This window comes from Heterodontus francisci, chromosome 9 (genome assembly GCF_036365525.1).
Source record: "Heterodontus francisci isolate sHetFra1 chromosome 9, sHetFra1.hap1, whole genome shotgun sequence".
Taxonomy (NCBI): Eukaryota; Metazoa; Chordata; class Chondrichthyes; order Heterodontiformes; family Heterodontidae; genus Heterodontus; species Heterodontus francisci.
The window spans coordinates 57,452,226-57,596,404 of record NC_090379.1 but is presented as its reverse complement, the minus strand read 5'-3'; the positions used below and the strand labels follow the sequence as shown (position 1 = coordinate 57,596,404).

Sequence of the window (144,179 nt, the reverse complement as noted above, 5' to 3'; positions counted from 1 at the left end):
CCGCAGTATTTTGCTTTTATTATTATCGAGGCTAGAGTTTGCTGTGAGCGGGTTAACGATTGCCGCTCGCCATTTGTTAAGACTTGCTCATGTGCTTTCTGTGGGGTTTTTCACAGCGAGTTGCAGTTCGCGGAACATTCAAAAAGCGCGTTGTCATCTACAGGGAATGTGGGGTGTGAGTGAGAGAGTGGGACAGGCAGTTGTGTAGTTCTTTATCCAAATGGCACGATGGATCATTATTGATCAGCGCAGAGTCTGAAGCAACAAATTCTAGCAGTGAATTTACCGTCAAATCAGGTACAGAAAGTGAAATGGGGAAAGAAAGATTGAATTAAGTAAGAAAGAACGAAAAAGTAAATATAATATTTTTTTCCAAAAGTCTCTAGAAATTAAAGGCATAAGACTCCATGCTTGTAGAAGTAAATTTTCAGTGCCAGAGAGGCTGTTTAGCAGCAGTTAAGATATAGCACGCTGCTAAAGTTGTACTGAGAATAGTTAAATTCTATCTTTTTTGTGGAAAACTTAGTCCGTATCTACAACTCCAGTAGATGAACATCCACTGTTCAATACATTTGAATAGCGATGCAGTTGGCATTTTTGCACAAAAATTGCACATCTCGGACAGCAAAGTCTGGATTTTTGTGTTCATGTGTGCTTGCCGAAAGTAGTGAGTGTTCTTCGTCTCTCTCTTGCTTTCACAGATAAATCTGGCCCTTTTGTTTTGGAACATTTAGAATTTGATTTAATAATCAGGAAAGTTTTATTTTTTTCTCCAGTTGTAAAACTCCAGACTACCCAAAAACAAAATAGATCTTTGACTTTACTCATGGAAAACACTCATCTAAATCACCATTGGGTTCAGTACATGTAATCAGAAAGCCACAAATTGCAAGCATGATTTTAAAAGGATAGGTTATTTTGTAGCATACAAGCCTTCTAATAGATTGATTTGCAATCTTGTTAGTGAAGCTATAATTCTCTGAAGTCCTTGTTTGAAACAAAACCTTTTAAATGCAAGGAACTTTTTTTGTTGGCATTATTATGACACTTTCGGCTGTCTCAAATCCATAGTCAAATGACAAATATATTTGGTTTTGTTCAAGTAAAGTCAATTGGAGATAGAAAATGCTTAAAATTCAAAACAATTGAAAGAATTGTAGTTCTATAGAAAATTACTAAGATTGTTTTTGAATAAAGTGAAGTATCTATGATTAACAGAGATTTTCTCTGCCTTTCATTCCATGTGCAATGTATGTTTGAATTGCAAAGTTTTAATGAAACATTAGCTTTTTAAAATATTTGCGAAATTTTATTTAATCTAAAACATGCAGTTTAAATATGCTGTTCATTTATCAGCCTCTGCAGGATTCTAAATTTAAATCTGCTCCAAGAGATGTAATAATCTTCTAAGAAAATCGCTTTTGGGGGAGGGGTGTAATTTGAGCCTAACCGACCTAGTGGAAAACTGATGTAATCAGCTTTGCTGCCTAATTATACTTTTCTAATGAAGTAAATGAAAAGTAGAGTTGGGCAACCTGTCTGTTATGTCCCTTTCCCACTAGGTGGTGTAAACATTTATGCCCATATAATTTCACAATTCAGGCTATTTGTGCCTGTGCAGGTGCTTGTTCTTCAGTTGAAGCTATTTGTCCTAAGCTTGTTGCCCTGCCCTTTCCTTGCATCTTTTGTGTTCCTTGTCAAACGTTTACCCTGTTCTCTATTTAAAAAGATAATATCTGCGTCAATAGCCACTTCTACTGCATGCAATATTGTAATAACCTGCGTGGTTGGAAATAAATCTTCTAACTTCCCCTTTTATTTTTCTGGTGGTTTTCCTAAGTATATGCTGCTTGTTAATTGATTTTCTCCCCCCTACTGGTTGGCACGCTAAACCTTTTCATAATTTTGCAAATGTTAGATTCTCCACCCTCAAGCTGTGTCTCAATGAAATAAGTGTTTTCTAATGTCCTTCCAATAGAGATCTCCAGTGCTTATATGAAGTCTGGCTTTGGCCTAATCAACGTCTTGCACAAATTCAATTTCACCTCTACTTTTGTATTGGATATCCCTTTTATATAAAACCAGAATTCTATGTATTTTTATAGCTTTTTCTGTGCTTTCACTCACCTTTTAAAGACCCATAAATCTGCACACCGAGATCTCTGTTCTCCACTCTTAAGAATCTTACTGTTTAAGATGTACTTTTGGCGAAGAAATAATGAAAGTATTTGCTTTGCATTGAATTACACCTTACCAAGTGGGAAGAACAGAAAGAAAATTACTCCTGTCTACCCACTCATTTAATTTGTTTTCTGACTTGCAAGTTCTTGCATGCTTTTTCAGTTTGTCATGCCCTTAATTTGCTAATGGCAAACTTTGGTATCACCTCTCTTGAGCTTATGTCCCCAAATTATTTTCTACAGATGGGACACAGAAATTACAGTATAGATCGGTAAGGCACCCCACCAGGTTCTGTCAATCTGAAGAACATTAATTTACCTCCACTCCTTTTTTTCTCTCAAGCTATTACTGTCTATAAAATTACATGCCCTTTAATGCCACATGCCTCAATCTTCACAACAATAAGTAATCAAGCAAAACCTGCCATTTAGAAATTTGTGCTGACAGTCTTTGATTAGTGTGTGTGTATATATAATACATATGTTGTAAAAGTGATTTTCCATTTTGTCCCTTTCCCAAGCAATGGTATGAATAGTTTGTTACTCAGTCCTTTTGGCTTGCTTCCCATTTCTTAACATTTTCAGAAATTATAGCAAATGTCTTTGCTACATCCTCACCAACCACTCCCAGTACTCTACAAAGCCTACCATCTTGGCCAGAGAATTTTTCTCCTTTCAGTACAATGAATCCAAGCAAAAATTCTGAAGATTCTGATGTACTTTTAACTGGCTTTAACATCAAATTGTGAAATATATTGCCAAAAATAGCATATATACCTTCAAGGTTGCTAATTAGTTTACTGTGGCTAGTCCACTGTCCTGCATATGAAAGGGTAAAGTCCAGTCTATTCCCGTAGTAGTTACAATTGGGCAAGTGAAGCAATCAGCTGTAAGAGATCTATATTAAAAAAGAGATTGAGTAATTAGTTCAGTGATCATCTGTAGTTCAGAGGCAGCGCCTGGGTCATTTTTAAATGAAAAGGTTGCTGTGAAGATCTAAACTGGGTAGTGGAACCACGATTTAAAAGGATCTCTCCAATGTTGGTGGGCTGTGCTCAAGAGGATTTCTTGAATGAAGGATTAGATATTCTGAATTTTTTTTCCATTGGACGTGCTTCAGGAGGGTGTCAACTCAGGTATAATTGATGAATGTAAACTCTTGAGCTAAAATAGAAACAAACCTTAGTAAATGCGAACAGCAAAGTATAGGTCTGGTTCCTGTCATCACATCTTTTTAATTTATATTCTTATTATTTTCTGTACTGCAGCAGACCTTGGAATAAAGCTCATCTCAACACAAGCAGAGGTTTAAACTTGGGGCAAATGAACATTTATAATCAAATAAGAACACAATGATAGAAAAAGTTGAGATTAAACCATATCACTGGCATATTTATTCAGTACACTAAAGTAGATGTATTTTGTATACTGCTGTGAATTAAACAAAAACTCAGTTTTTGTATCCAAAGTAGTACTTTTCTACTTTTCCGTCACTTACCACGAGACACTGCAAACTAATTTGGAGTATCCTTAATGGAAGAATAATAGAAAATAAACTGGTAGTTTATATTGGAAATTAACAAAATACTGTACTATATGTCTAGCTTACCTCAGTTTAACAGGTGCTTGAACTATAGTTTCAGAAAAAAACACAATGTATTACTTTTTGTCATAGTGAAGATTGATCAAGAGCAACATATGGTGATCCTGGATGAAGAGTATGAGGTTGGTCACTTTTTAACTTAAACATTTTTAGCCAGGTGGTTCTATTTAGAAAAAAAATCGTATAACATGTTTCATAATTTAACTGAGAAGAACTGACGCTAATGTAATGTTAAACAAAAACAAAAAGTGCTGGAAATACTAAGGTCTGGCAGCATCTGTGGTGAGAGAAGCAGAGTTAGCGTTTCAGGTCTGAGACCCTTCATCAGAACTGACAACGGTTAGAAAAGAATTAGCTTTTAAGCAAGTGAAGGGGTGGGGGAGAGAACAAAGGGGAAGGTTTTTGATAGGGGGAGAGAACAAAGGGGAAGGTTTTTGATAGGGCAGGAGAGATTAAATAACAAAGCTGTACTACGACAAAAGCAAAGCGTGTATTGATGCTTGTGATGAAAGACAAAGCTTTAGACCTGAGAGACTGTTAATAGCAGAATAATGAGCAGCTCTGACTACATGAAAAGCAGGCACCTGGTTAAATAAAATATTAAAGGTCAGTCATGCTCTGAAGTTATTGAACTCTATGTTCAGTCTGCAAGGCTGTAGAGTGACTAATCGAAAAATCAGGTGCTGCTCCTCGCTTGCGTTCACTGGAGCAGGCCAAAGACACAAATGTTGACATGAGGGCGAGGGCGGGGGCGGGTGGAGTGTTGAAATGGCAAGCAACTGGAAGTTCAGGGTCATGCTTTTGGACTGAGCGGAGGTGTTCAGCAAAGCAGTCACCCAGTCTGTGTTTGGTCTCCCCAGTGTAGCGGAGACTGCATTGTGAGCAGCAAATACAGTACATCAAATTGAAAGAAGTACAAGTAAATCGCTGCTTCGCCTGAAAGGAGTGTTTGGGGCCTGGGATACTGCGGAGAGAGGAGGTAAATGGGTAGGTATTACACCTCCTGCGATTGCATGGGATGGTGCTGTGGGAAGGGGACAAAGTGTCAGGGGTAATGGAGAAGTGGACCAGGGTCACGGAGGGATGATCCCTTCGGATTGCTGACTGGAGGGGGAGATGCGTTTGGTGGTGGCATCACGCTGGAGATGTGGAGGATAATCCTCTGGATGTGGAGGCTGGTGGGGCGGAAAGTGAGGACAAGAGGAACGCTGTCACAGTTCTGGGAGGGAGGGGAAGGTGTGAGGGCAGAAGTGCGGGAAATGGGCCGGACATGGTTGAAGACCCTGTCAACCACAGTGGGGGGGAAACCCTCGGTAGAGGAAAAAGGAAGACATATCGGAGGCGCTGTTGTGGAAGGTTGCATCATCAGAGCAGATGCATCGTAGACGGAGAAACTGGGAGAATAGAATGGAGTCCTTACAGGAGGCAGGATGTGAAGAAGTGTAGTTGAGGTAGCTGTGGGAGTCGGTGGGCTTATAATGGATATTAGTGGATAGCCTATCCCCAGAAATGCAGACAGAGAAGTCAGGGAAGGGAAGTGTCAAAGATGTACCATGTAAAGGTGAGAAAAGGGTGGATATTGGAAGCAAAGTTGATTACAGTTTTCCAGTTCAGGGCGGGAGCAGGAAACGGCACCAATACAGTCATCAATGTACCGGAAAAAGAGTTGGGGCAGGGGGCCTGAGTAGGACTGGAACAAGGAATGTTTGACACATCCCACAAAAAGACAGCCATAACTAGGACCCATGCAGGTACCCATAGCAACACCTTTTACTTGAAGGACATTTAAAATTTTTTTTATTTTTTAACCATGTACCTGCTTTTCATGTAGTCAGAGCTGCTTATTATTCCGCTCTTGATAGTCTCTCTGGACTAATGCTTTGTCTTTTATCACAAGCATTAACACATGCTTTGCCTTTGTCCCAGGACAGCTTTGTTATTTAATCTCTCCTGCCCTATCAAACACCTTCCTTTGTGTTTTCTTCCCCCCCCCCCCCCCCCCCACCGGCCTCCACTTGCTTAAAAGCTAATTCTTTTCTAACCGTTGTCAGTTCTGATGAAGGGTCTCAGACCTGAAACATTATCTTTGTTTCTCTCTCCACAGATGCTGCCAGACCTGCTGAGTATTTCCAGCACTTTTTGTTTTTGATTCAGATTTCCAGCATCTCTAGTATTTTGCTTTTATGCTAATGTAATGATATTGGCTCCCCATCATGTGTAGTCCTGTGTTTACCTTTATTAAGCAGGATTGCCATACTTAGAGCACAATTGTCATTCTCTTCTGTATCTGACTCATGAAGATAAGCTATATGAAGGTAAATGCTGTGACCATGTTTCCAGCTTGGACAGGACAGCTATGTCTTAAGATGGGAGCAGCCAAGGGCTCTGTATAAATGTGAGCAAGAAAAATTGTAAAATGTTTTTAAAAGCTGTCAGCATTTCTTGCATATTACAGTAGACCAACATATTGCTGGTAAAGTGTATATATAACTTGTACTCTTTGCTTACTTTTAATTTAGGATATTTCCCCAGAAGAACTCAAGAATGAATTACCTGAACGCCAACCCAGATATCCTTTTCTTGATTTTTAAATTTTGAGGTCGTATTTATCTAAAGGATTTTTCCAGATCATTTGTGCACAAAATAACGTAATTTAAATGAATTGAATATGAAATTTATGTAATGAAAAATATAGGGGTTGAATTTGAAGCAGACTTCCTCACTGGAGGGAGGGAAATGTTTGGTAACCATTTGCTACTATATGCCATTTTTAAGTTGATTCTAATTATTGGCTGGTTGAGTATTCTCTAAAACTAAATGCACATCAACCTATAGGAATGACTTCTAATCGCCAACCTTTGTGAATCGTGTTCTACATCACAATTGGAATAAAGTACTTTTTCATTTGATGAAAACTATATCTAAATGGATGTGTGGATTTTTAAAATCTTTCGATTTCTTTCCTGAATCAGTGGCATGAGGAGCTCATCAGCATCTAGTTGGAGTGAAAGATCAAGGATAGTAAGAGTCAGTAGGCTATTCTGTCATATGGTTTGGAAGTGTCTTTGCAGCTGACTGATAACTTGCTTGCCAAATAGCTATATATTCTCTCTTCAGCAGGGTCACTAAATACATGCTAGGAATGACTTTTTGGGCATTTTTTCCCCCCCTCTCCACCCTTAGATGTATTAGATTAGTCAATTCAGTATTGATGAGGGATTGACTTTGAGACCTTGCTGGTCGATGAAATGTGGTACCACACCAACAAATAAGAGCATATTTATAGAATTTTATGCTAGCAGGCCTTTTAAGCAACCAATTAAACATTGATATTTTGGTAGTTGAGGAAGCTTATTAAGAGTTCTTTAACCAAAGCATAAGAAAGATCACAGTAATTAAATTGAATGGAGAGTCTGCAATTAAAGGGATTGTTGTAGCAATTTAAAAATAAATAAATAAATATATTTATGCAGGGCTGTACAAAATGGAAGGTTTCCCAGGTCCACCTATCTTCTGTGTTGTTAGCTGGACAGCACTGAGGGCATTGCAATTGGTTTCCGGTGTCTCCAGGCCATGACTCCCATGCCTAATTACTATCCTAGGACCTCTGTTGGACCTGTGTGGTTGAAACAACAAGAAGGATTTCTTCTGTAATTCTCTTACTATATGTTGAGATGGGCTAGAAATGAAATTGCCAGCTGGAACCACTTTGGAGAAAAACAAGTAAAGCAGGATACCTGGTTGAAATTTCAATGTTTCAATGATTGCTTTCTTGCAAGCTCTTTGATTAGTATAAATGAATTAGTATGTTGTTCACTTGAATCAATGGAAATGTGTGAAACTTGTTTGAATCTATCCAAAGAAGGAATAAATTGTGTTATCCACATATTTGCATATCGTGCATCACACATTAAAGCTTTTTTTCTAATTCAAATTCCAAGATAATGGTATAAAAGGCCATTTGACCCATCTTAAAATAGAAGGGGCAGATTCACTATCTCAAATGTTGTAATGTTTTCTCCTCAAAGTCTAGGTGATCATTTTAAAACTACTGTAGTTTTTTTAACTGTAACCACATTTGTAGTGTACAGCTACAGATATAAACATACCGATGGAAGGATCTCCTATCCACTATGCTTTATATTCTTTAGTCCTTGTGGTAAGTGGCCAATTTCTAAATTTTTTTTTCAATTTGCCTTCATGTCAATGCATCACTTGTGTATGATCTTTGTCTCAACAAAATAATGATGGGCTGGATTTTGTTGTCATACAGAAAATGGCAGCCGCCCCGCACGGGACCTGCGCCACTGCGATTACATGGCGGGCGGCCACTTAACGTATTGACAGCAGCTGTTTTTCCCCCCCCCCAATCATGTGGCAGGGACGGCATTGGTGATGTCATTCATGGCTGCCCCCCAAAACCCGACGTCTGGCTGAGAATACAATCCAGCCCGATGTGCGGACTTGCTGCCTGTTCTCTCTTCAAACTTTAGCTTACTAAACGCCATTCATGGTGTTGCCTTCTTTCCCCCCCCCCCCCCCCCCCCCCCCCCGCCCCATACAGTAAATCATGCATAGTTGACCTCTTTTCCCCTCCTTGGTGGTCCTAGCTTCTTGTGAATGGGAAAGTGAAGGCATGTGAGTGCTGTATGTCGAACTCAAGATCAAGAATGGATGGGAAGATTGTGGGGCATGACATTGAAATTTATGCAGAGATCATTTAAATATTTAAACTAGGATCCTGTCGTAGAGTGGCGGAGGTGCTGCTACGGAGCCTTGCTGCTGCCAGGAAGATATGAACCAGCAATCTGGGCGCGGGCTCCGTGGCAGCTGCTCTGGTTCTCTGGCCCCTCCTGGAAACCCGACGTCTGGCTGAGAATACAATCCAGCCCGATGTGTGGACTTGCTGCCTGTTCTCTCTTCAAACTTTAGCTTATTAAACATTTTCCTTTGTTACTTTTCTCATGTGGATGGTTTAGATTTTTAATTTTTGGAAAATTATTATATTTTTAATAAGTCAAATGTTGCTTCACAAGATTCCTGTTTTCTGTAGTGGTGCTTGATATATGCATAATCTACTGAAGTAGGATTAGAATGTGCCTTGATCTTCTCGAATCTTGTGAAGGGTGGTAAATCTTCAATTCAAAACCAAAACTGCTATCTTGTTCCTTGTTTCTATGTCGATGTATTGCTAAATATATTCAGAATTATTCAAAGCAGTTTAAGTATGATTTGCATAAAATCTATGGTGAGATTAGTATTGTAAATTGGTGGAGGCTGAAAAGACTGCTGACTCGTGTAAACAAGTAAAATCACGTGCCTTTGGCATTAGTCATAGCAAATTGTTGCTCAAATACTTGTTTGAGATATTGCCATGTAACTCAACAAAAAAAATGCACTGTTGGTGTTGCCATTATACATTTTTTTTTCTCCTTTCCTGTATGGAAGATGTCTAGACTCATTGCAAATTCTGCAGCAAGGGAATTGGTCATGTGTCCTAACACACTGGAATAGTCTTAACATTGTAATGCACTATGCCAGTTACCAAACGCTTTCTAAATAGTAAGAAATTAATGTAAATCCGCAGCTCTTATGTTTATTTCTTACAAATAGAATAATCCACTCCTTTTCCTCTTCCACAAACAGAATATATTTATTTCCTTTCAATGAGGATTGATTTCTCATTCCTGCAGTGACTGGTGGCCATAGCAAAATTCCCTTAATTGAAATTTGATGGAATAATAAGGCTATTCCATTGATGAGTTGAAATGTTTTTGTGAACACTTAGTGATTTGTTGAATATAAAACTGCAGAGCTAATCAGTTACTTCTGATGCAATCTATTCTGATTTTTAAAAATTAGTTTGTAGTTTGTAATGGCTTTCTGTGGCTTTTGATTTTTAGGTTGCAAGCCTGAACAGCAAATGATTTATGCTGGTAGCAAAATTGGATTAGTGGACGTTGCAGAATTTACCAAGGTGAGAGTTTATAATTTAACTGTTTTATTTTTACAGAGCTTGTGTATTCAACTCTTATTTTTACAAGCAAATAACTATAACCTGCCTGTTTTTATAATGGTTTCCACATTAAAGTGAATATTTGGTGGTGGGGCGGGGGAGGGAGAAGTGGTGGTTACAATTGAATGAAGGTTAAAACAGTTCCTCTTTGACTGAAATTAGTCTCATAGTGCTGTTGCTAGCAGAAAGCAAACAGTCATTGGCATATTATAAGAAAGGCAATTAACTGCAAGTTGTTTGCATCACTATCCGCTGGGCTATATGTTGTAGAATTTCTACCTGCAGTTGTTCTGTATGTTTTATTTCCCAAAGCTGTAGAATCACATTTTTTGCATTGCAGCATGGAATTGTGTGTTTCTACAATAGAGAAACAACTACATCATTGTAGTTCCTAACTATCTGACTGCAGTCCTTCTCCAATGTTGAGGACCAATACAAGGAAACAATACATAGTAGATCATGGGTGCAAAATTCAATGGTATAGCGCCCATTTTTTGGTGCTACTGGTGCCATTTCAGTTCCAAAATGGTGCATGTCTGCAAGGGATGACGGTGGTGTAGTGGTAATGTCACTGGATTTGTAATTCAGAGACCCAAGCTGATATTCTGAGAACATGGGTGCAAATCCCACCATGGCAGCTGGTGGGATTTAAATTCAATTAATCAATCCAATTAATAAAATTGTGGAATTGAAAGCTAGTCTTAGCAATGGTGACGATTGATTGTCATTAAAAACTCATCTGGTTCAGTAAGGTCCTTCCTGTAGGGAAGGAAATCTCCTGTCTTTACCTGGTCTGGCCTACATGTGATTCCAGACTCTCAGCAATGTGGTTGACTCTTAACTGCCCTCCGAAATGGCCTAGCAAGCTATTCAGTCATTCAAAACTGCTGCAGAAAAGTTGTAAAGGAATAAAACCAGGCGGAACACCTGGCATTAACCTAGGCAGCGGAAATTGCAATTGCAATGCCAATCCCTGCCCTGTTGACCCGCAAAGTCCTCCTTAGTAACATTGTCATAGAGGGATACAGCACTGAAACACCGAGTCTGTGCCGACCATCAACCACCCATTTATACTAATCCTACATTAATTCGATATTCCCTACCACATCCCCACCTTCCTTCAATTCTCCTACCACCTATCTACACTAGGGGCAATTTACAATGGCCAATTTACCTATCAACCTGCAAGTTTTTCGCTGTGGGAGGAAACCGAAGCACCTGGCGGTCACAGGGAGAGCTTGCAAACTCCACACAGGCAGTACCCAGAACTGAATCATTGTCGCTGGAGCTGTGAGGCTGCAGTGCTAACCACTGCGCCACTGTGCTGCCCGACATCTGGGACTTGTGCCAAAATTGGGAGAGCTGTCCCACAGACTAGTCGAGACAAAAGTCATGCTTATGGAAACATACCTTTTAAATGCAATGTCCCAGAGACCACCATCACTACTCCTGGGTATGTCCTGTCCCACTGGCAGGACAGACTCCCAAGATGTGGCGGCACAGTGCTGTACAGTCAGGAGGGAGTTGCCCTGGAAGTCATGGGATCATAGGAAGTAGGATCAGGAGTAGGCCATCAAGCCTGCTCCACCATTCAAACAGATCATAGCTGATCGTCTTTCTCTATGCAATTTTTTCCCAGATGCCTTGATGTCATTAGTATCCAGATATCTATCAATTTCTGTCTTGAATATGCTCCACGATTGAGCTTTCAAGCCCTCCGAGGTCGAGAATTCCATAGATTCACCACCCTCTGAATAAAGAAATTCCTCTTCATCTCAGTCTTAAATGGCCTGCCCCTTATTCTGAGACTCTGTACCCTGGTTCTCGACTCAGCAGCCAGAGAAAACATCCTATCCACGTCTACCTTGTCACGTCCTGTGAGAATTCTGTAAGTTTCAATGAGATCACCGCTCATTCTTTGAAACTCTAGAGAATACAGGCCCAGTTTCTACAATCTCTCCAATATAAGACAATCCCAGGGATTAGTCTGGTGAACCTCCGTTGCACTCGCTCTATGGCAAATATATCCTTCCTTAGATAAGGAAACAAAAACTGTACATAATATTCCAGGTGCAGTCTCACCAAGGCTGTATACAATTGCAGCAAAACATCTACTCCTGTACTCAAATCCCCCAACATATCATTTGCCTTCCGAATTGCTTGCTGCACCTGCATGCTAGCTTTTTAGTGACTCGTGAACAATAACACCCAGGTCCCCTTGGACATCAACACTTCCCAACCCCTCTCCATTTAAGAAATACCCTGCCTTTCTGTTTTTTCTACTAAAGTGGATCAATTCATACTTATTCACATTATATTCCATCTGCCTTGTTCTTGCCCATTCACTTAGCCTGTCCAAATCCCCTTGAAGCCTCCTTGCATCCTCCTCACAACTTGCATTTCCACTTAGTTTTGTGTCATCAGCAAATTTGGAAATATTACATTTGGTCCCCACATCCAAATCATTGAGAAATATAGAACAGCTGTGGCCCAAGCACTGATCCTGGTAGTACCCTGTCAGTAACAGCCTGCTGTCCTGAGAATGACCCATTTATTCCTACTCTCTGCTTTGTCTGAAACCATTCTCAATCCACAGCAGTATATTACCCTCAATCCCATGTGCTCTAATTGTGTTTATTAACCTCCTTTGTGGGATCTTATCAAAAGCCTTCTGAAAATCCAAATACATCAAATCCACTGGCTCTCCTTTATGCTACATGTAACATCCTCAAAGAAACTCTGAGGTTTGTCAAACATTGACTCAATATTGACTCCAGACCCCATGAAGTCTCATGGCATCAGGTGAAACATGGGCAAGGAAAACTCGTGCTGGTTACCACCTACTGCCCTCCCTTAGCTGATGTTGAATACCACTTTGGAGAAGCATTGAGTGTGGCAAAGGCACAGAGTGTACACTGGGTGGGGATCTTCAATGTCCATCACCAAGAGTGGCTCAGTAGCACCACTACTGACCTAGCTCGTTGAGTCCTGAAGGACATATCTACCAGACTGGGCCTGTGGCAGGTGGTGAGGGAACCAACAAGAAGCAAAAATCTAATAGACCCTGTCCTCACCAATCTACCTGTAGCAGATGCATCTGTCCATGACAGTATTGGTAGGAGTGACCACTGCTCAATCCTTGTGATGAAGTCCTGTCTACACTGAGGATACCCACCATCATGTGTGGCACGACCACCATGCTAAATGGGATAGATTCAGAGCAGATCTGGCAGCTCAAAACTGGTGCTGTGGACCATCAACAGCAGTAGAATTATATTCAACCACAATCTGTAACCTCGTGATCCGGTATATCCTGCACTCTACCATTACCCTCAAGCCAAGGGATCAATCCTGGTTCAATAAAGGGTGCAGGAGAGCGATGCCAGGAGCAACACCAGGCATACCTCTTATTTAAAAAAAACAAAATGTAACTGGGTGAAGCTACAACACAGGACCACATCCATGCCAAACAGCAGAAGCAGCATGCAATAGACAGCGCTAAGTGATCCCACAGCCAACAGATCAATCTAAGCTTTGCAGTCCTGCCACCTCCACTTGTGAATGGTGGTGGACAATTACAGGAGAAGGAGGCTCTACAAACATCCCTATCCTCGATGATGGAGGAGCCTAGCACATCAGTGCAAAAGACAAGGCTGAAGCACTTACGACCATTTTTGGCCAGTAGTACCAAGTGGATGATCCATCTTTGCCTCCTCCTGAGGTCCCCAGCATCACAGATGCCAGTCTTCAGCCAATCTGATTCACTCCGCATGATATCAAAAAACTGCTGAAGGCACTGGATACTGCAAAGGCTGTGGTCCTGGCAACATCCCAGCTGTACTACTGAAGACATGTGCTGCAGAACTGGCTGCGCCCCTAGCCAAGCTTTTCCAGTATAGCCCCAACACTGGCATCTAGCCAATAATGTGGAAAATTGCCCAAGTATGTCCTGTCTCCAAAAAGCAGGACAAATCTAAAGGCCAATCCATCCATCAATCTACTCTCGATTATCAGAAAAGTGATGGAAGGTGTCGAGACAGTGCTATCACATGCCACTTAAACAGCAACAACCTGATCACTGGGTTCTGCCAAGGCCACTTGGCCCCGACGTCATTACGGCCTTGATCCAAACATGGACAAAAGAGCTGAACTCCTGAGGTTAGAGTAATTTCCCTTGATAACAAGGCAGCATTTGACAGTGTGGCATCAAGGAGCCCTAGCCAAATTGAAGTCAGTGGGAAGTTGTGGGGGCGGGGTTTAACTCTCCACATATCGAGCACAAAGGTAGATGGTTGTAGTTGTTGGAGGACAATCATCTCAGCCCCAGGACATTGCTGTAGGAGTTCCTCAGGGTAGTGTCCTAGGCCCAACCATCTTCAGCTGCTTCATCAATGACTTTCCCTCCATCATAAGGTCAGAGGTAGGGATATTCAGTCATTGTACAGTGTTCAGCACCATATGCAACTCCTCAGATGCTGAAGCAGTCTGTTGCCATATGTAGCAAGACCTGGACAACATTCAAGCTTGGGCTGATGGGTGGTAAGTAACATTCATGCCACACAAGTGCCAGGCAATGACTGTCTCCAATACGAAAGTATCTAACCATAACCCCTTGACATTCAATGGCATTACCATCACTGAATCCCCCAATATCGACCATTGACCAGAAACTGAACTGGCCCAGCCACATAAATACTGTCTCTACAAGAGCAGGTCAGAGGCTGGGAATTTTGCAGTGAGTAACTCTCCTCCTCTCCCCCAAGGCCTGTCTATCTCAGCAAGGCACTAGTCAGGAGTGTAATGCATACTCTTCACTTGCCTGGGTGAGTGAAGCTCCAATAATACTCTTAAGCGCAACACCATCGAGGACAAAGCAGCCCACTTGATTGGCACCCCATACAGCACCTTCAGCATTCGCTTCCTCCCCCACTGACGCACAGTGACAGCAGTGTGTGTCATTTCCAAGATGCACTACAGCAATTCGCCACACCTCCTTCGACAGCAGCTTCCAAACCCACAACCTCTCACCACCTAGAAGGACAAGGGCAGCAGACGCATGGGAACATCACCATCCACAAGTTCCCCTCCAAGCCACACACCATTTTGACTTTGAAATATATCTCTGTTCCTTCACTGTTGCTGGTCAAGATCCTGGAACTCCCTTCCTTACAGCACTGTGGGTGTACCTGCACCAGATGGATGCAGCAGTTTAAGAAGGAAGTTCACCACCACCTTCTCGAGGGCAATTGGGGATGGGCAATTAATGCTGGCCTTGCCTGTGACGCCCACACCGCATGAAACAAATTAAAAAAAAATAAAAATAAAAAAAGCCATTTTTGGGCATTATTGCAGGTGCAGAGAACACGTGCCAGAACTATGCAGAGTAGGCTGATTGTGGTGTCAACAAATGTTGATTTGATGCCAATGCTGTCATTTTGGAGCTCAACCCTCCAGCTCATATCCTGTCTCAACTTTGCACAGCTGAACATATGTTCAGCAGGAATGACTTCCCCTCCCCCCCCCCCCCCCCCCCCCCATCAGTGCTATTTCAAGGGATCATCAATTACTTTCAGGTTAGTTGCTGATTGATTTCTATGCCTATGGCTGTTGCTGAGTTTCTAGCAGTGTTTAGTGGTTTGTATTGTTACTTAAAGTTGCAAAGTCATAAGTGAGTGTTGTGGCAGGTGCTAAAGGCCTTGGTCCTGATTTCAACGGTGTTGGACAAAACCCTTGCTCCTAGACCTGGATGCCAGAACTGTAGTCTTGCAGGGCAAGGATGACATTGCCAGTGACTGAGAGCATTTATGCATCTGGCTCCTTCCAGACTGAAGCAGGTGTTATTTGCAGCAACTCAAAGTTGTCCACTATTACATAAGAGAGGTCACTGAGGCTTTGAGTGCCAAGCGAGCTGAATATGTTGTATTATTTCTTGCCGGGGAGGGAGCGCACAGGTTCCAGGCTTACCCGATGGTGCAGGTGCCATTGACTGCACGCATGTTTCTTTGTGGGTGCAGGAAGTGGCATCAACCGACATGTGATACAGCAGTTGGAGTCTTGTTCGCCACCTAGTCACGTGTATTATAGAGCTCTCTTGTAAACTTGTTAATTCATAATAAAGAACCCACTCTTTAATTACTATTCGACTCAAGATTGTCTGGTACCTTTTATTGCTTTTATCAGCAATAAACACAATATGGTGGGATTGATGTGTATTTGAAGATCACAGCGTGGAGGCAGCAGTACTGCAGATAGGCTCAGCAATGGTGTTCAACGGGAACAGCGATCTCAAGCGAGACATTGGGATCAGCGATCTCTCCTGTTGGAGTCCATCGAAGACAGGGCAACGCAACACATTGCCTGAGGTAGCAGTGGCGACAACACTGTTAGGTTCGGCCATCGCTGAATTCGGTGCTCAGGAGTTTGAACACCCAAAAGGGGGTTGTTGTTGTTTCGACAGAAACCAGCATGAAAAGGCAGGAATTGGGCTCTGGAAAAGTGAGCAGAGTCTTTTCATGTTGGGGCTGCGGAGCGGCAACACCATCGTGTGTGGTGTTTTCCCGCCATTATTACTTTGTGGGCGGAGTTTCTGCGATTGCAGACTGAACAGCGAGACATGGGGTTAAACCTACACAAAGGGTCAGTAACCAGAGGACATGGAGTTTGTGATTGCCAAAATAACCAGAAGCGACATTAAACTTTTTTTTTAAGAGCCTAATTCAATAGTAACATTCAAAAGCGAGAAATCCTTGTATTGAAAAAATCTACTGAGCTATGGAAAACAAGCAGAGGAGTAGATTAATTGGATCTAGCAAACAACTGGCACAGCCATGATGGGCTGAAAGACCTCCATCTGTGCTGTCAGTCTATGATCCAACAAAGTCACACACCCATTCATAACGAACATACTGCAGGCACTGGGCATGGCTGAAGTCCAGCGCTGTGTAGTCAGCCGACCTGCAACTTTTTTCCTCTTCACGGAAAGTCTCAAAATAGAAAAAAAAAAGAGGGAGTCATTTAAAGGGGAAACCTCAGCCAATGATTCCTGCAGACAAGAAATTTGGTGGTATGACTACCTGTCAAGGAATTGGAAATCCCAAGATTTCCACAAGTTCCAACTCTTCAAACAGTGCATGGAGTTGTACTTTTTGAATCTTGCTGTCTCAGAGCTTGACAGGCAACGATCAAAATAAAAATTGTGATTGGCAACACCTCAGAGGAACACAGCAAGACACTGCACTACATTAGAGGGGCAGCTGAAGGTCCAGATTAATTTTGGAATCCATTGCCTGGAACTGATGTCATACAGACAGCAGTACATGGAGACCATCCATTAGTTTGTAAGCAGATGCCGCAAAAAAGGACATGTCTGTGATTTCTCGGAAATTGAGTTATCCGAATGGATAATGGAATTGGTTATTGCATCTACCCCGATGGAAGCTTTTCAGAAAGAACTACCAGACAAAGAACAAGGGTATGACATTGAAAGTCTCCTGAAAGAAAGCAGGAAATTTGAGGCCGTACTTGCAAGCAGGTAATCATAGGCGAGGTAACCGGATCACCTCAGCAAAACAAAATATGTGGCAATGCGATTTGATGCACAAATCAAAAAATTGTCTTGCTTACTTGTATTACTTCAAGGTGTGTGGCAAGAAAGGGCACTGGGCAAGGCTGTGCAGGAGGTCTAACAATGGAAAATTGGCCAGAAGTCACAGCAGGCCACGACTTGACCACAAACAGCGCCTTATGGGAGAAACAGGAATATATCTGTAAGAGGTCAATCTAAACACGGACATGTCCATGATGTAGACAAGGACATGAGCAATAAAGACGCACTTACTGTGTGAAAAGATTTTTCACTTTAACAGTGGCACACCAAATGGATGCAGTTACACAGCAGGAAGCATTTATAAACATCGACATTATATGCCCAGAGAAGAGTGGCAGCACAAGTTGCGACTCAAGGTCGAAACAGAGGCAAATGCAAATATTTTGCCACTGAGCAGATTGAAGGATATGTACCTGGCAAGATGGGAAGCCATGGTGCAACCTACAAAGGCAAGACTTGCTGCATCCAACGGTTTTCTGATCAACTATATGGGAGCATTAACGATGGAGTGTAGGTACGGAAACTCTTCATGGTCACAGCTACTGTATGTAGCAAGCTTAGAATCGTGACAATCCATGAAATCAGCAGTGTGCCATGGATTCACAGCCAAAATAGATGTGATCCCATTGAGTCCATTAAGGATTTGCAATGAATGTACCCAGATCGTTTTGACACAGTGGGAAGTTTCAGAAGAGATGCTACTCTACATAGGAGGGATTACACCATTCCATAGAATGGTGATCCACCAAGAAAATGTAGCATCCACATCAAGGACAAGCTGAAAGCCAAGCTGGATTCCATGGAGAGGCAAGGAATTTATGCAGCGTGTGCAGCAGTGTACGGATTGGTGCAGCTCGATGACGGTTGTATTCAAACAAAGACAGTATCATCGGGGTATGTTGGACCCTAGAAGGCTGAACCAGGTGTTAAAATGATGTCCTCCTAAAATCCTCACTTTGGAAGAGTTAAATCCAAAGTTTGCGAGAGCCAGATTCTTTCGAAGCTAGATGCAAAACACAGTCCATCTCTGAAGGTTCGCGGGAGTTAACCACTTTCAGAACTCCATTTCGAAGATAGTTTCTTTGTGCTTACCGTTTTGGTTTATTTAAACGGATGGATAATATCACTTAATGTTCCTGGGTGTGTCTGTATTGCAGACGATATAGTAGTTACAGGCAGCACAAAAGAGGAGCATGATCGGAATCTGCATATCCTAATGCAAACAGCCAGAAAGGAAGGCCTTGTATTCAATAACAAGTGGTGTGCTGTTAATGTGAGACGCGCCAATTTTTCCGGCTCCATCTACTCTGATACAGGCATAAGAGCGGATCCCAGAAAAGCAGTGGATATTCAGTCCATGGCTAGTCCACAAGACAAGGAAGACTTATGGAGTTGTCTTTGTCCATTTAATTTCCTAGCTCTCTACATCTCAATTTTCTGACGTCTTCATCTTTATGGGGACTCCTCAAAAAGGATACACCCGATCTGTGGCATGAGGATCACGAGCGTGCATTTGATTTGCTGAAACAATCACGGTCAATAGAGGCATGTTTATAGTAGTACGACCTGAATAAAAGTACCAATTTTCAAGTTTATGCTTAGTTGAAAGGTCTTGGAGCATGCTTGTTGCAAGAAGGCTATCCAGTTGCTTTGGGTTTGAAAAGTTTATTGTCCACGTAGTCCAACTATTCCCACATAGAAAGGGAAACGCGAGCACTGGTGTTCAGAATCACCAAGTTTCACACTTCTCTCTTTGATAAGCATTTCATAGGTGAGACGGATCACAAACCATTGGTAATTGATATGGCAGAAACCGCTGACACCACCACCTCAACTACAACAGCTATTAAGGTGCTAGGGTATGATTGTGAGGTCAGATATAAGCTTGGGAATCGTATGGTTACCTCCAACACCCTAAGCAGACTACCCAATCCAAAAAAGGTCTGAAGACATTCAATTAGACATCCAGATTGACAAAGTCGACAGAGCTGGAAGGTCTATACCAGAGATTTGATGCAGTTCAGGCAAAGGAAGCGTGAGGGCCTACAGGAATAAACTTCCAAGACCCAGTTTTAGAGGAGTTATGGCAACTCATTGGATATGATCTTCTCTATATACCAGCTATAAGAAAAGTGTAGGGAACAGTGTACCCCTTTACCTTACTTTTAGATCTCTCAAGGCATTCGCGCAATCAGCGGAGCAGGGCTCTACAAGATGTTGGGGGAAAAGTGACTGTCCGCCGAAGCTCTGTCTTTTCATCCGCTGCTTCCATGATGACGTGCACTGCACAGTACAGTTTGATGGCTCCACTTCCGACACAGTTTTGGTGTGAAACAGGGTTGTGTCCTAGCTCCCACTCTCTTTGCTATCTTCTCCATGCTCCTGACCTTCACCTTCCCTGCAGATATGGAAGGAATCTACTTGCACACTGTCAGATGGCAAGCTCTACAATCTTATCAAGGCTGAAAGCGAAGACAAAAACACATTGTGTCCTGATTAGAAAACTCCCCTACGCTGAGTGATGCTGTGCTAATCGCTCACAGGGAAACCTGGCTATGAAGATTCCTAGACACTCTCCCATGCCTGTAACTTGTTCTCCTTGACTGACTATCAAGAAAACCATGGTCATGGGGCAAGGTGTTGCATCTCTGCCCCTGGTCACACAAAATAATACCCCACTAGAAATAGTCAGCAAATTCTGCTACCTTGGGTCCATAGTGACAGACAATCTTTCCCTCGATGCAGAGCTCGATACACGTATGGAGAAAGCAGCTACCACCTTTGGTTAACTTGCAAAACGTGCATAGGATAACCCCAAGCTGATGGTTTATAAGGCCTGTATTCTCAGCACTGTGCTCTATGGCTGTGAAACATGGGCGATTTACAGCTACCAGGAAAAGTAGCTCAATAATTTCCATGTTTGCTGTCTCCAGCGCATTTTGAATGTAACCTGGCAGGACAAAAATCACAAATGCAGCAGTCCCCTCAAAAGCAGAGCTGCTAAGTGTGTTGGAACTAATCAAACAGAGGCAGCTTTGGCAGATCGGACACGTCCGCAGGATGGAAGACAGTTTCATACCTAAGGATCTTCTGTATGGTGAGGTAGCCGGGGACAGATGATCAGTGGGGTGCCCAAACCTCTGCTTCAAGGATGCTTGCAAGCGTGACATGAAGGCCCTAAATGGCAACTATCGCACCTGGGTGTTACTAGCTGAGGAAAGAGGGAAATGGCGACACATCCTGTAGGCTGATGCGTACTACCATGATGACCAGTTGCTACAGCAGCTTGGTAACAGGTGCCAATGTCAAAACATCAACTCGGTGTCACTTGGTAGCTTCCTGTGCAGCATTTATGGCAGAACCTGTCTCTCGAGGATTGGCCTTCACAGCCATCAGCAAATGTGCACCAAGAGAAAATACCCCACCGAAATGGATTGTTTGCTGTGTCCATCTTTTGTAGATGGAAGGATGCCAAACAAGGCAACACATTGTCAACAAATCGCCTGACACGATTCAAAAAGTTCCTGTGGGACTCAATCTATTGGCCATACTGAGATGAGTTGGGGGCTTCTAGTGGCATTATCTTCAAAGGAAGACCGGTGTTAATTCCACAGACACTTTTTGCCTTGACATTCTTTCACAGTTGTACCAAGGTGAAACGGGCATTGAGAAGTCCAGAAGACTTGCACGCAAAACTGTCTATTGACTGGGAATTAATCGCGCTGCTCGCTCGATGTCACTGTTATGTGATGAATGCCAAGAGCATCAAGCTAACATAAGGAGCTGCTCCATCTGCATGAAATTTTGTCACCACCTTGATCAAGGATAGCCACTGACCTCTTCTCTGTTAACGGTGACAATTATTTATTGCTAACCCATACACTTCTCCAAATTCCTTATAATCTGTCAGTTGAGGGGCATGTCAAGTGCATTGGTTGCATAACTATCAGCACAATCTTTAGTTTATTTGGACCCCGGAAGAATTAGTATCAGGTAATAGATTGCAACAGACTGTCAAACCATTTGAAGACTTGTAAGAAATGGGCAGTGAACCATGTCACATCACCACGTTACCCTAGGTCGAATAACCTAGCCGAAAGAATGGTAATACATTTGTCAAGTCATTGGTTGTGAAGTGTCGTGAAACTAGACAAGACATGTACATAGCCATTTTACACCCAAGGCAACGCCAATTGGCACAGGATTACTATCCCCTGCGGAAGGCAAATCAAGACAACCCTTCCAAGTTGTTATTTCATGAGATCTTTGTCAATACAGGACCAACTGTTGGCAAAACAAAAAATGAAAGCTATGCATGATAAACATGCAGGTGTGGAACTACCACTATTACAGATTGGACAGAAGGTCAGGGTAATCCACCTGCAAGGGAAAACATGGTTTCCCGCAGAGATGTCCAAAATCTACAATGAACCAAGGTTGTATGAAATAATCACCCCAAATGGAGCAGTACTAAAACATATCAGCTGAGGGAACTAGCTAATAACATTGTGCCTGACAGTCGTATTGCTTTGAGAACATGTTCAGAGCTCAATCTGCAAAACGTAGCGCAAAAAGGTAACCAGTGTAATGCTCAAGCACAGGATGACTGTCAGCGCAAACACAGGAAGAAAAGTTGACAAATCTAATTCTCAACCAAGCTACACCGTGATCAGATCGAGTCAATAGACCACCTGTACATTTTAGGGACACTTGACTAAAGGACATGAGTCAGTGCATATGTAAATATTGAAAACTCTTCTGTTTCATTGTGTACATAGTTTATCTTTTGTGTATTTCCATTTTAGGAAACTGATGTTGTGATATCGCTAACAGTTTGAATGCATCATGCATCACAGGAAGTGACATCAGCCAACACATGATCATTTAGTTGGAGTCATGTTGGTCACCTAGTCACACGTGTATTATAGAGCTCTCTTGTAAACTTATTACTTCACAACAAAAAACCACTGTTTAATTGCCATTCAACTCTATTGTCTTGTACCTTTTATTACTGACAAGCAATAACGCAACAGGTTAGGTGCTGCTGCCTCTGGTTATGTGCCACTTTGTCCTTTGTGAGAGAGAGAACTGCCATGCGTGTGGTTCAGTGTGTTTGGGTAATGTGGCTGTCATGGTTGAGCAGTTGGCAGTGTGTACAATTTGTTAGATGTGGATGTGTGGCTTGCAGCAGTGCTGAGTGTGAGAATGAAGTGCAGCTCTGAATATTTAGTATGAGTCATGACTGGTAGGTAAATGGGGGGTGTGGTGAATTGAGTAGTAGGTGAGGTTAGTGGTGCAGTTGGTAGGATAGGGCATTTGAAGATGCATTCACTAAACCTGACCACTTTTGAGGCCATTGAATTTCACTTGGTACTGCATTCAGGTCCTCTGGGCTAAGCTGCTGACATTGACTGCCACTGCTATCCAGTTCCTGCTGAGCGTTTCTCTGGAGGGCCACTTTGCCCCCAGCAGATAGGGACATCTCTCCTCCTCAATACCTCTCAAGCAAGGCCCCTAGTACAGTATCGGAAAACCTTGGAGCCCGCTCTCTGCCAGGTGCATTTTTATATCTTTCCCAAGTCAGACTCACTTTTTAGAATGACTTCCAGCACCTGTTGAGCCACAATGCACCTCCCCTTTAAGAGATTCAGGCTAGCTTTCACTGGTGCTAGCCCCTCATTTTGCATCTGTTACGGACAGGTAGGAAATGATGGTGGTTTCCCTTTTCACCTCTCAACTGACTGCAGACGGTGTTTTTTTGGAATTGTATTTTAACCCTTGAGTATTTTAATGGTCAATAAGCAGATTAATGATGGGTTTTCTCATCGGTTTGAAGAAGGATGAATGTTAAAACCCGAAAATCTGCAACTTCACGCACGCATAAGAAGATAGGGATTAAAAGATAGCATGCGTTTAGGTCTGGTGTTTTTTTTTTAAAAGAGTTCGTTGTGAAACCTTTTTTGTTTCCCAAGAGGAACATTTAAACAATGCAGGCCTGTTTTTCCTTTTTCTCCTGGTTCACTGGAGTCCAGCTTTGGAGAGTTTCAGGTGGATGGATGCTTGATTGCTGACTACTTTGGTTAAATCTTTGTTACAGTCCAATGACGACAATCCTGTTTCAGTCTCTCAGATGTGGGAGTTTTCAAAGGTCGCCTTTTCGTCTGTCTCTAGGTCGTTTTTAAAGATGGTATTCGGCACGGTCGTTTTCTTGACTGGAATAGATCTTTCTCAGCCTCCTGGCTGCTGGCTTTCTGCACAGAAAAGTCTCTTTTTAAAAAAAAAAAAATCAGGCTTAGTTTCTGTCAGGTGAGCAAAGTTGCTCTCCCCTGGTGTTTTCATACAGCGTCTCTGAATGTGTGGCCATTGTTAGACAATGGTGTTTGAATGTTGCTCATCTTGGTGTTTGGTCACACCTATTATCCTGAGTTTGGATCTGGAGACTGTCTGCAAAGGTAATTGTTAGTCCAGCTGGTTGAAAAAGGTAGTTGAGTGGGGCTATTGGCATTTCTGATGCTTTCTTCAAGGCTGATCCAGACATCATGGGTTCAGTCTCCAGTCACTATGTATATTCACAGTGCAAGAAAGGTCACCTGACCTTACTCCATTTTGTTTTGTAGCAAAAGTGTGTCCATTTTTGGGAGGTTAATTCATCAGTTTATAGTTCATAATCGCTCCTTGCGTGAGCGTGACACATCATCTCAGGCGTGCAGCCATCACTGCGGTTAGCACTGACTCTGCTACAATCATTTGAAGACCCATTCTTGCTGAGCATTGTTCTTTGTGTGCCATCAATCCTGCAGTACCCTGCACCATGTGAGCTTAAGAAATGAATGTTGCAAGAATCTCGGCTGAAACTAGCTTTGCTGACCCCTCATCCAAGCATGAGGATGTTTCAGGAAGGATCAATGGCTAACGATCAAAAGTGGAAACTTTGTGCTGTTTGTTTTCACACTCTGCAGTGCGTTGATCCTGAAACCAATTTTGGTTGTCCAACTGCTTATCTGTTTAAGATCAATTAATTTGGCATACATTGGGACTTTCTAAACCTAGCATCTTCTGGTCTATGTAGCTTATTACCTTGAGTGGTGAATTTGCCCATTAGGTCATTGGGGGAACTTTAAGGTACAAAATTATACTCCCTTTATGTTGAGTGCACTTGGGAATGGACTTCCTAGAGACTTGCTTGCAGCTGATAATTCAAAAAGGCTTTATAATGTTTTCCACTTCAGTATTTAGGAGACATTGAACTTGAGCATTATGTTGTTTGACTGCAAGCTCATTGTCATGTTCTTTTGGGCCTCCTTATCTCGAGAGACAATGGATACGCGCCTGGAGGTGGTCAGTGGTTTGTGAAGCAGCGCCTGGAGTGGCTATAAAGGCCAATTCTGGAGTGACAGGCTCTTCCACAGGTGCTGCAGAGAAATTTGTTTGTTGGGGCTGTTGCACAGTTGGCTCTCCCCTTGCGCCTCTGTCTTTTTTCCTGCCAACTACTAAGTCTCTTCGACTCGCCACAATTTAGCCCTGTCTTTATGGCTGCCCGCCAGCTCTGGCGAATGCTGGCAACTGACTCCCACGACTTGTGATCAATGTCACACGATTTCATGTCGCGTTTGCAGACGTCTTTATAACGGAGACATGGACGGCCGGTGGGTCTGATACCAGTGGCGAGCTCGCTGTACAATGTGTCTTTGGGGATCCTGCCATCTTCCATGCGGCTCACATGGCCAAGCCATCTCAAGCGCCGCTGACTCAGTAGTGTGTATAAGCTGGGGATGTTGGCCGCTTCAAGGACTTCTGTGTTGGAGATATAGTCCTGCCACCTGATGCCAAGTATTCTCCGAAGGCAGCGAAGATGGAATGAATTGTCATGTACTCCATGATAAAGCCTGCTTTCTTCCACCTCCAACATTGCCTAACCCCAAACAAGCATTTTTTGCTTCCATTGTAAAACTTAAACTTTAATTCATGCTTTCCATCATCTTGAGGCTGGAGAACCACTGCAAAGTAAAAGAAGGGTGACGTACAATTCCCTCAAGGCGTGCATGTATGCTAAGAAAGCAAGCTGAATGTAATATTGTGGTATACACAACACAGAAGGAATATACCCATGAGTGGTCCTATCTTGGATTTCAAATGGATGTCTTGAATTCACAGCCTGATCAGGATGGCTGGATAGATGGAAAAGGTGTCTTGATTAGGCAGCTGTTATCTAACCTTGACAGCGTTTTATTTTTTAATAATTAAGAACATGTATTTCCAGAGGCATTGTCTAATGGGTAGCATATTGTAAAATATATCCAATAAGATGCTTAGTGCATATGCAGATGTGGTTGCAAGTATAACCAGGACCTTTTTTCTTTTTCTCGTTCTTACCACCCCCCCCCCCCCCCCCAAAACACCCACCCACTTGTATGTAACAGCACGCAGGTTACTGTTAGTTGTCGTCAGGAAACCTGTTCAGCCTCTCATTCTCGAGCAGCTTACCTTCAACTCTGTTCTGGCCAGTCCTGTCTAATTCTTGGATAATTGTCAAGTTGGGCCAAATGGAGATTGAGTATCTTTCTCTATCAACCCCAGCCCCATGCTAGTGTTGCAATTGAGGATCTGAGATGCAATTCCCAGCTGCTGCTGTTAGTCTTAGAAATGGAAGCAAATGGATAGTAGAAACTAAAAACAATCAAAGTGAGATATCAGCATGGGGCAGTATGCCTGTGGGCACTTCCTGCACTTGTTGAGCCAACATCCACAATGGCATCAGTGCAGATGAATTCAAAGCTGCAAACACTTCCTGGTACAAAGAGGGTAGATGAATGCTAAAGGCCGCATTCACCTCTGAACTGCTATTGAAACAGCTAATAAGGTATGTTTGGAAGATGGTGATATAAGTCCAAAAGTAATCTTAGATGCAATCTGCTTTTGTCCAAGATTTCTAAATTGTTTCATAATCATTAAACATATGAAAAATTTATTAAATCGAGGCATTATCCAGTATTCTGCACTCTTATAAGCCTGAACATTTAGCATCAACATATGTTCCAGCGGAGGTCATTTAACAGTTATGCATTGATTGTTCTGCTTTCTCAAAGCCTGGGGATACTGTTCATTGTTGAGGTTTCAAGTCCAGTACAATTTGGGAGCTCCCTTTCTTGAATAAGATTAAAATTTTTCTTGACCAATTTTTTTCTGAATTGCAGAAATAAATTTTTGTCTGTAGCAAAACAGACAAAAATATTGTCCTTGCTCATTAATGATGTGTGCTACGCTATTAGATGGTTGCACAAAAAAAAGTATCCAGAATTGAGACTAATTTGTTGCAGTTCAGAGGTAAAGGAGTTATTGGATTAGTGATTTCAGTATATATTTTTCTTTCAGGTCTTTGAAATAAGGAGTATGGAAGACTTCAGTGAAGAATGGCTCTGCAAAAAATTGGGATTTTTCCGTTAGAAGAATGATTTGCGTTTTGCTCTGTATGAATTAACATAAGCTTGAATTTTAATATTTACTTCACATATAAACTGGAAAATTAAATGATTTTTATACTTTTGTTTCAAGATAGAATGGATTTACACTGTCAAAATGTTGAATGCAGTTTTCCAAGAAAATTAACTCTTTAAGCGCTTCACCTTTTTGTTTTCTTTGTTCTTTTTTCGTGTGAGCCAGAAAAATAAGGAAAGACCAGGGTTTGCTGGCACATTTGGATAGAGCAGTCCTTTGACCTCCTGGATCAAGCAGAGGACACCAAACTACTTTCTTCCTACTTGGTTAAAGGTCATAAATTAATATTTAGCTTTAACCCCCAGTTTGATACTTGACATTTACTTTTTCTTTTGAGTAAGAAAACTAAATTAAACAGTGGATGATTATTCTTGAGTTCAGCATGAACCTATCCAATGGTTCTGTCCTATACTACAAGTAACCTGAATTTTTCTGCTATTGCTTTAAAACGGAAGAATGTTATATCCTATCCCTATTGCCCTGGCATAACTTCAATGTCTGGTACTTTTCACTAAGTTCAATGAACATTTGAGAAACCCAATTTATCTGTATACTAATCTTTTACATAAAATGACCAAATAGTTCATAGTATTGGTTGATCAAATTTTTTTTTAAGCTGGCTTTATTTTAAAAAGGGACTGTTAAGGAATTTAATTTAAGTATATTTGGAATTCTAGAAAGTATATTTGGAAATGTGAAGTTTGTTCAAGTTATCCTAGACTAAAATGCATTCTGCCAGAAACAAAAATAAACACATTTTCTCACCTTAGCAGTTTGGTCTACTTTTTGCACCTATCCAGATTATTCATCTCAAACCTATAAACCCCTGTTCTTTGTTAATCAATTTTTAAAAATTATTTTCAGTTTTCATCCTTTAGTAACTTGTGACATTCTACTCCCTAATTTGATATTTGTGTAAACTACTCCATAAACCCAAATCATAGTTCCCCAAGGGAAAATCCATTTACTTAATTGTTTAATCATATGAACCGTAACTTTATTGGCTAATTCCAAATCCCCCCTCCGCACCCTACCCCGGTATCCAAGGGAGCAGATGGTCTACTATTATAATACTTCCAGTAGCATTGCAGGAAGCATGGGAGCATTCTTGAGCTTCCTGTTTCCGTTTCTCCATGCCTCTATGTAGTAATATAGGTCAGCATCAGAACAAACCTGTTTTTTTACCACTCTGCGTTCCTTTTCTTTCTATGGTCTTCAAATTAATCCACCTATTCCACCATTAGGAATTCTTTCTAAGAATTAATCTCTTGGATTTGAATTGGAAGCTAATAATCCAAATGGCATCTTAGTATGAATAGGATGGACTTTACCAAATGGATATTGGTTATGTACAAGAAAATCTAAAATGCCAATTGTTACATATGGTATAAATTATAAAGTTAATGCATTCAGTGCTTGAAGAGTTAATTAGGCATGCAGTAGGTATCTGAAATATTGCAATGAGTGATTTGTTGCAATGCCTATGGCATCCTTCCCATGGAAGCTGCAAATACTATTTCATTTATTAAGTGGTTAAACTCTTTGGGGACTATTAAGAAATAATGTTCAAACTAATTTTACATGCATCTAAATACATACAAGGAATAGTTTTTGCACAATGGCCTTTTATTAACATTCTACTTTTCTAATGAGCATTCCAAAATGACTGCAATTGTGAAAAAAATGTCGTATGCTAACTTGTGCTAAATTGATAGAGGAAGTTTAACGCCTGCATTTACCTAGTGCTTTTTGCTCAAATGAAAAAATTCTAAGACATTTTCAAATTAAGTTTTGTACAGAGGCTGCATTTTGGTTGCATGTTAAATCCTCGCCATTTGAAAACAGCTCAATACGTTATACAAGATGTACCTATTTTCTAAGCTACAATTGATGTTCGGCACAGACTCGGTGGGCCGAAGGGCCTGTTTCAGTGCTGTATCTCTAATCTAATATTAAAACTATTGCACAAGTATTAATAAACATGTCCACATTATCTTGGCCTTTTATGGTGCTTCAGAATTACAGTTTAAAGTGAGCATTTTTATGTTTTAGCTTTAATGATTTCATATACCCTCATTCGCACCTTTTGTTACCTCTAGACTTGACTATTCTAACACTCTCCTGACCAGCCTCACAACTTCCACCCTTCATGAACTTGAACTGATCCAAAAATCTGTTGCACATATCCTATCTCGCACTAAGTTCCATTCACCCTATTACTTCTGTGCCTGCTGACCTATGTTGGTTTTCAGTCTGGCAACATCTCAATTTTAACACTTTTTAAAAAATCTTTTTATTTTCAAATCCCTCCATGGCATCCCTATCTCTAAAATGACCCACAACCCTCCAATCTCTGTGCTTCTCCAAGTCTGGCCTCCTTTGCATTCCTGATTTTAATCTTTCCACAAATGGCAGCAGTACTTTCAGCTTCTTAGGCCCTAAGCATTGGAATTCCATCCCTAAACATCTGCCTCTTTACACCTCTCCTTTTAAGACATTCCTTAAAACCTCCCTCTTGGTCCAAGCTTTTGGTCATCTATCCTTGTAGCCTGATGTGGTTCAGTGTCAAATGTTCTTTGATAACACTGCTGTGAAGCACCTTGGAATGTTTTACTATGTTAAAGGTACTATATAAATGCAAGTTCTTGTAAACACTAACGCTGATTTTTTGGGTACTACAGCTGCACAAAAGGAGTTATGACAAACCCTTTACTTTTAAAGCCATTGAGTTTAATATTAATTTGGATGATGGGTTGTACTAAAAAGATGGATAACATTGTGTTGTATTGAAATGCATATTTGCAGTAAGTCATGCAGTATGTATCGAGGAATTGTAACTGAACTAGATTGTATGTGTTCTGAATATTTTCATTTTCTTTTTGGGGGGGATTTAGAATAAAGATTAGCTTTACCTCATGGGTGGGGAAAAGTGTAGTGGTTCTTTTATCCTCACCCCCACACAAATTTCAAATGGCAAAACAAAATGAGAAATTTTAATGTGGTGTATTTTAATGAATGATATATGGGGGGAGAATGAAGGAAAGGGAAATCTGATTGAAATAACCCAGGATGATGTGCACCTAGTGGATAGTTTTGAAGTGTGGTAATGACTGCTGGGAGTAACACTGAGTGATATGTTAACTTTATATAAAGAATTATGAAGTAGTTTTAATCTGGGAAGAGCATGCTGCTCCACCTGACTCTGCAGTTTTTTTTTTAAACTTTTACTTCTTTAGTGATTGCCTCCAGCAATCCCCTGTGTGTGGACCAAGTGTTCCTGAATGGAACAGACCAGGCACCTGCTGCATTCAGGGCAAATCAATTTTCAGGTGGGTCCTAAGGCAAATTTTGTATTCAAGGGGCCTAACATCTGTTTTGGGTGGATTCCAGGATTTCTCTCTCAGGCACCCAAACCAATATGGCAACAGATGTGTTTCCAGTGCTGCTGTTCTGAGAGGTTGGCCCTCTAAATTAGATCTCCACACTAGTTTTCTGCCCAGAAAATGCGTGTAATGCAGCCCAATTTCACCCCAGTTTCTCTATCCTATCCAATCCATTTATCATTTTTAAAACATCAGATCACCCCTCAGTTGTCTAAACTGGAGGAAATACCCCAAGACATGTTTACACAACTGTTCTCAAAATCTACTCTCAAACCCCTGTATCACTCGGTGAATTTGTACCCCCTGCAAAGCCAAAACTGAACACTACATCAGATGGGGTCTGACCAAGGTTCTCCACAACTAAAGCATAACTTCCTCACTTTTTTGTATTCCAATCCCCTTGAGATAAAGACCAATCCCTTTCCTCTCAAGTCCTTCAACGTGGTGTTGCCTCCCAAATCTGAGTTCATTTTGACCCCAACTCCAATCAGGTTTCTGCCCCTGCCATAGCACTGACAAGTCTCAAATTACATTCTATGTGACTGTGATAAACAATCTCTCCTCATCTTTCTCCAACTGTCTGCAATCTTTGACATGTTGACCATACTATCCTCCTCCAATGGCTCTCCTCTGTCATGCAGTTGGGTGGGACTCTACTTGTCTAGTTCCATTCTTATCTATCCAGTCGTAACCAAAGACCCGCCTCAATGGTTTCTTTTCCTGCTTCTGTCCTGCTACCTCTGGAATTTGCCAATGATCCTTGGCTGCCTCCTATTTCTCCAACATACTGCCCTCAGTGACATCATCCAAAAACACCGTTTCCACATGTATTCTCACAACACCCACCATCTCACTGAACCTTCCAGTATCTAAGTTATCAGACTGCTTGTCCAACATTCAATACTGGATGTGCAAGAATTCTCTTCAACTAACTATCAAAAGAGTGAAGCCATTTTCTTTGGTCCTGCTACAAACACATGGTCACTGTCTGACCCTGGACCAGACTGTTTGCTACCTTGGCATCCTATTTGATCTGGAGATGAATTTCCAACCATATATTCACTCCATCAACAAGACTACCAAGTTCCATCTCCGTAACATTGAACCTCTGTGCCCCGTCTCTGCTCATCTGCTGAAACTCTCATCCACGCTCTTGTTACCTCCAAACTTGTCTATTGGAATGCTGTCCTAGTTAACCTCCCATCTTCCACCCTCCAGAAACCTGAGCTCATCCCAAACTCTGCTGTTCATATCCTAACTCTCAAAATCCTGTTCACCAATCACTTTTGTGCTTATTGACCTGTACTGACTCCCATCTGGCAAAACTTCAATTTTAAAATTCTTACCATTTTTGTTTTAAAATCCTTCCTTGGACTCTCCCCTCGCTGTCTCCCTGGTTTTAGTTGCTTCGCCTTTTGCAGCTGTACTTTCAACTGTCTGGGCCCTAATCTCTGGAATTCCTTCCCTAACCCCTCTCCTCCTTTCAGGCATTCCTTAAAACCTACCTCTTTGACCAAGTTTTTATTGTCACCTCCTAATATCTCCTTATGCTCAGTGTTTGATAATGCTTTTGTAAAGTCCCTAGGGACATTTTATTTTAAATGCACTATATAAATGCAAGTTGTGTATTCATGTAGAGCAATATTCCTAGATAAAAGTCAGTTGTGATATTTTTGTTGGACACTAGGGTTGGGACATACAAAGTTACATACTGCAATATTTGAATTAGCAAATGCTTTTGAGGAAGTGTAAAATGTGTGATCTGTGGCAGAGAATGGATAGACTCTCTCTGGCCTCCTTGTCTCGAGAGACAATAGGTAAGCGCCTGGAGGTGGTCAGTGGTTTGTGAAGCAACGCTTGAAGTGGCTATAAAGGCCAATTCTAGAGTGACAGACTCGTCCACAGGTGCTGCAGATAAAATTGGTAGTTGGGGCTGTAACACAGTTGGTTCTCTCCTTCCACTTCTGTCTCTTTTTCCTGCCAACAGCTAAGTCTTTTCGACTCGCCACTCTTTAGCCCCGGCTTTATGGCTGTCCGCCAGCTCTGGCGATCACTGGCAACTGACTCCCACAACTTGTGATCAATGTCACAGGATTTCATGTCGTGTTTGCAGACGTCTTTAAAGTGGAGACATGGACGGCCGGTGGGTCTGATACCAGTGACTAGCTCGCTGTACAATGTGTCCTTGGGGATCCTGCCATCTTCCATGCGGCTCACATGGCCAAGCCATCTCGAGTGCCGCTGGCTCAGTAGGGTGTATATGCTGGGGATGTTGACTGCCTCGAGGACTTCCGCGTTGGAGATACGGTCCTGCCACCTGATGCCAAGGATTCTCCGGAGGCACCGAAGATGGAATGAATTGGGATGTCGCTCTTGTCTGACATTCATTGTCCAGGCCTCGCTGCCATAGAGCAAGGTACTGAGGACACAGGCTTGATACACTTGGAGTTTTGTGTTCCGTGTCAGTGCACCATTTTCCCACACTCTTGGCAGTCTGGACATAGCAGCGGATGCCTTTCCCATGCGCTTGTTGATTTCTGCATCGAGAGACAGGTTACTGGTGATAGTTGAGTCTCGGTAGGTGAACTCTTGAACTACTTCCAGAGCGTGGTTGCTGATATTGATGGATGGAGCATTTCTGACGACCTGTCCCATGATGTTTGTTTTCTTGAGGCGGATGGTTAGGCCAAATTCGTTGCAGGCAACCGCAATCCTGTCGATGAGTCTCTGCAGCCACTCTTCTGTGTGGGATGTTAATGCAGCATCGTCAGCAAAGAGGAATTCCCTGATGAGGATCTTCCATACTTTGGTCTATATCCATAATTAATGAACCATTTAAAGCGGGGATGAATATCGTAGGTCACCTACCAGTCATCATGGAGTTACAGAACAAATATATTGGTGCATTACACCGCCGATATCAAGCTGGCATTGGACTCAAATCCACATAAGCAGACCTTGTAGCCAGAATCTGTGGAGATAGAGGCAAAGATAACGTTTCAGGTCTGACCTTTCATCAGAACTGGCAACGGTTAGAAAAGAATTACGTTTTAAGCAAGTGAAGGGGAGGCAAGTAAATCACTGCTTCATCTGAAAGGAATGTTTGAGGCCTTGGATAGTGAGGAGAAAGGAGGTAAAAGGGCAGGTATTACATCTCCTGCGATTGCATAGGAAGGGGATGAGGTGTCGGGTAATGGAGCAGCAGGATGTCGTGGAGGGAGGGGAAGATGCATATGGTAGTGGCATCACGCTGGAGATGGCGGAGGATGATCCTCTGGATGTGGAGACTGATGGAGTGGGAAGTGAAGACAAAGGGAGGGTGGGAAATGGGCTGGACATGGTTGAAGGCCCTGTCAACCATAATGGAGGGGAATCCTAGTTGAGAAAAGTCAGGATTTTGTTAGAGGATCTTCATCAAGAGTGCACAGGGATAGTCCATATGAAAGCAGTAGCAAGTAGCTATTTTTAGTATCCAAATGTTGACCGAGATATTGAAAAGTGTGAAGTCTGTCTCAGAATGAGAAATGATCCAACCAAAGTTCCTTTTATTCCATGGCCAAACACAAGAAGAGTTTGAAATATTTGAGTAAGAATGGAGTCAAACATACTGTTAATACCTCTGTATCACCCAGCATCGAATGGTGCTGCAGAAAGAAGTGTCCAAACTGTAAAGAGGTCTTGGCAGAAATAGTTGCTAAGTGACAGGCTAGGCAGTAATTTCCATGTTTCTCTTTGACACAGGCTAGATAATTTGCTGTTTTCTTACAAAATAACCCCACAGTCTGCAACAGGTTGCCCACCTTATGAGTTGGTTTTTAAACATGCTCCTAGGACAAGGTTTAGTTTGCTTAAGCCAGACGTCAATAGCAAGGTAAGAGCAAAGGTTCCAACAAAAAGCAAGACTACTTCCAAAAGGACTACAGTAAGCTTGAAGCACCGTAACAAGATATTACCTCAAACAGTTCCATCTTATCTTTTCTTCTCTTTTCTATTCCTTTCTGTATGTATATATTGTGTATGCATGCTAACGTGGGCGCATCATATATCCATAGGTGTGAACCACATTAGAGTTTAACTTTTAAGTTTTAATAAAATTTCATCTTCTTTAAACCTGAGAAAGCCTGTGTGAATTGGTTTCTTTGTCTTATAATTGGAAAACTGTGAACAAGGATTCACAAAAAGGGGAGCTCAAAACACTGTGTTTAAAATTAAACCCTGTTACAATAAGACCAGGTAAAGATAGTAACAGACCCCTAGACACCTTTCTCACCTGGTCGTAACAGAACTTTGCATCGAATATGTAAGAATTGAAATCTTTGTTTCTGCACACCTGCTGTAAGACCTGTGTGAAACCTTCTGTGCTGAATCTCTATGAAAGCCTACCCAAATGGATCATCAACATCACCTGGAAAGAACTGTTCAAGGAAGATTCCCTTTGACTGCCGCCTATTTACCTTTGGGACACCCTGCCATCCCGTTCCATGTCTTTTCAGTCGAAGGGTTTTTTTTATTCCCTCTTTCTTTGTAACCGCTGTAAACAAAAATCCCTTTTTTTTTGCCCTTGGTTAACCAGTTTTGTATGTACGTGTGTGTGCGTGAGGGCTAGGATAAAATAAGGGGCTTTAATATTTCAATTGTGTGTATGTTTACTTCATTAGTGGTTAAGACTTGGTTTATAATAAATGGATAATTTTGTTGTTTATTAAAGAAACTTGCTTGGTGTGCTTTTTTTGGGTGGGGGGAATAGAATATTGATTAACCAGTTCAGTAAGTGGGAAAATATAACTATATGTTTTGACCTGTGGAGAAGTGCACTCCTCCCGCCTCTTTCGTAACGTGATGTCATTGGTAGCAACATGTACCGCAACTTCTGCCTCACTCCCTTCTCCCTGCAGAATATCCTGCCATCTCTCCATGATGTCCTTTACCCTGGCACCAGGGAGGCAACACACCATGCAGGACTCATGATAACAGTTACAATAGTGCCTATCTGTGCCTCTGACGACGGAATCACCCGATTCTGTTCTCGACCCGGTACTGTGTGCTCTCTTCAGACTAGTTCTTCTAAAAACATCATTGGGTCTTTAAAAATCTCGCCATTGTCAATATATCCCATGATCCTTGAACTTCTGTGTTTGAGAGAGCAGCTATTACACTCAGATGTTCACTGTCCAGGTGTTCCCTCAAGACTGCTAAACACTCAGGATCACATGCTGTGTTACATTATAGCTCTTACATGATTTTATAGCCACACACAACAGGCGCAATGTAAATTATGTGGTTGAGATACATTGGGTGTACCACATGAACATTATCTCAACCACAGTCAGTTATGTCATAGTCTTCTTCCTTTGTTCACCTGAAGGAAGGGGAAGATGATAATATAACTTAAATAGTACCTAAGAGCAAAGTTTCCAGGGTACACAACATTTCAAAAAGCCAGGCAGAATGGAAAAGGAGGAGCAGCCCTGATAGTAAAGGATGACATCAGGACAAGTAGTAAGAAAAGATCTTGGCTCAGAGGATCAGGAAGTACAATCAGTATGGGTGGAGATTTGGAATGACATGGGTCAGAAAACTCTGGTGGGAGTAGTTTATAGCACCCTCCCCACCCCCCACCCCCAAACAACAGACTGGACAAACCAAATTGACAAAGGTAGTCTGGAAGCTGAGTTTGTAGAATGCTTTCAGGACAGTTTCCTGAAACAATACATTGTGGAGCCAACTAGCGATATGACTATTTTAGATTTAGTATTCTGTAATGAGGCAGGTTTAATCAGTAATCTCATAGTAAAATACCCTCTGGATATTGAGTACAAAAGCAGGGAAGTTATGCTGAACTTTTATAAAGCTCTGGTTAGGCCATAACTACAGTATTACAGCCGGTTCTGGTCACATACTTTAGGAAGGATGTAAGGATCCTTGAGAGGGTGCAGAGGAGATTTACCAGAATGCTTCCAGGGATGTGGAATTTTAGCTACAAGCTTAGGTTGGAGAAGCTGGTCTTGTTCTCCTTGGAACAAAGGAGATTGAGGGGAGATTTGACAGCCGTGTACAAGATTATGACAGGTTTAGATAATGATATGATCAGGTGAGGAGGGGTCGAAAGGCTTCCCTCTTGTCCTTCCCTTTGTTTGACCGCAACAGAGTTTATTCCTTTTTAAGCATTGATGTGCTTATTAATACAGTGAATGTTTAACCTTTTATGTGCTATGATCATAAAAGAACCAATCAGACAGATTTTCTTGAGTTTAAACAAGAAAGACGTTAGTTTATTGTACTTAAAATCAAAACCCGATATAAATAAAAATAATAAACTACGCTCCAACTTTCACACACACACAAATAGATTACAGAGTGATGAAGAATGGTTTGGTTGGATTAGAGTCCAGAACAAATAAAAAACAATATACAGTCTGTGGGGTCTGGTAATTCAATTGTCTTCCGGATGACTTTGTGGTTCTGAAGTTCTACCAGGCTGGTAGAAGTGCACTTGTAGATGGTCCACCTGGTTCAGGGTTTTCTTGGAGACAGTGATGTAGGTGGCTTTCTCCCCTGGAGTCTCTGTCTGTAGCAATGATAGGCTTGGACAGTATTCGAAGCTTGCAGTATATCTGGAGAGAGAGAGAGAGACAGCCACACTGCTGTCCTGCACTGATTAGCTCTCAAAGCTTGTCTGCTGTAACAGAAATTCCAAGTTTTCACACACAATGGGGAGACTGTCACATGATTTTTACTGTATATTCTTTTGTTCACTTTAATGAGATCCAAAGTCTAAGAATCAAAATTCACTCTCAGGTCTTATTGTTTACCCACCTGGAGGTATGTCTCCACTAGTGAATGCTCCAAGATGGCTTTGAATGTCTTGCTAGTGAGAACGATACCACTCAACTGTTCGAGCCATTGTTCTGGATGAGAGCTTTTTAGACATGCGTCTCCACTTCGGTGCCTTGAAATGTGAGGTATTTCAATGCAAATTGTGGTATCCATCTTAGCTGCCAGTTTTAAAAGTTGAATGTAGGATTCCAGCTTTCCTTTTTAACAGTTTAATGTAAGTTTCCAACGGATGAATTAAAAATCCTCATTCAGCATAGCATGTTTTCCTAACAAGGTAGACAAGGAAAAGCTGTTCCCATCAGCTGATGTACAAGAACTAGGGAACACAGATTTAAGGTTTTGGGCAAGAGATGTGGGAGGAATGTGAGGAAGAACTTTTTACACAGCAAGTGGTAATGAGCTAGAACTTGCTGTCTATGAGGGTGGTGAATGCAGAGATGATGAATGATTTCAAAAGGAAATTGGATGGGCACTTGAGGGAAATAAACTTACAGGACTATAGGGATAGAGCGGGGGAATAGGACTGATGATTGCTCTACAGAGAGCTGGCATAGACTCAATAGGCTGAATAGCCTCCTTCTGTGTCTTAATGACTGGATAACACTGTGATCCTATAATGTTGCAAAGAATAGTAGTAAGCCTGAGGATTGGGAGAGTTTTAGAAACCAGCAAAGTAAATCACGTCACACTTCCCCACATTATTATCCATCTACCATCTTGTTGCCCACTCCCTTAACCTGTCTATATCTCTTTGCAGACTCTTTGTGTCCTCCTCACAGCTTACATTCTCATCTCGTTTTGTATTGTCTACAAACTTGGATATATTACTCTGCCTTTTCGTCTAAGTAATTAATACAGATTGTAAATAGCTGAGGCCCCAGCTCTGATCCTTGCGGCACTCCAGTAGTTACAGCCTGCCAAATTGAAAATGCCCCATTTATCCTCACTTTCTGCTTCATGTTGGTTAACCAATCCTCCGCCAAAAAATTAATAAAAAAGGGAGAAGTAGTGTTACGACCAGGTGAGAAGGGGTCTAGGGGTTCCCTCTCTACCTTTGCCTGGTTTAACCGTAACAGGGTTTAATTTTGGAAACACCGTGTTTTTAGCTTCCCCCTCAGTGAATCCTTGTCGACTGCTCCAATTGTAAGGCAAAGAAATCAAACAGGTCTCCTTAGATTTAAACAAGAAAGATAGAAACTTATTAATCTTAAACTCTAATCCAGTTAATGACAACAAATATGTGACGCGACTACGCTAGCATGCATACACGATAAACACACACGCAGATATAGACAGAAAGAGTAGAAAGAATAAAGGGAAAAAGTTTGAGGCAATATCTGTTAGTTATTTACTGTTCATTGAGTTCAACGTGGACTCTTTGGTTGCCGGTAAGTCCTGCTATTCATTGGGGCCCAGTTCACGCTTCAACTTGTTTCGATATAGGAGTCTTTTCTCTCTTGAGGTTTACGTATCTTCCGTGGGTCCGGTGGCTTGGGAGCAAGCGAGAGGGAGCCAGCCAGGAGAGAGAGCTCTCTTGTTCTAGGTTCAGTTGCACCCTTCTGTCTTCTCAATTCAAACTGTCCTGTGGCTAGTTCAAAAAACCTGGACCAGCCAGTCATGTGACTAGCTGGTTTAATCAGTCCAGGCTTTGTGGATTGTATCATCTTAGCAGACCTTGGAGTGCGAGCTTCCTTACACCTTCAATGTCTGGTGATCAAAATCATTTGGGTTAATTGGAGCAGGGAATAGTCCTTTGTCTCCACAAGCAGTGTGTCTTAGTGTGCAAATGGCCTTCCAGCCCAAATGTCTGGTGATCTCTTCAACAAGTCATTTCTTCACTCCAGCAACAGTTTAACATTAATGTTCTTACCACAAAATTAATTATGCTTTATTCTTGGCAGGTGGGGGTCTGCATGACAGTAGAATATGAGATTAAACTAGCCAGGAATATAAAAACAGATTGTAGGAGGTTTTGCTATATGTAAAAAAGACAAGAGTAGCTGAAGTAAATGTTAGTCCCTTAGAAGCAGAGACAAGATAAATTTATCATAGGGAATGAGGAAATGGCAGAGATGTTGAACAAATATTTTGTGTCTGTCTTCACAGCAGAAGACACAAGTTACATACCAGAAATGGAGGGTAACCAAGGGGCTAATAAGGGTGAGGAACCTAAAGTAATTAATACTAGCAGAGAAAATGTATTAGAGACATTGAAGGGAATAAAATCCAACAAATTCTCAGAATCTGATTTCCTACATCTTAGGTTTCTAATAGAGGTAGCAGCAGAGATAGTGGATGCAATGGTTATGATTTTCCAAAATTCCCTAGATTCTAGAATGAGATTGTAAATTAGCAAATGTAACACTGTTATTCAAGAAAGGTTGGACAGATAGAGCAGGGATCTACAGGGAAGTTATTCTGACCTCAGTTTTTGGGAAAATGCTGGATTATGTTATTAAGGAAGTCTTAACAATGCACTTAGAAAATCATAGTATGATCAGACAGAGTCAATATGGTTTTACAATGGGGAAATCGTATTTGACAAATTTATTAGAGTTTTTTGAGGGTAAATAAAGGTGACCAGGTGTATATAGTATACTTGGTTTTCCAAAAGGCATTCAATAAGTGCCAGACAAAAGGTGACCATCGTGTCCTCCGTGCTGTCCAACAACTAGGCATCCAGCCTAATCCTACTTTCCAGGTCTTGGTTCGTAGCCTGGTAGGTTACAGCACTTCAAGAGCATATCTGAGTACTTTTTAAATGTTATGAGTGTTTCTGCCTCTACCACCCTTTCAGGCAGTGAATTCTAGATCCCCACTCTCTCGGCGAAAAGATTTCCCCTTGAATCCCTCTAAACTTCCTACCTCTTACCCTAAATCTATACCCCTGGTTATGAACCCCTCAACCAATTAGAATAGGACCTTCCAATGCACTCTATCTAGACCCCTCATAATTTTAGACACTTCAATTAGGTCTCCCCTCAGCCCATTTCCTTATAACTAAAATAAGCAAGATAAGGGCTCATGGAATTGGAGGTAATATATTCGCACAGATAGAGGATTGGTTAGTGGGCAGGAAGCAGAAAGTGCAATAAATGGGGCATTTTCAAGTTGGCAAGTTGTAATTACTGGAGTGCAAGGATCAGTGCTGGGGCCTCGGCTATTTACATTCTATATTAATGACTTCGACAAAGAGACAGAGACTAATATATTGAAGTTTGCAGACGATACAAAACTAGGTGAGAATGTAAGCCGTGAGGAGGACACGAAGAGACTGCAAAGAGATATAGACAGGTTAAGTGAGTAGGCAACAAGTTGGCAGTTGGTGTATAATATATATGTATATTACATAATATATATATCCTTAGAGCAGACAAGGCTGAAGGGGGACCTGACTGAGATACAAAATTATGAGGGGCATTGATAGGATAGATAGGAAGAAACTTTTTCCCTTAGCGGAGGGATCAGTAACCAGGGGGCATAGATTTAAGCTAACAGGCGGGTGGTTTAGAGGGGATTTGAGGAAAAACATTTTCACCCAGAGGGTGGTTGGAATCTGGAACACACTGCCTGAAGGGGTGGTAGAGGCAGGAACCCTCACAACATTTAAGAAGTATTTAGATGAGCACTTGAAAATCCATAGCATACAAGGCTACGGGCCAAGTGCTGGAAAATGGGATTAGAATAGATAGGTGCTTGATGGCTGGCACAGACACGATGGGCTGAAGGGCCTGTTTCTGTGCTGTATATCTCTAAGAATCTATGGGGAAGTGTGAAGTTATTCACTTTGCTAGTAAGACTAAAAAAGCAGAATATTTTTAAATGCGTGAAACTTTTAAATGTTGATGTTCAGAGAGACTTAGGTGTACTCGTACAAGGAACACAGGAAGTTAGCATGCAGGTACAGTTAGCAATTAGGAAGGTGAATGGCATGTTGGCATTTATTGCAAGGAGATTGGAATACAAGAATAAGGAAGTCTTGCTACAATTATGTAGGGCTTTGGTTAGACCACACCTGTAGTACTGTGCATAGCTTTGGTCTCCATATCTAAGGAAGGATATATTTGCATTGGAGGCACTACAACGAAGGTTCAGTAGATTGGTTCCTAGGATGAAAGGGTTGTCCGATGATGAGAGGCTGAGTAAATTGGGCCTATACTCTCTAAAGTTCAGAAGAATGAGAGGTGATCAGATTAAAACATATGTGGTTCTGAAGGGGTTTGACAGGATAGATACTGTGAGATTATTTCCCCTGGCTGGGGAATCTAGAATATGGGGGCACAGTCTCAGGACCCTTATCATCCATCATTTAGGACTGAGATGAGGAGAAATTTCTTCACTCAGAGGGTTGTGAATCTTTGGAATTTACTACTCATAGGGTTATGGCTGCTCCATTATTTGAGTATATTTAAGACTGAGATAGATTTTTGGTCTCTCAAGGAATCAAGGGATATGGGGAGTGAGCAGGAAAGTGGAGTTGAGGCAGAAGATCAGCCATGATTGTATTGATTGACAGAGCAGGCTTGAGGGGCTGTATGATCTACTCCTGCTCATATTTCTTATGTTCTTATGTTATAATATAGCTTCCAAGTAACCACCTGAATAAAGACAGAAGGCTGAAGACCTGTTAAAGAGTTTTCAGCTTCCATTCTCAGAGAAAGTACTTATGCATGGTGAGTTTTGCACAGAATGGAAGCAACTAGCATCAAGAAATGACCATGAAAATTGCCATATTGTTATAAAACCCCGAGTATTTCATTAATATCCTATCAGATCTGGCTTATGCATGACTCCAGCTCCACACTATGAACTCTTACGACTCTGAATATCCTCATGGGATTTAAGAATGGGCAACAAATGTGTCGCCCACATCCCAAGAACAAATAATGAAAACAAATTGGGTGGCATAATGCCTAGTTCCATACAATGGTGCAGGAACACATAAAGCAAGGTAGCTGGCTACGTTTCTGCAAGTGGAAACATCTTGCTGGGAAAAATGATGCCAATCCCTGTGGTCTCCTGGTACTTGTTCACTGGTCTAGTGAGGTTGGAAAGGAATTTCCTAAATTGGCCTAAGGCTTTTTTGCAGGTGTTTTGCATGTATCTGAAGCATGTATGGATGGGAGAGTGGAGAGGATGGGTTTAATGATATGAGCAAGTTGGAACATATGAAATGGGGCAGATTTGGTGGGCCAGGTAGTCTTTTCCAGTCCTTCTTTATATGGTCTTATGTTTGTAAGTGCAGAAAAAGTTAGAATTAGAGGTTATTTACCCATCACGGAGGCCCTGAGCTTCACTTTCCAAAGAAAGATAAAATGAACTAGTTTTGGTTCATTGCCATGAGACTGCCGTGCTGTTACTCGGATAAAGGCAGGTGTTTCTCTGTCTCTCGCCTCCCCCTCTCCTCCCTCGTTGCCCCTCTCCCTCTCGCTCTCCCGCCCTCTCTCTCCTTCCCCACTCTCTCCTTCCTTCCTCGCGCTTTCTCCCTCCCTCCTCCCTATCCTCCCCCTTCCCCTCCTTTCCTGCCTCCCTCCTCCCCTCCCTCTCCCCCTCTCCCTCTTTCCCTCCTTCCCTACCCCCACCCCCTACCCCCCGACTGAGTGGAAGCAGGAACCTGCCTAGTGTGCAGGATACAGGACATTTACTGAACCGTGCGAAAGCAGCAGGGGTGGCCGATCCCAGGGTGCCTGCACTACATACCACCAATCAACACTAATGCCATCTGGGCATCCTATTTCAGTCTGTCTGTCACAGAGAGTGACCAATCACAGACAGGGGCACCCCCACCGCACCCGTCAGGTGCAGGTTGCGCCTACCCTCTCCGCCTGACGTACAGGAGAGCCATCAATCAGAGCCGAGCCACGGGAAGATTGGCAGGCTTCAAGGAAACCTGTGGCTGGCCGGATTCTGGTCTGTGGGCCATATATCGGACAACCCTGATATGTACAATAAGACAAATAGCCTCTTTCTGTGTTGTAAGCATAAGAATATGAGAAATAGGAGCAGGAGTAGGCCATATGGTCCCTCAAGCCTGCTCCACCATTCAATGAGATCTTGGATGAACTTCTACATCAACTCCACATTCCTGTCCTAACCCCATATCTATCCCTTCATCCCTTCGTGCCCAAAAATCTATCAATCTCAGTCTTGAATATACTCATCGACTGAGCATCCACAGCCCTCTGGGTAGAGAATTCCAAAGATTCTTAACCCTCTGAGTGAAGAAATTTCTGCTCATCTCAGTCCTGAATGGCTCACCTTTTATCCTGAGACTATGATCCCTTGTTCTAGACTCTCCAGTCGGGGGAAACAGCTTCTCAACATTCTACCCTGTCAAGCCCTCTCAGAAATTTTATATGTTTCAATGAGATCACCTCACTTTTTTTATTAATTCATGGGATGTAGGCGGCGCTGGCTAGGCCAGCATTTATTGCCCATCCCTAATTTTCAGTTTTTATTGCTAATGAATTGCTGATGTTTTATCAATACATTAAGTGTAAGAGGATAACTTAGGGAAGAGTAGGGCCCATAAAAGACCAAAAAGGTAACCTATATGTAGGGGCGGAAGATGTTGATATGGTTCTTAATGAATACTTTGTGTCTGTCTTCACAAAAGAGGGAGACGATGCAGATATTGTAGTTAAGGAGGAGGAGTGTGAAATATTGAATGTGATAAACATAGGGAGAGAGGAAGTATTAATGGGATTAGCATCCTTGAAAGTTGATAAATCACCAGGGCCAGATGAAATGTACCTAAGGCTGTTAAAAGAAGCACGAAAGGAAATAGCAGAAGGTCTGACCATCATTTTCCAGACCTCACTGGATACAGGTGTGGTGCCGGAGGATTGGCGAACTGCTAACGTTGTACCTCTGTTTAAAAAGGGGGCGAGGGATAGGCCGAATAATTACAGGCCAGTCAGTCTAACCTCAGTAGTGGGCAAATTATTGGAATCTATTCTGAGAGACAGGATAAACTCTCACTTAGAAAGGCACAGGTTACTCAAGGATAGCATGGATTTGTTAAGGGAAGATCTTGTTTGACCAACAAGGTCCCGCATGGCAGACTGGTTAAAAAATAAAATCCCATGGGATCCAGGGAAATGCATCAAGGTTGATACAAAATTGGCTCAGTGGCAGGAAACAAAGGGTAATTGTTGAAGGGTGTTTTAGCGACTGGAGGGCTGTTTCCAGTGGCGTTCCGCAGGGCTTAGTACTGGGTCCCCTGATTTTTATGGTATATATTAATGATTTGGACGTAAATGTAGGGGGCATTATCAAAAAGTTTGCAGATGACACAAAGATTGGCCATGTGGTAGATAGTGAGGAGGATAGCTGTAGGCTCCAGGAAGATATTGATGGTCTGGTCAGATGGGCAGAAAAGTGGCAAATGAAATTCAACCTGGAGAAGTGTGAAGTGATGTATTTGGGGAGGTCAAACAAGGCAAAGGAATACACGATTAATGGGAAAGTACTGAGAAGTGTAGAGGAAGTGAGGGACCTTGGAGTGAATGTCCACAGATCCCTGAAGATAGCAGGACAGGTCGATAAGGTGGTTAAGAAGGCATATAGAATCCTTTCCTTTATTAGCCGACGTACAGACTATAAGAGCAGGGAGGTTATGCTGGAACTGTATAACTCATTGGGTAGGCCACAACTTGAGTCCTGTGTGCAGCTCGTTACAGAAAGGATGTAATTGCGCTAGAGAGGGTACAGAGGAGATTTATGAGGATGTTGCCAGGATGGGAAAAATGCAGCAATGAGGAAAGATTGGATAGGCTGGGGTTGTTCTCCTTGGAACAAAGAAGGCTGAGGGGAGATCTGATTGAAATGTACAAAATTTTGAGGGGTCTGGATAGAGTGGAGATGAGGGGCCTATTCACCTTAGCAGAGAGGTTAGTGACGAGGAGCATAGATTTAAAGTGATTAGTAGAAAAATTAGAGGGGACATGAGGAAAAACAGAGGGTGGTGGTGGTGGTCTGGAACTCACTGCCTGAAAGGGTAGTTGAGGCAGAGACACTCAACTCATTCAAAAGAAGTCCAGATTTGCACCTCAAGTGCTGTAATCTGCAGGGCGACAGACCAAATGCTAGAAGGTGGGATTAGAATAGGCAGATCGTTTTTCGGCCGGCACAGACACGATGGGCCAAGTGGCCTCTTTCTGTGCCTTAAAATTTATATGATTCTATGATTCTATTCCATGATCCAACTATGAAAATTTTTTCTTTTAAATTAAACTTCAGTAAGGCTTTTACATCTTTTTCTCAGTTTCTCTTATTGTTGTGAACCTTTCCCTGACTGACCTCTGCAAGTTGTTGTGGGTAACATTAACTTTAAAGCTACCTGTATTAAATGCCAGAGAACACTGTCCTATTCTACTCAATCTCTCCTCATAGGACAGCCCTGTCATCCTAGAATCAATCTAGTGAATCTTCGTTGCACCCCATCTAAAGCAGGTATAGCCTTAGGTAAGGAGACCAAGACTGTATACAGTACTCCAGGTGTGGTCTTACCAAAGCCCAACATAATTGCAGCAAGACTTCCTTATTCTTGTATGGCAGTCGCCTTGCAATAAAGGCTAACATACAACTTGCCTTCCTAATTGCTTGCTGTACCTGCATGTTAACTTCCTGTGTTTCGTGTACCAGGATTCCCAAATCCCTCTGAATACCAACATGTACCGGTCTATTACATTTCAAAAAATAGGTGTTAGATGGCTCTCTGGAAAACAACATGTTTATAGTAAATGGTAGGTAACAGTAAATGATTTTGAGACATGAAGATCGTGGTACATTGGCACCAGTACTGAGGAAAGTGGGGCCTGTACAGTTGGGATGGTCTGCATCTGAAATGTGCTGGGACAAGTGTTCTAGCAAACTATATAACGAGGGAAGTAGAGAGGGCTTTAACTAAACAAAGGGGAGGGGGGTGGGGAGAGGGATCAAGCATGGGTAGGTGTAGCACATCAAGGGGTAGAGTCAAGGCAGTAGAGCAGAATAGTAATATGGGAAATGAAGGTCAGAGAATGGCAGGAAGAGACAGCGAGAAAAAACCTAAGACCACACAAACAGTCAAGACTAGATGTTACAAAGATAATAAAAAAACAAGACTAAAGGCTCTGTATCTGAATGCACGTAGCATTCATAACAAAGTAGATGAACTGATCGCACACATAGTAATCACAATGTAGGATGAAGTATAGAACATAGAACATAGAACAGTACAGCACAGTACAGGCCCTTCGGCCCACGATGTTGTGCCGAACCTTTAACCTACTCTAAGATCAAACTGACTACCTACCCTTCATTCTACTATCATCCATGTACCTATCCAAGAGTCGCTTAAATGCCCCTAATGTATCTGCTTCTACTACCACCGCTGGCAGCGCATTCCACGCACCCACTACTCTCTGTGTAAAGAACCTACCTCTGACATCTCCCCGAAACCTTCCTCCAATCACCTTAAAATTATGACCCCTGGTGATAGCCCTTTCCACCCTGGGAAAAAGTCTCTGGCTATCCACTCTATCTATGCCTCTCATCATCTTGTACCCCTCTATCAAGTCTCCTCTCATCCTTCTTCGCTCCACTGAGAAAAGCCCTAGCTCCCTCAATCTTTCTTCATAAGACATGCCCTCCAGTCCAGGCAGCATCCTGGTAAATCTCCTCTGCACCCTCTCTAAAGCTTCCACATCCTTCCTATAATGAGGCGACCAGAACTGAACACAATATTCCAAGTGTGGTCGAACCAGGGCTTTATCGAGCTGCAGCATAACCTCGTGGCTCTTAAACTCAATCCCCCTGTTAATGAAAGCCAACACACCATACGCCTTCTTAACAACCCTATCAACTTGGGTGGCAACTTTGAGCAATCTATGGACATGGACCCCAAGATCCCTCTGTTCCTCCACACTACCAAGAATCCTGTCTTTAAGCCTGTATTCTGCATTCAAATTCAACCTTCCAAAATGAATCACTTCACACTTTTCCAGGTTGAACTCCATCTGCCACTTCTCAGCCCAGTTCTGCATCCTGTCAATGTCCCGTTGCAATCTACAACAGCCTTCCACACTATCCACAACTCCAGCAACCTTCGTGTCATCGGCAAACTTGCTAACCCAGCCTTCCACTTCCTCATCCAAGTCATTTATAAAAATCACAAAGAGCAGAGGTCCCAGAACAGATCCTTGTGGAATACCACTGGTCACCGAGCTCCATGCTGAATACTTTACATCTACTACCACCCTCTGACTTCTATGGGCCAGCCAATTTTGTATCCAGACAGCCAACTTTCCCTGAATCCCATGCCTCCTTACTTTCTGAATGAGCCTACCATGGGGAACCTTATCAAACGCCTTGCTAAAATCCATATACACCACATCCACTGCTCTTCCTTCATCAATGTGTTTTGTCACATCATCAAAGAATTCAATAAGGCTTGTGAGGCATGACCTGCCCCTTACAAAGCCATGCTGACTGTCTCTAATCAAACCATGCTTTTCCAAATAATTATAAATCCTGTCTCTCAGAATTCTCTCCAATATTTTGCCCACTACCGACGTAAGACTGACTGGTCTATAATTCCCAGGGTTATCCCTATTCCCTTTCTTGAACAAGGGAACAACATTTGCCACCCTCCAATCATCTGGTACTACTCCAGTGGACAGGGAAGATGCAAAGATCATCGCCAAAGGCGCAGCAATCTCTTCTCTCACTTCCCGTAATATCCTTGGGTATATCCCACCTGGCCCCGGGGACTTATCTGTCCTCATATCATTCAAAATTTCCAGCACATCCTCCCTCAACCTCAACCTGTTCGAGCATATCAGCCTGTTCCACGGTGTCCTCACAAACGACCAGGTCCCTCTCACTAGTGAATACTGAAGCAAAGTATTCATTAAGGACCTCCCCTACCTCCTCCGACTCCAGGCACAAGTTCCCTCCACTATCCCTGATCGGCCCTACCCTCACTCTGGCCATCCTCTTGTTCCTCACATAAGTGTAGAACGCCTTGGGATTTTCCTTAATCCTACCCGCCAAGACTTTTTCATGTCCCCTTCTAGCTCTCCTAAGTCCATTCTTCAGTTCCTTCCTGGCTACCTTGTAACCCTCTGGAGCCCTGTCTGATCCTTGCTTCCTCAACCTTAAGTAAGCTTCCTTCTTCCTCTTGACTAGCTGTTCCACATCTCTTGTCATCCAAGATTCCTTCACCCTACCATCCCTTCCCTGCCTCATCGGGACAAACCTATCCAGCAGTCGCAGCAAGTGCTCCCTAAACAACCTCCACATTTCTGTCGTGCATTTCCCTGAGAACATCTGTTCCCAATTTATGCTCCCCAGTTCCTGCCTAATAGCATTGTAATTCCCCCTCCCCCAATTAAATATTTTCCCATCCCGTCTGCTCCTCTCCCTCTCCATGAATATAGTAAAGGTCAGGGAGTTGTGATCACTGTCACCGAAATGCTCTCCCACCGAGAGATCTGCCACCTGGCCTGGTTCGTTGCCAAGCACCAAGTCCAACATGGTCTCCCCTCTAGTCGGCCTATCTACATATTGAGTCAGGAAACCTTACTGGACACACCTGACAAAAACTGCTCCATCCAAACTATATATACTGTATACAAGAAGAAATTTTGTGTGTTTGTGATAATGGGATGGCAATAGTCATAGGTGATTTTAATCTATATATAGACTGGAAATAAATATGATCAAATAGCCAGAATGGAGACGTGGCTGCAGGATGACAAGGATTGGGTCCTCAATATTGAGGGGTATATGACATTAAAGAAAAATAGGAAGCTACATAAAGGTGGAGGGGTAGCACTGTTAATCAAGGATGGCATTGGTGTAACAGTTAGAGATGACCTTGGTTCAGGAGATCAGGATGTAGAATCTGGTGGAGATGAGGAATAGTAGGGGAAAGCAGTCACTAGTAGGAGTGGTCTACAGGCCCCCTAATAATAATCACAATGTAAGATGAAGTACACAAGAAGAAATTTTTGGCTCTGTGTGATAACGGGATGGCAAAAATCATGGGTGATTTTAACCTATATATAAACTGGAAAAATAAAATTGGCAATAGTAGCCTGGTTGAGAAGTTCATAGAATGCTTTCGACATAGTTTCTTCGAGCAGCACATTCTGGACCTCAGAGTAAAGGCTCCTCTGCGTAACAGTGACCACAATATGATTGAATTTTACATCCAGTTTGAAAGAGAGAGGAGTGGGTCTAAGACTAGTATTTTAAACTTAAGTAAGGGCAGCTATGTGGGCATGAGAGCTGAGCTAGCTGAAGTGAACTGGGTTACTCGGCTAGGAGATAGATCAATAGAGAAGCAGTGACAGACATTTAAGGGATATTTCAGAATACTCAGAATATGTATATTCCTACTATGAAGAAAAATTCTAAGGAGAGGACCCACCATCCATGGTTAACTAAAGAAGTTAAGGAAAGCATCAAACTTAAGGAAAAAGCATATAATTGCGCAAAGATGAGTGGCAGGTCAGATGATTGGTCAGAATATAAAGAACAGCAGAGAATGACTAAACGGTTAATCAGGAGAAAGAAATTAGAGTATGAGAGGAAGCTAGCTAGAAATGTAAAAACAGATAGCAAGAGTTTCTACAGGTATTTAAAAAGGAAAAGAGTAAATAAAGTGAGTGTTGGTCCTCTAGAGAGTGAGAATGGGGAATTAATAGTAGATAATAAGGAAATGGCGGATGAAATGAACAAATATTTTGCTTCTGTCTTCACTATAGAGGATAAAAAGCACATTCCAGTAATAGTTGTAAATCGGGAGGTGGTGGGAATAGAGGAACTTGGTGAAATTACAATCACCAGGGAAGTGGTAGTGAGCAAACTAATAGAGCTGCAGGCTGATAAGTGCCCGGGTCCTGATGGGCTTCATCCTAAAGCATGGCTACCTGACCTGAACCCGCCCAGACCTGATGACATGTGTCAAGCTCGGGTCGGGTCTCTCTTCTGGGTCCGGCATCTGGGCTTGGTTTGGGTTGGGCCGGACGCAGACAAAGTGCTGCCTTGCTCATTGAGGGAACTTCTGCACGATTCTGCGGGAATAGCCTGCTGCCGGAATGGAGGATCACAATATTTGGACAAGGTATGTTTGATATAATTAACTTTATTACGGAGGTTGGGTCGGGTCAGACGTGGGAAAAAATCAAAGGGCTCGGGCCCGGGTCGAGTTCAGGTTGGATGTGGTCGGGTCGGGCCCGGGTCGGGTTTCAATTTCATACCAGAGCAGGCCTCTACTTCATCCCAGAGTCTTAAAAGAGATGGCTAATGACGTAGTAGATGTGTTGGTGTTAATTTTTCAAAATTTGCTAGATTCTGGAAAGGTTCCAGCAGACTGGAAAGCAGCAAATATAACCCTCTATTCAAGAAGTGGGGGGAGGCAGAAAACTGGTAACTATAGGCCAGTTAGCTTGACATCTGTGTCGGGGAAGATCTTAGTATCGATCATTAAGGAGGCTATAGCTGGGCACTTAGAGAAACTGAAGGTAATGGGGAATAGTCAGCATAGTTTTGTGAAAGGGAAATCATGTTTAACCAATTTATTGGAGTTCTTTGAAGGAGTAACATATGCTGTGGATAAAGGGGAGCCTGTTGATGTACTGTACTTGGATTTCTAGAAGGCATTTGGCAAGGTGCCATATAAAAGGTTATTACGCAAAGTAGGAGCTCATGGTGTAGGGAGGTAACACATTGGCATGGATAGAAGATTGGCTGGCTGGCAGAAAACAGAGAGGATGCATAAATGGGTCTTTTTCTGATTGGCAGGATGTGATGAGTCCACAAGAGTCTGTGCTGGGGCCTCCACTTTTTACAATTTATATCAATGACTTCGATGAGGGGAGCTATGGCATGGTAGGTAAATTTGCAGATGACACTAAGACAGGTAGGAAAGCATGTTGTGAAGAAGACATAAGGAGGGTACATATAGGTAAGTTGAGTGAGTGGGCAAAAATCTGGCAGATGGAGTATAATGTGGGAAAATGTGAAGTTGTTCACTTTGGCGGGAAGAATAAAAAAGCAGAGTATTACTTAAAAGAAAATGACTGCAGAATTCCGAGGTGCAGAGGGATCTAGGTGTTCTAGTGCAGGAGTCACAAAAAGTTAGTATGCAGTAGAGCATGGCTACCTGACCCGAACCCGACCGGGTCCGACGATATGTGTCGGGTTCGTATCGGGTCGCTCTTGCGGGTCCGGCATTCGGGCTCGGGTCGGGTTGGGTCGGGTCGGGTCGGGCCAGGTCGGACACAGTGACAGCCAGGACGTCAAGGCAGGAAATGTGCATCTGGACTCCGCACTGGTCTGCTGTGAGCTATTCCATCCAAGGTAGAGCACAGCCTCTTTAATATAATCAACTTTATTCTGGTGGTCGGGTCGGGTCGGGTCAGGCGCGGGGAAAAAATCAAAGGACTTGGGCAGGGTCGGGCTCGGGTCAGATGTGGTTCTGTCAGGCTCGGGTCGGGTTTCATTTGCAGACCCGAGCGGGCTTTTAGTATGCAGATACAGCAAGTAATAAAGAAGGCTAATGGAATGCTATCTTTATTATGAGAGGAATTGAAAATAAAAGTAAGGATGTTATACTTCAGTTATATAGGGCATTGGTGAGACCACATCTGGAATACAGTGTGCAGTTTTGGTATCTTTATTTAAGGAAGGATGTAAGTGCGTTGGAGGCAGTTCAGAGGAGGTTTATTAGATTGATACCTGGTATGAGCGGGTTGTCTTATGAGGAAAGGTTGAACAGACTGGGCTTGTTTTCACTGGAGTTTAGAAAAGTTAGGGGAGACTTGATTAAGTATCTAAGATCCTGAACGGTCTTGACCAGGTGAATGTGGAAAGGATGTTTCTCTTGTGGGTGAGTCCAGTACTAGGGAGCACTGTTTTAAAATTAGGGGTCATCCTTGTAGGACAGAGATGAGGAGGTTTTTTTTCTCTCAGAAGCTTGTGCGACTTTGGAATTCTCTGCCTCAGAAGATGGTGGAGACAGGGTCATTGAATAATTTTAAGGTGGAGATAGATAAGATTCTTGTTAGGCAAGGGAATCAATGGTTATCAGGGGTAGATGGGAGTGTGGAATTTGAGACACAAACATATCAGCCATGATCTTATTGAATGGCAGAGCAAGCTCGAGGGGCCGAAAGGCCTATTTCTGCTCCTAATTCGTATGTTTGTATGTTCGTATTGGTCACTTTCGAATTACTGAAGAATTTTTGGCTCTTTAGAATTGTACTAAAGCAGCAGATGGCACCATCAGGAAGGAAGAGAAAAAAATATTTCTGGGACAACATAATGAGTCTTTTTTCCAGGTCTGATGAAGGGTCATTGACCTGAAACGTTAACTTTATTTCTCTCTCCACAGATGCTGCCAGACCTGCTTTTTCAAGTTTTTATTGCTAATGAATTGCTGCTGTTATTCCACGATCTAACTATGAAAAATGTTTTCTTTTAAATTAAACTTCTGTAAGGTTTTTACATCATTATCTCTGTTTCTCTTATTGTTGTGAACCTTTCCCTGACTGACCTCAGCAAGTTGTTGTGGGTAACATTAACTTTAAAGCTACCTGCGTTAAATAAATAAAAGGGCCACTGGAGCTATTTTTATTTACTTCAATTTTTGTCTTGTCCCAGCTTTTCCCCCAGTATGGCCTTCATCTCCACTTCCTTAAGGCCAAGAGATGCAGACTTGAAAGGATATGGTGGACAACTGGCTTAGCCATATACTGCCAGATCTGGCTGGACCACTTAAAATACTATCAGGTCCTGCTTTCGTCTGCTAAAATGGCTCACTATTCCAGGATCACCCTGGAATGTAAAGATAACCCCCGGCTTCTTTTCTCTGCTGCAAACTATCTTCTTAAACCCCTTTCCCCTCTCCCGTCCACCCTCACTCCGACAACAAATGTGAGGAGCTCATAGACACTAAGATCGAGACCATCCGATCAGCTGTCTCTGCCGTGTTCCTCCTTTCTACTAGCCCACCTGGCCAAACCTCCTCTAAAGATCCCCCTGTCCTAGTCCTGAACTTGCTTCCTTCTCTAGTTTCTCTCCTATCTTCTCTCATGCCCTGTCTGAGCTCATCTTGTCCATGAAACCCACCTCCTGCTCCCTCGATCCTATTCCCATTAATTTCTGATGACCCAACTTCCCCTCCTGGTGCCCATGTTAGCTGATATTGTTAACAGTTCTCTCTCTTCAGGTGTTGTCACTCTCCTTTAAAACTGCCATCATCACTCCTCTCCTCAAAAAAGCAACCCTTGACCTCACCATCCTTGCAAACTATGATCCATCTCCAACCTCTCTTTCCTCTCCAAAATCCTTGGAAATCTTGTTGCCTTCAAAATCCATTCCCATCTTTCCCGGAACTCCATGTTTGAATCCCTCCAATCAGGTTTCTGCCCCACCACAGTACTGAAACTCTTATTAAAGTCACTATTGTGACTATGACGAAGGTAAATTTTCCCTCCTCGTCTTTCTCAACCTTTGACATGGATGATCACACCATGCTCTCCACTGTTGTCCAACTGGGTGGGACTGTTCTCACCTGATTCCATTCTTATCTAATAGTAGCCAGAGTACCACTTACAATGGCTTCTCTTCCTGCTCCCGCCCCATTACCTCTGGTGTCCCTCAAAGATCTATCCTTGGCCCCCTCCTATTTCTCATCTACATGCTACTCCTTGGCAATATCATCTGAAAGTGCAGCGTTGGTTTTCACATAGACGCCGATGACATGCCGCTCTACCTCACCATCACCTATCTCAACTCCTCCACTGTTGCTAAATTATCAGACTGCTTATCTGACATCCAGTACTGGATGAGCAGAAATTTCCTCTGATAAAATATTGGGAAGACTGAAGAAGTTGTTGCAATACCCCCTCCAAACTCCGTTCCCCAGTTACCAATTCCATCCCTCTCCCTGACAACAGTCTGAGACTAAACCAGAGAGAGAGCGAGAGTTCCCTGAGAGCAGCGGGAAACAGTGGGAGCAGAGCGGGGCTTGTTGCTGCTGCTGCTGCCGCCAGTCTGTAGGTTCAGAGCCGGCATTCGGAAAGAAAAATCGAGGTGTGATATCACAAGAAAGTAGGTAGGTGATTGCCTGGTGAGTATTTCCTGGTTATCTTATCTAAACTGGGGAATAAACTGCTATATCTGATCTTTCATTTTTTTAAAGTAAGGTTTATTACTACTAGTAAGGTGTATTAAGTATTAGTAGGGTTTATCAGTATTAATAAGGTTTATTAATAGTAGCAAGGTTTATTAGTATTGATAAAGGTTTATTAGCAATAGTTAGGTTTAATAACAGTAGCAAGATTATCAACTAACAGATAAAGGAATGGCAGAATTGTTCCAACCTCTAGAGTGCACATCCTGTACTGTGTGGGAACTCCAGGATGCTTCTCGGGTCCTGGATAACCATATGTCAATTGCAGCAGCTTGAGCTCCGGGTTTCAGAACATGAGCAGCAGCTGGCATCATTGCGGTGCATCCGTGAGGTTGAGAGATTTGTGGATAGCATGTTTATAGATGTGGTCACCCCACAGCTTAAGAGTATGCAGGAAGAGAGGGAATGGGTGACCGCTAGACAGTCAGGAAGAAACAGGCAGGTAGTGCAGGAGACCCCTGAATGCATCCCACACTCCAACAGGTATTCAGTTCTGAGTACTGAGGGAAGCGATGGTTCATCTGGGGAGTGCAGCCAGTGCCAAGGCCATGGCACCATGGCTAACTGAGCTGCACATGGGGCACTAAGACTACTGGAAGAGCGATAGAGATAGGAGATTCGATAGTCAGGAGAACAGACAAGCGTTTCTGTAGTCGCTGATGTGAATGCAGGATGGTGTGTTGCCTCCCTGATGCCAGGGTCAAGGATGTCACTGAACAGCTGCAGAGCACTCTAAGTGGGGGAGGGTGAACAACCAGCAGTCGTGGTCCACATTGGTACCAAGGACAGAGGTAGGAAGAGGGATGTGGTCCTGCAGAAAGAGTTTAGTGAGCTAGGTAAGAAATTAGCAAGCAGGACCTCAAAAGTAGAATTCTCTGGATTACTCCCAGTACCACGCACAAGTGAGTATAGAAAAAGGAGGATAGTGCAGATGAATGCGTGGCTAGAAAGATGGTGCAAGAGGGAGGGCTTCAGATTCCTGGAACACTGGGACAAGTTCTGGAGAAGGTGGGACATGTACAGGCTAAACGGGTTGCACCTGAACAGAACTGGGACAACTTTCCTTGCAGGGCGATTCGCTAATGCTATTGGGGAGGGTTTAAAGTAACTTGGCAGGGTGTGGGAACCAGAAGGAAATATCAGAGAGGAATATCAAGGTGCACAGAATACTAGGAGAGATAGATAGTGCTTGAGTAGGGAATAGTAAGTTATTAGGTGGGGTCAGAGTAAGGGAGAAAGTAATAAAGTCCAAATCAGGGTTAATGTGCATGTATGTGAATGCATGGAAATTGCTAATAAGATTGCTGAGTTACAGGTGCAGATTGACATGTGGAAATATGAAGTTGTGGCTATAACAGAGACCTGGCTCAAAGAAGGGCAGGACTGGGAGTTAAATATTCCTGGATACATGGTGTTAGGAAAGATAGGAAATCGAACTAGTTTATTGATAGACCAAAGATAAGAAAGGGAAAAAAGGGGGAGTGGTGGCAGTATTGATTAAGGAGAGCATTGCAGTGCTGGAAAAAAAGGATATCCCAGAGGGGTCATGGACAGAATCTATTTGGCTAGAACTAAGGAACAAAAAAGGTGCAGTTACACTGCTCGGTGTTGTCTATAGGCCATCAACTAGTGGGAAGGATGTAGAGGAACAAATTTGTGACGAAATTACAGACAGGTACAAAAATTATAGGGTAGTTATAATGGGAGACGTTAATTATCCAAACAGACTGACACTGTAGTAGTGTTAAGGACAGTGAGGGGTAAGAGTTCCTAGAGAGTGTTCAGCAAAATTTTATACAGCAGTATGTTTCTAGTCCAGCAAGAAAGGAGGCAGTGCTAGACCTGGTTCTTGGGAATGAGGTGGGCCAAGTGTATCAAGTGTCAGTAGGAGAACATTTAGGGGAAAGTGATCATTGTATCATAAGGTTTAGGCTGACTATAGAAAAGGACAAAGAACGATCCAGAGTAAGGATAATTGATGGGGGAAAAGCCAACCTCAATAGGGTAAGAACGGATCTGGGATGAATGAATTGGAGTCAAAGTTTGGTAGGAAAACAGTAGCTGAACAATGGGCTATCTTCAAAGAAGAGATAGTTTGGGCACAGTCAAAGTATGTTTCCTCAAAGGGGAAAGGTAGGGTAAACAAATCCAGAGCTCCCTGGATGACAAAAGAGATAGAGATAAAGATAAAGGAGAAAAAGTTTGCTTATGACAGTTGCCAGGTCGAAAATACTTTTGAGAACCAGGCTGAATAGAGAGTTCCAGGGGAAGTGAAAAATCAAATAAGAGAAGCAAAGAGAGAGCATGAAAAGAGACTGGTTAACATAAAAGTGAATCCCAAAGTTTTCTATAGACATATAGACAGTAAAAGGATGATAAAAGGAGGAGTGGGGCTGATTAGGGACCAAAAATGGGATTTGAGCATGGTGGCAGAGGGCATAGCTGAGGTGTTAAATGAATGCTTTGCATCTATCTTTGCCAAGGAAGAAGAACCCAGGCAATGGTGAAAAAGGAGGTAATTCAGACACGAGACGGGTTTAAAATTGATAAGGAGGAGGTATTGGATAAGTTGTCTGTACTTAAAGTGGATAAGACACCAGGACTGGATGAGATGCATCCAAGGATATTGAGAGAAGTGAGACTGGAAATTGCAGAGGCACTGGCTATAAATTTTCAGTCTTCCTTAGACTTGGGGGTGGTGCCAGAGGACTGGAGAAAATTGTAAACGTTACACCTTTGTTCAAAAAAGGGTATAAAGATAAGCCCAGCAACTACAGGCCAGTTAGTTTAACTTCGGTGGTGGGGAAAAGTCTAGAAAGAATAATTCGGGACAAAATTAATAGTCACTTGGATAAATGCAGGTTAGTTAACAAAAGCCAGCATGGATTTCTTAAGGGAAAATCATGTTTAACTAACTTGTTGGAGTTTTTTGAAGAGGTAACAAGTAGGGTTGATGAGGGCAATGCTGTTGATGTAGTATACATGGACCTCCAAAAGGTGTTTGATACAGTGCCGCACAACAGACTTGTGAACAAAATTATAACTCATGGAATAAAGGGGACAGTAGCAACATGGATACGGAATTGGCTGAGTGACAGGAAACAGAGTAGTGGTTAATGGACGTTTTTCGGGCTGGAGGAAGGTTTGTAGTGGAGTTCTCCAGGGGTCAGTGTTGGGACGGTTGCTTTTCATGATATATATTAATAACCTAGACCTTGGTGTACAGGGCACAATTTTAAAGTTTGCGGATGATACAAAACTTGGAAGCATTGTGAACTGTGAGGAGGATGGTGTAGAACTTCAAAAGGACATAGACAAGTTGGTGTAATGGGCAGACATGTGTTAGATGAAGTTCAATGTGGAGAAATGTGAAGTGATATATTTCAGTAGGAAGAACATGGAGAGACAATATAAAATAAAGAATACAATTCTAAAGGGGGTGCAGGAGCAGAGGGACCTGGGTGTGTATATGTATAAGTCATTGAAGGTGGCAGAACAGGTTGAGAGAGTGGGAAATAAAGCATACAGTATCCTGGGCTTTATTAATAGGGGTATAGAGTACAAGAGCAATGAGGTTATGTTGAACTTGTATAGGACACTAGTTTGGCCTCAGATGGAGTATTGCGTCCAGTTCTAGGTGCTGCGCTTTAGGAAGGATATGAAGGCGTTAGTGAAGGTGCAGAAAAGATTCATGAGAATGGCTCCAGGGATGGAGAACTTCAGTTATGAAGATAGATTGGAGAAATTGGGACTGTTTTCCTTGGAGAGGAGTAAGTTGGGAGGTGATTTGATAGAGGTATTCAAAATCATGAGGGGTCTGGACAGAGTAGATAGGGAGAAACAGTTCCCACTCTGAAAGGATCGAGAGAGGGCACAGATTGAAAGTAATAGGTAAAAGAAGCAAAAGTGACATGAGGAGAAACCTTTTCATGCAGCAAGGGGTTAACTTCTGGAATGCATTGCCTGAGAGTGTGGTGAAGGCAAGTTCAATTGAAGCATTCAGAAAAGAATTAAACTGTTATCTGAAAAGGAAGAATGTACAGGGCTACAGGGAGAAGGCACTGTAATGCTCATTAGGAGAGCCAGTGCAGATACGATGGACCGAATGGCCTCCTTCTGCACTGTAACAATTCTGTGATTCTGTGATTCACAATCTTGGTGTCACATTTGACACGGAGATGAGCTTCTGACCTCACATTTGCTCCATCAGTAAGACCGTCTATTTCCACCTCTGCAACATCAACTGGCTTCACCCCGTCTCAGCTCATCTGCTGCTGAAATCCTCAATCGTGTCTTTTTTACCTCTAGAGTTGACCATTTCAAAGCACTTCTAGCTGATCGCCCATATTCTACAGTCTGTAAGCTTGAGGTCCAAACCTTTGCTGCCTGTGTCTTAACTTGTGCCAGGTTCTGTTCACCTATCAGCCTTGTACTTGCTGACCTACATTGGCTCCCAGTCAAGCAACAGGTTGATTTTAAATAAAAACAGAAAGTGCTGATAACCCTCAGCAGGTCAGGCAGCATCTGTGGTGAGAGAAGCAGAGTTAACATTTCAGGTCTGTGACCTTTCATCAGAACTGGCAAAGGTTAGAAATATATTAGGTTTTAAGCAAGTGAAGGGGGGAGGGGAGGGTGGTGGGCAAGAGAACAAAAGGGAAGGTGTTTGATAGGGCAGAGGGCAGGAGAGATTAAATACAAAGATGTCATGGGACAAAGGCAGAGTGTTAATAGTTGTGGTAAAAGACAAAGCATTAGTCCAGAGAGAGAGTTAATAGCAGAATAACAAGCAGCTCTGTCCAAAAGCACAACATGAAAAACCAAGTTTAAGGCAGACACATGGTTAAAAAATGAAATAAAATAATTTTTAAAAAATAACAAAAAAAAAGCCAGTGAAATTGTCTCTGTGGACTAATACTTTGTCTTTCACCACAACCATTTACACTCTCTTTGCCTTTATCCCATGACATCTTTGCCCTCTGCCCTATCACACACCTTCCCTTTTGTTCTCTTCCACACCAAACCACCCGCACCCTCCGCCCCCCACTTCACTTGCTTAGAACCTATTACATTTTTAACCTTTGCCAGTTCTAATGAAAGGTCACAGACCTGAAACGTTAACTCTGCTTCTCTCTCCACAGATGCTGCCTGACCTGCTGAGTATTTCCAGCATGATCTGTTTTTATTTCCGATTTCCAACATCTGCAGTATTTTGCTTTTATTTTAGTGTTTAATTCACTGCCACTTCTCTTCCAGGAATGCCTAACTTGAAGAAGTTCTGATCTTCTCCTAACGGGATTTCTGTTTGTTTCATTTACCTTGTTCACCTTCACTGCTTTCCACTTCCCTCCTGGTGTTTGATAAGGTGTCTACCAAAACTCCTTTTCACAACCCCTTCCTTTTTTTCTTCCTTTCAGGTGTTAAGGAACACAAGCTCCAGCAGCTCATGGGGTCTAATGCCCCTCCATATCCTTCTTCCCTTCACTTCCCTCTGACCCCATCCTTTCTCCTAATCTGACCCCTTGTCGTGTATTCACAATACCCTATGACATTTCTACCTCTGACGCTGAACGATCTGTATTCAGCAAAGGATTCAGTTTTATCCTCAATGAATTTCGCGCTCGGCATGACATTGAGCTCTTCTTCCGTCGCCTTCACCTCCAGGCTCACTTCTTTGACCAGCAGTCCTCTCCCCAACCAGCAGACCCATTCACCCGCCTCCAGCATTCTCCCTCCACCTGGACCCCTTCCTCTGGCCTGTACTCACTCTTGAACTTTTCATTGAGAACTGTCGGCATGACATGGCCATCTCAATTTCTCCGCTCCCCTTGCTCACTCTAACCTGTCTCCCTCCGAACTTGCTGCACTCCGTTCTCTCAGGTCTAACCCCAACATTGTGATCAAACCTGCTGACAAGGGTGATGCTGTTGTTGTCTGGCATACTGACCTCTACCTTGCAGAGGCTGAGCGCCAACTCTCAGACACTTTTCCCTACCTCTCCCTGAACCATGACCCCATCACAGAACACCAAGCCACTGTCTCCAGGACTGTCGCTGACCTCATCTCCTTCGGAGATCTTCCCTCTACAGCTTACAACCTCATAGTCCTACAACCCCGGACAGCCCGCTTCTACGTCCTTCCCAAAATCCACAGCCTGGACTGACCTGGTAGACCCATTGTTTCAGCCTGTTCCTGCACCGTTGAACATTTTTCTTCCTATCTTGACTCTATCATTTCTCCCCGAGTCCAGTCTCTTCCCACCTACATCCGTGACTCTTCTGATGCCCTATGTCATTTCGACAATTTCCTGTTTCCTGGCCCTAACTGGCTCCTCTTCATTATGGACGTCCAATCTCTCTACACCTCCATCTCCCACCAGGACAGTCTGAGGTATCTCCGCTTCTTACTTGAACAGAGGCCCAACCAGTCCCCATCCAGCACCACCTTCTTCTGCCTGGCTGAATTTGTTCTTACATTGAACAACTTCTCCTTCAACTCCACTCACTTCCTTCAAGTAAAAGGTGTTGCTATGGGTACCCGCACGTGTCCTAGTTATGTCTGCCTTTTTGTGGGATATGTCGAATATTGCTTGTTCCAGTCCTACTCAGGCCCCCTCCCCCAACATTTTTTCCGGTCCATTGATGACTGCATCAGTGCCGCTTCCTGCTCTCGCCCCAAACTGGAAAACTTCATCAACTTTGCTTCCAATTTCCACCTTTCTCTCACCTTTACATCCTCTATCTCCAACACTTCCCTTCCCTTCATTGACTTCTCTGCCTCCATCTCTGGGGATAGGCTGTCCACTAATATTCATTATAAGCCCACCGACTCCCACCGCTACCTTGACTCACACCCTGTTCCCTGTAAGGACTCCATCCCATTCTCCCAGTTTCTCCATCTACGACGCATCTGTTCTGATGATGCAACCTTCTACAACAGCGCTTCTGACATGTCTTCCTTTTTCCTCAACCGAGGATTTCCCCCCACTGTGGTTGACAGGGCCCTCGACCGTGTCCGACCCATTTCCTGCTCTTCAGCCCTCACCCCTTCCCCTCCCTTGCTGAACCACGACACGGTTCCCCTTGTCCTCACTTTCCACCCCACCAGCCTACACATCCAAAGGATCATCCTCCGCCATTTCCTCCACGTCCAGCGTGATGCCACCACCAAACACATCATCCCTTCCCCTGTCAGCATTCCGAAGGAATCATTCCGTTCACGACACCCTGGTCCACTCCTCCATAACCCTCGACACCTCATCCCCTTCCCATGGCATCTTCCCATGCAATTGCAGGAGGTGTATTACCTGCCCTTTTACCTCCTCTCTCCTCACCATCCAAGGCCCCAAACACTCCTTCCAGGTGAAGCAGTGATTTACTTGTACTTCCTTCAATTTAGTATACTGTATTCACTGCTCACAATGCGGTCGTCTCTACACTGGGGAGACCAATTGTAGATTGGGTGACCGCTTTGCAGAACACCTCCACTCATTCCGAAAGCATGACCCCGAGCTTCCAGTTGCTTGCCATTTCAACTCAACACCCTGCTCTCATGCCCACATTTCTGTCCTTGGCCTGCTCCAGTGTTCCAGTGAACATCAACGCAAGCTCGAGGAGCAGCACCTGATCTTTTGATTAGGCACTCTACAGCCTTCCGAACTTAACATTGAGTTCAAGAATTTCAGAGCATGACTGGCCTTTAAAAAAAATTTTTTTTTGATCAAAAAAAATGTTTTTAACCATGTGCCTGCCTTAAACTTGGTTTTCATGTTATGCTTTTGAACAGAACTGCTCATTATTCTGCCATTAACATTCTCTCTGGACTAATGCTTTGTCTTTTACCACAACCATTAACACTCTCTTTACCTTTGTCCCATGACATCTTTGCCCTCTGCCCTATCACACTTCCCTTTTGTTCCCCCTGTCCCCCCTTCACTTTCTTAAAACCTAATACATTTCTCACTTTTGCCAGTTCTGATGAAAGGTCACAGACCTGAAACGTTAACTCTGCTTCTCTCGCCACAAGATGCTGCCTGACCTACTGAGTATTTCCAGCACTTTCTGTTTTATTTCTGATTTCCAGCATCTGCAGTATTTTGCTTTTATTTTGATATTAAAAATTCTCATCCTTGTTTTCAAATCCCTCCATGGCTTCACCCTTCAATATTTGTGTAAACTCCTCCAGCCCCATTACCCTCCAAAATATTTGCGCTCCTCTAGCTTCTTGAGCATCCCTGATTTTAATCGCTGCACCATTGGTGGCTGAGCCTTCAGTTACCTCGGCCCTACGCTCTGGAATTTCCTCCCTCCCTCACTTTCCTCCTTTCAGACAGTCATTAGAAGCTACCTCTTCCTTTAGGCCATCTGAACTATGTGGCTTGAACTATCTGTTGTTTTATAATGCTCCTGTGAAGTGCTTTGGGGCTTTTTATTACTTTAAAGGTGCTATTTAAATATATGTTGTTGCTATCAGGGACAAGCACCAAGTGATGTGCGACATGCAACCTTGTCATTTTGCTAGTGATGAGGGGCTTATCAGGAAAGAATTTTGAGTCCTCAGCAAACTGGGGGCCAGCTAGCGAGAAAGCTGATGAGAGGTCATCGACTTGAAAAGTTAACTCTGTTGCTCTCTCCACAGATGCTGCCAGACCTGCTGAGTATTTCCATGCATTTTGCGTTTTTATTTCAGGTTTCCAGCATCTGTAGTATTTTGCTTTTGGGATGGGGAGAAAGGCATCTGCGTCTTGGCGTACTGACGTCAGCACGTTGGCTGGCTGCCTGGCTGCCCGGATCCAAGATGGCGTTTACTTTCGCGGCCTTTTGTTATATGCTGGCGCTGCTTCTCACAGCCGCACTCATCTTTTTTGCCATTTGGCATGTGAGTATCAGATTATTCTCTTTTTATATCTGTGCATTTTATAATGGACCGTTCTTTTGAAAACGTGATTTCTTTTGGCTAAATGTGGGAGGAGAAGCTGCTGACGGTTGATTTGCCGGCTGGTCCTAACTGTTTACGGCTGTTGTCAGGCCCGAGGGAGGGAGCATGTCCCACAACTTCCCAAACAAGGCACCCATTTTCCACTTTCTCAGTAAATTTTGGGAATATTCAGACCATGGTGTGTGATGTTTGTTGCCAAAGCCAATGCAAATAAACTTCAATATCCTGATTCATTCAGAACCGTATCGCCGGTTTTGCTAAATATAAGGCTAGCTTATTGCAATTTTTTGATGCATACAACGGGGATGCAACTTGTATTTTTGTATTTGAAAACCTTATCAAAAAGAGTAGTATAATAATACAAAGTGATTCCTGACAACGCTTGCGTTGTCAACAAATGCAGTCATAATAAAGGTTTATATTGTATGCACCTTTATTTGGTTGAATAGTGTAGATCACCCAACCGTTTCTGAAATTGCAAATATGAGGGAAGACGTAATTGTTATACTGTTGATACTCTTTTCCAGATTATAGCATTTGACGAATTGAAGACTGACTACAAGAATCCTATAGACCAATGTAATACACTCAATCCTGTAAGTTAATGTGAGCTGATTTTGAATATTTATAAACAGTTTATTTTGCTTTTTATCTAAACGTTCCGTTTTCTCTGTCTAGGGAACTGTTTTTCTTTGAGTCTATTGATTCACGCTTGCTTCACCTTTGTATTCTGACTGTTGTTAATCTGCAGTGATCTTGTCAGCTGTCGTACTAACATTCTTTCAATCTGCTTTTGTCATTTTTTCGGCACAAAGACAGTTGTAAAGGTCAAAAAGATTAAAAGAGTCAAAATGGCATTAAAGGTTTGTACTAATTTCTAGTTAAAATGCCTTTCATTTTAAAACCTTTTTCTTGGGGTCATATGTGAACGTCTTTCAGGTCATAATTGACGATATGTAAGGGTAAAATCAAAATTTGTTCACTTATTTGCAAAAATTATTGTTTTATTACTGTAATGAAATAAATTAATGCAGTATGGGTTGTTACATTTAAAATTTAATTTGTATGCTGTTCCGACTTGGGCTACTTGTACATAAGTGAATAATTTGGAACTATGTAACATGAATACATTTTGAAATTGATAAATGCAGTATGAGTTAAACCTATCAAATTAACTTAAGTTAGAAGCTGAATTGTTGTAAATTTGAACAGTAAAACAAATCCAATAGAAGTATTAAAGACGCACAAATTAAAATGCTGAAGATACCGCTAACTGAAAGACTATTGTAAATGACCCAGCCCGACATCATCAAACATATAACCCATTCTTGTGCATACAGTGGAATTATTGTTGGTGATCAATATTCATCTTAATATTGAGATATTTGGTGGGCAGTCTTTCAAGAAATGTAAAAATACATTGAGCAGGCACATTATTTATGGAACTGCCTTACATGTATTTTTTAATCGTATGGACTAGCAAAATGTCAATCTTTTAATTTGTAATTTGTTGGCTGAAACTCTTGTTCACAAGATCATAAGATTATGAATGCTGGAGGCCAATTGGCGGTCATTCATCCACCCAGAAAGACCAAGTACCCCCCACCCCCAGATGTGGCGGGTCTGAGTTTCATGAGTTTCACGATTCATGAGTTTTTGTCTCCCTGACTCTAACTGGAGGTTCATTCCTTCTATTCTGTGATCTAAATTTGCTCTTTAACAAGTTTTAAGCCTATGTCCTCTCCCCTGCTCTTACAGTTTAGATTGAAATCATTTTTCAGATAAACCACCTCCATGCCATTTAATATCTTGTTTACGTCTAGAAGATTACCCCTATACCACCTTTCAAAGTAGATAGGTGCAAGTTTGTTCAGTCTTCATAATTCAAACACTAGGAATCAGCTTTGTGGTTTTTCTGCCTCTAGTGCTTGAACATCTACCATGTGTTTGAGTCTAGAACTGGAACTTGCACCCTAGGTGTGGTGTAATCAGAGCACTACAAAGTTCAAGCATGACTTCCTCTGATTTGTACTCTTTTGTCCCAGCAATGTAATTCACATTCTGTTAGCATTGTTGATTGCTGCTATGCATTGGTTGGATTTATTGACCGTTGAGTCCACTAAGACACCTTTATCAACCTCATCCTTTTCTATTTCACCAGCATCTGAGGAGCATGTGTATTTTTCCTTCCTATGTGCAGTGAAATAAGACTTGCATTCATACTGGGAGGTGGTGGGGTAGTGGTGATATCACTGGGCTAGAGGCTAATGCTCTGGGGGCATTAAATTAATCTGGAATTAAAAGCTAGACTAACGGTGACCATGAAACCATTCTCAATTGTTGTAAAAACCCATCTGAGACACAAATGTCCTTTAAGGAAGGAATTTGCTGTCATCGACTGGTCTGGCCTACATGTAACTCCAGACCACAGCAATGTGGTTAACTCTTAAATGCCCTCTGAAATGGCCTAGCAAGCCACTGAGCTGTATCAAACTGCTACGCAGTCTTAAAAAAAGGAATGAAACCGGACTGACCACCTGGCATCGACCTAGGCACTGGAAATGACAATGGAATAAAACCAGCCCTATCGACCAAAGGCCTCCTTACTAACATCTGTGCCAAAACAAAGAGGATGCCCACCATCGTGTTGTGTGGCACTACCCTGTTAAATGGGTTAGATTTCGAACAGATCCAGCAACTCAAAACTGGGCGTCCATGAAGCGCTGTGGGCCATCAGCAGCAGAATTGTATTCAACCACAATCTGCAACCTCATGTCCTGGCATATCCCCCACTGTACCATTACTATCAAGCCAGCAGACCAACCCTGGTTCAATGAAGAGTGCAGTAGGCCATGAACAGCACCAGGCATACCTCAAAATGAGGACGACTTTCATGCTGCTTCCCCTGTGTGGCATGCGATAGACAGGACTAAACAATCCCACAACCAACGGATCAGATCTAAGCTCTGCAGTCCTGCCACGTCCAGTCATGTATGGTGATGGACAATTAAACAACTAACCGGAGGCTCCAAAAATATTCCCATCCTCAATGATGCGGGAGCCCAGCACATCAGTGCAAAAGACAAGGCTGAAGCAATTGCATCCATCTTCAGCCAGAAGTGCCGAATGGATAATCTATCTTGGCCTCCTTCTGAGGTCCCCAGCATCTCAGATGCCAGTCTTCAGCCAATCCGATTCACTTCACGTGATATCAAGAAATGGCTGAAGGTACTGGATATTGCAAAGGGTCTGGGCCTTGACAACATTCCCGCGATAGTACTGATGACTTGTGCTCCAGAACTAGCCATACCCCTAACCAAGCTGTTCCAGTACAGTTACAACACTGGCGTTTACCTGGCAATGTGGAAAATTGCCCAGTTAATGCCTGTCCACAAAAAGCAGAACAAATACAACCTGGCCAATTACTGTCCTATCCGTTTACTCTCGATCATCAGTAAAGCAGTGAAGGTATTATTAAGCGGCACTTGCTCAGCAATAACTTGCTCAGTTTGGGTTCTGCCAGGGCCACTCAGCTCTTGACACATATTACAGCCTTGGTCCAAAGATGGACAAAAGAGCTGAACTTGAGAGGTGAGATTGACTGCCCTTGACAGTAAGGCAGGATTTGACCGAGTATGGCATCAAGGAGCCCTAGCAAAACTGGAGTCAATGGGAATTGGTGGGGGTGGGGAGCGCTCCACTGGTTGGAGTCATACAAAACACAAAGGAAGAGGGTTGTGGTTGTTGGAGGTTAATCATCTCTGGTCCCAGGACATCACTGCAGGAGTTCCTCAAAGTAGTGTCCCAGGCCCAACTATCTTCAGCTGCTTCATCAGTGACCTTCCTCCATCATAAGGTTAGAAATGAGGATGTGCAACCAGCAATGAACAATGTTCATCATTTGTGACCCCTCAGATACTGAAGCAGTCTGTATCCAGATGCAGCAAGACCTGGACAACATTCAGGCTTGGGCTGATAAGTGGCAAGCAACATTCGTGCCACACAAGTGCCAGGCAATGACCATCTCAAACAAGAGAGAATCTAACCATCTGCCCTTGACGTTCATTGGCATTACCTTTGCTGAATCCCCCACTATCAACATCCTGTGGGTTACTGTTGACCAGAAACTGAACTGGGCCAACCACATAAATGCTGTGGCTACAAGAGCAGGTCAGAGGCTGGAAACTCTGGCGGTAACTCACCTCCTGTCTCCCCAATACCTGTCAACCATCTACATGGCACAAATCAGGAGTGTGATGGAATACTCTCCACTTGCCTGGATGAGTGCAGCTCCAACAACATTTAAGAAGCTTGACAGCATCCAGGAAAAAGCAGGCCACTTGATTAGCACCCCATCCACCACGTTAACCATTCACTCCTTTCACCACCGACTCACAGTGGCAGCAGTGTGTACCATCTACAAAATGCACTGCAGCAACTCACCAAGGCTCCTTTGACAGCAGCTCCAAACCCATGGCTTCTACCACCTAGAAGGACAAGGGCTGCAGATGCATGGGAACCTGCAGTTCCCCTCCAAGCCACACACCACCCTGACTTGGAACTATATCGCCATCCTTCACTGTCGCTGAGTCAAGATCCTGGAACTCCCTTCCTAACAGCACTGTGGGTGTACGTACACTCCAAGGACTGCGCGGTTCAAGAAGGCTGCTCACCACTACCATCTCAAGGGCAATTAGGGATGGGCAATAAATGCTGGGCTAGCCAGCGATGCCCACATCCCATGAATGAATATTAAAGAACCCTTAACTGCATTAAATTTCATCTGCCATCATCCTGTCCAGTTAGATAATTTGTCCAACACATTTCATAATTTCCAAGCTCCCTTATCTAAATCCACTGCCCTCTTAGTTTGATATGAAAATTTCACCAGTTTGTATTGAGTTTCTGATTCCAAATCATTGGTGTAGATTAGAAATGGAATTTTTCAATGGAATTCTTGTCAAAATGTAATTGTAAATTTGTCGCAACACAGAGTCATGAGATTTAACGTATTAAGTTAAGTGGGGGAAAGTAATTGGAATTTTCTGTGACTGACTATGTATCACTTAAAGCTGAACTCATAACTACCTACAATGTTGAAACCATTTCGCCGTGCGCCATTTGCTAATGCACTGTTGCACATTGCTGCACATCTTCGAGCAGAATTCTTACTGCTGTAAATATGTATGAAACAGTTTTTTAAAGCACTTTAATTGAGATATGTATCCAGCACAGCTATTTAACATTTCAGGATTGTACATTTGAATAATGATTTTTGGAGTACTATCTAGCAGTTTTAAAAAAATTTTTTAGATTTTCCACCAACTTTTTCCTTTAATCAAAGTTGAACCTCAACTTACATTTCTGCTGCTCATCAAGCAATGAAGGGTATTCAGTTCACTGGATACAGACTATCTGTAGTCAAGGAATTGTGCTTGAATAAATGGGAAAGGGATCTTTTGGTGAAGTTTTCTTCCATAAGAAGCTCAGGTGCTAGGATCACCTATGATCTGTTCAAGCCCGGTCTTCCTAATTGGAATCCATGAGAATTTGTAATCTGTGCTATTTGTGAGTTCAAATCTCAGCGTTGCCGTTTGAGTGACCATGGGGCTGTCAGAATGTCATAAAAGCTAACTAGTTCACTGCTGTGCTTACCTGGTCTGACCTGCATGGACTCCAGTCCCACACCAACAGGTTTGCCCTTTAACTGCCCTCTGAAGTGCCTAAGCAAGCCCCTCAGATATATCAAACAGCTACCTTGGGGCAACTAGGGATGGGCAATAAATTGTTCCTTGCCAGTAATGTCCACATTCTGAAAATGAATTAAAAAAAATTCAACCTGTCACTTTGGGAAAAATGTATAGTACAGATACCGGAAGGTATGTTTCTATTTTTCCATTCAATTTTTTTTCTTCAGTACTTTCCTGCCTGAAGAAAGTGACTGAGTTTCAGTTTCATGGTTGGAGGTTGTTCATTTCAGTACCTCGTTCAAAGTAGTTATTCATGTGTGTGTGTGTGTACCATCAGCATTGATGGGTTTGATAGTTGATGTCATTATAGCTGAGCCCGACATCATATGGTGTTTTTTATGAACTTCCAGGATGGTTTAAATTTACCATTTTTCTTTGTCTCTCAAGCATGTTGTAGTACACTTGCTGTTACCTCGACTAAGAAATATAAACAAAATAGTTCAGGGATTGATCCTGGGAGAGCTTACTGGTCTGTTTTACAGTGTCCTGCTATGTAGTGCATTTACTGACTGAACCACTGCCTTTTTATTTAGAGACAGGTATTTGACATGGATTTGGAATTTTGTGCAGTATTTGATTGAGTTGTATAGAATTTTGAGCACCGAAATAGGCCATTTGGTGTTTATACTACACACAGGTTTCCTCCCAGTGCATATCCTTCTATTCCTTTTCCCTTGTTCTTATCTTAAATGCAACTAAGCTATCCGTCTCAACTGCACTATGTGGCAGCATGTTCCACAGTCTCGGCACTCACTGGATATAGAAGTTTCTCCTGAATTCTTTATTGGATTTGTTACTATATTATGTTTAGGGCCCCTAATTTTGGTCTCTGCCACAAGCAGAAACATCATCTCTATGTCTACCCTATCAGACCCATTCACTATTTTAAATATTGCTATCAGGACACCCCTCAACCTTCTGTGTCACCTGTGGTTCATTTGGTAGCACTCTTGCTTCTGAGTCATAAGATTCTGGGTTCAAGTCCCACTCCAGGACCTGAGCATAAATATCAAGGCTGACATCGGTGCAGAAGTGAGGGAGTGCTTCACTGTCAGGGGTGTCGTCGTTTGGATGAGATGTTAAACAGAGGCGCTTTCTGCCCTCTCAGGCGGACCTATCCTATGGCACTATTTTGAAGAAAAGCAAAGGAGTTCTCCGTGATGTTCTGACCAATATTTCTCCCTCAATCAACATTACAAATCGGGTTATTTGATCATTATCACATTGATGTTTGTGGGAGCTTATTGTGCACAAATTGGCTGCTGCGTTTCCTACATTACAATAGTGACTACACTTCAAAAGCATGTTATTTGCTGTAAAGCGCTTTGAGGCGTCCAGTGGTTGTCTTTTTTTCTAAAGAAACGAACCCCAGCCTGTTTCTGTTGATCACACACAGTAGAAGGGGAGATAGCAAGGGTTGTCCTGCTTCATTAGCTGATACTCAGCGGTGACACATTGTAGAACTGGAGAGACGGTGATGGGGTGGATGATGAATTTTCAAAGTCTACAAAAATTGGATCCCCAGTGTGACACCAATCACACCTGTTAAATGGAAACGTATAAATTTCTGTATACTAATATTCATTATAAGTCCACCGACTCCCACAGCTACCTCGACTACACTTCTTCACATCCTGCCTCCTGTAAGGACTCTATTTCATTCTCCCAGTTTTTCTGTCTCTGTGCATCTGCTCTGGTGATGCAACCTTCCACGACAGCGGTTCTGATATGTCTCTGGAAGACTATGAAGTCCAGCAACCCTCCAAGAAGTTGCTATTTCAAACAGAGTCACATGACTTACCTGTTGGCCAGACTGGGGACTGTTTGAATTGTGCCTCGCAGGAAGGTAACAGACTGCAAGTTCAGAACCAAGGAGGAAGGTCTCTGCACGCTCTCTCTCTCAAGCAAAGTCCCAGGGACCCACGGTAACAGCTTAAGTCTCAAGAAGGAGCACCTCTTCAGTCTTCTGGTACCAGAGAAGCAAGTTGGAAATTGTGTACTGGGCCCCAGCAAGAACTCCAAGATCCTAACTTCAGTTGAGGACGTTGTATCAAGGACATGACCATCCAGTTACCGAATTCTATTTATTGCCGACTCTACTTCAACACCACCCCCCCCCCCCAATTCTTTCTTCCTCTCTGTATCTATTTGTATGTTTGTATTTATCTTGTGTACATGCAAGCTTGGTTGCGTCGTGTATTTTAGTCAATTTTAACCCTGTTAAAGTGATAAGGCTAATAAACCTACATCTTTCTTGTTTAAAGCTAAGAAAATCTGTCTGGTTCATTTGCAGTTACAATTAGAGTGCAAGGAGCAAAGGACTCATTGAGGGGGTAAGCTAAAATTACTGTGCTTTAAAAGTTAAAACTTGTAACAGCCAAACCAGGAAAGGGGCAAGAGGGGAGCCTGAGACCCCTTCCTCACCCAGTCATGAGAGAAATTTGGGGGCTAGCGTCCGGTTTGGACCCGCAGACAAACGAGAAATTGGAAGTGGGAAATCAAATTGATTCCAATCATAAAGAGAAAAGGCTTCAATATACAGTTTTTCTTGTGGTTGTGTGTGCTAGAATACTAACATGTCCGTGACCAAAGCCAGTAACTACCCAAGCCTGGGTGAAGTAACTTAGGATAAGTTAAAGTCACTGTCTGTGGAGGAGTTGGGGAAATATGGCTGAGCAGTGTGGAATCACTTTCCATGCCAAAGCTAGGAAATCGGAACTCCTGAGACTCCTAAGAATCGGAGGCAGGGCCAGAATTCGAGTCAAACAGGGTAATATTGGCAAAGATACAATTGGACAGAGAAATCTTGAATTAGAAGACAGGGAAAGGGGGAGAGAGAGAAAGACAGGAAAGAGAGGAAGAACCTTCCAGAAGGAAAGGGAGTTGAGGCGGCTTGAGTTAGCTAGGCGGCGACAGAGTAACCCCAGTGAAAGCATGGAGAATAGAAGTAGTGCGGGGCTGTGTGCTGAGTTTTTAAAATTTTCCCAATTGATTCCAAAATTCAATGAGGGAGACGTGGACACATTTTTTTTGTAACCTTTGAAAAACTTGCTAGACAGTTAAAATGGCCAGCCGAGAGCTCGACACTACTGCTACAAAGTAAGCTAACAGGAAAAGCCCATGAGTTTTATTCCCTGTTGCCAGATGTGAGTTCATCAAATTATGAACTGACAAAAAATGCTATCCTCGGGGCATATGAGGTAGTACCGGAGGCCTACCGCCAGAAGTTCCGACACCTCCGGAAACAAGCTGATCAAACTTACTTGGAATTTGAGAGAAGTAAGCAGCTGGCTTTTGACCAGTGGTTGAGGACTCTTAAAGTATAGCCCACCTATGAAAACCTCAGAGAAGTGATTTTACTAGAGGAATTTAAAAATACTCTCCCTCTCTCCATAATGACCCATGTGACAGAACAAAAAGTATATAGAGCGAGGCAAGCCACAGTTCTGACTGATGAGTTTGCTCTAATATACAGTCGGTTCCCCAGGGGAAAACCTTTCCTAGTCACCCCACAAACCCGAAAAGGACAAAAAGTGGGAAGATGACAGGAGCCCAAGAAGTCCTGGGAGAGAGAGAAAAGCAGGATACACAGGGGGCCCTCCTTAAGCCAAAAGAGACAGTGCTGAAAGTAGGAGTGAGACCTGGACACCTGTGTGCTTCCATTGTAATAAGGCAGGTCATCTAAGAGCTGACTGCTGGAAACTATGGGGAAAGCCTGTAGGGTTAATCAGGACGCACCCGCTCAGTGCAGCAGAAGGGACCCTGATGGAAAGCACAGCCGAGCAGACTGGTTTTAACTGTAGCAGCAATAAGACCCAGGAAACATACTGCTGTGGGTGCAGGAAAATTTAATAGGATCCCTGAAGGTTATCAGGATTTTGTATCCAAAGGGAGAGTAACCCCATACCGCTTGAGTGGAGCAAGCAAACCCATAGTAATGCTCAGGGATACAGGGGCCATCAGATCCCTTTTACTGGGAAAAGGCATGACCTTTCCCCCAGAGAGTGCAGTAAATACCACAATGGTGGTGAATGGTATTGGAGGGCAGTGTATGCCTGTACTTTTACACCGGGTGCACTTGGAGTGCGACCTAGTTTCGGGACCGGTGACCATAGGGGTTGTCCCTAGTTTGCCTGTGGATGGGTTGACTTCCTGGGTAATGATCTGGCGGGGGTGAACGTGGTAGCTTCTCCAGTAGTGAAAGAGAGACAGGACAGTGGCAGTTCCCCTGCATGTGTAGTGAATTGGGCCATGACCAAATCAACTCGCCCAGTGGAGACCGAATTGGCACTGCAGACAGATGACCATGTGGTCTGTCTGAAATTTTCTTTGGAAAGTTAGAGGGCCCAGGGAATGGATTAAATGGATCTTCCCTCACTGAGGCTCCGTGAACTGACCCAGTATTGAGAAAGTTAGCACAGACTGCCCAGACTAAAATTGAATCAGAGGGAGTCCCTGATTGCTACTATTTAAAGAATGAGGTACTGATGAGGAAATGGAGTTCTCCTCACAGAACTGAGAACAAAGAGTGGACAGTGGTTTACCAGTTAGTGGTGTCGCAGAACTACTGGAGGGAAATATTAAGAATGGCCCATGAGATTACAGTGGCTGTACATGTCGGTATATGGAAAACCAAAGCCCGCATAAGACAGCAATTTGACTGGCCAAAACTCCACAAAGATGTGGTGGAGTACTGTCGGAGTTGCTACATGTGCGGGGTTGAGGGGAAACCTCAAACTGCAGTGAAATCTGCACCCCTAACTCCTGTGCTTTTGGGAAATCCTCCAGCAGAGGGCTGGTGAATTGTGAGGGACCACTGCCGGGAACAAAAGGAGACAGATAGGCACAGGACTGGCAAAAACTTAGAGAGGAAAAGGGAAACAGGGACAAAGAGGACAGGTTAAAAGAGGTACGGGAGGATTCCCAAATGAAAGCTCCTACTGTCCGGTCAGCCAACCCCGAAATGTTGGAAAAATGAGACCCCACATCCTCCAATGTAAATGCAGACAACCGAAGCACCGCACCAGGGTTGCTAACAGCATTTACAGAAACCTGCAGAGACAAAGAAAGTCCTCAAGAGGGCAGAGAAACTGAGGGTGATGCCTTACCTAGTCGAAGCGCCGCAGGGGAGTGCAGTAGAATATGGACAAATACCTACAAGCAGGAGTGTCCCAGAGGACAAAGGGAAGATTAGCAAAGAATCCTCCCTCCTCCCCACAGTTGGGAGAAAAGGGAACCAACAATGCCCTGAAGTGAACAGCACTTTCATGACTCACAAGAGCACTGAAAGTGAGATCAGAGTGAATCCACCCACTGCTGACTCTCCTGATCAGAGCTCCAACCCAGAGCTAATTAAATCTAACCATCCCCCTGCAGACCCCAACAGGAACAAAGGCACCCTAGACAATCATGGAAATGTGCAAACCTCACACCTCCTCAACAATCACTGCTTGAAAGGGTAGTTGAGGCAGAAACTCTCAACTGATTCAAAAGCAGTCTGGATATGCACCTCAAGTGACGTCATCTGCAGGGCTACGCACCAAATGCTGGAAGGTGGGATTAGAATGGGTGTTTCATTTTTCGGCCGACACAGATATGATGGGCCAAGTGGCCTCTTTCTGTGTTTTAAACTTTCTATGATTCTTTTGGGATGCCCATTCCCAACGCATTGCAGGCTGATCGTGAAGAAACTTTAAATCCCTTGAGCAACACATAACTATCTCAGACCCACCTCAAGGGAAAAGGGGCAGTTTAAAGCACCACTGCTACAAAGGAAAGACAGGCTGAAACCATTTTAAGAATTCTGAATGAATGAGAATGAATGAGAGAAATGCATGTGTGCTTTCCTGTATTTTCGCTTCCTTCTAATGTATAATGAAATGCTTCCCTAATGACGCATTTCATTCAGCAAGAGGTGGAGGTGACGGAAATCACACCTGCCAAATGGAAACATATTAATTTCGTCATATGGAATACTACTTGAACTTTTTTTTTACTGGACATTGAACATAACTTTTTGAAAAAAACCAACAGAGCAAACCAGCTGAAAATATGGTTGCATATTTGCATTCTGAGAGACAGTTACATAGAGAGACAATGGGGGTGCTCCCAGATTCAATTAGCGAGATGGGTTTTGCCAATAGTGCAGATTAAAAGACATTGAGAGCCATTGTAAGAGACAAAACTCTACTGCCCCCCCCCCCCACCCCTGCCCCGCGTGTCTGGAAGACTCTGAAGTCCAGCAACCCTCCAAGAAGTTGCTATTTCAAACAGAGAGGGTCTCGTGACTTAACCTGCTGGCCAGAATGTGGACGGTTAGAATTGTGCCTCACAAAAAGGTAACAGACTGCAAGTTGAGAACCAAGGAGGAAAATCTCCGCTCTCTCTCTCTCTCAAGCAAAGTCCCAGGGACCACAGTTGCAGCTTAAGCCTCAAGACAAAGCACTTCTTCAGTCTTGTACCAGAGAAGCAAGTTGGAAATTGTGCACTGGGCCTCAGGGAGAACGTCAAGACCGTAACTTCAGTTGAGGACATTGTATCAAGGATATGACCATCCAGTAACCGAATTCTATTTATTGCCAATTCTACTTCAACACCCACCACCCCCCCCAATTTTTTCTTCCCTTCTGTATCTATTTGTATGCGTGTTTTTATCTCGTGTGCATGCTAGAATGGTTGCGTCACGTATTTTAGTAATTTTTAACCGAGTTAGAGTGGTAAGGCTAATAAACTTTAATCTTTCTTGTTTAAACCTAAGAAAACCTGTCTGGTTCATTTGCAGTTACAATTAGAGTGCAGGGAGCAAAGGACTCATTGAGGGGTAAGCTAAAATCACTGTATTTTAAAAGTTAAACCAGGAAAGGGGCAAGAGGGGAGCCTGAGACCCCTTCCTTGCCCGGTCGTAACACCATCCTGACACAAACTGGTTGCAGCACAGGCTGTGCCACCCCTGCTAGTTGGAAAACAGTTGGAAAAGTAGCAAAAATGACACAAAGGTTAAAATAAACTTATTTAAACCAAACTTGTATCTAGCAGTGGGATATTGTTGTGATATTGTTGAACCATTAGATTTCCTGATAGTAAATAGCTCCATTTAGTCTTGTAATTGAAACAGGGCAGAAGTAGATACTGTGCTCTGTGACTTGCTATGCTGTGAAATTTGTACTTAATATTATTGTTTTGCCTTTTCAAATTTGATTTTTGGCATCCTGTGCATGCTGAAGTGACTTGGGTTTTTGCTCAAACCCTAGGCTTGCTTTTGTTACCTAGATATTGGGCTGCTAAAAGCCTACAATTGTTTGTATGGAGTGAGGGTCCCTTATGCATGTGGTTGATGCTGAATCTGAGGAGAATATGAAATAAAAAAATATAACGTAGATTTAATACATTTTTTGAATTCATTCATGGGGTGTGGGTGTTGCCGACAAGGCTAACATGTATTGTCCATCCCTAAGTGCCTATGAGAAGGTGATGCTGAGCTGACTTCAATTGATCGTAGCAGCACGGTGGGAAACAAGTACAAAACGAGACCAATGGGTATTTGGGAAAGTAGCAGAAGCTTTCAACAAACTTTCTGCAAAATATTACTTAAACTATTTGCATAAGATTAAAAATATCATTTGACCTTTTCAATATACTTTCTAACGAATGCAAATTGGGTATGGTAGTATACGTTTGGTCCAGGAATGAACAATTAAATCCTGTCATCGTAAGTTGTGAAATTTAATTCAATAAATCTGGTAATTTGTGAGCTGGCACAGAAAAATGACCAGGCAATCTTCCAGATTGTAGGTTTAAAAATTCAAGTGATTCATCACTGTCCTTCAGGGAAGAGAAATTGCCTTCTCTATCCCCTCTTCTAGCCGACAGGTGTCTCCACTCCCACACTATGTAACTAACTCATAATGCCCTCAGCAATATGGATGGGTCGTAAATACCACCTTACCAGTGACCCCACATCCCAAAAATAGATGGGAAGAAACTTCACTAATTTATGTTCTGTGCCCTGAACCAAACTTTCACTGTTTGAAATATTGAAGAAAATAGTGTTTATCATTGCACTCTGCTTTCCATACAGTGGAACCTATATTATCTGCTAGTTCCATTATTCTGGTTTGGAGGTGTCTTTCCACTGTGGCATCTATTCAAAATTCCACTGTACCATGCTGTCCCTCAAAACAAATTTAGAAAAAAGGTTGGAGTGTTTGGAAGTAACCATTTCATTCTGGCAGTTGCAACCTTCATTGGTCTACACTACAGACTCTCTATCATGAAGGTTAAAGACTGCTCTGCGAGTATGCGTGCAGGGCAATAATACAGAACATTCTCATGTGATGTGTATTGTTCTGCTAAGGCAATCTTAACAGTTCCTATTGAATGTGACCCCGCAGCAAAAAAACTTTGGTAACTTGGCAATTATACTTGGGTACTCTAATAAAGGTGACTGAGAAAAGTGGAATGATTAACACAGGTGCACTAATGTTGCTACGCTGGGTAGAGGCTAAAGCATTCTATTGGGCAGAGTAAAGGGAACTTTGCTCTTTATCTGGTCTACTGTACTTGACTTAGGAATGCTTGATATTAAAATTGGGAGACAAAATTGCAAAAATATTCCTTCCACATGAAGGCATTGACTCTTTCATGTTGATGAGTACAAAATTCACCTCCAAATATTTGAAGGAGAAAAAAGTATTCTGCATTTCAAAAACAAAATTCTAAACACTTCTTCACTTTCCCAGTTTTCTGTGTTCCATCCTCTATTTTTATATTAGTTTTACCTTTAGAACTTTTTCTGTTTTTAAAACCAAACTTGAAGCACTTGATCTTTTGTTCCTGAGTTTACAAATCCTGCCAATTGAGTGTTAGAAGTTTGAAGATTGACATGATTGCAGGCCAGCCAGCTCTTGAAATGGTTTTTTTGAACTAGTGTCAAATTTAAAGTGGGATCACCCAACAAATTGTTTTGTTTGTATCACAGTTGTGTCTGGATGAGACCTAGTGCTCTAAGGATTAAAGTTCATGAAGAACAAGTTGCAATATTAAAGACTACATATGTCTTAACTATTTAAGAAATGAACAAAATTTGCCATAGACTTGCATGTTTTGTGGCTGCTACATAATCTTGCATTACTCCAAACTGCTGTACCTTTTTCTGCTTTGTAACAGCTATGTAATTTGAATGAGATTTTGTTGGAACTATTCTGCTCCATGTGCTGTTCCCATTGTTCTGACATGCCTGCCTCTCATTAGATGTACAACTTGGCCAGGACATGTAAATGTTTCAGAATATTTTTGAGTTAATTTTTACATTTATAGTTGAGTTTTGTTTATTGTCCTTCGATTCCGTGCAGTTTTTTTTGTCTGCATTAGATGTGATCCAATTTACTTCCCCAGCACTGTTGGTGAATGACATATTTTACATGGAACGTTTAGCATGGAATAGAGGCAGAGTAAAGTTCCTCTACTTCCTGTAATTTTTGAGACTGCTAAATTGGTGCTGATTGGTGCTGGATTATGGTTAGTATTATAGGCTGGCATCCATTAGGAACTGGATTGAGACTGTTCAAATTTTTACTTGGAACTCTTAGAGCCAGCAGACAAAGGAAACTTACATTCCATTAGACTGGCTGGATTTGCACCCAAGTCTCCAGAGGTAAAAGAGTGTTAGAGTACCACATGTGGAACTTTTGAGAACTTATCCTTTTGTACTCTGTAAATCCTGATAAAAATGTCTATTGCTTTGATGACTGAAACATTGGTACTATGGAATACCTATATAAAAATTATTTCCAATAGGATAATTTTTTTTGCCATGGTATGAAAGTGAACGCAAGTATAGTAAAACATACTCATTTTAAGTTTTCTTTTCAGCTTGTACTTCCCGAGTATCTTATCCATGCCTTCTTCTGTGTCATGTTCCTCTGTGCAACAGAGTGGCTTACCCTGGGTCTCAATATGCCATTGCTGGGCTACCATATCTGGAGGTAAGTAGCTATTGTTTGCTATGTATTTAATGTATTTTAAGTTTTGACTTGAGTAGATAATTGAATTTATCATGCTAAGTATACAGCAACTGTTCTTGTAGTTTATTTGCAGCTTTTGTTGCACTTTATGGTCTACCTCTACATTCTATGTGTTTTTCCTGAAGCCTAGCACAAGATCGTTTCCATTTATAAGTACATTGGAATACTGAAATTCTGAAAATTTGGATAAGAGATGGAGACATACAAGTGAATAGTTTGCTTTATGAATATTTGATAATGGAGCTTATTGTAATATCAAATGATTTTGAATTTAATCTTGCAATCATTCTTGCCAAATCTATAACTAAAATTGCTTTGAATATGCAAAACCTGATGGAAGAGTACATAATAAACTTAATCATCAGTTAAAATTATTTCAAATTGAACATTCCTGATTAACACACCTGGCATGTTTAACATCACTGAAATGTTCAGTTAGGCTGCAGAGTCACAATAGACTTATTATGCCTATGATGCCTAGATCAAACATGGAAACAAATAATCTGAATAATACATGGGACATAATATAACCGACTGACCGCTATTTATTTGAAGCAATAATATAATGCACTAAATGCAATGAAGAGGACAGCTGATTCTACAATTTAAGTAACTGCATGTACTTTATGGCACCAGTGCAGCAGGTACAGGTTGCATTGTTACTTGTCTACAGAAAATTAAAGTTCGAACATGATCTGATGCTAACACTTAACTTGGTTTTGGTGTGTTAAAACACACCTACGTAATTGAGTTTTCTACTAAGAAATGAGGCCTGATGCAATGGCTATTACTTTAATGAATAATACATATTTCAGCCTACAAAATCTAGAATTACCAGTAGCCTTTCCAAAATCCATCTTTTCTAGGTGGAATCTTTAGAATTAAATAGCAGGAACTGTAAGATGTTGCACAAGTCCTAAAACAAATGTTCACCAAGGGAATAATTGAATGTAGACCCATATTTTTATATCAGAAATTTGTAGCTGCTTTTAAATTCACACACTAATTGCCACAAGTTTCATAATGTTAAAGGTGTCCCAGCAAGAAAACTTGCATTCTATAACACACTATTTCATTTCAAATATCTCTAAACACTTCAGAAAAATGAAATAAGTGTAGTTATTGTTATATAGGGAAACATTGAAACTGATTTGTACAGAGCAATGTCCTAGAAACAGCAACAAAATGAATGAAAAGTTGATCTATTTTTGGTGATGTTGGTTGAGAAATGGATGTTGGCTAGGATACTAGGAAAACTCATGTCTCTTCAGATAGTGCAATGTCCATGTGAGCTGACAGACTGGGCTTCTGTTTAATGATATCAATGCTGTGCCTAATTGTGCACTTCCAAATTTCAATGTACACTATTGCACTCCAGTTGTTACACTTTATTCACTTGTGATTTATTAGTGTTTTATGAAATTTCTCAAATTGTAGAAAGAAAGAAAGAAACCCGATCAATACTTGCTATTTTAGTTGTTCTTGAGATAATCAAGAGCGGTTTTCTTATGAGAACCAGGAGAGCCAAGTAGATACCAATCTAGAGACTTATCTAAAATTATAACCATGTTTTAGTCCCTGAACTACCCATGAACAATACCATGAGAGTTCAGTTAGTATATATTCGGGAAAAACTCCCTGTGTGTCCTTTGATTACAGCATTTTAAAACTAAAGTAGTAGTCTTGATTTTCTTTCTCTTCTCCCTCCGCAAAAATGGGTGGACTTAACATGTTCCCTATGAGCTATTTGAATAGATTCTACCTCAAATGTTATCAGCTTTTTAAAGTAAAATCCAGCTACAATATTGGAGTGAAACAGATGGCCCAAAATAAAGTTTACATTCCCAGCAGCTGTAGCTAAACATTAGTATCAAATTGAAGAGTAGTAAAGTAAGAGTCAGATAAGTATTTTGCTGATGAACAATTGATGTCTATTCTGAAAATGAAGGTTAAGACTGTTAATACATACAAAGTGCATACATGAAGGACTATCAGGAAAAAAATCAAGTCTGGATTTTAAAAAAATTAATTGCTGCTTCTAGCAGCAAAAGGAACACTTTATTTAACATATTGAATAATGGCGTCAGACTTCCAGGTTGTTGAGTGGTTGAAGAAGAATAGGCCATTTGGCCCATCAAGGCTGATCTTTCCACAGACCATCTGCAATCTACTTTATAATGGAATCTACCCTATCTGTTTAATCTTCCGTGAGAAATGACCTGCATAAATATTCATGATCCTCAAAAGAAACAAGCAAACTCCAGGATATCTGCTAATTCCTACATTTCAAGTATTCAGCTTTGGCTGGGTGGCTGTTTCTAGTGCCAGCAATGCATTTTATTCTGTGGAGTACAATCGCTCCTGATGATTTGAAGTCTTTTTCTGCTAAAGATTTTTGAATTATCCAATAACTTGAATTGAGCAATGTAAATAAAACACAGTGGAAATTTAGTGCTTAAAAATTGAATTAATCGGAGAATTTGAAGTACAAAGAGTATATTCTTTCTATTCTATTTTCTACTCATCTCTAAATCATTTCCTGCCCATTAAGAAAGGTATGGCAATAATCATGGGTGATTTTATTATGCGTATAGATTGGATTAATCAAATTGGCAAGGGTAGCCTAGAGGGAGAGTTCATTGGATGTATTAGAGATTGTTTTTTGGAGCAACATGTTGTGGAACCAACCAGGGAGCAGGCTATTCTAGATTTGGTATTATGTAATAAGGTGGAATTAATTAATGATCTCATAATTAAGGATCCTCTAGGGAAGAGTGATCATAGCATGCTAGAATTTCAAATTCAGTTTGAGGGTGTGAAACTGGAGTCCCACACTAGTGTTCTGGAGTTAAACAAATGTAGTTACATAGGCATGAGGACAGATTTAGTCCTAGTGGACTGGGCAGGAAGACTAAAAGGTAGGACAGTTGATGAGCAGTGGCAGATGTTTAAGGAGATAATCAAATCCTCCCAACTAAAATATATTCCAGAGGGGAAGAAAGATTGTAAGAGGGGCAAAAAACATCAATGGCTAAGCAAGGAAGTTAAGGATAACATAAAGACAAAAACGAAGGCATACCATATTGCAAAGGCCAGTGGCAGGCTGGAAGATTGGGAAACTTTTAAAGATCAACAAAGGGTTACTAAAAAAGTAATAAGAGCAAAGGTAAATTATGAAAGAAAACCAGTGCAAAATATGAAAATGGATAGCAAAAGCTTCGAAGTATATAAAAGGGAAGAGAGTAGCTAAAATGAATGTTGATCCCTTGGAGGAAGTGACTGGGGAGTTAATAGTGGGGAACACAGAAATGGCGGAGGCACTAAATCAGTATTTTGCCTCAAGTTTTCATGGTGGAGGACACTAGTACCATCCCAATAGTACCAGGTAATGCAGAGGTTATAGAAAGGGAGGAACTTAGAACAACCATCATCACTAGGAAAAAAAGTACTGAGCAAACTATTGGGATTGAAGGCAGACAAGTCCCCAGGGCCTGACGGCCTACATCCTAGGGTCTTAAAGGAAGTGGCAGTGGAGATAGTGGATCCATTGGTTATAATATTACAAAATTCCCTGAATGTGGGGAAGGTTCCAGTGGATTGGAAAAATGCTAATAATAATGCCCTTATTCAAAAAGGGAGGGAGGGAGAAAGTAGGAAACTATAGACCAGTTAGTTTAACATCTGTTGTTGGGAACTTGTTAGAATCCATTATTAAGGAAGTAATAACAGGACATTTAGAAAGTTGGCAGCGCAGTGGTTAGCACCGCAGCCTCACAGCTCCAGGGACCCGGGTTCGATTCTGGGTACTGCCTGTGCGGAGTTTGCAAGTTCTCCCTGTGTCTGCGTGGGTTTTCGCCGGGTGCTCCAGTTTCCTCCCACATCCAAAGACTTGCAGGTGATAGGTAAATTGGCCGTTGTAAATTGCCCCTAGTGTAGGGAGGTGATAGGGAATATGGGATTACTGTAGGGTTAGTATAAATGGGTGGTTGTTGGTTGGCACAGACTCGGTGGGCCGAAGGGCCTGTTTCAGTGCTGTATCTCTAAATAAAAAAAATAAAATAAAAAAAATAAAGTTAAAACGCAATCCATCAGAGTCAGCATGGTTTTATGAAGGGTAAATCATGTTTGACTAATTTGCTAGAGTTCTTTGAAGATGTATCAAGTAAAGTGGATAATGGGGATCCTATAGATGTAGTATATCTGGACTTCCAGAAGGCATTTGATAAGGTGCCACACAAAAGGTTAATACACAAGGTAAGTTCACATGGGTTTAGGGGCAATTTATTAGCTTGGCTAGAGGATTGGCTAACCAACAGAAAACAGAGTGTCGGGATAAATGGGTCCTTTTCTGGTTGGCAAGATGTAACTAGTGAGGTGCCACAGGGTTCGGTCCTTGGGCTCCAACTATTTACAGTCTATATTAATAACTTGGATGCAGGGATAGAAGGTACTATAGCCAAACTTGCAGATGTCACTAAAATAGATGGGACAGTAAGTTGCAATAAAGAAATAAGAAATTTACAAATGGATATGGATAGGTTAGGTGAATGGGCCAAAATTTGGCAGATTGAGTTTAATGTGGATATGTGTAAGGTTATCCATTTTGGTTGGAAGAATAGAAAGGCAAATTATTATCTAAATGGAGAGAAACTTCAGAGTGCTTCGGTGCAGAGGGATCTGGGTGTCCACGTGCATGAATTGCAGAAAACTGGTGTGCAGGTGCAGCAGGTAATAAGGAAGGCAAATGGAATTTTGGCATTTATTGCTAAAGGAATAGAGTATAAAAGCAGGGAAGTGTTGCTGCAACCGTACAAGGCATTAGTGAGACCGCACCTGGAGTATTGCGTACAGTTTTGGTCCCCTTACTTGAGGGATGTAGTTGCATTGGAGGCAGTTCAGAGGAGGTTCACTAAATTGATTCCAGAGATGAGGGGTTTGTCTTATGAAGGGAGATTGAGCAGTTTAGGCTTTACTCCCTAGAGTTTAGAAGAATGAGAGGAGATCTAATTGAGGTATATAAGATGATTAAGGGGATTGACAAAGTAGACATAGAGAGGATGTTTCCTCTGGTGGGGCAATCTAGAAAGAGAGGTCATAGTTTTAGGATAAGGGGTAGAAGATTTAAAACAGACGAGGAGAAATTACTTCTCTCAGAGTCATGAGTCGGTGGATGCTGGGACATTGAGTAAATTTAAGGAGGAGAGACAGATTTTTAATTAGTAATGGGTTGAAGGGTTATTGAGAATGGGCAGGAAAGTGGAGTTGAGGCCAAGATGAGATCAGCCATGATTGTATTGAATGGCAGAGCAGGCTCGAGGGGCTGAATTACCTACTCCTCCTAGTTCTTGTGTTCCTAAGTACTCTACAGCATGGTTGGAGGGATGAGGCAGACTAATTATTTGGAAGAGACTGCTTCAAAATTCTGGGCTCGCTGCAAGTCAGATAACCTGCTCTTGCTTTCCTTATGTACACTTATCAGCATCGGATACCAGAATCATGACTTCACCCATTAAAAAAAAAACAATTATACTTGTCTTTAAGGGAGCACAAAGAAGATTCACTAGACTGATTCTTGGGATTAGGGTATTGTCCTATGACGAGAGATTGAGTAGACTAGTCCTATGTTCCCGAGAGGTGATCTCTTTGAAACATATATAATTCTTAAAGGGTTTGACAGGGTAGATGCCAGGAAGATGTTTCTTCTAGCTAGAGAGTCTGGAACCCGGGGTCACAGTCTCAATAAGGAGTTGGCCATTGAGAACTGAGTTGAGGAGAAATTTCTTCACGCAAAGGGTTGTGAACTTTTGGAATTCTGTACCCCCGAGGACTGTGGATCCTCAGTTGTTGCATATATTCAAGACAGAGATCACTAGATTTTTGGATACCAAGTGGATCAAGGGATGTGGGGATAGTGCAGGAAGGTGGAGTTGAAGTAGAGCTTATTGAATGGCAGAGCAGGCTCGAAGGGCTGAACAGGCCACTCCTGCTCCTATTGCTTCAAAACAAGTGTAATGAAGCCTAGTTTTATGAATTTTTCCTTACAATTTATATAAAACCAAACTTCATGAAAACATCTTTGGTCTTCTCTGAACCCTTACATCATTTGATAAATTTTAAAAATTTGTTTCATGGGATGTGGACATTGCTGGCAAGGCCAGCATTTGTTGCCCATTCCTAATTGCCCTTGGGAAGGTGGTGGTGAACTGCCTTCTTGAACCGCTGCAGTCCGCCTGGTGTGGGTACGCCCACAGTACAGTTAGGGAGGGAGTTCCAGGATTTTGATCCAGTAACAGTGAAGGAATGGGGATATATTTCCAAGTCAGGATGGTGTGTGGCTTGGAGGGGAATTTGCAGATGATGATGTTCCCAGGTATCTGCTGCCCTTGCCCTTCTAGGTGGAAGAGGTCACGGATTTGGAAGGTGCAGTTGGAGAAGGTGTGGTAAGATGCTGCAGTGCATCTTGTATATGGTACATACTGCTGCCACTGTGCGTCTCTGGTGGAGAGAGTGAATGTTTAAGGTGATGGATGAGATGCCTATCAAGTGGGCTGCTTTGTCCTGGATCACAATTCATCAATATCGGCAACATTTTAATGTAAGAAAGGCCCGAAAGAACTTCACAAATGGATGCCTTTTAAGGTGGAACAAAGGATCATGATTAGGCCAATTAGCCCACCAAGCCTATTCCGCCATTCAGTTAGATCATGCATGGCTGATCTATCACTCAATGCCATATACTTGCCTTTGATCCCTTGATCCATATCCCTTGATTTCTTGCTAATAAAAATCTGTCAATCTGAGTTTTAAATTTCAACTGACATAGCATCCATAGCCTTTTGGGGAAAAGAATTCCATATTTCCGTTGTGTGGAAAAGGTTCTTCCTGATTTCATCTCTGAATGGGCTAGCTCTAATTTCAACATGTGCCCCCTTGATTCTCCCACTAACGGAGACAGGTTCTCTGTAGTTACTGTATTGAATCCTTTTTATCATTTTAAACATCTCCTTAGATCATGCCTCAACTTCTAAATTCATGGTAATACAGCCCGTGATTGCTTCATATCTCTCAATATTCTAGCAATTAACATATAGCTAGTGTAAGGCTAGGTTCTGTGAACTTCCTTCCATTAAGCGATTTAAGGTAAGTATTCTGATCTTAAAAACACAGAATGCTGGAAATACTCCAGGTCAGGCAGCATCTGTGGAAGGAGAAACGGAGTTAATGTTTCAGGTCGCTGACCTTTCATCAGAATTGTAATAGATTTCAAGCAAGTGAAAGTAGCATGAGTGGGAAAAAGAACAAAAGGGGAAGGTCTATGATAGGCTGGAAGACACGAGATTAAATGACAAAAGAGTTGGTACAAGGCCAAATGGAGTGGTAATGGAACCAATAATGCACCAAAGGATGTGTCTAGAGGAGGTGTGAATGGCAGAATGATGAACAGCTGCTGTCTGACAGCAAAATGGGTTACGATCTGAAATTGTTGAACTGAATGAGTCTGGTGCCCTTGCACCACCAGTTCTTTTGTCATTTAATCTCTTGTGCCTTTCACCCTATTACAGACCTTTTTTGTTCTTTTTCCCCCCCTTCCCCCCGCGCCGCCCCCCCCCCCCAACCGCCCTTCACTTGCTTAAAACCTAGTACAGTTCTGATGAAAGGTTATTGACCTGAAATGTTAACTCTGTTTCTCTCTTCATAGATGCTGCTGAGTATTTGCGGTATTTTCTGCTTTTATTTCAGATTTCCACCATTTGCAGTGTTTTGCTTTTGTATGTGTTCCGGTCTTTTTGTTTATTCCAGGCTTTGAATAAGGCCAAATATAGTAATACACTTAAGAACAGCCTGTTTCTTGAAAACATGTTATCTGAGGCACTGTGTATGAAAGGATACTATGACGTTTTTGATTGTGTTCTTAAAAAAGTTAAAAAAAACTTTTAATACCATTGTTGTCTGAATAGTTTTGCATGGAGTTACCAAGCAAATTTACATCTAAACATTTACTTTTTCCAATTCTATTGAATTTACCTATCAAATTGTTTTAAATTATTGAATTAACTAGTGCATTGAAATGACATAAATTTGATATATAGTCCACAAAGCCAATTTTATGGGTATTGATGTTCTTTATGTTCTATCAAGCCTGTGTTTTATAAATGATCTGGTAACAGTCTGTGCTCCATTCTTAGCTTATTCATATATTGATCACTGCATTTAATATTAGAAATTGTGATTATTTTTCATGTTAATTGATAATGCATCCTTTTTTAATAAAAAAAAATCTATTTGCAGGTACATGACTAGACCAATAATGAGTGTCCCAGGCCTCTATGATCCAACCACTATTATGAATGCTGATATACTAGCATACTGTCAGAAGGAAGGGTGGTGCAAACTAGCATTTTACCTGTTGTCTTTTTTTTACTATCTATATGGGTAAGTTGATACAAAGATGAAAATATGTTTTTTGAAATACTTTCTTAATATTACCACTGAGATTTGTGTACCACTACTTTTAGAATGACTTGGATGATTTTGAAGTACAAAACTTATGGTGTTGGGTTTCTTGTCAGACAAGATAATCTTATATTGAGAACCTTAGGTGAAAAAGTAAAACTGTTACTGCAGATTAAGGACTAGAAGCTGATGGGATAAAATGAGGAATAATGGTTGAGTAACACTAGGCTTGGGTTTTAAAATCCTGTAGAAGGAGGAAGAGAAAGCGGAGGAAATTAATTGAGTTCCTTAGTTTTAAAGTCCTGGGAAACGATGAGCTGAAGATAGAGACTATACAGTTATTCAATTTTAAGATTGAATCTGCAGAGGAGACCGCATACAGGATGCCATACTAGGAATTTAGGAACAAGAGGAAAACGTTAGGGGGCTAATGACCATAGAAATATTGATTAAAATAAAGACATAAATGATGGCATTGAAGAGAAAAAGGTTAGTAACAGCAGGAGAGAGAAAAATTACCTGTCCGATTTCTTACATCACATCCAGAAGCATTGAAAAGATAGAAGAGCCTTTTTAAAATCTTGGGTTGTGGGTGACACTAGCTAGTCTGCATTTAGTCCTTTTCATAGTGCTTCCGCAAAGATGTTTGTTAGCTGTTTCCAGAATGCAAAGTAAGAAGTGTGTAGTTGGAGGTGAACTATTTGTTGCAGAGTACTCAACTTCTGTCCTGCTCTTGTAGTGTGGCTAGATGTGGCTAGTCCAGTTCAGCATCTGGAAAATGGTGACTTCTAGGATGTGTGTGGTAGAGGAACCTCGTGCTGATGGTTGTAGGACATGTCTGGGTAATCTCCAGTTTAGTGTCTGGAAAATGGTAACTCCCACAATGTTTGTGGTGGAGGAACCTGGTGCCATTGAAGGTCACGAGGAAGTGGCTGAATTTCGTTTACTCAAGAAAGTCGTTACCTGGCACTTAAATGGTGCGAATACGACCTTTTCAGCCCACATCTGGATGTTGTCCAGGTTCGATTGTAGGCTGTATGTGCTGCTTTATTATCAGGAGTTGTGAATGGAGGACACTGGAATTGTTGGTGAACAGCTACTGGCCTTCTGATAGAAGAAGGGTCATTGCTGAACTATTTAAAGATGGTTGGGCTGAGGGCACTGAACTCCTGCAGTGATATCCTGGGGCTTTGATGATTTGCCTCTGAGAACTGATCCTTTGCATCAGTTATGACTCTAGCCATTAGAGGCTTGCCTCATTGACTTCAACCTTGCCCGGGCTCTTTGGTCCTATACTGAGTCAAATGCTACCTTGATATTGCAGGGAGCTGCTCTTTTCTCTCCTCTGGAATTCAGCCCTTGTGTCTTTGCTGGATCAAGGCTGTCATGTAGTCTGACGTTGAGTGGTTCTGGTGAAATATGAACTGAGCATCAGCAAGTAGGTTTTTAATAAGGTATTGCATGATGGGATTATTGTTGACTCCTTCCAACACTTTAGGAGGAAGCTGATAGGGTGGTAAATGGTTGGTTTAGATTTGTCTTTTTTTGTTGTAGGACATATGAGTATCATACATATTCAAGATGCCAATGTCATAGCTCTACTGGAACAGTTGGGCTAGGGAGCAATTAACTCTGGTGTACAGGCCTTCAGTACCACAGCTGGAATGCAGTTTTTGGGGGGTGCGGGGGGCTATGCCCTTTGCGGTGCCCATTGCACTCAACTATTTACATCATGTGACATGAACAGAATTGAAGGAAACTTGTATCTATGTTGGGGACCTCATAAGACTGAGCTGGATTATACAGTCAACACTTCTGGCTGAAGACACTTGCAAAAGCTTCAGTTTCATCACTTAGCACTCACATTGCACGGTTGAGATTGTTCAAGTTTTGGACAAGTTAGGGCTTTATCATCAATGAGGAGTTTTTAGGGGAGAAGTGTTGGCATGAAAGAGGGATCTAAGCTGCTTACCTTTTGCAGTGGAAGAGGTACGTAAGTCTCATTTAAGATTGGAGGACATAGTGAATCCGAAAAAGATGAGGGACTGAAACTGGGGCCATCGAAGGTGAGGTGTGTTGGCTGTTGGAAGGCTTTGTAAGAGACAGTGGTAAGCTGTTTATAATGAATTGAAAGAAACAAGTATTTTATTACCCTAGTGAAAGACATGGAGATCAAACCATTGCATTGAGTAATGAAGATTGTAAGTACTGAAGAAGAGAAATCTGAAATAAGTTAATGAATAGAGTGGATAAGCTTGAATATTGAGTGAAGGAAGCCATTGCCATAGAGAAAGAACAGAGTTGGTGAGGGTGCAGAGCCCCAGGGTACTCCTGAGATGATGGACATAGAGGATGTACGATCAGGTATAGCACAGCGCATTGTTGGTCAAATTAGATACCCACGAACATACCTTGTGGAAGATTCATATGGTTGCTTGTTTAGAAGTGCACATTTCCAGGCCTTTGAAAAGACTTTGGAAATATGATAAATGACTCATGAGAGTGTACACCAAGAGTAGAATTGCAGAGGTAAATAACATAGACAGAAATATCCCCATTGGAACCTGATGGCAATACAGAAAACTATACAGGCAACCTGGGTTAGGCTACAACTCTCAGGATGATAGACCAGCTTCCATAACTTTAGACAGTACATTTATAAGGCTAATAGGTCTGTAGATGGAGGGATTATGGTTGAATACAGGCAAATATTCAAGAACAGGGAAGGGTGGACTGGGAATAAACGACTGAAGAGACATTATAAATCATGGGTAAGTTCCGAGTCTCTCAGCTTGACGACAATAGGAGGGATACAGTTAGCACTGGAGTCCAGAAAACAGAGGTTATTGAATCTACCTACAGCTATTGATTTGGTTACTGTTAATTTTGTACTCTTATAAATGGAATTTATTAGTTATTTCATTTTGACAGATTTAACAGATTTTCTTTTAACAATTTTGTTTTGCAGAATGATCTATGTGCTGGTGAGTTCTTAAAATAACAGTTGAGAGAGCCGGTGAAGTTGTTTACTCCATGCAAGAAACAAAAGGATGATGGTTTTTCAAGAACTTGGGCTCATCTACAGAACTTATAGTTCACCAGATATGACCTGCTTATATGTATGCAAATTAAATGCTTTTCCTCACTTTTCATGGACATTTTGCCTCCAGAGTTTATAGTTTTCTGCCTGTAGAAGAAATGATTTCTGCAATTTGCTTTGACCCAAAACTCAGAAGAATTACGTTTGTACTTTATGTATGAAAATCAATAATTACAGATTACATTTTAAACATAACTTGGAAATTGCACTCCTATTTGCTTTTTACAAATAACTTACAGGTATGTTATGTAAAAAAAAAATTATGTAACTAGGCTTAAATATGTTAAATGTGTCCAGTTAAACAAAAGACCAGAGGATGAATCCGGATATCGTTTGTACACCTAAACCTTATTGGATACCAGTTTGCTTTAGTAAATTTAACTTTTTTGTAGTTTTTCACATTGTGGAAAGAGAATTTATTTTAAAACAGCTTGATGATGTACTCATTGGAGAAATGACGGATATAATCTATGACAGTCATACTTTACAGAATATGCAAATTAAAGTTCTTTTACACAAATAGATCCCTTTCCCATGCAAAGTGGCATTTATTTTAAGTAAACATTTTTGTTTGGAAATATTTGTTTGTGAAGACTGTTTTAGCTCTGGTGATGGTGCCTAAGTTGGTTATTTTGGGCCTCATTATAGCATTTTTTCTGATTATGTTTGAAGTTCAAACAACATAAACTCCCTTTTCAGAAGTTTTATTAATTTGGTTTGTAATAAAATGGTTCACTAGTATCACAAGATGTGGTGCACTACAGCTGTTATTTTTCTTTACAAAATCCTGCAAATGCTTGATAAATTAATATTTAGGTGAACCACAGCTAATAATACTGATATATAAATGGCTTGGGTAGTTTACATGGGGCTTGTTTTGTACTATATTGCAAATATTCCTGTTGGCAAAAAGAGACTTACACTTTGTTTAAGGATGGACTACATAACATTTTAATGCAAAAGTACAATTGTAAATGGAAAAACTGATTAAAGACTGTTTACCAACTAGTTTCTGTATGCCATAGTACTGTATATTTTTTGTAAGTATAGTATTAAATATGAATGGACTCCAGTTTTATACTTTTAAGACAGTTCTATTCAAAACATTCAGAATTTGCAACTCGATGTTCCTCACGTTGCCCTGTGTTCTCACTTGTCAACTTTATGGCAAAGATGTGAAATTTTGCACAATGAAATTATTTGGCTAGAAGTGTCATCAGTCTTGAGTATACGGGCATACTTTATATCACTAGATAATATCAAGTACTGTCCAATTTAAAATCAAACAAAAATATCAAGGAAAGGCCTCTTGTGCATTGAAAGCATAACTTTGTCTCAGCACTTGCATTGCCTAAATAGGTCCCAAAAAATCCCAAGTATGATACTACACATTTGGATAGAATGTTCTAGCAATTGTTTAGTTTCTGGGATAAGATTTGCATACAGTTGTATCTTTCATGATGGGTGGAGAAATGCAAATAGAAGTGCTTTCATTGCTTTCTAATACTGTCGTGATTTTTATTTCATGGGCTGAGTTTGGACATAATTGATACTGTCAATATCATGTTTTGATTAACCATCACCTAAAACAAATGATCTGGTCATTTATTCATGCTCTGTTTGTGGGATCCTGCTGTGCAAATTGGCTGCTGTGTTTTCTACATTAAAACTGTGACTACATTTCAATGTACTTTGGTTTGTTCTGAAAGATGCTATATAAATGAAAGTTCTTAAGTGTTTCAATACAAAGCCATACCAGTGAACAAGAGACCTAAACTGACAAATGATCAAATATAAAAGCACAATATTGCAGATGCTGGAATCTGAAATAAAAACAAAATGCTCGAAATATCCAGCAGGTCTGGCAGCATCTGTGGAGAGAAAGAGTTAACATTTCAAGTTGATGACCTTTCATCAGAACCATTCTGCTGAAAGGTCACTGACCTAAAACAGTAACACTTTTTCTCAGATGCTGCCAGATTTGCTGAGTATTTCGAACATTTTTGATTATTTCAAATTAAAATGGTCTATGTTGAAGCTTTTTCAGTAAACTCATAACTTAGTTGTGTTTTCAAATCAGTGAAAGAAGGTTGGCTTCCGTAATGCCACTATGGAATTTGATCTGTTAAATGTTTTCTCATTTCAAACTCCCTCTAGATGCATGGGAAGATGTATCCAGAGGAGAATAAATTACTTTATCTGATTCCATGCTTCACAATTGTTTATAAAATTCAATTTTTAATTCACACTTATGATGTATATGTCACTGGCAAAGCATTTATTATCAATTCTTGAGAAGGTGGTAATGAGCCTTATTGAACCACTGCACTTTGTGTTGAAGGTGCTCCCAAAATGCTGGTGATTGGGGAGTTCCAGGATTTTGACTCCGCAACACTGAAGAAATGGTTGTATATGTTCCTGTCGGGATGGTGTGTAACTTGGAGGTGATGGTATTATGTAACTATTACCCCTATCCTAGGTGTTGGAAGTCATAGATTAAGGAGGTGCTGCTGAAGAAGCTTTGGTGAGTTGCTGCAGTTATACTAAACCTTTATAGATCACTGGATAGGCCTCAGCTGGAGTAGTGTCCAATTCTGGGCATCACACTTCAGGAAGGATGTCAAGGCCTTGGGGGTGCAAAGGAGATTTACTAGAATGATACCAGGTACAGTAGTTATGTGGCAATCCTTACAGCAGAAAAAATTAAGGTGAGGTTTAATAGAGATGTTCAAAATTGAGGGGTTTTGATAAAGTAAAATTTGCTTTCATTGGCAAGATATTCAGAAACATGAGGACATAGCTTTAAAGTAATTGGCAAAAGAGCAGATTTTTCTTTTAAATTCATGTATAATCTGTAAAGGGTAGTAGAAGCAGATTCAATAGTAACTTTTAAAAGGAAATTGGATAAATACTTTTAGGGAAAAGATCTGCAGGGCTTTTTATAATTTCCAACATTTTGCTAACTTCAACACTACCAGCATAGTATTTTCCCCCTATATGAGCTATCGGTGGCGCAGTGGTTAGCACTGCAGCCTCACAGCTCCAGCGACCCGGGTTCGATTCTGGGTACTGCCTGTGCGGAGTTTGCAAGTTCTCCCTGTGACCGCGTGGGTTTTCGCCAGGTGCTCCGGTTTCCTCCTACAGCCAAAGACTTGCAGGTTGATAGGTAAATTGGCCATTATAAATTGCCCCTAGTGTAGGTAGGGGAATTGAGGGAAGGTGGGGACGTAGTAGGAATATGGGATTAATGTAGCATTAGTATAAATGGGTGGTTGATGGTCGGCACAGACTTGGTGGGCCGAAGGGCTTGTTTCAGTGCTGTATCTCTAAATAAATAAAATAAAAATAAACAAAGGTAACAATATCACCTAGGTAGATTGACTAACTGGTAATGTACAAACAGCTCCTTGTGAGTATACAGCAATTCAATATGAGCTAAGTTCCCATCACTAAACATTGATAACTAAATTGTAATGGACTGAATTTAAACCTTTTTCAGGTACAATGCCAACCAACTGTTTCAATTAGGCTGTAGCCCAATTTTATAATAGGGAAGAGGGCACAAATGTCTTTTGATGATCTTCAGTTTGTGCACAATGTAGTTGTAAAACTTTTGTTGAGAATGAGATCTCTAGAAATAAAAAAGTACCAATATATTTGCACATGTCCAACCTCTGTTAAATAACAATGGCAAATTGTAATATTTACATATACAATCAATTTACAATTACAATCTACAGGCTGAAATTTCTGCAATTCTTTTTATCTTGACACTGATCGGGCTGCAGCATCTTTTGTTGCCAGGTATGTTGCCACATTATCTCGAAAATCATGCAAGTAGTTGTATTGCTGTCAAACAAACAAAATAATTACAAAAACTCATTCATTTTCCAGTTTTCCTTAATATAGTACTTCCTTAGATGAAGTCTTGGATCACCTTGTGCTGCTGTCTCTTCAGCTAGCTCCGATGTAAGCCAGAATCAGGCTCTGCTATGTTTACAGATGAATAGTCTACCAGCACTAACTAATGGTACTTGCTAAGTTGCTGAAGGGCAACCAGCAACAGTGAAACCATATCCACAAGTCAATTGTGAATTTCCATGCTGTATTTTTAAAAAATTTGTTCATGGGATGTGAGCATTGCCAGCAAGGCCAGTATTTCTTACCCATCTCTAATTGCAAGAAATACTGCAATTGACTCGTGGATATGGTTTCACTGTTGCTGGTTGCCCTTCAGCACCTTGGCAAAGTGGCCATTTGTTCTTAGTGTGACCTCACTCTCCCACACCTTCCCACATGTGCTTGGCTTTGCTCTCGAAGGGGGTGAGGGGTTTAAAGGTTGGGAACTCCCCTGCAGAGGCCTAGCATTTGAGTGGTGGTGGCATGGGAGAGGTGAAATAATAGATAGAGTGTGTTAAAGTGGAAGAAGGGGATTTGGATAAAAACAAAGTGCTGGAAATAGCAGGTCAGGCAGCATCTGTGGAGGGAGAAGCAGAGTTAACCGTTCAAGTCTACCTTTCATCAGAACGGGGGATTTAGGGTCGAGTGTCTGGGGAGTGGATTATATAGGATATACGGCACAGAAACAGGCCATTTGGCTCAACCTGTCTATGCTGTCGTTTATGCTCCACTTGAGCCTTCTCTCATCTTTCCTCATTTGAATCCATCAACGTAACCCTTTATTCTCTTTTCCCTCATGCTTGAACTGCTTCCCCTTAAATGCATCTATACTACTAGCTTCAACCACTCCCTGTGGTAGTGAGTTCCACATTCTCACCGCTCTTCGGGTAAAGAAGTTTCTTCTGAATTCCCTATTGGATTTTTTGGTGCCTATTTAATATTGATGGACTCTAATTATGCATCCATTCTATCAATACCGTTTATAAATTTTAGACACCTCTATTAGGTCACCCCTCGGCCTTTCTTCAAGAGAAAAGAGACCTGTTAATCCTTTCCCGATATGTATACCTACGTATTTCTGGTATCATCCTTGTAAATCTTCTCTGCAGCCGCTCCGGTGCCTCTTTATCCTTTTTATAGTATGGCGATCAGCACTGCATGCAGTACTCCTTAAATGTGGTCTAACTAAGGTTAGATAAAGGTTTAGCATAACTTCTCTACTTCTCAATTCTACCCTTCCCGAAATAAAGTCTAGTGCGTGTTTTTTCTTTTATGGCCTTGCTAAACTGAGGCACAATTTTTAGTGACTGGTGTATTTGTACTCCAAGATCCCTTTGTTCTTCTACCCGACCTAGATTTGCACCTTCCAAATAATAAGTGACCTTACTATTCTTCCTACCAAAATGTACTTTCACATTTATCTGTGTTGAACTTTATTTGCCAATTATTTGCTCATTCTGCAAGTTTATTAATGTCCTCCTCTAATTTGTTGCAATGCTCCTCAGTATTGACTATCCCCCCTGCCCCCCAATTTGGTGTCATTTGCAAATTTGGAAATTGTGTTTTTGATTCGTCCAAATTGTTAATATAAATTGTGAGCATCAGTTGTCCCAGCATGATCCTTGTGGAACACCACTTCCCACCTCGGTCACTCTGAATAACTACCCATTACTTCCACTCTTTCTGTCTTGAAGCCAGCTAGCAATTCATTCTGCCATGTCACCTGACTGCATTCTCTGACCTAATTCATTAGTCTAGTATGGGGCACCTTATTGAAGGTGCTTTGAAAATCCAGATAAATTACATCTACTGCATTACCATTGTCTACTCTGATATCTTCTCAAAAATTCAATAAAGGTTGGTCAAGCAAGATTTTCCCTTTTCTAGATATTCTTCTGGTCTCTCTTAGTAGGGATTCCATTATTTTTCCTGATAAGCCGACGGGTCTATAATTCTCTGGGCATGTTCTCATAGGAATTATGTTAGCAATCTGCCAGTCTGCTGCACTGTATCTTTTTCTAACAAATTATGAAATATGTGTAGTAATGCCTCTGCTATCTCTTCCCTGGATTCTTTTAACATACGTGGATGCAATCCATGCAGACTGGGCCTTTATCCTCTGAGTTTGATTAGTTTATTTAATACATCCCTTTTTTATATGCACTTATCTCATTACTCATCATCAATCAGTGTCATGTCTACCTGCTCTATCTCCCCGGTAAATATCGAAGTCAAGTAATTATTTAATATTTCTGCCATCTTGCCATCATTATCTGTGGTATTATCCTGTCTAATGGTCCTATTCCCATCCCAGACATTTTTTTAAAAATTGATGTGCCTTGATCATTTAATTTCATAGTTCCTCTTTGCCTTCCTAATTGTTTTTTTGACTTCTCTCCTAATCTCTTCGTATTCTCTCTTATCATGGACTCCTCTGATGTCTTCATTCATCTGTGGAGTCTCACTAATGTTTAGCTTGTTTCCTTTTAGCGGAATATATTTTTCCTGCTCTCTATTGAACACTTTAAAATATTTAGTATTGTCATTCTACATTGTTGTTTGCCAATTGTCTGTTCTCAGCCCCTCAAAATCAGATTTTCTCCAATCTATTAACCTGGCTTTCATCAAACTCATGTCCTTCTTTATTATCATAAAATGTATTATGGTCACTATTGCCTGGATGGTCCCCGACTTTTACTTCTCTGATCTGCTCCATTCTCCATACTAGACCCAAAAGCAAATCTTCCTTTGTTGGGCTTTTTACGTATTGTCCTGTGCACATTGTATGTACTCCAGTCACAGAACTGTTACAGCGCAGAAGGAAGCCATTCAGCCCGTGTCTGCATCGGCTCTCCTAATGAGCATTTCACCTAGTGCCTCTCCTCGTAATCCTGCACATTCTTCCTTTTCATATAATTGTCTAATTCCCTTTTGAATGCCTTGATTGAACCTGCCTCCACCAGGTTCTCAGGCAATGCATTCCAGACCTTGACCACTCGCTGTGTCAAAAAGCTTTCTCATGTCACTTTTGCTTCTGTTACCAATTACTTTAAATTTGTGCCCTCTTGTTCTTCATTCTTTCACGAGTGGGAACAGTTTCTCCCTATCTCCTCTGTCCAGACCCCTCATGATTTTGAATATCTCTATCAAATCTCCTCTCAGCCTTCTCCATAACTGAAGTTCCTCATCCCTGGAGTCATTCTCGTGAATCTTTTCTGCACCCTCTCTAATGTCTTCACATCCTTCCTAAAGCATAGCGCCCAGAACTGGACGCAATACTTCAGCTGAGGCTGAATTAGTGTCTTATACAAGTTCAATGTAACCTCCTTGCTCTTGTACTATATGCCCCTATTAATAAAGATCAGGATACAGTATGCTTTATTAACTGTTTTCTCAACCTGTCATGTCGAGTGGTGTGCCACACAGATCAGTGCTGGGGCCTCAAGTTTTTACAAGTATATAAATGACTTGGATGAAAGGACCAAAGGTATGGTTGCTAAATTTGCTTATGACACAAAGATAGAATCATTGACAGTTTAAGGCACTGAAAGAGGCCACTTGACCTATCGTGTCTGTGCCAGCCAAAAAAGATCCACCTATTCTCATCCCACCTTCCAGCATTTGGTCCATAGCCATGCAGATTACAGCACTTAAGGTGCATATCCAGACTCCTTTTGAATGAGTTGAGGGTCTCTGCCTCAACTACCCCTTTAGGCAGTGAGTTCTGCCACCCTCTGGGTGAAGAAGTTTTTCCTCATTTCCCCTCTAATTTTTCTACCAATCACTTTAAATCCATACCCCCTCATCGCTGATCTCACTGCTAAGGTGAATAGACCCTTCACCTCCACTCTATCCAGGCCCCTCAAAATTTTGTACATTTCAATCAGATCTCCCCTCAGCCTTCTCTGTTCCAAGGAGAACAACCCCAGCTTATCTAATCTTTCCTCATAGCTGCATTTTTCCAGTCCTGGCAACATCCTCAAATCTCCTCTGTACCCTCTACAGAAAGGATGTCTTGCACTGGAATGAGGTGACCAGAATTGCACACAGTATTCAAGTTGTGGCCTAACTAATGATTTATACACAGTTCCAGCATAACCTCCCTGCTCTTATATTCTATACTTAGGCTAATAATGGAAAGGATTCCATATGCCTTAACCACCTTATTGACCTGTCCTGCTACCTTCAGGGATCTAAAGATATCCACTCCACTTCCTCTACACTTCAGTATTTTCCCATTTATCATGTATTTCTTTGCCTTGTTTGACCTCCCCAAATGCATCACCTCACACTTCTCCAGGTTGAATTCCATTTGCCACTTTTCTGTCCAGCTGACCAGACCATCAATATCTTCCTGCAGCCTACAGCTGTCCTCCGCGCCATCTACCACACGGCCAATCTTTGTCTCGTCTGCAAACCTCTTGATCGTACCCCCTACATTTACAGCCAAACTGTTAATATATACCACAAAAAGGGGACCCAGTACTGAACCGTGCAGACCACCACTGGAAACAGCCTCCTAGTTGCTAAAACACCCAACAATTACCTTTTGTTTCCTGCCACTGAGCCAATTTTGTATCCACCTTGCTGCATTTCCCTGGATCCCATGGAATCTTATTTTTGTAACCAGTCTGCCATGTGGGACCTTGTCAAAAGCCTTGCTAAAATCCATGTAGACCACATCAACTGCACTACCCTCATCTATCTTCCTTGTTACTTCAAAAAATTTGATCAAGTTGGTCAAACAAGATCTTCCCTTAACAAATCCATGCCGACTATCCTTGATTAACCTGTGCCTTTCTAAGTGAGAGTTTATCCTGTCTCTCAGAATAGATTCCAATAATTTGCCCATGACTAAGGTTAGACTGACTGGCCTGTAATTGTTCGGTCTATCCTTCGCTCCCTTTTTAAACAGAGGTACAACGTTAGCAGTTCTCCAATCCTCCGACACTACACCTGTATCCAGTGAGGACTGGAAAATGATGGTCAGACTTTCTGCTATTTCCTTTCTTGCTTCTTTTAACAGCCTTAGGTACATTTCATCTGGCCCTGGTGATTTATCAACTTTCAAGGATGCTAATCCCATTAATACTTCCTCTCTCCCTATGCTCATCACATTCAATATTTCACACTCCTCCTCCACTACAATATCTGCATTGTCCACCTCTTTTGTGAAGACAGATGCAAAGTATTAATTAAGAACCATACCAACATCTACCACCCCTACATATAGGTTACCTTTTTGGTCTTTTATGGGTCCTACTCTCTCCTTAGATATCCTCATACTCTTAATATATTGGCTATTATGTTACCCCTAATAAATACAGCTACTCCACCTCTCCTTTTTCCCCCTCCTCTTTTCTTAATATGTTCTATTCTGCGATGTTTAATTCCCAGTTCTGATTTTTCTGTAGCCATCTCTCAGTAATCCCTGAGAGTCTGGTTCCTCCCAATGCATGATTGCCTCCAGCTCTTGTTTTATTATGGACACTGTGCATTGTTGTACAGACATTTTAACAGGGTTTCCTCTTGCTTTATGTTTAACTGTCTTTTTAGACTCCTGTTCTATAACTCTATTTATTCCCTTGCCAATGTCCTCCCTTACTTTATTCTTTCCTATGCTCTTCCTTGTTTTGTTTACATTTAAGCTGCTTATGTTTTTGTGTAGATCCCTCCCCTCATCTTACTAGTTTAAAGCCTGTCACCTCCCTATTTACTCTTTTTGCTAGGACACTGATCCCATCCCATTGGTACAACTCCTTCCTGTCCCAGAACTGATGCCAGTGTCCCCCACGTGTAAATTCTCCTGTCTGCGAGGTGGTTCGGGCAATAGTCCTGCAATATTACCATTGAGGTCTTACTTTTTAAATTTAGAGCCTAACTCCTGATACTCTTTCAACAGGACCTCCTCCCTGCTCCTAGCTATGTCGTTTCCAACATGGACCATGACAACTGAATTTACCCCTTCCTTTCCAAGCTCCTCTCCAGGTGCCGTGAGATATCCCATACCCTGGCACTGGGCAGGCAACACATCCTTTGGGATTCTCATTCTTGGGTACAGAAGACGTGATCTTTCCCCTTAATTATAGGGTCCTCTATTGCTACCACGTTTCTATTCTGCTCTTCCGCTCCTTGGGCAATCTTCTGAGCCACGGTGCCTTGGTCTGTATTATGGCTGTTCTCCTTGCAGTCTTTCTCCATGTCCTCACAGGTAGCAAGTACATTTTACATGTTGGACAGGACCAGTGTCTGCAGGACCTCCTTTTCAACCTCTCCTAAATCCTTGCTACCTGGCTCCCTAACAGTCACAACCTCCTTTTTCTGATCCCGTGTTTTCCTCTAGGGTGTGACTGTATTCTGGATAAAACTGTCCAGAAGTTCCTCTCCCATATGTGTCAGAGTGTCTCCAACTTGCACTCCAGCTCAATGACTCTGAGCTAGAGAGATTCAAGATCCAGACACTTCCTGCAGACTTGTTCACTCGGGACAGTCTTGCCATATCCATGTTCTGCAGTCCAGACACATAGCCTGCTCTGCAATATCATAGACTAGTTTTTTTTTATTTAATTAGTTCAGGTTTTTATTCAATGATTATTTGTAGTTATATTAAATAGTTTAACTAGTTAATCTACTAATTTAATACAGTACGTATATTTTCCCAGTCCAAGTTTAAACTGCTGTTCTAGTTTAGAGAAAAAAAAACACAAACTTACCAACCAACCACCTACCTGCTCATCTAATTAATGCCTCTAGACTTCAGCTCTCGGGTCTCGCCGTCTCCCGCTCCCTTTCACGGACTGCTCCTTATTTTGTAAAACATCAGAATAGCACCTCTTCCCTCACTGACTAAATTTCCCAAGTTAAGCACTCTGTAGAAGCAGTACTCTGTCAAGCTGGACTTTGTGTTACTTACTTCCTGCATTAGCAAAAGCCTCCTGTATTTATACTAGCAAAAATTCCAAAGACCTGAGTCAGCCCCTGCTGAACAGGCAACCAGTTCTAACTAGCCACATAATTAATTGTGCCGCTGCCACTAGCAGGCAGCTTGTTTTACCTCTGGCTAACACTGTGAAAGAAACTACAAGTTACAGTTAGTTATGTGAAATGCTAAATGCAAAACTTGACTAGATTTGAGATATCAACCCTTAAAATTCCCTCACTCACCAAATTCCCCCAAGTACTCTGTAGAAGCAGTGTTCCATCGAGCTGGACTTCATGCTATTTACTTAAGGGAAGTACCCTTAAGCAAAGTGCATTGTGAAGGGTTTATTGCAGAAATATTACTTTAAGAGGATGGAAAGTGTACTGGTGCTCAGAGTGGGCAAGGAAGAAAAGGGAGATGTGTGTAGTATATTGCCATGCCTGCCCTGCTGAGGATGTGGAGCTTCTTGGAGCAGTATTGTACAGTCAGTTACAATGCCACCTCCCTCCCAGTAGCAGGCATGATAATTCTGAGTGACCTTATGGCATTCAGAGCCTGGAGTGTGAGGCTTGAATGGCTGATGTATTCCTGATTGCTGCCCTATGGACATAGAATGCACTTGAATATTCATTGGCCAAGTGTAATAATAAATACTGGCAAGACCTCAGTAAAGTAATTTGAGAGAAATTAAAGATCCAATTTGGGCTGCTTGGTTCACAGGCAGCTCCCCTGGCAAGCCCTGAAAAGACAGTAGAGGAATGGAGGGGGAAGAAAGAAGAATGATAACAGTGGAGAGAAAGGAAGACTGGGTGGGGGTGGGGGTGGGGGGGGGGGGGTAAGAATTTTGGACTTGCAGCAACCCTGAGGAGTGCTGTGGAACTCTTGCTCATCGCAGCTCCACAAGAAGACAAGTTTAAAATAAATCTTGCTTTTTGGTTAGGCTGCAGCAATCTACCAAAACCTGGCAGGAGAAGGCTCAGAGCTGACTTTTTTTCTAACAGCAGCTATTAGGCCACTCATTAGCAAATGCAAGGGGCCTAATACCCATTTAAGACAACAGCCTGGAATACCTGAAAATAGTCTGAGGCTAATTTGGTGTCAGATGGATTTTAGCCGTTTTTGGTCATTTTAACTGTTTTCTGCCTGGAAAATGGCCCTGAGGACCAATTTCTAATCCCATCACTTTAGGAAAGGAGGGGGGAAAACTGGTTAAAAAGAAAATATAAAGCACAAATGAACAGTTTGAGACACATAGCTCTACTTTACCTTCACTGTTTGAATTGCTCTGGCTCCTCTTAGTTCACGAAGGTGGTCAATTGCTTCTGCTGGCAGCATGGTATCAGACAGCTGAAGTAGAAGACATGCTGCAACTGGAGACACAATTTAGGAAGGAAACACTTTCAACTTGTGTTACTAATATGATCAAATGACCACAGAGTTGAAGAAGCACACATCAATTTTCCTCACTTTGGGGAAAAGGAAAGTTTATAAAAAGTGGAAAACCAGAGAAGTAAAATTCTGCACTTACTTAGACTTGAGCACCCAAGGCCTCCATAACATCTGCAAAGATAATTACAGTGCGTTTTATACGAAAATGGTTCAGATTCTGATTTAAAAGTTCTTCATGCGCTGCATCATTATCAAAGATTATTCTTGGCATCTTACATGCTAATAGGTTTGTCAGGATTAAGCAACTATCAAGAACATGCTATATCGGCAATTATTCGGTGCAGAGAGAACATGGATGATCCTAACTCTAATATTGTGAATTCAGTTTTGAGGACTGTAGCTTCAAGCCTGAACTTTCCCTGACTTTGGGGTGGGATTCTGTCTAATGCGGGTGGAAAATAGGGCAGTAAATTCTATCTGGTGCAGTAAGTTCCTGCCCTAAAATGGGTAGACATATTTAAATGAGATTCAGGTGATTCATGTGTCACATTTTCCATCATTACAACTGAGCTTACATCATGCCTATGCAAAACATGCATCCAGTTTTGTCAGGCAGTAAGATAAATGTGGAAATAGATTCAACTGACCCAACTCATAGGAAGGATTCACAAAAATCTTATTTCACAGATGATTTGTTGTTTCTTGCTGCTTACAACTGCTTCACTATATCATTGTGCTTTCAATTGTGGGACTCCAATTCATCCCACATCATTTTTAAGAGGCCTCAATGGGTTTTCCATTGGGAAAATTCTTGCATTTAGAGGAAGATGAAGAGAAGCAACAAATGAAGTCAAGACCGGTTAAGCAGCATGGCACTAATTCCCCGACACTCTGACTCCGAACTATAAATACACCAAAGCATCCCTATTTCTAGCTGCCCCAGAAGCATTACATTAACAGAAATACTCCTCAAAAAGGCGACAAAAACATTCACTCCAACTATTTCATACCATCGTGTCTTTGTTTGCGCCAGTTAACTTACTTGATCCTAATCTTCCATTAATACAAAAGGTGCTCCTCCTCAAGGTTAAAGGCTAGTGAGTGGCCCCTCAAATGAGTGCAAGTATCCAATTGAGGTGTGAAGTTACATTGTCCTTTTCAATGAGGTGACCTTGAAGACTAGCAGTGATCTTTGTGGTAGGAAATGAGTTGACAGTGGTTTTGAGCAAAGATGTTGCGTGAGTGTTTGTAGATATTTACTTTTATTTATTTATTTATTTATTTAGAGATACAGCACTGAAACAGGCTCGTCGGCCCAATGAGTCTGTGCCAACCATCAACCACCCATTTATACTAATCCTACACTAATCCCATATTCCTACCACATCCCCACCTTCCCCTACCTATACTAGGGGCAACTTATAATGGCCAATTTACCTATCAGCCTGCAAGTCTTTGGCTGTGGGAGGAAACCGGAGCACCCGGCGAAAACCTACGCGGTCACAGGGAGAACTTGCAAACTCCGCACAGGCAGTACCCAGAATTGAACCCGGGTTGCTGGAGTGGTGAGGCTGCGGTGCTAACCACTGCGCCACTTGTACGTAAGTGACACCCAAATGCTTACAGAGAAAGAGTATGGTTGTGCCTTCACTCACTTTCTTATCGATCAGTGGTAAAAGATGTGGACTGGTAATAGGGCCTTGACTTACCCTGGACACACTAGAGATCACTGAACCTTGAACCATTGCTGCACTGTGACACAGCTCTTGATGTAGTGAAGTTGGCAGCAGAACTATGACACTGAACAAGTGCAATTCTTCCTTCACCAAAAACATAGTGCCAGTTTCATCAAACAAACAAACAAACAGTCATTCAAATCCTACCGCAGCATGCCATTTCCCACCTCCAAGCAGGCAACCTCCCAAACAGAGGTACCAACAACATAAGAGCTCCCCAGAATATTCTAATTAGGCTGACACTGGAAACTTTGGTGGGGTTAGTGCTGGTGCAGTTGCAGATGCAAGTTCTGCTTCACTACAATTCTAATGTCTAAGAGGAAAATCTGGCTTAGGCAATTACTGTACTTATTCTTTACTGAAACACAGTTACTTGCAATAGATTTGCCATAAAAGACTACATTTTATACAAGTTCACAATTAAAAGCTGCAATGCCACCTACTGGAGAAGGGTCCTTTTGTCATTTTCCAAGCAGATTCTCAACTCTTCCAGAATTTTCCAACAGTTAGCAATATCTGGAACACTTCCATCAGGAAAAGGATAATGATACACTGTGAATCCCTGTTGCTGGTATGATTCCAACAAGCCTGGAACCCTGTATTTCACCATCTCTCCTTTGGTACAGAACACAAATACATCTTGTATGTTGTGGCTCTTGAGCTCCTCTGTGAACAGTTGAAGGAGAAGATGGACACTATGAATTATATGCCCTACTAACTCTACATAAGCTTTGAATGTTACAAGACTGTAATCCAACAATGGAATAGACAGTGCAAATTGCAGAAGCTACTACCTTATATAAAATAGTAATTTAAACCAGTATAAGAATGCTGCAGTCTGGTAGAACTCTAGTGTGTTGATGTACATAACAGTCACACACTTGTATCTGCTATTCCCTACAAAGGCAAGTTTCTTATTTCAGCTCCCATTGTTGGCTGAAAAAAACAAGTTAAATATGAGTTTTTCTCCTGCATCAAACACTAGGTTACAAGCAGCACGAGCAGAAATCTGCAAGCAAATCACCTGCACCAAGACAGAAAAGAAATTCCCAAATAAAATGTCAAAGAAATGAAGTACAGCTGCAAATGCAAAAAAGTTAGGATAATAGTGTTGTTATCCAAAATGGATACCTTCCTCGAACCCAAAAGCAGACACATGATAAATATATATATATAAATATGCATTACCTAAATCTTTCTGAAGGTTTCTTCTTACATCTTTAAATTTACAACCTGTTTAAATAAAGTATTTAACAATTTCTGTCAATCTTGAATTATTAAAATGGAAGCAATTATTATAATGTAGGACATTCCAATGGCCGTACATTATTTTCTTTCAGGAGAGTTAGACCAAAAAAAGCCCCCATGAAATTAGTTAAGACCTGTCCCAAAGAAAAATAACTACAATGTTATTGTTGCAATACTCTTACTTGATTACTAGTAATCCCATCTGCTAAAATGTAGCATTATATTTTTCCATTAAAACCTCATTTAACTGTTATAGTTCTCACAACAGCCAATGCAATTGGCTTCTCGTCTCTTCTGTTGCATGCTGCACTGCTTTAACTTGCTGAACTGCTTTGGGGATGCAATTTTTTTCTTGACTACTGCAAAAACAGTGGGGCTTTGGAAACCAACGTCAGTTTTGGGAAGGATAGCCGGGGAGGTTGACGGACCCATTGTGGGGCCCCAGGTTTTGGCCCACAAGGATACTGAGTTTTAAAAAAAAAATCTTACTGGCCTCTTTTGGCCACTCCATGACTCCTACTTTGGTTCTGCTTCTGGGGTTGGCCTGTATGGGCCTCCCAAATCCAGGCATTAAATGTAAGCTAGCTCTCATCTGCCAGGGGTGGCCAGCACTACCCCGCCCACACCATTCCTGGGCAAGGCAATTAAAATTTATCCCTGTAAGTCTTAATAGCCCCTCAACCTTTGTGATTATATGAAATACTGTTGCTGAATAAACCATGTTGAATAATTTGTATATAAAAATTCCATTAGTGTGCACTAGCTGCCCTTGAATGCCAGCTTGCGCAAGTAATATTCGCATCATATACATGGTATATGTGGGTGATTAAAAAAAAGGATTGAGGCAAGGGTACAGGGTGTCCGTGGATTAACACCCATGTTTGAAAGGAGCAAAAAGGTGACAGGATGAAAGCACACTCTCGCCATCAGTTGTAAAGGTCTTATGGGCAATCTACATGGTGCAAGTCTACATTCCAAATCCCACAATTTTGCAAGCTCACCAGAAAAAGTCCAAAAGATAGCTTGTGTGTAAAGTGGAAAAATGCACACAAGTAAAGTGAAAGTGGTCAGATGCATGGTACATCATTGGTCAGTGTAGCACATCTAGCCCATTTCTTTGCTTCTTCTAGTCTACTCCAATTCAATGCCCCAGATTTTCCTTGGAACTAGCACCTTATGTTATAGGGTCCCTTGAATGGCCCAAAAGCAAAAAGGAAATTATGGAATAAATGACTTACACCATTAAATTATTTCCTTGAGACTTTTATGCTGTTACCCTCGCCAGTTAGAAGGTAATTACAAGACCACACCCATTAAAATAAATGGCGATTATCTTCCTGCATTTAGGCTAGTTTCCATGCTTGGATTTAAAAAGAAATGTGCCAGTGACTTCGCAGTGTCCTGATTTATTGCTCCAAGATTGGTATGGAAAATTGACAGCCAAAAATCAATTTACATTTCATATTGTTATTTATCCTTTAATCAGAGGTACAATGCTCTAACTTTTAGATTGTGACTATCCTGGGAACTTCTCACCTGCCTCAAAACACAAACCAAAGCAGTGTTTACTCACTTGATTATTTAGTTATTTATTTAGTGGAGTCATTTTGCTTAATCTTTCTGTCATAGGCACATGAGTATTTTAGCAGGACCTCAAGTGTTTAATACAAAGCATGATTGTAGATGAAGCATTAAAGTTTATTTAAAAAGTTGACAGAAAGAACTTACATTTATATAATGCCTTTCATGACCTCAGGACACTTTATAGCCAATGCAGTACTAGTAAAGTGTAGTAATTGTTGTAATGTAGGGAAACACCGCAGCCAATTTGCATACACCAAGGTCCCATAAATGGCAACGAGATAACTGTTTTACTGATATTGGTTGAGGGGCAAATATTGGCTTGGACACCAGAGGAAACGTCTTAAAATAAAGCCACGGATTCTTTTATGTCCACTTCAGGGGGCAGTTTTGGGGCCTTAGTTTAATGTCTCAAATCAAAAGTCGGTACCTCCGACAGTACAGTACACTCTTCAGCGTCAGCCTAGCTATGTGTTCAAGTCTCTGGAACGGTACTTGAACCCACAATCTTCTGACTCACAAGAAGGTACTACCACTGAGCAAAGGCTGACACTTCCATTAACTTAAACACTCCTGTAGCTCCAGATGGTGAATGTGCTGTTATTTCAGCTCTCAGATTGGTGCTGAGCATCTAATCTGCTGCTTTGCTTGTTGTGGCATATTCCAAATTAGAAAACCAGCAAGTCAACAATGGTGAGATTGGCATTCTGGACAGAGAGATTTAGCATGTACATAACCGATCTCACCGTTGCAGGAAAATCTTAAAATTCAATTAAAAAAAAAATACAGACTGGCTTAGTGAGGGGCTTTATTTAAAATATACCTATTTGACAAACTTTGAAAAAAAAATTATTTCATGGAACATGGGCGTCACTGGCAAGGCCAGCACTTGTCGCCCATCCCTAGTTGCCCTTGATAACTGAGTGTCTCGCTCGGCTATTTCAGGGGGCAGTTAAGAGTCAACCACATTGCTGTGGGTCTGGAGTCACGTGTAGGCCAGACCAGACAAGGACGGCAGATTTCCTTCCCTAAAGGACATTAGTGAACCAGATAGGCTTTTACGACAAATCGATGATAGTTTCATAGCACCATTACTCAAATTAGCTTTCAATTCCATAATTTTATTAATTGAATTTATTTAATTGAATTTAAATTCCACCAACTGCCATGGGTTGATTTGAACCAGTGTCCCCAGGGCATTAGCCTGGGCCTCTGGATTACTAGTTTAGTGACATTACCACTATGCCACCGTCTCTCCCGCTATAGCCTCATCTTCTGAATTGCCACAGACCCTTGATACAGATCCATCAAAACACCCAATGGAACACACCTTTCTCTGGTACAACATTTCTCACCTTCTTCCCTTCCCAGAAAAAGATAGTCATAAGTAGACTCATATCTAACTCTCCACAAAGCCTGATGTGGAAATGCTTGCTAATACCATCTGAATATCCAGTACTGCTTGCAGCCACTAATGGTGAAACCTGATTGTAAGAGTTGTTGATCAATTTGTTTAATCAACATGGTGGCAAAGGAGATCATCTTACTCTTGAGAATTTTTCCCATGTAGAAGTGGAATTCTAGGAAATTATGGATGTTTCATCACAAGCTGAAATACAGAAACATGACTGCAAACTCATGAAAACTGGAAGTTAAATTTCCATAATTTTGTGGGAAAAACAAAAATGGCTTACCTGGCAATGCACAGATTCCTAGGAAATGGTGGTAGTTCACCATAGGTAAAGCCAACCTATTAAATATATAGCAAAACATTTCTATTTGTATTTTAGCAAGATAACTGTGCCCAAACAAAATGGGCACTTCCAAAATTAAGCATATACTTTAACATTAAGCATAAGCCAATGGATCATGGTCACAAAAGGAAACTCTACGAATGACATCAGTTATAACTTTTGGATCAGTCTTCAATATTCTTAACCTTGGATTATTGTTGCCAGTCTCTCCCATAATTGGGCCTTACAATCAGAAGTAACTTTCATTACCCAATATCTAAATAGCATAACCCCCCGGGATCTCAAACATGTCTAATTGTTACAATCCTGTTGCACAAACTGGACATGGTCATCCTCACACATGCCGTACATGTGTTTCTCTAATTTTCTGATAGGTGGACTGATTATCACTTTATTGGGATGAAGCCAGATACAAATCATTTATTCTACAGTTTATTGATGAACAAATGGACTAATAGTGATAGTAAATACAATTTAACTTTAGTCCCTCATAACTAATAAAAATACACCTCATAGATTCTTTTAGTGGACAAAAAGAAATTTTCATCTTAGCACCTCATTACAGGAAGGATTTTAGGACCATGAAATTTAGAGTGAAGATTCATTAGCATGACAAGTAATAGCTATGTTAAAAGGCTCAAAATGGGACTTTCAAATGAAGAGATTTTTAAAAATTCTTTCACGGGATGTGGGCGTCGCTGCCTAGTGCTAATTGCCCTCGAGAAAGAGGTGAGCCGCCTTCTTGAACCGCTGCAGTCTATGTGGCGCAGTTAGAAAGGGTGTTCCAGGATTTTGACCCAGCGACAGTGAAGAAATGGCGATGTAGTTCCAAGTCAGGATGGTGTGTGGCTTGGAGGGGAACTTGCAGGTGGTGGTGTTCCCATTCATTTGCTGTCTTTGTCCTTCTAGGTGGTACAGGTTGAAAGTTTGGAAGGTGTTGTCGAAGGAGCCTTGGTGAGTTGCTGCAGTACACCTTGTAGATGGTACACAGTTGCCACTGTGTGTCAGTGGTGAAGGGAGTGAATGTTGAAAGTGGTGGATGGGATGCCAATTGAGTGGGCTGTTTTGTCCTGCATGCTGTCGAGCTTCAAGTGTTGTTGGAGCTGCACCCATCCAAGCAAGTGGAGAGTATTCCATCACACTCCTTCCTGACTTGTGCCTTGTAGATGGTGGACAGGCTTTGGGGACTCAGGGGGTGAGTTACTCGCTGCAGAATTCCCAGCCTCTGACCTGCTGTTATAGCCACAGTACTTATATGGCTGGTCCAATTCAGTTTCTGCTCAATGGTAACCCCCTGGATGTTGATAGTGGGGGATACAGCGATGGTAATGCCATTGAATGTGAAGGGGCGATGGCTGGATTCCCTCTTGTTCGAGAGGGTCATTGCTTGGCACTTGTGTGGTGTGAATGTTGCCGCTTATCAGCCCAAGCCTGAATGTTGTCCATATGGACATGGACTGCTTCAGTATCTCAGGAGGCATGAATCGTGCTGAACATGATGATGGAGGAAGGTCATTGATGAAGCAGCTGAAGATGGTTGGGCCTAGGACACTACCCTGAGAAACTCCTGCAGTGATGTCCTGGGACTGAGATGATTGACCTACAACCACAACCATCTTCCTTTGTGCTAGGTATGACACCGACCAGCGGAGAGTTTCCCCGATTCCCATTGACTCTGCTTGCCATTTCAACACTCCCCCCTGCTCTCATGCTGACATCTCTGTCCTGGGATTGCTTCAGTGTCCCAGTGAACATCAACGCAAGCTCGAGGAACAGCATCTCATTTACCGATTAGGCAAACTACAGCCTGCCAGACTGAAGATTGAGTTCAATAATTTCAGAGCATGACAGCCCCCCATTTTACTTTAATTTTTAGTTATTTTTTCTTTTTCCTTTTTTATATTTTTTTTGTGTTTATTTTATTTTATCTTAGTTTGTTCAGTTTGCCTACCCACTGTTGTTTTCATGTTTGTACTTGTGGCTTTTCAGTTTTCAGTCCGTTAACACCCTGTACTAATGCTCTGTCTTTCAACATGACATTAACATATTGTTTGCCTTCGCTCCATGACCTTCTGGTCGGTTATTCTCTGTGACCTTGTCCTATCTACACCTTCTCCTTTGTTATCTCTTGCCCCACCCCCACTTTAATTGGTTAAAACCTTTCACATTTCTAATATTTGCCAGTTCTGAAGAAGGGTCACTGACCTGAAACGTTAACTCGGTTTCTCTTTCCACAGATGCTGCCAGACCTGCTGAGTATTTCCAACATTTCTTGTTTTTATTTCCCATTGACTCTAGTTTTGCTCGGGCTCCTTGATGCCACACTCGGTCAAATGCTGCCTTGAGGTTAAGGACAGTCAATCTCACCTCACCTCTCGAGTTCAGCTCTTTTGCCCATGTTTGGACCAAGGCTGTAATGAGGTCAGGAGCTGAGCGGCCCTGGCGGAACCCTAACCAAGTGTCAGTTAGCAGGTTATTGCTGGGTAAATGCCACTTGGAAGCAATGTTGATGACCCCTTCCATCACTTTGCTGATGATCGAGAGCAGACTGATGGGGCAGTAATTAGCTGGGATGGATTTGTCCTGCTTTTTGTGGACAGGACATATCTGGGCAATTTTCCACATTGTTGGGTAGATGCCAGTGTTGTAGCTGTACTGGAACAGCTTGACTATGGGCGTGGCCAGTTCTGGAGCTCAAGTCTTTAAGACTATTGCCGGAAGTTTGTCAGGGCCCATAGCTTTTGCAGTATCCAGGTTCAAGGAGATTTAATAGAGGTTTTCAAAATTATGAAAAGCGTTGATAGCAAAAGATTGCTGCCAGAGTTTAGCAAATCAGTAATGAGGGCACAGACTCAGGGTTATTAGAACTTGGTATGCTTTATGATAAGTGGCTATTGAGGTAGAGACTATAGCATCATTAAAAAGGAACTAGATTAGTATTTGGAAAGGCTAAATGGATACAGAAAAATGACTGGCTGTGAGTTTGTGTGGCCTTGAGGCGGGGTTGGAGGTGGGGGCAAGGATTATCGCAGTGAGGGCAGGGGGGCCTTCACAACTAGATGTCGATTGAGGCCCTTAAGTGGCCTATTAACAGCCGATTAAGAATCTTTTACCGCTGCTGCTGGGATCTTACCAGCGGTTGGGGGGGGATCCTCCGCCACGCGGGAAGATCGTCTTGTAAAAGGAGGCACCCTCCCTGTGGGTTTGGTGGGGGTGGGGTCGCACCATTGTGGGCAATTTGTAGCCCAGGGAGGACCCCCACCAGGAACCACTTTTCTCCCAGGACCCCCCCCCCTCATCCTGGACTGCATGACCATCCCCCCAGCCCCAGCGACCCCACCTCACTGCATGACCATCCCCCCAGCCCCAGCGACCCCACCTCACTTACGAATTAGGAGCAGGAGCAGGTCACTTGGCCCCTCGAGCCTGCTCCGTCATTCAACAAGATTATGGCCGATCTGATTGTAACTTCAACTCCACATTCCTGCCTATCCCCAATGACCGTTCACCCCCTTGCTTATCAAGAATCTATCTACCTCTGTCTTAAACGTATTCAAAGACTCTGCTTCCACAGCCTTTTGAGGAAGAGAATTCAAAGACTCACGACCCTCTGAGAAAAAAATTCTCCTCATCTCTATCTTAAATGGGTGAACTCTTATTTTTAAATGGTTACCCCCTAGTTCTAGATTCTCCCACAAGGGGAAACATCCTTTCCACATCCACCCTGTCAAGACCCCTCAGGATCTTATATGTTTCAATCAAGTCGCCTCTTACTCTTCCAAACTCCAGCGGATATAAGCCTAGCCTGTCCAATCTTTCCTAATAAGACAACCCACCTATTCCAGGTTATTAGTCTAGTACAGCTTCTTTGAACTGCTTCCAATACATTTACATCCTTCCGTAAATAAGGAGACCAATACTGTACACAGTACTCCAGATGTGGTCTCACCAATGCCCTGTATAACTGAAGCATATCCTCCCTACTTTTGTATTCAATTCCCCTTGCAATAAACAATAACATTCTATTAGCTTTCCTAATTATGTGCTGCACCTGCATAGTAACTTACCTGTGGTTCAGGGTTCCAACATTGGGCCAGGGTTTGAGGCTTCTGCAGTACTGGCAGTGGCCACCGCTTCCGGTGACGCTGCTGTTACTGCTGAGCTGCCAGCCCTCTGATTGGCCGGCAGCTTTTGAAGGCGGGATCCCTATCTTTAAAGGGAAGGGGATCCTGGCTCGTGAAACTTAAAAGTTAAAAGACCAGAAGATTGCTCCGGCGGCGGTGGCGGGGTGGGGCTTGCACAGGGGTTGTGCAAAAAGGCTGAGGTGGGGCTCCCCTCGGCACCAGGAACCCTGGCTCCAGCACAAATCCAGCCCATTGACTCTGCAGCACGAAGAAAGCTTGTGTCTATGCTGCAAGCTCCCTGCTTTTTGTAGTGGTGAGTTAAGCAAGTCTTTGAAATTATTAAAAAGTACATTTGTTAAAATTCTGTTTGAAAGAAACTTAGATTTTTAGAGAATGAATTTATTACCTTAATCTCACCTGTTGCACAAGTTAAGAGGGCTATGAGAGTACAGCAGTTACACCTTCCCACAAAAAGAGAATTCTATTGCAATTTTCTCTAACATTACTAACATTTCAGCTGACAGAGGCTAGTGCTGTCGGTTCCGAAGAAGGGTCACTGACCCGAAACGTTAACTCTGCTTCTCTTTCCACAGATGCTGCCAGACCTGCTGAGTGAATCCAGCATTTCTTGTTTCTGTCATACATTAATGTGTGTGTATAGAAAATGACCACTGTGGAAAAATATGAGCAGTGAATTTACTGCAGCTACTTACCAAGATACTTGTAATGGCAATTGGTGCTCTTCTTCGGATTCCTCATCTGAAGAGTCAAATTCACTTGTTCTCATTGTACCAGTCTGGACAACATAAAAAATAAAATGACTTTCTAGAAGTCAACAGCAGTGCAATTTCATGTGGTTTGTCTTAATAAATATTTCTAATTCACACTCACTAACACCATCACACTTTGCCCCAATTAGAACAGGAACTCCAGCAACAGGACTGTTATAAATGCTGAATATTGGAACAAAACAACTTGTTTCCCTGCATTCATTTATTTTCTAGTACAGAACACCACTCTGCATCAATAAAACTTAAGTGTTTTGACAAGGAGGCTGTTGCTGAAAATTAAACCCTTAATTCAACTTAGTTGAATGTTAATCTGCTGGTGTACCAGAATAACATTTTCTGTGATGGCAGACATTCTGGTAGGTATGCTATTTTGTATTTACCATTACAGATAAAAATGTGAAATTAAAACCTTGGTCAGATTCAGTTACTACTTATACATTGATACAGACTACCAAAATGGTACCACATGGTACAGACGGGGACCAATCAGCTTATTGTGCCTGTGCTGATTCTCGCACCAGATTGCTCTATGATGATCTATTTTATATTCTCTTGGTCTATACTCTTTAAAATAGCATCAATAATTTTTAATATAGAAAAATGTTGCAAGATGAGGAGAATTTTTTTCTGAGGATCGTGAGCCTCTTCCCTGGAGACCGGTGGAGGCAGGATCATTGAATGTTTTTAAGGCAGAGGTAGACAGATTCTTGACAAACAAGGGAGTCAACAGGTATCAGGGGTAGGCCTGCAACCTAACGTTTTCTATAGGCAATACATCAATCATCTTAGAACTTTAATGTCACATCAGCCACTGTACCTGACTTGTGTAGGATTAAGTTTATTATAGGACTGTTAGAATTTAGTTGTCATATCCTTAAGTATAACGGTTAAAATTGTATTCTGCATGTAACAGAACCACAAAGCATGATGTTAGCTAAAGTTCTGGACAAGTCATAACATGTTGAGACCCTTTATTTAAAAGTCGTTAGACTGTGGATTACCCCAGGGAGACGGTTAGCTTTTTAACCAGTAAAGACTGTAAATATGTCTAGCCAAACAGCTGTGAAACAGGACAAGCGCATATCAATCCTGCTAAGTGGTCACTGTGGTTGAATAGCCACAGCAGGGTGCACCGGATCAAGATATCACCTTTTGTGAAGGAATTCATAGTCAAGGAAGCTCGAATCTAGAGGCCCCCTCCCACCACTGAATGACAATGACTTAAACCAGGCTCAAAGTACCATCATAGGTCAGTCATTACCTAACTGCCCTTCTATCAGATGAACAGAAATGGGGTTTTACCTAATATGGCACAGATTTTCATGAGCAGCACAGTGGCGCAGTGGGTAGCACCGCAGCCTCACAGCTCCAGAGACCCAGGTTCGATTCTGGGAGTTGTGCGGAGTTTGCAAGTTCTCCCTGTGACTGTGTGGGTTTTCGCCGGGTTCGCTCCGGTTTCCTCCCACAGCCAAAGACTTGCAGGTTGCTAGGTAAATTGGCCATTGCAAATTGCCCCTAGTGTAAGTAGGTGGTAGGGAATATGGGATTATTGTAGGGTTAGTATAAATGGGTGGTTGTTGGTCGGCACAGACTCGGTGGGCCGAAGGGCCTGTTTCAGTGCTGTATCTCTAAATAAAATACAAATAAATAAAATAAACCAAGCTGGGAAAGGTGTATAAAGTAAGAATTTGTAAGACCCCAAAAGCGCACATCATCAAGAAGACGACAGAAGATTGAGTTCAATCAAGAGACAAGGCACTGCCATTAACTGGAGGTTGAGGACTGGTGTTCCATCATGAACGCAACTGCTGACCACTGCCCTTTGCTAGGTATCACAATTTTGTGCTTATTGTGGAAAACTTAATAAAGTCTGTGAAGTTTGTGAAAGCACCCTAGTACTGGTGTGGTTTTGTTGCTAGTCTGAGCTGCAAGTCCCTTTTAGATCTGCTCTGCCAACTTAAACTGTAATTGTAATTGACCCAAGTCGGATAATTAAATCAAAGCAAACCCCAGATGTTACACTTGGAAACCAAGTTGAGTAATACAGCTTCCAATTATCCTTGCAATTAAAATAGTTTTACATTTAGCTTACATCTGTACTGTGGAAAACTGGCTAGCACACTTCACAACAACTTGTATTTATATAATGCCTTTAATGTAATACCATATCCCAAGGCACTTCACAGGAGCATTATAAAGCAAAAGTTGACACTGAGCTACATAAAGCCAGATTAGGGCAAATGGCCAAAAGCTTGGTCAGGAGGTAGGCTTTAAAGAGCATATTTAGGGAGAGAATTCCAGAGAGGGTCTAGGCAGCTGAAGGCATGGCCATCAATGGTGCAGCAATTAAAACTGGGGATGTTCAAGAGGCCAGAATTTGATGAGCACCTATATCTGAGAGGGTTGTGGGGCTGGAGGAGAATTCAGAGATAGGGAGCGGTGAGGCCATGGAGGGATTTGAAGACAAGGACGAGAATTTTAAAAAATCAAGACGTTGCGTGACTGGGAGCCAATGTAGGTCTGGGAGCCCAAGTATGATAGGTGAACAGGACTTGATACACGTTAGATGTCGGTCACACTTGCACCAGATTAACTAAAATATAAGGGAGAACCATGCTTATTCACTCAAATATAGACAGGGGGAAAAAAGCGGCCCAAACCAGCAACTAACACAAATAGAACCAATCAAATCACTCTTTTTCATGCAATTATGAATCAATGGCAAAATAAACAAATCAAATTGCTCAGGCAACTTTTTCCAAAACTACTTGTGGCTGCCATTTTTCCTCACTCAAGTATACAGTTAATATAACACAAGGATTCTGAAAAGACACTCCCAAACTTACCAAATATAAATGGCTAACAATATTCCGGCAATAGTACTGAAGACCTGTGCTCTGGAACTTGCCGCGCCCCTAGCCAAGCTGTTCCAGTATAGCTACAACACTGGCATCTACCCGGCAATGTGGAAAATTGCCCAGGTATGTCCTGTACACAAAAAGTAGGACAAATCCAACCCGGCCAATTACCGCCCCATCAGTCTACTCTCAATCATCAGTAAAGTGATGGAAGGTGTCATCGACAGTGCTATCAAGTGGAACTTGCTTAGTAATAACCTGCTCACTGATGCTCAGTTTGAGTTCTGCCAAAGCCACTCAGCTCCTGATCTTATTGGTTCAAACACTGACAAAAGAGCTGAACTCAAGAAGTGAGGTGAGAGTGACTGCCCTTGACATCAAGGTAGCATTTGACAGAGTATGGCATCAAGGAGCCCTAGCAAAACTGGAGTCAATGGGAATCAGGGGGAAAACTCTCTGCTGGTTGGAGTCATACCTAGCGCAAAGGAAGCTGGTTATGGTTGTTGGAGGTCAATCATCTGAGCTCCAGGACATCACTGCAAGAGTTCCTCAGGGTAGTGTCCTAGGCCCAACTATCTTCAGGTGCTTTATCAATGCAAAGTGGCGCAATGGTTAGCACTGCAGCCTCACAGCTCCAGCGACCCGGGTTCGATTCTGGTTACTGCCTGTGTGGAGTTTGCAAGTTCTCCCCGGGTGCTCCGGTTTCCTCCCACAGCCAAAGACTTTCAGGTTAATAGGTAAGTTAGCCATTGTAAATTGCCCAGAGTGTAGGTAGATCATAGCAGAATCGTGGGGATGTGATGGGGAATATGGGTTTAATGTAGGATTAGTATAAATGGGTGGTTGTTGGTCGGCACAGACTCGGTGGGCTGAAGGGCCTGTTTCAGTGCTGTATCTCTAAATAAAAAAAAAGGACCTTCCTTCAATCATAAGGTCAGAAGTGGGGAAGTTCGCTGATGACTGCACAATGTTCAGCATTCAGACACTGAAGCAGTACGTGTAGAAATGCAGCAAGACCTGGACAATATCCAGGCTTGGGCTGATAAGTGACAAGTAACATTCATGCCACACAAGTGCCAGGCAATGACCATCTCCAACAAGAGAGAATCTAACCATCTTCCCTTGACATTCAATGGAATTATGATTGCTAAATTCCCCCACTATTAACATCCTAGGAGTTACCATTGACCAGAAACTGAACTGGAGTAGCCATATAAATACCGTGGCTACAAGTGCAGGTCAGAGGCTAGGAATCCTGTGGCGAGTAACTAATTTCTTGACTCCCCAAAGCCTGTCCACCATATACAAGGCACAAGTCAGGAGTGTGATGGAATACTCTCCACTTACCTGGATGGGTGCAGCTCCAACAACACTGAAGAAGCTCGACACCATCCAGGACAAAGCAGCCCACTTGATTGGCACCCCATTCACAACATTCACTCCCTCCACCACCGACGCAGTGACAGCAGTATACACCATCTACAAGATGCACAGCAGCAACGCACCAATGCTCCGTAGACAGCACCTTCCAAACCCACGAACTCTACCAACTAGAAGGACAAGGGCAGCAAATGCATGGGAACACCACCACCTGCAAGTTCCCCTCCGAGATACACACCACCCTGACTCGGAACTATATCGCCGTTCCTTCACTGTCGCTGGGTCAAAATCCTGGAATTCCCTTCCTAACAGCATTTTGGGTGTACCTAGCTCACATGGACTGCAGCGGTTCAAGAAGGCAGCTCACTACTATCTTTTAAAGGGCAATTAGGGATGGGCAAAAAAATGCTGGCCTAGCCAGCAACGCCCACATTCCATGAATGAATTAAAAAAATATATAAATGCAAGAAATGTCCTGTTCCACCCACCCCCACAGGCTACATCTTTCTTTTGATTTCTAGCTGAATCCCAGGAAATTTCACCTGCATCTTGCGTGCAGAAAAATTCCGTGCCCTGGTAACAAATTCTGTCTATGAGAGAAATACAATGTGGGAGCTATAGGCCCCATCCTACCTGTGTGGAATGATAGTACCCACACAGTTATCAAACAAAAAAAAGGGAAATGAACCCTATTATTTCCTTCTGATATTTTTCTGACCGTAAGATATCCGAAAACATTTGTTGAGAAAACAGTGTGAACAACTGTGCAACTACCTATCTAGAGAAACTTCCAACAATTATGCTTAATTGGCTATGGGACTAGTTTAGCCTACTTTCCTACTGGGTGTGGCTGAACAGGTCTAAATGATCAGACCAAGTAAACCGCTAAATATTACAATCCTGTTCCAGACTCCAGGTTAGATTTAAGCAACATCACAGGACATCAGCTAATCTATAAATTAAAAATGTAAACCCAAGTCCTTCGAAGGAATGAAGGTACACGAAAAATATTTATAGAAAAACAGCTTAACAGGATAACCCACTAGGTTTGAATCAGAAGTTGAGAATGAAATTAGTAGAACAGATAGTACTGCTATTGGAATGTACTAACAGTTGGATTTCATAGAGGGAATAAATGCAAAGCAAAAACACTGCTTTCCTTCCTCGGTTACTATTTTTTCTCCACCATTTGAAAACTGCTTAATCCACCTCCCCAGAATTCGAAAGTAGCTGAAATCTCCCATCACACAACATAAGGCACTGCATTTGGTCAATGTCCTATACTCACCAGGTTCACCATCTCGTAGCAGCTCCCGGCACTTGCCACACTCTTTTGCTCTACTCTAAGGCACAAACCAGGAGTGGAGACACGTTTCGTGTGTACCTGCCTCTCTTTCCCCACTCGTGCTGTATCCCTCTCTGTTTCTGCTATCTCCTCACTTTTACTATCTCTCAATATCCTGCTGTCTTCCTATTCCTACTATCACTATCTTTTGCAGTCTCTCTCCTGCTGTAGTCCTATACGCTCCTGTTACCTCCTTTCTCGCCTGCTATATTATCTTCCTGCCTCTCCTACTGTGCCTCTTTTATATCACTGCTGTCATTTTCCCATGCTCTCTCTGTTATCTACCTGAACTAATCTCTCCTGCTGTGCTCCCTCTATCTCTAACTCCTATAACATATATTTATCCTCCTGCTGTGCTCTCTGTCTCTCACTCTTGGTCTGTTCCTGTCCTCTCTCTGTCTCTCACTCCTGGTCTGTTCCTGTCCTCTCTCTCTCTCTCTCACTCTTGGTCTGTTCCTGTCCTCTCTCTGTCTCTCACTCCTGGTCTGTTCCTGTCCTCTCTCTCTCTCTCTCACTCCTGGTCTGTTCCTGTCCTCTCTCTGTCTCTCACTCTTGGTCTGTTCCTGTCCTCTCTCTGTCTCTCACTCTTGGTCTGTTCCTGTCCTCTCTCTGTCTCTCACTCTTGGTCTGTTCCTGTCCTCTCTCTGTCTCTCACCCTTGGTCTGTTCCTGTCCTCTCTCTGTCTCTCACTCTTCTGGTCTGTTCCTGTCCTCTCTCTGTCTCTCACTCTTGGTCTGTTCCTGTCCTCTCTCTGTCTCTCACTCTTGGTCTGTTCCTGTCCTCTCTCTGTCTCTCTAACCCCTATTCTGATTCTGTGTTTCGCTCTCACTTACCCCAGTTCACAGATCCGTTTGTTTTCGATTTTTTAAAAATAATCAATTTTCGCGCCGTAGCCAATCACCGCGCTGCAGGCGGTGCAGTGCTGGAGGCTCTGATTGGTTAGTTTTCCTAGTCTTACCGGTTGTGATTGGTTTATTGGGCGCTTCCGGGATGCTGATCACGTCTCGGAGCAATGAAGGTGTTGAAAACTAACTTGTTCAGTTGCTGAATGGCTGCATTAAACTTTTGTGCAAATGATACATATCATGTGTCAAATGTGTAAAAATCGCATTTGTCAACGTAAAAAACACACGTCATATATACAAATATAAATATTACGACAATTATGAGTGAGAAATCTGGTCTGGAGATTAACGTCATTTTTAAAGGAAATAGGTTTTTAAAAGGGATTTGGAGAAAAGATTAAAAAAGTAGATTAGGATTAAGATTGGGATCAGAGCAGTGTGAAATAGACAGAGATCACTGTGAAACAGACAGAGATCACTGTGAAGCAGACTGCCATCAGAGCAGTGTGAAAGACAGAGATCAGAGCAGTGTGAAACAGGCAGAGATCACAGTGAAATAGACAGAGATCACTGTGAAACAGACAGAGATCACTGAGAAGCAGACTGCGATCAGAGCAGTGTGAAACAGACTGAGATCAGAGCAGTGAGAAACAGACCGAGATCAGAGCAGTGAGAAACAGAGCGAGATCAGAGCAGTGAGAAACAGACCGAGATCAGAGCAGTTAGAAACAGACCGAGATCAGAGCAATGAGAAACAGACCGAGATCAGAGCAGTGAGAAACAGACCGAGATCAGAGCAATGAGAACTAGACCGAGATCAGAGCAGTGAGAAACAGACTGAGATCAGAGCAGTCTGACACAGACCGAGATCAGAGCAGTGAGAAACAGACCGAGATCAGAGCAATGAGAAACAGACCGAGATCAGAGCAGTGAGAAACAGACCGAGATCAGAGCAGGGAGAAACAGACCGAGATCAGAGCAGCGTGAAACAGACAGAGATCACAGTGAAGCAGACAGAGATCACTGTGATACAGACAGAGATCAAAGCAGTGTGAAACAGACAGGGATCACTGTGAAGCGGACCGCGATCAGAGCAGTGAGAAGCAGACAGCGATCAGTGTGAAACAGACCGTGATCAGAGCAGTGTGAAGCAGACAGAGATCACTGTGAAACAGGCAGAGATCACTGTGAAGCAGACCGCAATCAGAGCAGTGTGAAACAGTCAGAGATCACTGAGAAGCAGACCGCGATGAGAGCAATGTGAAACAGACAGAGATCACTGTGAAACAGACAGCAATCGCGATGAAGCGGACTGCGATCAGAGCAGTACGAAACAGACAGAGATCACTGTGAAACAGACAGAGAATACAGTGAAACAGACAGAGATCACTGTGAAACAGACAGAGATCACTATGAAGCAGAACGCGATCAGAGCAGTGTGAAACAGACAGGGATCACTGTGAAATAGACAGGGATCACTGTGAAGCAGACTGCAATCAAAGCAGTGTGAGACAGTCAGAGATCACTGAGAAGCAGACCGAGATCACTGTGAAGCAGACAGAGCAAAGTGAAACAGACAGAGATCACTGTGAAACAGACAGAGATCACAGTGAAACAGACAGAGATCAGTGTGAAACAGACAGATATCACTGAGAAGCAGACCGCGATCAGAGCAGTGTTAAACAGACAGAGATCACTGTGAAACAGACAGAGATCACTGTGAAACAGACAGAGATCACAGTGAAGCAGACAGAGGTCACTGTGAAACAGACAGAGATCACCGAGAAGCAGACCGCAATCAGAGCAGTGTGAAACAGACAGAGATCAGAGCAGTGTGAAACAGACAGAGATCACTGTGAAACAGACAGAGATCACAGTGAAGCAGACAGATGTCACTGTGAAACAGACAGAGATCACCGAGAAGCAGACCACAATCAGAGCAGTGTGAAACAGACAGAGATCAGAGCAGTGTGAAACAGACAGAGATCACTGTGAAATAGACTGCGATCAGAGCGCTGCAAAACAGACAGAGGTCAAAGCAGTGAGAAACATACAGCGATCAGAGCAGTGTGAAACAGACAGCGATGAGATCACTGTGAAACAGACAGAGATCACTGTGAAACAGACAGAGATCATTGTGAAACAGACAGATATCACTGAGAAGCAGACCACGATCAGAGCAGTGTTAAACAGACAGAGATCACTGAGAAGCAGACAGAGATCACTGAGAAGCAGACAGAGATCACTGTGAAACAGACAGAGATCACTGAGAAGCAGACCGCAATCAGAGCAGTGTGAAACAGACAGAGATCACTGTGAAACAGGCAGAGATCAAAGCAGTGTGAAACAGACAGGGATCACTGTGAAACAGGCAGAGATCACTGTGACGCAGACCGTGATCAGAGCACTGTGAAACGGACAGAGATCACAGTGAAGCAGACTGCGATCAGAGCAGTGTGAAACAGACAGCGATCACCGTGAAACAGTCCGCGATCAGAGCAGTGTGAAACAGACAGAGATCAGAGCAGTGCTAAACAGACAGAGATCAGAGCAGTGAGAAACAGACCGAGATCACTGTGAAACAGACAGGGATCACTGTCAAGCGGACCGTGATCAGAGCAGGGCGAATCAGACAGAGATCACTGTGAAATAGACAGGGATCACTGTGAAGCGGGCCGCGATCAGAGCAGTGCGAAACAGACAGAGGTCACAGTGAAACAGACAGAGATCACTGTGAAACAGACAGAGATCACTGAGAAGCAGTCTGCGATGAGAGCAGTGTGAAACAGACAGAGATCAGAGAAGTGTGAAACAGACAGAGATCACTGAGAAGCAGACCGAGATCACTGTGAAGCAGACAGAGCAAAGTGAAACAGACAGAGATCACAGTGAAACAGACAGAGATCACTGAGAAGCAGACCGCAATCAGAGCAGTGTGAAACAGACAGAGATCAGAGCAGTGTGGAACAGACAGAGATCACTATGAAACAGACAGAGATCACTGTGAAGCAGACTGCCATCAGAGCAGTGTGAAAGACAGAGATCAGAGCAGTGTGAAACAGGCAGAGATCACAGTGAAACAGACAGAGATCACTGTGAAACAGACAGAGATCACTGAGAAGCAGACTGCGATCAGAGCAGTGTGAAACAGACTGAGATCAGAGCAGTGAGAAACAGACCGAGATCAGAGCAGTGAGAAACAGAGCGAGATCAGAGCAGTGAGAAACAGAGCGAGATCAGAGCAGTGAGAAACAGAGCGAGATCAGAGCAGTGAGAAACAGACCGAGATCAGAGCAGTTAGAAACAGACCGAGATCAGAGCAATGAGAAACAGACCGAGATCAGAGCAGTGAGAAACAGACCGAGATCAGAGCAATGAGAACCAGACCGAGATCAGAGCAGTGAGAAACAGACTGAGATCAGAGCAGTGTGACACAGACCGAGATCAGAGCAGTGAGAAACAGACTGAGATCAGAGCAGTGAGAAACAGACCGAGATCAGAGCAATGAGAAACAGACCGATATCAGAGCAGTGAGAAACAGACCGAGATCAGAGCAGTGAGAAACGGACCGAGATCAGAGCAGGGAGAAACAGACCGAGATCAGAGCAGCGTGAAACAGACAGAGATCACAGTGAAGCAGACAGAGATCACTGTGAAACAGACAGAGATCAAAGCAGTGTGAAACAGACAGGGATCACTGTGAAGCGGACCGCGATCAGAGCAGTGAGAAGCAGACAGCGATCAGTGTGAAACAGACCGTGATCAGAGCAGTGTGAAGCAGACAGAGATCACTGTGAAACAGGCAGAGATCACTGTGAAGCAGACCGCAATCAGAGCAGTGTGAAACAGTCAGAGATCACCGAGAAGCAGACCGCAATCAGAGCAGTGTGAAACAGACAGAGATCAGAGCAGTGTGAAACAGACAGAGATCACTGTGAAATAGACAGCGATCAGAGCGCTGCAAAACAGACAGAGGTCAAAGCAGTGAGAAACAGACAGCGATCAGAGCAGTGTGAAACAGACAGCGATGAGATCACTGTGAAACAGACAGAGATCACTGTGAAACAGACAGAGATCACTGTGAAACAGACAGATATCACTGAGAAGCAGACCACGATCAGAGCAGTGTTAAACAGACAGAGATCACTGAGAAGCAGACAGAGATCACTGTGAAACAGACAGAGATCACTGAGAAGCAGACCGCAATCAGAGCAGTGTGAAACAGACAGAGATCACTGTGAAACAGGCAGAGATCAAAGCAGTGTGAAACAGACAGGGATCACTGTGAAACAGGCAGAGATCACTGTGACGCAGACCGTGATCAGAGCACTGTGAAACGGACAGAGATCACAGTGAAGCAGACTGTGATCAGAGCAGTGTGAAACAGACAGCGATCACCGTGAAACAGTCCGCGATCAGAGCAGTGTGAAACAGACAGAGATCAGAGCAGTGCTAAACAGACAGAGATCAGAGCAGTGAGAAACAGACCGAGATCACTGTGAAACAGACAGGGATCACTGTCAAGCGGACCGTGATCAGAGCAGGGCGAATCAGACAGAGATCACTGTGAAATAGACAGGGATCACTGTGAAGCGGGCCGCGATCAGAGCAGTGCGAAACAGACAGAGGTCACAGTGAAACAGACAGAGATCACTGTGAAACAGACAGAGATCACTGAGAAGCAGTCTGCGATCAGAGCAGTGTGAAACAGACAGAGATCAGAGAAGTGTGAAACAGACAGAGATCACTGAGAAGCAGACCGAGATCACTGTGAAGCAGACAGAGCAAAGTGAAACAGACAGAGATCACAGTGAAACAGACAGAGATCACTGAGAAGCAGACCGCAATCAGAGCAGTGTGAAACAGACAGAGATCAGAGCAGTGTGGAACAGACAGAGATCACTATGAAACAGACAGAGATCACTGTGAAGCAGACTGCCATCAGAGCAGTGTGAAAGACAGAGATCAGAGCAGTGTGAAACAGGCAGAGATCACAGTGAAACAGACAGAGATCACTGTGAAACAGACAGAGATCACTGAGAAGCAGACTGCGATCAGAGCAGTGTGAAACAGACTGAGATCAGAGCAGTGAGAAACAGACCGAGATCAGAGCAGTGAGAAACAGAGCGAGATCAGAGCAGTGAGAAACAGAGCGAGATCAGAGCAGTGAGAAACAGAGCGAGATCAGAGCAGTGAGAAACAGACCGAGATCAGAGCAGTTAGAAACAGACCGAGATCAGAGCAATGAGAAACAGACCGAGATCAGAGCAGTGAGAAACAGACCGAGATCAGAGCAATGAGAACCAGACCGAGATCAGAGCAGTGAGAAACAGACTGAGATCAGAGCAGTGTGACACCGACCGAGATCAGAGCAGTGAGAAACAGACCGAGATCAGAGCAGTGAGAAACAGACCGAGATCAGAGCAATGAGAAACAGACCGAGATCAGAGCAGTGAGAAACAGACCGAGATCAGAGCAGTGAGAAACGGACCGAGATCAGAGCAGGGAGAAACAGACAGAGATCACTGAGAAGCAGACAGAGATCACTGAGAAGCAGACAGAGATCACTGTGAAACAGACAGAGATCACTGAGAAGCAGACCGCAATCAGAGCAGTGTGAAACAGACAGAGATCACTGTGAAACAGGCAGAGATCAAAGCAGTGTGAAACAGACAGAGGTCACAGTGAAACAGACAGAGATCACTGTGAAACAGACAGAGATCACTGAGAAGCAGTCTGCGATCAGAGCAGTGTGAAACAGACAGAGATCAGAGAAGTGTGAAACAGACAGAGATCACTGAGAAGCAGACCGAGATCACTGTGAAGCAGACAGAGCAAAGTGAAACAGACAGAGATCACAGTGAAACAGACAGAGATCACTGAGAAGCAGACCGCAATCAGAGCAGTGTGAAACAGACAGAGATCAGAGCAGTGTGGAACAGACAGAGATCACTATGAAACAGACAGAGATCACTGTGAAGCAGACTGCCATCAGAGCAGTGTGAAAGACAGAGATCAGAGCAGTGTGAAACAGGCAGAGATCACAGTGAAACAGACAGAGATCACTGTGAAACAGACAGAGATCACTGAGAAGCAGACTGCGATCAGAGCAGTGTGAAACAGACTGAGATCAGAGCAGTGAGAAACAGACCGAGATCAGAGCAGTGAGAAACAGAGCGAGATCAGAGCAGTGAGAAACAGAGCGAGATCAGAGCAGTGAGAAACAGAGCGAGATCAGAGCAGTGAGAAACAGACCGAGATCAGAGCAGTTAGAAACAGACCGAGATCAGAGCAATGAGAAACAGACCGAGATCAGAGCAGTGAGAAACAGACCGAGATCAGAGCAATGAGAACCAGACCGAGATCAGAGCAGTGAGAAACAGACTGAGATCAGAGCAGTGTGACACCGACCGAGATCAGAGCAGTGAGAAACAGACCGAGATCAGAGCAGTGAGAAACAGACCGAGATCAGAGCAATGAGAAACAGACCGAGATCAGAGCAGTGAGAAACAGACCGAGATCAGAGCAGTGAGAAACGGACCGAGATCAGAGCAGGGAGAAACAGACAGAGATCACTGAGAAGCAGACAGAGATCACTGAGAAGCAGACAGAGATCACTGTGAAACAGACAGAGATCACTGAGAAGCAGACCGCAATCAGAGCAGTGTGAAACAGACAGAGATCACTGTGAAACAGGCAGAGATCAAAGCAGTGTGAAACAGACAGGGATCACTGTGAAACAGGCAGAGATCACTGTGACGCAGACCGTGATCAGAGCACTGTGAAACGGACAGAGATCACAGTGAAGCAGACTGCGATCAGAGCAGTGTGAAACAGACAGCGATCACCGTGAAACAGTCCGCGATCAGAGCAGTGTGAAACAGACAGAGATCAGAGCAGTGCTAAACAGACAGAGATCAGAGCAGTGAGAAACAGACCGAGATCACTGTGAAACAGACAGGGATCACTGTCAAGCGGACCGTGATCAGAGCAGGGCGAATCAGACAGAGATCACTGTGAAATAGACAGGGATCACTGTGAAGCGGGCCGCGATCAGAGCAGTGCGAAACAGACAGAGGTCACAGTGAAACAGACAGAGATCACTGTGAAACAGACAGAGATCACTGAGAAGCAGTCTGCGATCAGAGCAGTGTGAAACAGACAGAGATCAGAGAAGTGTGAAACAGACAGAGATCACTGAGAAGCAGACCGAGATCACTGTGAAGCAGACAGAGCAAAGTGAAACAGACAGAGATCACAGTGAAACAGACAGAGATCACTGAGAAGCAGACCGCAATCAGAGCAGTGTGAAACAGACAGAGATCAGAGCAGTGTGGAACAGACAGAGATCACTATGAAACAGACAGAGATCACTGTGAAGCAGACTGCCATCAGAGCAGTGTGAAAGACAGAGATCAGAGCAGTGTGAAACAGGCAGAGATCACAGTGAAACAGACAGAGATCACTGTGAAACAGACAGAGATCACTGAGAAGCAGACTGCGATCAGAGCAGTGTGAAACAGACTGAGATCAGAGCAGTGAGAAACAGACCGAGATCAGAGCAGTGAGAAACAGAGCGAGATCAGAGCAGTGAGAAACAGAGCGAGATCAGAGCAGTGAGAAACAGACCGAGATCAGAGCAGTTAGAAACAGACCGAGATCAGAGCAATGAGAAACAGACCGAGATCAGAGCAGTGAGAAACAGACCGAGATCAGAGCAATGAGAACCAGACCGAGATCAGAGCAATGAGAAACAGACTGAGATCAGAGCAGTGTGACACAGACCGAGATCAGAGCAGTGAGAAACAGACCGAGATCAGAGCAGTGAGAAACAGACCGAGATCAGAGCAATAAGAAACAGACCGAGATCAGAGCAGTGAGAAACAGACAGAGATCAGAGCAGTGAGAAACGGACCGAGATCAGAGCAGGGAGAAACAGACCGAGATCAGAGCAGCGTGAAACAGACAGAGATCACAGTGAAACAGACAGCAATCAGTGTGAAACAGACCGTGATCAGAGCAGTATGAAGCAGACAGAGATCACTGTGAAACAGGCAGAGATCACTGTGAAGCAGACCGCAATCAGAGCAGTGTGAAACAGTCAGAGATCACTGAGAAGCAGACCGCGATGAGAGCAATGTGAAACAGACAGAGATCACTGTGAAACAGACAGGAATCGCGATGAAGCGGACCGCGATCAGAGCAGTACGAAACAGACAGAGATCACTGTGAAACAGACAGAGAATACAGTGAAATAGACAGAGATCACTGTGAAACAGACAGAGATCGCTATGAAGCAGAACGCGATCAGAGCAGTGTGAAACAGACAGGGATCACTGTGAAATAGACAGGGATCACTGTGAAGCAGACTGCAATCAAAGCAGTGTGAAACAGTCAGAGATCACTGAGAAGCAGACCGGGATCACTGTGAAGCAGACAGAGCAAAGTGAAACAGACAGAGATCACTGTGAAACAGACAGAGATCACAGTGAAACAGACAGAGATCAGTGTGAAACAGACAGATATCACTGAGAAGCAGACCGCGATCAGAGCAGTGTTAAACAGACAGAGATCACTGTGAAACAGACAGAGATCACAGTGAAGCAGACAGAGGTCACTGTGAAACAGACAGAGATCACCGAGAAGCAGACCGCAATCAGAGCAGTGTGATACAGACAGAGATCAGAGCAGTGTGAAACAGACAGAGATCACTGTGAAACAGACAGAGATCACAGTGAAGCAGACAGATGTCACTGTGAAACAGACAGAGATCACCGAGAAGCAGACCGCAATCAGAGCAGTGTGAAACAGACAGAGATCACTGTGAAATAGACTGCGATCAGAGCGCTGCAAAACAGACAGAGATCAAAGCAGTGTGAAACAGACAGGGATCACTGTGAAACAGACCGCGATGAGAGCAGTGAGAAACAGACAGCGATCAGAGCAGTGTGAAACAGACAGCGATGAGATCACTGTGAAACAGACAGAGATCACTGTGAAACAGACAGAGATCACTGTGAAACAGACAGATATCACTGAGAAGCAGACCACGATCAGAGCAGTGTTAAACAGACAGAGATCACTGTGAAACAGACAGAGATCACTGAGAAGCAGACAGAGATCACTGTGAAACAGACAGAGATCACTGAGAAGCAGACCGCAATCAGAGCAGTGTGAAACAGACAGAGATCACTGTGAAACAGGCAGAGATCAAAGCAGTGTGAAACAGACAGGGATCACTGTGAAACAGGCAGAGATCACTGTGACGCAGACCGCGATCAGAGCACTGTGAAACGGACAGAGATCACAGTGAAGCAGACTGCGATCAGAGCAGTGTGAAACAGACAGCGATCACCGTGAAACAGTCCGCGATCAGAGCAGTGTGAAACAGACAGAGATCAGAGCAGTGAGAAACAGACCGAGATCACTGTGAAACAGACAGGGATCACTGTCAAGCGGACCGTGATCAGAGCAGGGCGAATCAGACAGAGATCACTGTGAAATAGACAGGGATCACTGTGAAGCGGGCCGCGATCAGAGCAGTGCGAAACAGACAGAGGTCACAGTGAAACAGACAGAGATCACTGTGAAACAGACAGAGATCACTGAGAAGCAGTCTGCGATCAGAGCAGTGTGAAACAGACAGAGATCAGAGAAGTGTGAAACAGACAGAGATCACTGAGAAGCAGACCGAGATCACTGTGAAGCAGACAGAGCAAAGTGAAACAGACAGAGATCACAGTGAAACAGACAGAGATCACTGAGAAGCAGACCGCAATCAGAGCAGTGTGAAACAGACAGAGATCAGAGCAGTGTGGAACAGACAGAGATCACTATGAAACAGACAGAGATCACTGTGAAGCAGACTGCCATCAGAGCAGTGTGAAAGACAGAGATCAGAGCAGTGTGAAACAGGCAGAGATCACAGTGAAACAGACAGAGATCACTGTGAAACAGACAGAGATCACTGAGAAGCAGACTGCGATCAGAGCAGTGTGAAACAGACTGAGATCAGAGCAGTGTGAAACAGACCGAGATCAGAGCAGTGAGAAACAGAGCGATCAGAGCAGTGAGAAACAGAGCGAGATCAGAGCAGTGAGAAACAGAGCGAGATCAGAGCAGTGAGAAACAGACCGAGATCAGAGCAGTTAGAAACAGACCGAGATCAGAGCAATGAGAAACAGACCGAGATCAGAGCAGTGAGAAACAGACCGAGATCAGAGCAATGAGAACCAGACCGAGATCAGAGCAATGAGAAACAGACTGAGATCAGAGCAGTGTGACACAGACCGAGATCAGAGCAGTGAGAAACAGACCGAGATCAGAGCAGTGAGAAACAGACCGAGATCAGAGCAATAAGAAACAGACCGAGATCAGAGCAGTGAGAAACAGACCGAGATCAGAGCAGTGAGAAACGGACCGAGATCAGAGCAGGGAGAAACAGACCGAGATCAGAGCAGCGTGAAACAGACAGAGATCACAGTGAAACAGACAGCAATCAGTGTGAAACAGACCGTGATCAGAGCAGTATGAAGCAGACAGAGATCACTGTGAAACAGGCAGAGATCACTGTGAAGCAGACCGCAATCAGAGCAGTGTGAAACAGTCAGAGATCACTGAGAAGCAGACCGCGATGAGAGCAATGTGAAACAGACAGAGATCACTGTGAAACAGACAGGAATCGCGATGAAGCGGACCGCGATCAGAGCAGTACGAAACAGACAGAGATCACTGTGAAACAGACAGAGAATACAGTGAAACAGACAGAGATCACTGTGAAACAGACAGAGATCACTATGAAGCAGAACGCGATCAGAGCAGTGTGAAACAGAGAGGGATCACTGTGAAATAGACAGGGATCACTGTGAAGCAGACTGCAATCAAAGCAGTGTGAAACAGTCAGAGATCACTGAGAAGCAGACCGGGATCACTGTGAAGCAGACAGAGCAAAGTGAAACAGACAGAGATCACTGTGAAACAGACAGAGATCACAGTGAAACAGACAGAGATCAGTGTGAAACAGACAGATATCACTGAGAAGCAGACCGCTATCAGAGCAGTGTTAAACAGACAGAGATCACTGTGAAACAGACAGAGATCACAGTGAAGCAGACAGAGGTCACTGTGAAACAGACAGAGATCACCGAGAAGCAGACCGCAATCAGAGCAGTGTGATACAGACAGAGATCAGAGCAGTGTGAAACAGACAGAGATCACTGTGAAACAGACAGAGATCACAGTGAAGCAGACAGATGTCACTGTGAAACAGACAGAGATCACCGAGAAGCAGACCGCAATCAGAGCAGTGTGAAACAGACAGAGATCACTGTGAAATAGACTGCGATCAGTGCGCTGCAAAACAGACAGAGATCAAAGCAGTGTGAAACAGACAGGGATCACTGTGAAACAGACCGCGATGAGAGCAGTGAGAAACAGACAGCGATCAGAGCAGTGTGAAACAGACAGCGATGAGATCACTGTGAAACAGACAGAGATCACTGTGAAACAGACAGAGATCACTGTGAAACAGACAGATATCACTGAGAAGCAGACCACGATCAGAGCAGTGTTAAACAGACAGAGATCACTGTGAAACAGACAGAGATCACTGAGAAGCAGACAGAGATCACTGTGAAACAGACAGAGATCACTGAGAAGCAGACCGCAATCAGAGCAGTGTGAAACAGACAGAGATCACTGTGAAACAGGCAGAGATCAAAGCAGTGTGAAACAGACAGGGATCACTGTGAAACAGGCAGAGATCACTGTGACGCAGACCGCGATCAGAGCACTGTGAAACGGACAGAGATCACAGTGAAGCAGACTGCGATCAGAGCAGTGTGAAACAGACAGCGATCACCGTGAAACAGTCCGCGATCAGAGCAGTGTGAAACAGACAGAGATCAGAGCAGTGAGAAACAGACCGAGATCACTGTGAAACAGACAGGGATCACTGTCAAGCGGACCGTGATCAGAGCAGGGCGAATCAGACAGAGATCACTGTGAAATAGACAGGGATCACTGTGAAGCGGGCCGCGATCAGAGCAGTGCGAAACAGACAGAGGTCACAGTGAAACAGACAGAGATCACTGTGAAACAGACAGAGATCACTGAGAAGCAGTCTGCGATCAGAGCAGTGTGAAACAGACAGAGATCAGAGAAGTGTGAAACAGACAGAGATCACTGAGAAGCAGACCGAGATCACTGTGAAGCAGACAGAGCAAAGTGAAACAGACAGAGATCACAGTGAAACAGACAGAGATCACTGAGAAGCAGACCGCAATCAGAGCAGTGTGAAACAGACAGAGATCAGAGCAGTGTGGAACAGACAGAGATCACTATGAAACAGACAGAGATCACTGTGAAGCAGACTGCCATCAGAGCAGTGTGAAAGACAGAGATCAGAGCAGTGTGAAACAGGCAGAGATCACAGTGAAACAGACAGAGATCACTGTGAAACAGACAGAGATCACTGAGAAGCAGACTGCGATCAGAGCAGTGTGAAACAGACTGAGATCAGAGCAGTGTGAAACAGACCGAGATCAGAGCAGTGAGAAACAGAGCGAGATCAGAGCAGTGAGAAACAGAGCGAGATCAGAGCAGTGAGAAACAGAGCGAGATCAGGGCAGTGAGAAACAGACTGAGATCAGAGCAGTTAGAAACAGACCGAGATCAGAGCAATGAGAAACAGACCGAGATCAGAGCAGTGAGAAACAGACCGAGATCAGAGCAATGAGAACCAGACCGAGATCAGAGCAGTGAGAAACAGACTGAGATCAGAGCAGTGTGACACAGACCGAGATCAGAGCAGTGAGAAACAGACCGAGATCAGAGCAGTGAGAAACAGACCGAGATCAGAGCAGTGAGAAATGGACCGAGATCAGAGCAGGGAGAAACAGACCGAGATCAGAGCAGCGTGAAACAGACAGAGATCACAGTGAAGCAGACAGAGATCACTGTGAAACAGACAGCGATCAAAGCAGTGTGAAACAGACAGGGATCACTGTGAAGCGGACCGCGATCAGAGCAGTGAGAAGCAGACAGCAATCAGTGTGAAACAGACCGTGATCAGAGCAGTGTGAAGCAGACAGAGATCACTGTGAAACAGGCAGAGATCACTGTGAAGCAGACCGCAATCAGAGCAGTGTGAAACAGTCAGAGATCACTGAGAAGCAGACCGCGATGAGAGCAATGTGAAACAGACAGAGATCACTGTGAAACAGACAGGAATCGCGATGAAGCGGACCGCGATCAGAGCAGTACGAAACAGACAGAGATCACTGTGAAACAGACAGAGAATACAGTGAAACAGACAGAGATCACTGTGAAACAGACAGTGATCACTATGAAGCAGAACGCGATCAGAGCAGTGTGAAACAGACAGGGATCACGGTGAAATAGACAGGGATCACTGTGAAGCAGACTGCAATCAAAGCAGTGTGAAACAGTCAGAGATCACTGAGAAGCAGACCGAGATCACTGTGAAGCAGACAGAGCAAAGTGAAACAGACAGAGATCACTGTGAAACAGACAGAGATCACAGTGAAACAGACAGAGATCAGTGTGAAACAGACAGATATCACTGAGAAGCAGACCACGATCAGAGCAGTGTTAAACAGACAGAGATCACTGTGAAACAGACAGAGATCACAGTGAAGCAGACAGAGGTCACTGTGAAACAGACAGAGATCACCGAGAAGCAGACCGCAATCAGAGCAGTGTGAAACAGACAGAGATCAGAGCAGTGTGAAACAGACAGAGATCACTGTGAAACAGACAGAGATCACAGTGAAGCAGACAGATGTCACTGTGAAACAGACAGAGATCACCGAGAAGCAGACCGCAATCAGAGCAGTGTGAAACAGACAGAGATCAGAGCAGTGTGAAACAGACAGAGATCACTGTGAAACAGACAGAGATCACAGTGAAGCAGACAGATGTCACTGTGAAACAGACAGAGATCACCGAGAAGCAGACCGCAATCAGAGCAGTGTGAAACAGACAGAGATCAAAGCAGTGTGAAACAGACAGAGATCACTGTGAAACAGACCGCGATGAGAGCAGTGAGAATCAGACAGCGATCAGAGCAGTTTGAAACAGACAGCGATGAGATCACTGTGAAACAGACAGAGATCACTGTGAAACAGACAGAGATCACTGTGAAACAGACAGATATCACTGAGAAGCAGACCACGATCAGAGCAGTGTTAAACAGACAGAGATCACTGTGAAACAGACAGAGATCACTGAGAAGCAGACAGAGATCACTGTGAAACAGAGAGAGATCACTGAGAAGCAGACTGCAATCAGAGCAGTGTGAAACAGACAGAGATCACTGTGAAACAGGCAGAGATCAAAGCAGTGTGAAACAGACAGGGATCACTGTGAAACAGGCAGAGATCACTGTGACGCAGACCGCGATCAGAGCACTGTGAAACGGACAGAGATCACAGTGAAGCAGACTGCGATCAGAGCAGTGTGAAACAGACAGCGATCACCGTGAAACAGTCCGCGATCAGAGCAGTGTGAAACAGACAGAGATCAGAGCAGTGCTAAACAGACCGAGATCACTGTGAAACAGACAGGGATCACTGTCAAGCGGACCGTGATCAGAGCAGGGCGAATCAGACAGAGATCACTGTGAAATAGACAGGGATCACTGTGAAGCGGGCCGCGATCAGAGCAGTGCGAAACACAGAGTTCACTGTGAAACAGACAGAGATCAGAGTGAAACAGACAGAGATCAGTGTGAAACAGACAGATATCACTGAGAAGCAGACAGAGATCACTGTGAAACAGACAGAGATCACTGTGAAACAGACCGCAATCAGAGCAATGCAAAACAGACAGAGATCAAAGCAGTGTGAAACAGACAGGGATCACTGTGAAGTGGACCGCGATTAGAGCAGTGAGAAACAGACAGCGATCAGTGTGAAACAGACCGCGATCAGAGCAGTGTGAAACAGACCGCGATCAGAGCAGTGTGAAACAGACAGAGATCACAGTGAAACAGACAGAGATCACTGTGAAACAGACAGAGATCACTGAGAAGCCGACCGCGATCAGAGAAGTGTGAAACAGACAGAGATCACTGTGAAACAGACAGCGATCAGAGCAATGCAAAACAGACAGAGATCAAAGCAGTGTGGAACGGACAGGGATCACTGTTAAACAGACAGAGATCACTGAGAAGCAGACCACAATCAGAGCAGTGTGAAACAGACAGAGCTCAGAGAAGTGTGAAACAGACAGAGATCACTGTGGAACAGACCGCAATCAGAGCAATGCAAAACAGACAGAGATCAAAGCAGTGTGAAACAGACAGGGATCACTGTGAAGTGGACCGCGATTAGAGCAGTGAGAAACAGACAGCGATCAGTGTGAAACAGACCGCGATCAGAGCAGTGTGAAACAGACCGCGATCAGAGCAGTGTGAAACAGACAGAGATCACAGTGAAACAGACAGAGATCACTGTGAAACAGACAGAGATCACTGTGAAACAGACAGAGATCACTGAGAAGCAGACTGCGATCAGAGCAGTGTGAAACAGACAGCGATCACCGTGAAACAGTCCGCGATCAGAGCAGTGTGAAACAGACAGAGATCAGAGCAGTGCTAAACAGACAGAGATCAGAGCAGTGAGAAACAGACCGAGATCACTGTGAAACAGACAGGGATCACTGTCAAGCGGACCGTGATCAGAGCAGGGCGAATCAGACAGAGATCACTGTGAAATAGACAGGGATCACTGTGAAGCGGGCCGCGATCAGAGCAGTGCGAAACAGACAGAGTTCACTGTGAAACAGACAGAGATCAGAGTGAAACAGACAGAGATCAGTGTGAAACAGACAGATATCACTGAGAAGCAGACAGAGATCACTGTGAAACAGACAGAGATCACTGTGAAACAGACCGCAATCAGAGCAATGCAAAACAGACAGAGATCAAAGCAGTGTGAAACAGACAGGGATCACTGTGAAGTGGACCCGATTAGAGCAGTGAGAAACAGACAGCGATCAGTGTGAAACAGACCGCGATCAGAGCAGTGTGAAACAGACAGAGATCACAGTGAAACAGACAGAGATCACTGTGAAACAGACAGAGATCACTGAGAAGCCGACCGCGATCAGAGAAGTGTGAAACAGACAGAGATCACTGTGAAACAGACAGCGATCAGAGCAATGCAAAACAGACAGAGATCAAAGCAGTGTGAAACGGACAGGGATCACTGTGAAACAGACAGAGATCACTGAGAAGCAGACCACAATCAGAGCAGTGTGAAACAGACAGAGCTCAGAGAAGTGTGAAACAGACAGAGATCACTGTGGAACAGACCGCAATCAGAGCAATGCAAAACAGACAGAGATCAAAGCAGTGTGAAACAGACAGGGATCACTGTGAAGTGGACCGCGATTAGAGCAGTGAGAAACAGACAGCGATCAGTGTGAAACAGACCGCGATCAGAGCAGTGTGAAACAGACCGCGATCAGAGCAGTGTGAAACAGACGGAGATCACAGTGAAACAGACAGAGATCACTGTGAAACAGACAGAGATCACTGAGAAGCCGACCGCGATCAGAGCAGTGAGAAACAGACAGAGATCACTGTGAAGCAGACTGCAATCAGAGCAGTGTGAAAGAGACAGAGATCACTGTGAAACAGACAAGGATCACTGTGAAGCAGACCGCGATCAGAGCAGTGTGAAACAGACAGAGATCAGAGCAGTGTGAAACAGTCAGAGATCACTGTGAAACAGACAAGGATCACTGTGAAGCAGACCGCGATCAGAGCAGTGTGAAACAGACAGAGATCAGAGCAGTGTGAAACAGTCAGAGATCACTGTGAAACAGACATGATCACTGTGAAACAGACAGAGATCACTGAGAAGCCGACCACGATCAGAGCAGTGTGAAACAGACAGAGATCACTGTGAAACAGACATGATCACTGTGAAACAGACAGAGATCACTGAGAATCAGACTGCGATCAGAGCAGTGTGAAACAGACAGAGATCACAGTGAAACAGACATGATCACTGTGAAACAGACAGAGATCACTGAGAAGCAGACTGCGATCAGAGCAGTGTGAAACAGACAGAGATCACAGTGAAACAGACATGATCACTGTGAAACAGACAGAGATCACTGTGAAGCAGACTGCAATCAGAGCAGTGCGAAACAGACAGAGATCACTGTTAAACAGACAGAGATCACTGTGAAACAGACAGAGATCACTGTGAAGCAGACCGCAATCAGAGCAGTGTGAAACAGACAGAAATCAGAGCAGTGTGAAACAGTCAGAGATCACTGAAAAGCAGACCGAGATCACTGTGAAGCAGACTGCGATCAGAGCAGTGTGAAACAGACAGGGATCACTGTTAAGCAGACCGCAATCAGAGCAGTACGAAACAGACAGAGATCACTGTGAAACAGACAGAGAATACAGTGAAACAGACAGAGATCACTGTGAAACAGACAGAGATCACAGTGAAACAGACAGAGATCACTGTGAAACTGACAGAGATCACTGAGAAGCAGCCTGCGATCAGAGAAGTGTGAAACAGACAGAGATCACTGTGAAACAGACAGCGATCAGAGCAATGCAAAACAGACAGAGATCAAAGCAGTGTGAAACGGACAGGGATCACTGTGAAACAGACAGAGATCAAAGCAGTGTGAAACAGACAGGGATCACTGTGAAGTGGACCCGATTAGAGCAGTGAGAAACAGACAGCGATCAGTGTGAAACAGACCGCGATCAGAGCAGTGTGAAACAGACAGAGATCACAGTGAAACAGACAGAGATCACTGTGAAACAGACAGAGATCACTGAGAAGCCGACCGCGATCAGAGAAGTGTGAAACAGACAGAGATCACTGTGAAACAGACAGCGATCAGAGCAATGCAAAACAGACAGAGATCAAAGCAGTGTGAAACGGACAGGGATCACTGTGAAACAGACAGAGATCACTGAGAAGCAGACCACAATCAGAGCAGTGTGAAACAGACAGAGCTCAGAGAAGTGTGAAACAGACAGAGATCACTGTGGAACAGACCGCAATCAGAGCAATGCAAAACAGACAGAGATCAAAGCAGTGTGAAACAGACAGGGATCACTGTGAAGTGGACCGCGATTAGAGCAGTGAGAAACAGACAGCGATCAGTGTGAAACAGACCGCGATCAGAGCAGTGTGAAACAGACCACGATCAGAGCAGTGTGAAACAGACGGAGATCACAGTGAAACAGACAGAGATCACTGTGAAACAGACAGAGATCACTGAGAAGCCGACCGCGATCAGAGCAGTGAGAAACAGACAGAGATCACTGTGAAGCAGACTGCAATCAGAGCAGTGTGAAAGAGACAGAGATCACTGTGAAACAGACAAGGATCACTGTGAAGCAGACCGCGATCAGAGCAGTGTGAAACAGACAGAGATCAGAGCAGTGTGAAACAGTCAGAGATCACTGTGAAACAGACAAGGATCACTGTGAAGCAGACAGCGATCAGAGCAGTGTGAAACAGACAGAGATCAGAGCAGTGTGAAACAGTCAGAGATCACTGTGAAACAGACATGATCACTGTGAAACAGACAGAGATCACTGAGAAGCCGACCACGATCAGAGCAGTGTGAAACAGACAGAGATCACTGTGAAACAGACATGATCACTGTGAAACAGACAGAGATCACTGAGAATCAGACTGCGATCAGAGCAGTGTGAAACAGACAGAGATCACAGTGAAACAGACATGATCACTGTGAAACAGACAGAGATCACTGAGAAGCAGACTGCGATCAGAGCAGTGTGAAACAGACAGAGATCACAGTGAAACAGACATGATCACTGTGAAACAGACAGAGATCACTGTGAAGCAGACTGCAATCAGAGCAGTGTGAAAGAGACAGAGATCACTGTGAAACAGACAAGGATCACTGTGAAGCAGACCGCGATCAGAGCAGTGTGAAACAGACAGAGATCAGAGCAGTGTGAAACAGTCAGAGATCACTGTGGAACAGACAAGGATCACTGTGAAGCAGACCGCGATCAGAGCAGTGTGAAACAGACAGAGATCACAGTGAAACAGACATGATCACTGTGAAACAGACAGAGATCACTGAGAAGCAGACTGCGATCAGAGCAGTGTGAAACAGACAGAGATCACAGTGAAACAGACATGATCACTGTGAAACAGACAGAGATCACTGTGAAGCAGACTGCAATCAGAGCAGTGCGAAACAGACAGAGATCACTGTTAAACAGACAGAGATCACTGTGAAACAGACAGAGATCACTGTGAAGCAGACCGCAATCAGAGCAGTGTGAAACAGACAGAAATCAGAGCAGTGTGAAACAGTCAGAGATCACTGAAAAGCAGACCGAGATCACTGTGAAGCAGACTGCGATCAGAGCAGTGTGAAACAGACAGGGATCACTGTTAAGCAGACCGCAATCAGAGCAGTACGAAACAGACAGAGATCACTGTGAAACAGACAGAGAATACAGTGAAACAGACAGAGATCACTGTGAAACAGACAGAGATCACAGTGAAACAGACAGAGATCACTGTGAAACTGACAGAGATCACTGAGAAGCAGCCTGCGATCAGAGGAGTTTGAAACAGACAGAGATCACTGTGAAGCAGATCGCAATCAGAGCAGTGTGAAACAGACAGAGATCACTGTGAAACAGACAGAGATCACAGTGAAACAGACAGAGATCACAGTGAAACAGACAGAGATCACTGTGAAACAGACAGAGATCACTGAGAAGCAGACCACAATCAGAGCAGTGTGAAACAGACAGAGATCAAAGCAGTGTGGAACAGACAGAGATCACTATGAAACAGACAGAGATCACTGTGAAGCAGACTGCCACCAGAGCAGTGTGAAAGAGACAGAGATCAGAGCAGTGTGAAACAGGCAGAGATCACAGTGAAATAGACAGAGATCACTGTGAAACAGACAGAGATCATTGAGAAGCAGACTGCGATCAGAGCAGTGTGAAACAGACAGAGATCACTGTGAAGCAGACCTCAATCAGAGCAGTGTGAAACAGACAGAGATCACAGTGAAACAGACAGAGATCACTGTGAAACAGACAGAGATCACTGTGAAGCAGACCGCGATCAGAGCAGTGAGAAACAGACTGAGATCAGAGCAGTGAGAAACACTCCGAGATCAGAGCAGTGAGAAACAGAGCGAGATCAGAGCAGTGAGAAACAGACCAAGATCAGAGCAGTGAGAAACAGACCGAGATCAGAGCAGTGAGAAACAGACCGAGATCAGAGCAATGAGAAACAGACCGAGATCAGAGCAGTGAGAAACAGACCGAGATCAGAGCAATGAGAAACAGACCGAGATCAGAGCAGTGAGAAACAGACCGAGATCAGAGCAGTGAGAAACGGACCGAGATCAGAGCAGGGAGAAACAGACCGAGATCAGAGCAATGAGAAACAGACCGAGATCAGAGCAGTGAGAAACAGACCAAGATCAGAGCAGTGTGAAACGGACCGAGATCAGAGCAGTGTGAAACAGACCGAGATCACTGTGAAACAGACTGAAATCAGACCAGTGAGAAACAGACTGAGATCAGAGCAGTGTGAAACAGACCGAGATCACTGTGAAACACACCGAGAGAACTGTGAAACAGACTGAGATCAGAGCAGGGTGAAACAGACCGAGATCAGATCAGTGTGAAGCAGATCGAGATCTCTGTGAAGCAGACCGAGATCACTGTGAAGCAGAACGAGATCAGAGTACTGTGAGGCAGATCGAGATCACTGTGCAACAGACAGAGATCACTGTGAAGCAGACCGAAATCACTGTGAAACAGACTGATATCAGAGCAGTGTGAAGCAGATCGAGATCACTGTGAAGCAGACCGAGATGACTGTGAAGTAGACTGAGATAACTGTGAAGCAGACCGAGATAAGAGCAGTGTGAAACAGATCAGGATCATTATTATGCAAGTCGGGAGCGCTGTGAAGCAGATCGGGATCATCATTATGCAGGTCGGGTAAAGTGTGAAGCAGATCAAGGATCATCATTATGCAGGTCGGGAGCAGTGTGAAGCAGATGGGCATCATTATTATGCAGATCGGGAACCATGTGAAGCAGAGCGGGAGTAGTGTGAAGCAGGTCGGTAGCAGTTGATAGTGAGGAGTTGGTGTTTTTTTAAGTACTAAGTTTAAGCGTCAAATAAATACAGGCATAGCAGGGCAGCTCAGACCGGAGGAGTGCACAACATGCTCCATTTGGGAACTCCAGGATGCATCTCATGTCCTGGACAATCACATGTGCAGGACAGCTGCAGCAGCTCGAGCTCTGGGTTTCAGAGATTGAGCAGCAATTGGGGTCACTGCAGTGCATCTGCGAAGCTGAGTCTCGTGGATAGCACATTTACAGATGTGGTCACCCCACAGCTTAAGAGTATGCAGGCAGAGTGGGAATGGGTGATGGCCAGGCAGTCAAGAAAGACCAGGCAGGTAGTGCAGGAGTCCCCTGAATGCATCTCACCAACCAGTATTCTGTTCTGAATACTGGTGAGAGTCATGCTTCCTCTGCGGTGTGCAGCCAGAGTCTAGACCATGGCACCATGGCCGGCTCAACTGTACAGGGGGGAAGAGGAATATTGGGAAAGCAATAGTCATAGGGGATTCTATAGTTAGAGTAACAGATAGGTGTTTCTGCGGATGTAGAAGTGAATTTTGGATGGTATGTTGCCTCCCTGGCCCCAGGGTCAAGGATGTCATGGAGCATCTGCAGAGCACTCTCAGGTGGGAGAGTGAGCAGCCAGCAGTCGTGGTCCATATCAGTACCAACAACAGGGGTAGAAAGAAGGATGTGGTTCTGCAGGCAGAGTTTAGGGTGCTAGGAAAGAAACTAGCAAGCAGGAACTCAAAGGTAGTAATCTCCGAATTACTCCCAGTACCACGCGCAAGTGAGCATAGAAATAGGAGGATACAGCAGATGATTAAGTGGCTGGAGAGATGGTGCAGGAGGGAGGGCTTTAGATTCCTGAGACATTGGGATTGGTTCTGGGGAGATGGGACCTGCACAAGCAGGATAGGTTGCACCTGAACAGAGCCGGGACCAATGTCCTTGCAGGTGATTTGCTGGTGCTATTGGGGAGTATTTAAATTAACTTGGCAGGGGTGTGTGAACCAGGAGGAAAATGTAGAGAGGAAAATCAAGGCGCACAGAGAACTGGGAAAGACAGATAGGACTAAAGTGGGAAATAATAAGGCATTAGGTGAGGTCAGGGTAAGAGGGAATTTTTATAAGGCCTAAATTAGGTTCACTGTGCATGTATATGAATGCATGGAGTGTGGTTAATAAGGTTGGTGAGCTGCAGGTGCAGATAACCACATGGAAACATAATGATGTGGCGATAATGGAAATCTGGCTTAAAATGGCAGGACTTGATACTAAATATTTCTGGATACAAGGTGTTCAGGAATGAAAGGGAAGGAAGGAAAGGAGGAGAGGTAACTGTATTGATTAAGGAGAACATTACAGTGCTGTAGAGAGAGGGTGTCCTAGAGGGGTCAAGGACAGAATCTATTTGGTTAGAGTTAAGAAACAATAGAAGTGCCATTACATTGCTGGGGGTATTCTGAAGGCCACCAACTAGTAAGAAGGATATAGAGGAATAAATTTGCAAGGAAATCACCGAAAGGTGAAAGATTTATAGAGTAGTTACAATGGGGGACTTTAATTATCCTAATACCGACTGGGAGAGTAATAGTGTAAAAGGCAGAGAAGGGGCAAGAGTTTCTAGAAATTGTTCAGGAGAATGTTCTACATCAGTATGTTTCCAGTCCAATGAGGAAGGAGGCATTGCTGGATCTGGTTCTGGGGAATGAGGTGGGTCAATTGGATCAAGTGTCAGTAGGGGAACATTTAGGGAACAGAGATGATAGCATCATAGGTAGCTAGGGAAAAGGATAAGGAGCAATTGAGAGTAAAGATAATTAATTGGGGGAGGGCCAACTTCAATTGAGTGAGAACAGTTCTGGCCCAAGTAAACTGGAATCAAATATTGGAAGGCAAAACTGTAATGGAACAATAAGCTGCCTTTAAAGAGCAGATAGTTCGAGTACAGTCAAGGTATATTGCCACGAGGGGGAAAGATAGGACAAACAAAGCCAGAGCTCCCTGGATGACGAGAGAGATAGAGAGTAAGATGAAGCAGAGAAAGGGTGCATATGACAGATGTCAGGTGGATAATACAATTGAGAACTAGGCTGAATATAGAAGGTTCAGAGATGAAGTGAAAAAACAAATAAGAGAAGCAAAGAGCGAGGATGAGAAGTGACTTGGGGATAACATAAAAAGGAATCTAAAAGTCTTCTATGTGCACATAAATAGTAAGAAGGTGGTAAAAGGAGGAGTGGGGTCAATTAGGGACCTAAAAGGGGATTTACGAATGGAGGCAGGGGGTATGGTGAGGTCTAAATTAGTACTTTACATCTATCGTTGCCAAGGAAAAAGATGCTGCCCAAGTCATGGTGAAAGAAGAGGTTGTTGAGACACTGATGGGTTAAAAATCGATAAAGAATGGCTATTAGATAGAGTAGTTGTGAACGGTTGTTTTTCAAACTGGAGGAAGGTATAGAGTGAGGTTTCAAGGTGTTGGGATCCTGCTTCTGTTGATATATATTAATAACCTAGACTTGGGTGTACAGGGCACAATTTCAAAATTTGTGGTTGGCACAAAACTTGGAAGTATTGTGAAT

At 42.8% G+C, this 144,179-nt stretch overlaps 3 protein-coding genes across 5 annotated transcripts in view; 2 read left to right on the top strand and 1 right to left on the bottom strand.

Annotated features, from left to right (window-relative positions):
- LOC137373793 (glia maturation factor beta-like) overlaps positions 1 to 28,893 on the top strand; it is a 29,840-nt gene extending 947 nt beyond the window's left edge. Inside the window, exons 3-7 of the mRNA XM_068039167.1 lie at positions 3,856 to 3,905; positions 6,303 to 6,354; positions 7,862 to 7,942; positions 9,687 to 9,760; positions 26,778 to 28,893. Coding sequence (XP_067895268.1) covers positions 3,856 to 3,905; positions 6,303 to 6,354; positions 7,862 to 7,942; positions 9,687 to 9,760; positions 26,778 to 26,849 — 329 coding nt within the window. The 3' untranslated portion in view covers positions 26,850 to 28,893. The remainder of the gene's footprint in view (positions 1 to 3,855; positions 3,906 to 6,302; positions 6,355 to 7,861; positions 7,943 to 9,686; positions 9,761 to 26,777) is intronic.
- Positions 28,894 to 63,056: 34,163 nt separating this feature from the next.
- Positions 63,057 to 91,576, top strand: cnih1 (cornichon family member 1). The gene is made up of 5 exons (XM_068039164.1): positions 63,057 to 63,182; positions 63,770 to 63,838; positions 78,863 to 78,975; positions 87,304 to 87,447; positions 90,437 to 91,576. Exons 1-5 carry the CDS (start codon positions 63,102 to 63,104, stop codon positions 90,462 to 90,464), a joined length of 435 nt encoding a protein of 144 aa, XP_067895265.1. The 5' UTR covers positions 63,057 to 63,101; the 3' UTR covers positions 90,465 to 91,576.
- Positions 91,492 to 120,487, bottom strand: LOC137373790 (cyclin-dependent kinase inhibitor 3-like). Of its 3 annotated transcripts, none has more exons than XM_068039161.1 (8): positions 120,430 to 120,487; positions 113,936 to 114,018; positions 109,039 to 109,094; positions 105,704 to 105,748; positions 104,959 to 105,181; positions 102,919 to 102,950; positions 102,657 to 102,760; positions 91,492 to 94,417 (listed from the first exon to the last, which is right to left on the bottom strand). In XM_068039161.1, exons 2-8 carry the CDS (start codon positions 114,007 to 114,009, stop codon positions 94,331 to 94,333), a joined length of 621 nt encoding a protein of 206 aa, XP_067895262.1. In that variant the 5' UTR covers positions 114,010 to 114,018; positions 120,430 to 120,487; the 3' UTR covers positions 91,492 to 94,330. The 3 variants fall into 3 exon arrangements, with proteins under 3 accessions (XP_067895262.1, XP_067895261.1, XP_067895264.1); XM_068039160.1 differs by lacking the exon at positions 120,430 to 120,487 and adding an exon at positions 119,540 to 120,420; XM_068039163.1 differs by lacking the exons at positions 105,704 to 105,748; positions 120,430 to 120,487 and adding an exon at positions 119,540 to 120,419.
- Between the last annotated feature and the right edge of the window lie 23,692 nt (positions 120,488 to 144,179).

Excerpts from the sequence above, each read along its gene's own strand:
- cnih1 (XM_068039164.1), top strand. The coding sequence starts at position 63,102 with ATGGCGTTTACTTTCGCGGCCTTTTGTTATATGCTGGCGCTGCTTCTC. Across the intron at positions 63,839-78,862 it reads AATGTAATACACTCAATCCT|CTTGTACTTCCCGAGTATCT; the intron begins GTAAGTTAATGT and ends TTTTCTTTTCAG. Across the intron at positions 78,976-87,303 it reads CTGGGCTACCATATCTGGAG|GTACATGACTAGACCAATAA; the intron begins GTAAGTAGCTAT and ends ATCTATTTGCAG.
- LOC137373790 (XM_068039160.1), bottom strand. Across the intron at positions 105,749-109,038 it reads AGGAATCTGTGCATTGCCAG|GTTGTAAATTTAAAGATGTA; the intron begins GTAAGCCATTTT and ends TTATTTAAACAG. Across the intron at positions 102,951-104,958 it reads GACAAAAGGACCCTTCTCCA|ATGTTATGGAGGCCTTGGGT; the intron begins GTAGGTGGCATT and ends TTATCTTTGCAG.